Source organism: Trachypithecus francoisi, unplaced genomic scaffold (genome assembly GCF_009764315.1).
Source record: "Trachypithecus francoisi isolate TF-2019V2 unplaced genomic scaffold, Tfra_2.0 Lachesis_group1, whole genome shotgun sequence".
Taxonomy (NCBI): domain Eukaryota; kingdom Metazoa; phylum Chordata; class Mammalia; order Primates; family Cercopithecidae; genus Trachypithecus; species Trachypithecus francoisi.
Window position 1 is genome coordinate 134,818,632 of NW_022681454.1, and position 144,179 is coordinate 134,962,810.

The window sequence follows — 144,179 nt, forward strand, 5'->3', positions numbered from 1 at the left end:
CGTTAGACCCAAATAAATGAAATCAGAACTGAAAAAGGAAATGTCACAATGAATACCACAGACATAAGAAGGATCTTAGGAGACTACTATGAACAATTGTACACCAGTAGATTAAAAAACCTAGAGGAAATGGATGAATTCCTGCACAATCTATCAAGATTGAGCTAATAAAAAAATAGACGACCTTAAAAGACTAATAACAAGTAATGAGACTGAACTACTCTTTACTATTAAGACTTTTTAATTTAAGTAATGAAATATTTAAATTAAAAGTCTTCCAAAAAATAAAATTCAACACTGGATGATTTCACTACTAAATTTTTTCAAACCTTTAAAAAGAATTAATAGCAATTCTCCTCCAACTATTCCAAAAACTTGAAGCACAGGGAATTATTTCTAATTCATTCTATGAGACTAGCATTACCCCAATACCAAAACCAGACAAGAACACAATTTTTTTAAAAAAGAAAGCTAAAGGTCAATATCCTTAGTGAACCTAGATACAAAAATTCTCAAAAAAAATAAAACTAGCAAACTGAATCCAACAACACATCAAAAAGATAATATACTATGATCAAGTGGGATTTATCCAGAATTGCAAAGATGTTTAAACATACACAAACCAATAAATGTCATACATCACATCAACAGAATGAAGAACAAAAGCCATTACAATCATTTCACTAAGTGCAGAAAAAGCATTTCATAAAATTCAACATCCCTTCATGACAAAAACTCTCAATAAATTAGGTATAGGGAGAAAGTACTTCCACATAATAAAGGCCATGTATGACAAACTCACAGCTAACATTTTACTGAATGGGGGAAAAGCTGAAAGATTTTCCTCTAAGAATTAGAACAAGACAAGAATGCTTACTCTCACCGCTCTTACACAGCATAGAACTGGAAGTCCTAGGCAAAGAAATTAGACAAGAGAAAGAAATGAAGGGCATCCAAATTGGAAAGGAGAAAGTCAAATTGTCCCTGTTTGCAGACAACATGATTAATATATAGAAAAACCTAAAGATGGCCGGGCGCGGTGGCTCACGCCTGTAATCCCAGCACTTTGGGAGACCAAGGCGAGTGAATCATGAGGTCCGGAGATCGAGACCATCCTGGCTAACACAGTGAAACCCTTTCTGTACTGAAAATACAAAAAAATTAGCCAGACATGGTGGCAGGTGCCTATAGTCCCAGCTACTCCGGAGGCTGAGGCAGGAGAATGGTACGAACCTGGGAGGCGGAGTTTGCAGTAAGCCGAGATCACACCACTGCACTCCAGCCTGGGCAACAGAGTGATATTCCATCTCAAAAAGAAAGAAGAACCTATAGACTCTGCCAAAACAAATCTGAGAGCTGATAAATGAATTCAGTAAAGCTTCAGTATACAAAATTAATATACAAAAATAAGCAGCATTTCTATACATGAACAGTGACCCGGCTCCTGAAAAAGACCTGACCTAGACCTGAAAAAGAAATCAGGAAAGCAATCTCACTTACAATAGCTACCAAAAACAGAATAAATAAATAAAATACCTAGGAATAAATTTAACCAAGGAGGTGAAAGACCTCTACAAAGAAAACTACAAAATACAGATAAAAGAAATGGAAGAGTACACAAACAAATGGAAAGACATCACATCCTCATGGATCAGAAAAATTAATATCATTAAAATGACAATACTACTCAAAGCAATCAACAGATTAAACACAATCCCTATTTAAGTACCAATGTCATTCTTCACAGAAATAGAAAACAAGATTCTAAAATTTGTACTCAACTAGAAAGACTCCCAATAGCTAAAGCAATCCTGAGCCAAAAGAACAACAGTAAAGGTACTACATGACCAGACCTCAAAATATATGACAAAGCTACAGTAACCCAAACAGCATGGTCCTGGCATAAACACATACAAACACACACACACACACACACACACACAGAGAGAGAGAGAGAGGAGAGAGAGAGAGAGAGAGATCAATGGAACAGAATAGAGAACCAAGAAGTTAATGCACATATTTATGGCCAACCGATTTTTGACAAAGGTGCTGAGAACCCTCACTAGAGAAAGGATGGTCTCTTTGATAAATGGTCTTAGGAAAACTGAATATCCATATGCAGAAGAATGAAACTAGACTCCCACCTCTCACCAATATAAAAATCAACTCAAAATAGATCAAAGGCCTAAACGTAAGATGTGAAATGATAAAAGTACCAGAAGAAAACATAAGGGAAATGCTCAAGACATTGATCTGGGAAAGATTTTATGAAGAAGACCTCAAAAGCACAGGCAACAAAAGGGACTATATCAAATAAACTAATGGGACTATATCAAACTAAAAAGCTTATGCACAGCAGGAGAAACAACAAAGTAAAAAGACAACATACAGAATGAGAGAAAATATTTGCAGGGTACTAATTTGACAAGAAATTTACGTCCAGAATATACAAATAATGACAACGTCTCAAGAGCAAAAAAAACAAAAAAACAAAAAAACAAAGTGATCTGATTAACAAATAGGCAAATGATCTAAACAGACACTGAAACATATGAAAAATAAAAAGAAAGCTCAATATCACTAATCATCAGGGAAATGCAAATCAAAACCACAGTGAGGTATCATCTTACCCCAATTAGGATGACTGTAATAAAAAAAAGACAAAAAATAACAAATGCTGGTAAGGATGCAGAGACATGGGAATGCTTACACACTGTTGGTGGGGGTGTAAGTACAGCAACTATAGAGAGCAGCATGGAAGGTCCTCAAAAAATTACATATAAAACTACCATTGGACCCAGCAAATCTACTACTTGGAATTTACCCAAAGGAAAGGAAATCGTTATATCACAGAGATATATGCGCACCCTCATGTTTATTACAGCACCATTCACAATAGCCAAGATATGGAAGCAACTGAAGAGTACAACAACAGATGAATGGATTTTTAAAAGGTGATTTTTATACACAACAAAACACTCTTTAGCTATGAAAAAAGAATGAAATCGAATGAAATCTCATCATTCACAACCACATGGAGGAAACTGGTGGACATTATGTTAAGCAAAACAAGCTAGAAACAGAAAGTTAAATACTTTATGTTGTCATTCTTATGTGGTAGGCAAAAAAAAAAAGTTGATCTCATAGAAGTAAAAAGTAGAACAGAGAATACTGATGGCTAGGAAGAGTGGGGATAGTAAAGTTTTGTTAAATAATAACTAGATAGGAGAAATAACTTCTAGTGTTGTATATCACTGTAAGAAGACTATCGAAAACAGTAACAGTTTCCAATAGCTAGAAAAGGGATATTGAATGTTCTCAAAACAAAGAAAAGCTAAATGTTTGAAATGATGGATATACTAATTATGTGTATTGAAATATCACTCTACACCTCGTGAATATGTACAATTATTATTTGTCAATTCAAAAATAACATTTTTAAAACAACTTTATTTTCCATTGGGTTATTGTGAAAAGACATGTCTTATCATAAATGACATAGATGTGTGTTACTTGAACTCAAATCTCCAATATGTCTTTACTGTCTACTACAGCATGTGAAATTTATCAGAAAACTTACTTTGAAAAATCTTTTTTAGAAAGTTTTATTGATGCTATTACAAAAAACAAAGATTACTAATTAATTCCTTTTTTTTTTTTTTTTTTTGAGACGGAGTCTCGCTCTGTCACCCAGACTGGAGTGAAGTGACAAAATCTTGGCTCACTGCAAGCTCCGCCTCCCGGGTTCAAGTGATTCTCCTGTCTCAGCCTCCTGAGTAGCTGGGATTACAGGCGCACATAACCACGCCCAGCTAATTTTTGTATTTTCAGCAGAGATGAGCTTTCACCATATTGGTCAGGCTGGTCTCAAACTCCTGACTTCAGGTGATCCACCTGCCTCGGCCTTCCAAACTGCTGGGATTACAGGCCTGAGCCACCGTGCCCAGCCTATTATGTAATTCTTAAACAAAATCTTTCTTTCTATGAAAAACAACCAAAAGGATATATTGTCTCATCCTAATAATTAAGAACTTATTAAATGTCAGTCTTGCTGCTTGGTTAAATACTTAAACTAATTGCTATTACGCATTTTTGTGATTCTTTTATTACTAAAATGTAAGTATGTGTGCTAGAAACAGCAACAAGAAGAGACATTTAGTAGATATGTTCAAATATGAAAATTCAGTCTCAGAATTTTGGGACACCTTGCTATTCTTTTCTATGGATAAACAGATACTTCATTATTGATGGCATTTTCCGTTATAATATCTCATCCAGATTTCAGAATGAAAAGTGGCCACTTTTATGAAATAAGAAGAATGGACTAAAATATATTTTGGTTTTAAGCTTAAACATATTACTCCAGTAAAAATATACACAAAAATGATGTGATTATAACATGTGTGTGTTTCTTACCACTACACGAAGAGGCATAATGTGTTGAAAGCTGTGTCTGTGTTTAACATTGTATTAGTCTGAAAATGTAGTAGGCTAGTTTACAGTAAAAAATAAATCCTGCAGATAATATATTTGAAGCCAAGGAATCATTTTATGTTCTGTAAGATTTTCATATAAGAGCATTTATGTAGAATATTTTAAATACAGGACACATACATATATCCACTTTAGGTGGTGCTTACTAAATGTTTATTTAATTCATGATAATTTGACCTCACATCCATTGAACTTTTGAGCAGTACTGACTGATTTCCCAAAACATACTGTAGAGCAGGACAAATGTTCAGTATAATTCAAGATACACAATGTAACAAACCAGAAGCCACTGTTGTATCAGTTTGGTGAAATAATAAATTCATCATTATGTAATCAATAATGAACTATAGTGACTGTTTTGCTCCCAGAGGAATATCTGTCACCATATATTGATAATCTTACACAACTAAATAACTATGCTTGTAATTAAAATATTATAATTTGATAGCTTAGGCTGGGCACAATGGCTCATGCCTGTAATCCCAGCACTTTGAGAGGCCAAAGCAGACAGATTGCTTGGACCCAGGAGTTGAAGACCAGCCTGGGCAACATGGAGAAACCCTAGTCCCAGCTACTTCAGAAGCTGAGACAAGAAAACTTCTTAAACCCAGGAGGCAGAGGTTGCAGTGAGCCAAGATCACGCCATTGCGCTCCAGCCTAAGCAACTGGAGTGAAACCCTGTCTCAAAAAAAAAAAAAAAGGCCGGGCGCGGTGGCTCAAGCCTGTAATCCCAGCACTTTGGGAGGCCGAGACGGGCGGATCACGAGGTCAGGAGATCGAGACCACCCTGGCTAACACGGTGAAACCCCGTCTCTACTAAAAAATACAGAAAACTAGCCGGGCGAGGTGGCGGGCGCCTGTAGTCCCAGCTACTAGGGAGGCTGAGGCAGGAGAATGGCGTAAACCCGGGAGGCGGAGCTTGCAGTGAGCTGAGATCCGGCCACTGCACTCCAGCCTGGGCGACAGAGCGAAACTCCGTCTCAACAAAAAAAAAAAAAAAAAAAAAATGACAATTTAAATGTGTCAAAGTACAGATAGACATTATGTTGTCAATCCATAGAACAAAATGTCATCAGATCAATTTCTTTATCCCCACTCAAATAGTAAGCCTGAAATTAAGAGATCTCCAAATTGTATTATAAACAATTTTATATCATAGAAAATATAACAAAAATAGATAATTTTAATACTTCATTCCTAATCTATAGAAAGTGCCTTAGGTACTTCTAATATATCAGACAATGATGTGAAATTTAGAAATAGACACAAATGCAAAAACAATCACCTCCTCAAGGCTGACTTTGTCCAGGGTCGGGGCACACGTCTGGGCAGGCAGGACTGACGGTTAACCCACCTGTTTTGCAAATCCTTGTTTAGTTATTTCTTTCTCTGAAAAATCTATGACAATTATTGCTGGATGAAGGAACTATCTTGTTGTACATAAGACAAACATATAACCTTGTCTTTCTCCACTATGAAATTATAGGATTTCCAGTGTCAGTGATTATAAAGAGTAGAAACTGTTAAATGATAAATGTTCTGTCATTTTCTACTGGGTATCCTTTTTAAAACTTAAAAAGTAATTGCTTTTATTTGTAACACTTCACAGTTCACCTAGGATTTTATATTCATTATTATATGTAATCCTGCAATGATTCTAAGATATAAATACATTAGACGTGATTACTGTACTTTTAAAAGGTCACACAACTGGTAAGCACAAGAACCAGTGATATATGCCAAGAGTTTTGAGTGCTGGACTACTCTAGCTCCCTTTATAGCAACTTGCCATAAAAGAGCTGCTATCGTTAAAACAATGTGATATATTAAAGGATATTATTAAATAGTGGTTTTGCATAGACAATATATTAAATGTGAGTTCAGAGGCAGTTCTGCATTCAAGAGACAAAGTATTCTTTTTTTAATATTTAAATTCTCCCTTCCTAAAGAAAACAATTGTAAAAGATGTCTAATGACTCCAATAAAAAGTAATTTACCTCCTAATTTTAAATGGAGAAATACTAATCTCGAAGAGGGATTTTCTCGAGGCAGCATTTTTTTAGTTACACATGCTTGAGAATTTCCTACAATTAAATAGTGAAAAAAATATTGACCTTAAATACACAGGTGAGTTCCAATTTATATTCCTATATGAAGCTTACTCTCTCTCCTAGAATGGAATGTAAAAATGTCCTTTTCTCTCAGATGCAGGCATCTGAAATCAGGGTTCTCTTCCTATTTATCATTGATCTATCACTAAAGCAGTAACTAGAATATTTTAAAAAAATAAAAATTGTGGTTAATCTAACTGAATTTTTAAACACAACCATTTGTTTATTTTAATCCAGTTTCAACCACATTTTAACCTTTAATTCTTATTCATAGACTAAAATGACTGACATTTATTTTTATTTTTATGCTCAGTTTTTAAATAAAATTGAGACGTATTTGTAGAATAATCAACTAAATAGGAGAAAGAAAAGATAAAAACACCTTTTTATTAATACATATAAATGGGGCAATTGAAATCTTAATTTCTGTAACTTGTTCCAACCAAATATACTTAAATTTACACTTTATTTATATCTTTATTTAACCTTCATAAACACTACCTGAATTCACTAACGAAATATATTCTTGACCTAGCCATCTGTAAGGGTTTCAAGAGTGGGTTGACTCAAAATATTTCTTAAGTACCAATGTAACCTGCCTTCTCCCATGGTCACTGTGGAGGCTAAAGGACCTCTATCTTTTATGCTGATCTGCCATGTTGACTACTGATTGACCCCAGTGACAGAAATACCTCTAAGATTTCTACTTTGTCTACTAATAACAGCACCTACTTACTGGTAAATTCTACCCTTAGGTCAAAACCACCTTAATCTTACGATAAACACATACTTGCCATAAATCCTGCTCTTGAGCAAATTGTAGTCTGACACACATAGTCTATGACACATATCCCTGAAGGGGATAAAATGGCTTCAATTGTCTTACATATCTCTTCTGAAGCATGCATACCCTTTGCCTATGGTATATAATCCCTTGGTCTGGCATAATCATGTGGGAAGTACCATCTTGCGGCTGCCCCAGGCGTGGCTTCAGTCCATAAATCCCTATTAAATGTCTCTTTCTGAGAAACTGGATTTGTCAGCCTCTTTCTTCAGCCTCTTAGCCTCTGGGGTTATGTTGGCATAGAGCTGCTTGCCATGGAATAGTCATCAATCATGGCAACAACACCAGGCAGCAACTGGAGACCTATTAAAAGAATGGGCCCAAAACATAGGGTACAAAAAATTCAGTGAGAAAGTGTTAATATATGAACATGTGTGTATGTGTCATCCATGTGCATACTTATGCAGGAATCTGTTGATATTTGATTGTGTAAACATTTATAAACCACAAACATTATTTATCACCAGCCTTTGGCAATGAATACTATTTGGGGATGTTAGATAAATTAACAAGAGTAATATGTAAGGAAACTATAGTGAGATTCAAAAGAAATACTGAAAATTAATTCTCCAAAAATGGGTATTTTCCCTTTATAATGCATTCCTGATTCCATGACATTGGCAATGTTGCTTATGTGACCTGGAATTTCCACCTTTCTCACCCCTGCCTTTTTAAGTTTTACTCATCCATCAAGTTTCAACATATGTATTTCTCTTCCATGGATCTTCTAGGAAAATAAAAACCCACAGTCACCCTTTATTTTGCTTGTAGACATTGCTATATGACTATCATTTAACTTCCTAAATTTTTGCGTACATTTTGGTTTTTACCTGTGCATCAGTTATAGTTTCTGACTTTAAGTGTAATTGCCTGATTGGTTCTTCCTTCCCACTGCACAGACAAAATCAATTCACAGAGACCATGATATTGCAGTAAAGAAAGAGTTTAATTTTATGGGAGGCCAGTAACATGGGAGATGGAGTTATCACTCAAATCAATCTCCCCAAAGGCTTGGAGGTTAGGGTTTTTCAAGAACAGTTTGTTGGGCACGGGACTAGGAAACGGGTGCTGCTGATTGGTTAGGGAAGCAATCATACGAGGGTAGAAAACAGTCCTCATCCATTGAGTCCACTTCTGGTTGGAAGCCACAGTACCAGTTGAGTCATGAGTCACAAATCCAGGTGGGGTCAGTCTAAAAACTATCTTAAAAGACAAATTTTAGGTTTTACAACAGTGATGTTATCTATAACAGCAATTGGAGAAGTGACAAATCTTGTGACTTCTGGCCACATGACTCCTGAGCAGTAAGAGATTATAGAAATTACGCCTACATTTTAGAAGAATTGGAGTCTTGCTCATAATCTTTATCTCATGGCCTTTCATTAATCTTACAAAGATGGAGAGGGAATCAGTTTTAGGGAGGGGCTATTGTCATCCTTACTTCAACTTAAACTACAAATCAAATTCTACCCATTGTTAGCTTGGCAGATGCCTAGAAATGAGCAAAGACAGCCAGCCTTTGAGGTTAGATGCAAGATGGAGTCAGCCATGTTACATTTCTGTCACTCATAATCTTTGCAAAGGCAATTTCATTAGCAACTGAACCAAGACTAGATAACTTCACCTGAAAAGAATGCAGAGAATCAATGAAGTTTAAAGAAGCGTGCTTGTGGTATGAACAAAATCCAAGGGAGACTAGCAAAGTACACCAGGCTGATTCTAGAACACTCTGGCTAGGATGCTCTGTCTCCACTACCACAGTGCCTCAAGTTCTCAAAGCCATAAATAATGTATTAACCTCCCTATATATTTGCTTTAAATCCTCAAGATTCAAGTCTCAGCAAGTTGTGTCCCTTCTCCCCAGCAACTGGAAGAAGGAAAAACTAACTTTCACAGCTTCAATTTGGTGGGCAGTGAAATCTTGACTCTCAAAGCTCCTTAGTCCATGAGGGGTCCTCCTAACCAGTGCGAATGTTTAAATGTGAGAAATCTAAAATGCCTAAAAGTGTCTACTGTATTTTTCAATGTATAACATAAACTGATTTGGATCTATTTGTATATTATCTTTGCATTAAAACTGCTTAAAATAAAGTTGGCTGTATAACGTGCATTTCAATACTTGTTAAGAGGCTGGTGCTTAGCGGTAAAATAGAAAAGCTCTCTTTTTTTTTTGGAGACAGAGTCTCACTCTTTCCCCCAGGCTGGAGTGCAGTGGTGCGATCTTGGCTCACTGTCACCTCTGCCTCTCAGGTTCAAGCTATTCTCATGCTTCAGCCTCTGAAGTAGCTGAGACTACAGGCACACACCACCACACCCAGCTAATTTTTGTATTTTTCGTAGAGATCAGATTTTGCCAGGTTGGCCAGGCTGATCTCGAACTCCTGACCTGAGGTGATCCAACTGCCTCAGCCTCCCAAAGTGCTGGAATTACAGGCATGAGCTACCAGGTCCAGCCCTGGAAAGGTCTCTTTCAAGACTAAACCTCTATGTTTTTAAAGCTTGTTTCAAATAACTATTCTTTTTTTTTTTTTTTTTTTTTTTTTTTTTTTTTTTTTTTTTTTTTTTGAGACGGAGTCTCGCTCTGTCACCCAGGCTGGAGTGCAGTGGTGCGATCTTGGCTCACTGTCACCTCTGCCTCTCAGGTTCAAGCTATTCTCATGCTTCAGCCTCTGAAGTAGCTGAGACTACAGGCACACACCACCACACCCAGCTAATTTTTGTATTTTTCGTAGAGATCAGATTTTGCCAGGTTGGCCAGGCTGATCTCGAACTCCTGACCTGAGGTGATCCAACTGCCTCAGCCTCCCAAAGTGCTGGAATTACAGGCATGAGCTACCAGGTCCAGCCCTGGAAAGGTCTCTTTCAAGACTAAACCTCTATGTTTTTAAAGCTTGTTTCAAATAACTATTCTTTTTTTTTTTTTTTTTTTTTTTTTTTTTTTTTTTTTTTTTTTTTTGAGACGGAGTCTCGCTCTGTCACCCAGGCTGGAGTGCAGTGGCGGGATCTCAGCTCACTGCAAGCTCCGCCTCCCAGGTTTACGCCATTCTCCTGCCTCAGCCTCCCAAGTAGCTGGGACTACAGGCGCCCGCCACCTCACCCGGCTAGTTTTTTTTTTTTGTATTTTTTTTAGTAGAGACGGGGTTTCACCATGTTAGCCAGGATGGTCTCGATCTCCTGACCTCGTGATCCGCCCGTCTCGGCCTCCCAAAGTACTGGGATTACAGGCTTGAGCCACCGCGCCCGGCCCAAATAACTATTCTTATGTTCATAGAACTTCTATAATCAGACAATTTAGCATAAGCTACAGAATAGCTGTATTCATTGAACTCTATCCACAAACATTTATAATGGGTGCATAACTCTATAATATGAACTTTAGAAAATCCTAAAGAAGTATATGACACAGTCCATGAACCAAAAACACTCATAATCCTGATATAGAGATGACATTTTTCTTGTAGGAATCAAAAAGTTGAAGGCAGCAATAAGCAAATGCACGTGATGTATAGAGGATCTTGCATAAGTGTTAAGAAAAAACCAAGGCCGGGCACCGTGGCTCACACCTGTAATCCCAGCACTTTGGGAGGCCGAGGCAGGCTGATCACAAGGTCAGGAGATCGAGACTATCCTGGCTAACACGGTGAAAACCCGTCTCTACTAAAAATACAAAAAAAAGTAGCCAGGGGTGGTGGTGGGCACCTGTAGTCCCAGCTACTTAGGAGACTGTGGCAGGAGAATGGCATGAACCTGAGGGGTGGAACTTGCAGTGAGCCGAGATTGCACCACTGCACTCCAGCCTGGGTGACAGAGGAAGACTCCCATCTCAAAAGAAAAGAAAAAAAAAAAACAAAAACAGAAAAAACCAAGTAACTAAAAGATTAATGTGGGCTGTGTTTACTTCAAGATCACAAATATAATTGATTTATACAGCCCAAACTCAGTGACATTCTTAAAATAAAAATCTGATGGATAATAATATTGTGAAGCAATTTGGCTTACACAGAAATAAAAAGTCCCTACAACGCATTGTTAAAATGGATTTTATAATAATCATCATCAGTTTTAATATAATGTATTATTTTTAGGAAACAATTTTAGGCAGTAGAACTAATTTCATTTCCTTAATATTCAAAGTTAAGCATTTGAAATTGAGAGATTTTTTCCCATTAATTTACATGTCTATGAGAATTTCCCATTGAAAGATTTTACTTCACAATGCATGTTCATTGCGTTCTTTCTGATAAATCCACTTGTAGAAAAGAGACAGAGAGGCGAAAACAAAGCTGCAGTGAATGAGTGGTTCTTTTGTCTCTTCATCATTCCTTTGGGGAAAAATAAATGCTTTATAGACATTTAAACAAAAATTCAAAGGTGTTTTTATTATTTTCCTAGATGCTTTCTAAAAATTATCTTGTCATGTTTGAGTCTTTTTCAGAAAGATGATGCTTTAGTGCTCTAGTCAAGAGCATAAAAGTAAGAAATAGGCACTCTCTTATTTCAATTGTGATCCAAATGATGTCATTGTTACTGCCAAAGAAGGCTCAGTTTGCTTAGAATAATGGAGGAGAAATCATTTGTTCCTCTGTCTGCATGTTGAAAATGATATTTCATTGAAAGATATTATAATTAATAGTTTATAAAATATCTACCTTAAATATTAAGACCAATTAAAATTTTGTGAAATGTTGATTTTAGCAATTAAGTTCTTTATGTTTTCCTAGTTAGCAATTTTGTTATTGTCTTCATCAGTACTTAGTTTCAATTAAAGTCAGTAACTATATTTTTCTTTCTTCTATACCTTCACAACTGAAAACTAGGATAAACATAGGTATTCAGAGAAGATTAATCAATGTTCTCTAAAAATCTGAGGTGATAACAAACATTGTCTACATTGAATAAAGCAGATTATGCATTCTTATATTTCCAAGTTTTCACAAGTACCACTCAAAACCTTCTCATGGGGGCCCAATACAAAACAGATTTAATATTCAAATCAGTATTATTCTAAAAGGATTTAACAGAGTTTTCATAAACAAGTATACAGGGTGTACCGTAGAAAAACCATTAGGGATAAGGTAGAACCCCAGGGCTGTCTCCATGCCTCCACGGCTAGGCCAGAGGAGGGGAGGATGCTACAGTTTCAAAGAAGAGCTGCCTTGCGAGGAGTTGTAATCTTGTCTCAAAGGACACAGCATCCATCCCCCACTCCCCGCTTCTTACAGTATGCTGCTTGCATTCTCCATTGGCCAAAGCCTATTAGGAACCAGTAATGTTGTTCACCTCACTTAACCTTCTAGGGTCAGAGAACAGGGCAAAAAAGTGTAGAGAGCTGACATGTAAGGGCAAACAGGATTAATCTAGCATGTTGAAACTCATATTGTGTTCCGTCCTAGATTCTTAGCCTGTTACCGGGCAGCCTGTTACCTGCTTCTAGCATTTACAAAGCAAAAGACCCACCTTACAAAGATCCATAGCAACCTCTAATAGATTTTACTGAGTAGCTGGAAAGCAGTAAGATTACTAGACATTAAGAGATTAGTAATGAACCAAAGAATGATTTTTAAAGCACTAGTCAATTGCCTATTTTTAAATCAATGCATAAAAGGAAGAGTTTATTTACCTGTATACATTTTTGAAGTTTCACAAAGGCTTAAAAAATTTTCGGAAATCTCTTTCATAGAAAACCTTTTTAAAGGAAAGGAAATAATGGTTGTTACTCTAAATTAATAGCATTTTATATGCCCCCATTTAATCACTCAAACTATGTATTAAGTATCATGAGCTCTTTGGCATTTGGAAGTTTAATGTAGTCGGTAGGCTATAACTGAAAGGAAACTTCTAAAACAAATTAAAGTCATTTAAAATATTGATTTGGGCCGGGCGCGGTGGCTCAAGCCTGTAATCCCAGCACTTTGGGAGGCCGAGACGGGCGGATCACGAGGTCAGGAGATCGAGACCATCCTGGCTAACACGGTGAAACCCCCGTCTCTACTAAAAAAAATACAAAAACCTAGCCGGGCAAGGTGGCGGGCTCCTGTAGTCCCAGCTACTCGGGAGGCTGAGGCAGGAGAATGGCGTAAACCTGGGAGGCGGAGGTTGCAGTGAGCTGGGATCCAGCCACTGCACTCCATCCTGGGCGACAGAGTGAGACGCCGTCTCAAAAAAAAAAAAAAAAAAAAAAAAACATTGATTTGATGAAACTTTGTATGTATACGTTTTTTCAAGTCATTTACCACTTACAGAAAAATATACCATTTCCTTTCTCTCTCTGTTTGTTGCAGCTTTCATCTGTGCTGAATAAAAAAAAAATCCTCATTGCAAGGATCAGTTATGTTTATGACTTTCCTTTTTTAAAAAATATGTTGAGTTATTGGTCTGCATAACATCAGAAGGTTGGAATATCCATCAGATTGCAAATTTCCCAAGGTCAGAAATTATGTTCTTTATACCACTGGAAATTTTATGCATCTTTATTAAGGACTTACAAACAAAGCAGTTGCTGAACTCATGTAGTTTCAGGGTCTCAAATGCAAGTTCAGTACCCTAATTTAATCTCTGTGTTGGAGTAATCAAGTTGAGCTATAACTTATTTTTTCTACACATATTAAAATATCAAGCACACATTGCAAAATGTTTCATTATGATTATACCTACCCACTTGAGATGGTATTTAGTGTTCTAAAATACCATTGCTGTTTAATTTGTTGAGCACACATTTTTTACATATTTGGATGGCCACAAATTTTCCCAGTACAACAGCTTTGAAACAACATGGCTAAATTGTCTGCAGACTTCAGACCTTATTTGCTACTAAGTTTAGAAGAGAGATCACAATGAGCATTCTACTCTCACAACTTGGATCTAAGAGAAAAGGTTGCTGTAAAATTCTGGGAATGTATCTCAAAATAAGTGAGGCAAGTCTAGATCATAAGATTTATTTTTTAAGCTTAAATGTCATCTGCCTTATCTCTTTCAGATTCCTAAAATGTTTTAAATGACATAGAAAATGTGAAGCCTTAAAACCCTTAAAAACTCAGACAACTAATTCCAGACAAATTATTCCAGAATTTTGAGAGAATATTTACTTGTTACTAGAAAACTAGCACTGGTTATAGCAAATCCTAACTTTGCTTCAGTAATATACAGTCTAATGACACAGATTCACAAAATGGCAAGTTGCCTCCTGCTTTAGATCTGGAATGTATACCAATCAGAAAAACAAGGCAGTTGTTTTCTTAATGAATTATTTTTGAGGCAGAGCATCTTTCTCCATCCCCTTTCTGCATTAGTTCTTAAATAACTAGTCTTCAAAGCCAACAAGCCTAGAACAAACTGGGCAGGATGAGAAAATGGGTGCTGGAGAGGATGGGTGATGGAGAAGAAGTGTTGATAATATTACCCTGCTTTTTGGGATAAATAGTCCCAAAATTCAAGTGTGATAACTTTGAGAAAGGAACCCTAGTGACCCAGAGTTTGGAGAACTGAAGATTTTGACGGTTTTTTGTCATAGTGTCTTTTCAGAGTAACTAAGAGGAAGGAAAACATTTCCAAGGGGAGTATTTCCCAGAAATAATTCAGTATTATTAGACTGACAGTTGAACATGTCAACCTAAACTCTCTAGCTGTGGGTCCGAGGGAAAAATGCAGCCAATCAATCTTCTCACCAGTCTTGCCATCCAGACAACAGAGAAGCAAGGCAAGTATATTCCAACCCCTTACCTATTTACCAAAACTGAATCTTGTGGGAGCTCATCTCATGTAGTGTAATTAAAGCAAGAAAAGATTCCTCATGGTGGATGAAAAATAAGCAAAAGTGGGGAGGGGAGTCATATAATCATCTGAATATTTTTAAAAAGTAAACACCTCTAAAAATATTCTACTGTGGTAACCAGAAAAGAAGTTTCAGGAAGATATTTGCTGTTCTGAAAAGAAAACGCAAGGAAATGTGGTATGTATGAAATAAGAATGAAAATCCATGAGCTGATATTACACTGAAATGAAGATAAGTTGATATAAAATAAATCACAAATAATTTAAAAATTATAATTTTCTGGGAAGATTCTTCAAGGTAGAATTAATTGATAACAGGTATATGTTGGATAGTTACAAAGGCAGAGATGATACAAATAACCATTCAATGGAAAATTACAATTAAGGGCGATTTTAATTGCGTATCATATATTTGTATTAAATACATAAAATATTATACCCGTCACTGATTGTAATAGGAAATATGCCTTGTCCCAAATTTTCTGAGCACACAACTTTACAATGCTCCATTTTCTCCTGTTTATCTCCTAAACATGACATTAATGTTTTTATAAGTAATTAGATCAAGTTTTAGATTAGCATACCAATGCTAAATTCCTTTGTAGGTGGATTGTTCCATTCTAAATCCTAGCATCACTGTGTGGGAATGTCTTCTTCACATTAATCTGATTTTAATTTGCATTTCTTTGATGTTTAGAATTATTTTTTAAATGCATATATGTTTTTCTTCTCAGTGCATATCATACTTTTTCTCCATTTTCTTGCTGATTTGTAAGATTGTTTTAGGTACTACACTCTTATCTGCCTTGTACTTTGCACACTTTTATTTGCTTTTAATTGTATTTATGATTTAACTTCTATGAACATTAATTTTATCAAAGAATAATGAAGGCAAGTTATAAAAGCAATTGAGAAATGCCTGATGATATTACTTAGATCAAAAGAAGAGATTATAAAGTAAAATATTAAAACAAAGATCTCCCAAGGAATGGTTTTAGGAAAGTAATTATGGTACAATAACTCAATTATATAACATATATAAATAGAAATATCAAAAACTTACTTGAAAATTATTAGAAATATCAAAATTTAAAAGACAGTTAATAATAATAATTTATAGAAAAAGGAAAGACAGAACACTTAATTTTAATATTACAAATTTAATATCCCAAATTACATTACCATTGAGGAAGGTTGACAATTTTAAAAAACTGAAATCAGTTGAAGCTTTGCTAAACCATCAAATAGAATAAAGTAGTCAATTTTTTAACATCTTTGAGACTAATTGGCATAAAACCAACTGCATATATATAAAGCATACATTCTATAAGTTTTGACATATGTATACACTTACAATGTCAATCAAGGTAGTGAACATATTACTCTCAAAAGTATACTCCAACCCCTTGGTAATCTCCCCTTCCCTCCCCTCAACTTCTGTCCACAGGCTACATCTGTACTGTGGATTTATTATATCTACTATAATTTTATATAAACAGAATCACACAATATGTGCCTTTTCTTGTCTGGCTTTCTTCACTTCGTGTACTTATGTAGATATATATCCATGTTGTTGTATGTATTAATAGTTACTCTTTTTTAGGGCTTAATAGTATTTCATTGTCTGGATACACCACAATTTGTTTACTCATTCATCTATTAATGGGTGTTATTTACAGTTTTAGACTATTTCAAATAAAGCTTCTATAAACATTTGTGTCATAGCATTTATATGAACACACGTTTTTATTCCTCTGAGTTAATAACCTTGAGTAAAATGACTTATCACAGGGCAGATGAACATTTAACTCTAAGAAGTAGCCAAACTTTAAGAAAGTGGTTGCACCCTTTTACTGGGCACCAGCACTATAGGAGAGTCCAAATTCCACCGTATCTTTGCCAACACCTGATATAATCAATCTTTTTCACTTTAAACATTCTAATAAGTACAAATGATAGATCTCATTGTGGTTTGAATGTGCATTTTACTAATAACTAATATAAAGAATCTTTTTTTGTGTTCATTCACTGTTTATGTATTTTCTTCATTAAGGTGTTCATTGCTGTCTTTTGCTTATTTTTTAATTTGACTGTTTTATTATATCTGATAAGGGATATATAATTTGAAAACATTTTCTTTCAGTCTCTGTGGCTTCTTTTATTTTCATTTTCTAAATATAGTCTTTAAAATAGTAGAGTTTTTAATTTTAATGAAGACAAATTCATCAACTTTTATTTTATGAATCTTACTTTTGGTGTTATATCTAACAAATTTTTGCCAAAGTAAATGTCACAAAGATAGTCTCCCATTCTTTCTTTTAGAAGTTTTGTACTTTTAGGACAACAGTTCATTTTGAATTAATTTTTGTGTATGATGCAATACATAGACCAAAATTCACTTTTTGCATATTAATTTCCAATTATTCCACTGCCATTTGGTGAAAAGCCTATTCTTTCACCTATTAATTGCTTTTAAGCTTTTGAAAATCAGTGGTTCATGCGTATGTTAATCTCTTTCTGGACCTTCTATTCTGGTTCATTAATCTATTTCTCTCTTTCTCTCAGGATCTTTCTCTGTCAGCTAGGCTGAAGTGCAGTGGAGCAATTATAGCTCACTGCAGCCTCTAACTCCTGGGCTCAAGTGATCATCCCACCTGGGCCTCCCAAAGCCTTGGGATTACAGGTGTAAGTCATGATGCCCAGCATCTATTTGTCTGTCTTTAAGACAATGTAAAACATTCTTAGTGACTATAGCCCTTTATAAGTCTTGCAATTAGAGAGGCTTAGTCTTCCCACAGTTTTGTGTTTATTTGTTTTTCAGATACTTTGACTAGGCTAGGTTCTTTATATTTCTATATGAATATTACATTAGGCTTTCCAATTTCTACAAAATGTCTGCTTGATTATAATTTCAGCTTGTATTGAATCTATGAATCTTTTCTGTGGGGAATTAACATCTTAATCGCTTTGGGGGGATATTCACAATTTGCTTATCCGTTTAGGTATGGCCCATTCACTTATTTATTCAACATTTACTTGATGAGCACCTTTGCTTTTGTTAGGCACTGCTCAAGGTAACCAGGATGTACTAGTGAATGAAAGAGACAGAAACCCTATCTTTGTGGACTTCCATTCTAGCTGGGAAGGCAGGAGTGAAGGTAGGGATAAGAACTAATGGTAAACGTCATAAATAAGGAAGTATATAGTATATTAGAAAAATGATAAATGCTGTGGCAAAAAGTAGAACATGTAAGGGAGACAGATGATTGAGGTCACTGGTGGGTGAAGACTGTAATGCGTGGGTAGGAAGATTTCATTTTAAAAGTGTCATTTGGGTAAAAAACTTGACACAGATGACGCGGCCATGGAAGCATCTGGGAAAAGAGTTTTCCAGGTAGAAAGGAAAGCCAGCACTTAGTGGGAGTGTGCAGGTGTGTTTGAGTAAAAGCAAGACTTTTATTCAAAAAGTGGCCAATCTGGTAAGGTCACAGAGAAGAGGGCATCTCTCCAGACCATGTAAGTCATTTAAGGACTTCAGCTTTTACTAAGTGAAACTGGGAGTTATTGAAGGGATGAAATGCAATAAGCTAAAAATGAGAGTAATTTGAGAAGCAAAATAAGTAAAAACAAGACAGGGTAGGGATGTGTAGTTAAGAATTAAAAAGAGGTAAGGATAGCTCCCAAACCCACATCCACACCTGGTGATGATCAGCAATGCTTCTGACAAAACTCAGATGGAGAAAACCAAAAACACTTTAGGTGTCATGATTATATATAGATATAAATAGATGATATAGATACACATATGCATGTACATAGATACATCAATGAGGGATGTATCCCAGATGAAGCCAAGCTTTAAAAAACCAAATTCCAAAAAAGGAATCTTAATGGAATATGAATGTTAATTGAAAATGTGTCTGAAATTGTGTTCAGAATCTAGCTAATTTTACTAACACCTCATACATACTGTTACTATGAATGGAAGGATTGAAAAACAGCAAAGTGTTGCAGAGTAACAATTCATTAGCACTGATGTTCTGCTCATTTGAATTCAGATTTGCTAGGCTGGTTGTGTGAAAAGAATCAATGAGGAACAGAGATGTGCCACCCAGTGAACTGCTGGGAGGCAAGTGCCTTGAAAGATAAGTCAGTGACTTACTAGGGCATGATCTGGAGCAATGCATTGTGCTTTGGAAAATAGGAGTTGCAGTTGAGAGAATATGGAGTTGGGAGGCAATCAACCACAGAGTTAATTTATTTCAACAAAATCTTTTTGTTTTGTGAAGAGTCCAGAAAAATGGCATTATGCTCAAAAATAGGCCACATAACTGGAAACCCAAGACTGTAATCATAGAAAATAATCTCTCAGCCTAGCATTTTGGAAGTGACTCTGGGTTAATGACAGTAGCAACACTATTAGCCTATCTGCATACATAAGCAGAAATGTTTCACAGAATAAATTTAAACTACAAAAGACCTCAAATTCTGATGTTATATTCATACAGTTAGTTTTCCATACTATGAACAGATTTGCCATTCAATAAGTAAATATGTATCATTTTCAATGTGGGAAGCTTTAAGATGAATACATAATAATGGTATGGATATAGTGTTTCCTGCTGGCATAAAATGCAAAATTGAGGTGATTTTCCTTCCATGTGAAATGTAATCAGTATGATTTTAAATATTTTGGCATTTACATATATGTTGTTCAAATTTACTACTGGTGTATCCTGATTGACACTAAGCTATCAAACTTCTTCAGTTAAAGATTTTACTGCTGTGTCTGAGAAGTCTCAAAAAAGGTAATGTAGTTCTCCAAATCTAGCCAAGGAAATTATTCTTTGGATAAAATGTGTATCATAAATGCATTTTAAAATATGCTTTCTAGTTATGTAGAAAGAAGGAAATTCAGAAATTAGATATGGAGAATAGTTTATAGTTCAGTTTTCTTTTTTAGTTTGTGTACAAATGAAAATACACAGCTCAGAAAAACATGTAAACAGTAGTTCCACAAGTCATTCAGTGTGGCTCTAAAAATGCAAAGGCTACATAATTACAAAAATGCAACTATAAATTTGTATTATGATCCTAACTTTAAAAAAATTCCTGAAACTAAGAGCTTATATACCCAAGAATACTAGCAGAATTTATTGTACATACAACCCATTTGTACTTGACTAACACTGAATTGAAAAGGGGTTCACTTTCCTGGACAACTTTTAAGTTGTGTCAAGTCTGAGAAAAAGAGCAGCACATAAAAGAATCATATCTAACAGATGATGTGTGGATCCATTTTATTTTATACCAGTGGAAACTAATCAGAATACTGACACTGGTGAAATATACCAAAATAAAAAGCAGAGGAAAGCTAGATGAACATATAGATACTGAAATTTTAGGAAAATATTTCTAGTCATCTCAGACATGTTATAGACATGTTATTCTGTTTGTAAATGAAAGGAAGAGCTATTTGATAGGTGGGTGATATTTAAACTTTTCTAATCATTTTTTATTATATTGAAAAGTGCAAAAGTTATTTTCTCTCAAATTAATAATCTTAGAAAGTTTAAAAATATATACCTATGTATTTTAAAAATCTAATATTTATGGCCTTCAGAAATGCTGATTCTTCAAGAATATAAGTGGGAAAGTTTAGTCTTGACTCTTCCGGGGCAAGTAAACCATAATTATTAAGCTGAAAAAGGATCTAACACAGTGTTATTCCAAGTGTGTTTCACAGACCAATGGTGGTATGCACAAACACACAATTGAAACCCATCTGCAAGCTGAATTCAGAAATCGAGAGTACATACTTTACATACTTTAACAATTTGACATTGTTGTGGCATCAAGGTATGTTTTAAATTTCAGTCAACATGGTTTGAAGTTTAAGTTTTGAACAGAAGTAACTTCCAATGGCAGAAAAACATTTCAGAGTAGAAACTCAGATTAAAAAGACTCTAGCAGATGTAAATTAACTCATTACTTCTTTCATCAAGAAAGTCTGATGAATGTCAGCTCTACTAAACAGTATGTTTCATAGCACAGTAAAACTTGTGATTTACATAAGGCCTAATACATTAAACTAAAAATTATGCTTATTATGTAATAACATATAAGCTGCTTATAAATAGCTGTCATGGCATGCTCAAGAAAAAAGTTTGGTGGAGGATGTTTGAATCGTGAAACAAATTTAGCATATCTAAATATGAGTTTCAATTTTGTTCAAATTGTTAAATATGTGAATTGTTCTGGAACACTTGTTTACTTGTCTGATGTCTTAGGAATTTTAAAAAAGTTTTAATACACCCACATAAACAATGAATGCATCAAAATTATTATTAATGTTAGAAAGGACTGAAGAACTAAAACAAAAGTTAGATCTTTGGATGAACAGAGATTCTGTATAATTATCAGTGAAGTAGGTGATGGACATGGAGTAGATGATATTTTAGCTTATAAAAGATATCACAGATAACTTGCAAATTTAAAAATATATTATTTTATCAAAAGAAGATCCAAACATATGAAATTATAGATCCAAATTCATTTCATTCAACTAAAGGTAATTTAAATTTAAGTAAGGTTTTAAAGGATAAATTGTTGAAAAAAGCTAGTGATAAAGGATTTAAGATGCATTTGGAAAATACAGCATCACTTGCCTTATTGAATAAAAAACAATAAATATCCTGAGATTGCTGAGATTGCCTTAAAAATCTCTTTTTTCATTCCCATTGATACACCATTGCAAGATGATTGCTCTACTATGAATGCTATTAAAACAACACATAAAAAAGGATTAGATTATATAAGTTAACAAGTAAGAAGAGACTATTTGGTCACATTTAAAACTTTACACTTTAATATATACGATGCTCATTCCAATTATTCATATAGGAATTTCATGGGGGAATTGCTATTTCCTTTCTAAATTTTTCTTTAGTTACAATTGTGGAACAACAAACAGTTACAAGTGTGTAAACGTGATTTTGTGTGCTAATCATTTCTAAGAACAGTTTCAATTAAAAATCTGTAGTTTCTATAGTCCTCTTTTTCCTATATTTTAACTGTATAATTATGTTTACTAAATTGTTATTGAGTTTTTTTGTTTTTTTGTTTTTTTTTTTTTTAAAGATAGAGTTTTGCTCTGATGTCCAGGATGGAATGAAGTGGTGTGATCTCAGTGCACTGCAATCTCACCTCCCAGGTTCAAGCAATTCTCCTGCCTCAGTTTCTTGAGTAGCTGAGATCACAGGCATGTACCACCATGTCTGGCTAATTTTTCTGTATTTTTAGTAGAGACGGGATTTTGCCACGTTGGTCAGGCTGGTCCCAAACTCCTGGCCTTAAGTGATCCGCCTACCTTGGCCTCCCAAAGTGCTGGGATTACAGGTGTGAGTCACCACACTCAGCCTATATGTGCGTTGAATCTAATAGTAAATACGTGTGGAAAGTGTAGGAGGGTGTGCTAACAAAAGAACAATAATGGTGATGTTTGTGGTAAAAGAACTTTCCTGTATCTTAACTGTGGTGAAAAAAATGAACCTACACATGTGATAAATTTACACTGAACTGAATACAGCACACACACACAAACACAAGTGCATGTAAGTTTGATGTAATCTGAAAAAGTTTGGCAGACAGTACCAATGTAAATGTCCTGGTTTTGATTTCACACTCTACTGTACTATAACCAGATGTTACCACTGGGGAAAACTGAGTGAAGGATAATCTTTAAATTGTTTCTCTAGTTGTACGTAAATCTACTATTAAATAACTTTATTTGAAACTCATTTAAATCTCAAAATAAAAAGTCATTTTAAACAATGGTTTAAGGATGACAGCAATTCAGGAAACTGCCACAAGGGGAGAGGTTTGGGAGGTGGTAGAAACAGTGGTGATGAACAGGAATGTAATCATAGCCACAGATTCCCATTGTGCCACCTACTTCTAGCAAAGGTTTCTTGTAATTCAGCAAGAGCATGAGAATCTGTCTAGAGCTATTAGAAATTGTGGAAAAACATTCTCTTTCTGGACAAACTCTTCTGGTTAAAAGTAATTTACATGTTAAAAATAGCACAACCATTACAAATCAGAGCATTAGTATTAAAAATGATCTATTTTATTTTTATAAGCCTCTGTCTTGGTTTATAAGTTGTAGAATACTTGATTTGTATTGTTACTTGCCTGATTTGATGTATCTTATGTTCAAGCAATCTCCTACTTTCTTGATGAGAGAAGTGCCTTTGATAAATTCTATTTGTGACATCTGTAACAAGACCCTTAAAGTTTTATTGACCAATTAAAGAATGTCTTATTTCTAGTGGTAAGAAAACATTTTATTAAAATAATGCCATAAAATAAAAATGCTCTTAAATGTAAAAGCATTATAAGAGTGAATCAAAATGAATTTCCTCTCTTTCATTGCAAATAACAATTTACCACTTCAATTAGAACTACCAATTTAACTTATGGTGCACAAAATTATGTAATAAATTTAATGAATGAAACAGTTCACACACACACACAAAAGAAAAAGTTGTCTTGAACTTTGGCTTCAATGAAAAAGGCCATATAACAAGATAATAATTTTAGGATTGGATAAGTCATAATATGGGGGGGCAATTCAAGTTACTTCAATTTGTCAGTAAATATGTGTGAAATTTTGTTTTAAATAACAACAATGGCTTTGACACTTTTCTTATCTAGAATGGGAGACAATGCTTTCCTCTTGAATCTGTATGAACTGTGGCTATTTCAACCAAGAGCTCACAGAGGAAAACAAAATTATACAACTTCCTAGGCTAGGTTATAAAAGAAATGCAGCTTCCACCTTACCTGCTGGACCACTCATGCTGGAGCCAACATACAAAAAATTCAACTAATCTAAGGCTACCTTCCTGTGAGCCACCATATGGAAGGCCATATGTATGTAGGCTCTCTAGTGGACCACCCCTGCTGAAGGCCCAGCCAACAACCAGCATCACCTGCCAGTAATGTGAGTGAGCTGCGTTGGACCCCCAACCTTGTCAGACCTGATAATAACTGCAGGCACAGCCAACAGCTGGACCCTTTTCAAATCCCTGGCTCACAAAACTTTAGGGAAATAATGGTTATAATAAGCAACTGGTTATGTTACTAATTTCAAGAGTAATTTGTTCCACAGGATTAGCAATTTAGTCCAGTAAGTATAAAATGATAATCAGCTGAACAGAGAACAAAGTAAAATACAAAAAGCAAACGAAACTCCATTACCTTTTCCTTGAGCAGAAAAATAAGTTTTATTACTAGGATATGGAGTATAAATTTTATGAATTGCAATCTGACAGCAAGGAAATGTATGGTGCAAGTAGTTGTAGGGTGCAGAATTCCATCTTCCAAATAAGGTTAAAAGATCAAAAAAGGTTAAAATGAAAATACAAGGAGGGTGAGTTTTTAAAGTTATTCAGGGAACACTTCATTCACTGTATCAAAAATTTAAATACGGGCCAGGCGCAATGGCTCATGCCTGTAGTCCCGGAGGCCGAGGCAGGTGGATCACAAGGTCAGGAAATCGAGACCATCCTGGCTAACAAGATGAAACTCTGTCTCTACTAAAAATACAAAAAAAAAAAAATAGCCGGGCATGGTGGCGGACGCCTGTAGTCCCAGCTACTTGGGAGGCTGAGGCAGGAGAATGACATGAACCCGGGAGGCAGAGCTCGAAGTGAGTCAAGATAGCGCCACTGCCCTCTAACCTAGGCAACAGAGTGAGACTCCATCTCAAACAAACAAACAAACAAAAAATTTACAAAATCCAAGCTAAAGAGCATGACTTTTAAATTTTCACTTTCCCTGGTTTCCTTCAATACAGATATAATTATTTCCCAAAATACCCATTATTTTTATTTATTTACATTATAGTTTAACATATTTACAGGGTACACGTAAAATTATGTTATATGCATAGAATGTATAATGATCAAGTCAGGGTATTTAAGGTATCCATCACCTGAATATTTATCATTTCTATGTGTTGGGTACATTTCAGGTCCTCTCCTTCAGCTAGTTTGAAAACTACATTGTGGTTAACAGTAGTCAACCCACGCTGCTAACAAACATTTGAACGAATTCCTTTTATGTAAATGAGCGTTTGTGCTCATTAACCATTTTAACCTCTAGCTCCAGTGGAATCATCCAGTAATCAAACCCAGATCCCATATGCTTGTCCAGAATCTTGGGCCATTACCCAAATTGGAATTGTCTTGGAACTAAGTTTGAGACCAAAAAACTTTAGCCAGTTTTAGATCTTAATTTCAATGCTTTTGTTTGTATGAGGGGACTTCAGAAAGTTCATGGAAATTTTGAATTTAAAGATAAAAACAAAAAATATAAATTTTATCTCTCAATATAAGCTCCATCAAGTTTAACACACTTTTACAAGCAGTTGATACCAGTTCATCCTTGGAACTGAGAGTCCGGCAATTTAACCATGTCAGTGCAGTCTTTTTTACATTATTAACTGAAGAAAAATGGGTGCCCTTCAAATATTTTTTTCAGATTAGGAAACAAAAAGAAGGCAGAAGGAAATAAGTCAGAAGGAAACAAGGTGAATGCCTACGATTTCCCATCAAAACTCTCACAAAAATGCCCTTGTTTAATGAGAGGAATGAGCAGGAGCATTGTCATGGTGGAGAAAGACTCTCTGGTGAAGCTTTCCCAGGAAATTTCTGCTAAAGCTTTGGCTAACTTTCTCAAAACATTCTCATAATAAGCAGATGCTATTGTTTTTTGGCCCTGCAGATATTCAACAAGCAAAACGCCTTGAGTACCTCAAAAAACTGTTGTCATGATCTTTGTTCCTGGCTGGGCTGCTTTTACTTTGACTGGACCACTTCCACCTCTTAGTAGCTATTGCTTTGATTGTCTTTTGTCTTTAGGATCATACCAGCAAAGCCATGTTTTATGCCCTGTAACAATTCCCTAAAGAAATGTTTTAAGTTCTTGATCCCATTTGTTTAAAATTTCCCTTGAAAGCTCACTTCTTGTCTTCAACTGATCTGAGTGCAATGGTTTTGGCGCCCATCAAGTGGAAAGTTAGTGCAATTTTTTTTTTTTTTGAGATGGAATCTTGCTCTGTCACCCAGGCTGGAGTGCAGTGGCAGCGCGATCTGGGCTCACTGCAAGCTCCGGCTCCCAGGTTCATGCCATCCTCCTGCCTCGGCCTCCCGAGGAGTTGGGACTACATGCACCCACCACCATGCCTGGCTAATTTTTTTGTATTTTTAGTAGAGACAGGATTTCACCATGTTAGCTAGGATGGACTCCGTCTCCTGACCTTGTGATCCGCCCACCTCGGTCTCCTAAAATGCTGGGATTACAGGTGTGAGCCACCACACCCCACCAAGTTGGTTCAATTTTTCAGTCAGAATTGTGTAAACGGAACCAATTGAGATGTTTATGGTGTTAACTCTTGTTTCTGCTAATCGTCAGCCCTCTTCAATTAGGATGCAAACAGGATGAAATTTTTCATCGTAAATTGATGTGGATGGTCTGCCATTGCAGCCTTCATCTTCATCATTATCTCATCCCTCTGAAAATGTGCTATCTATCATTTGTAAACTACTGATTTCCTTGAGGAACTTGTCCCCACAAACTTTTTATCAATAATGTCACCATCCTTTGACTCAAGCTTCATTATAAATTTGATGTTTGTTCTTGCTTCAATTTTAACAGAATTCATCTTGCTTTGATATGGTCTCTTTTCAAACTGATGACATACCCTTCTTAGTACTTCAAACTCAATCCTGTTCAGACATGTTATCACAGTATCAGCTTATTTTGGTGCAAAATCATTTATAAGTTCATGCCTAGTTTTTTCATCATATGCATTTTCCATGAACTTTTTGAAGACCCCTTGTACGATTGATTGATTTGTAATAATTGGAAGACATAAAAATAAATACAAAAATATAAAGCAAATCAGAAAATTAGTATTGTGTTTATATAAGCTTAATGGTCAGTTTTCTAAGCATGGTGATAATTTTTGTGTTTGGCATTTAAGTATTTGAAATACTTAAAATGTCTGATGTATTTAAGGGCCAATCATATCAGGCCTCTGACAATTTTAAATGTATAAGACAATTATCTTGAATTTTCAAACTGTGCTTGGATTTACCCATAATATGAATTATTATATCTAAAAATATTTATATTAATTTGTAAGTAGAGTTTAAGTGCATAGGTAGATTTTATTTGTGAATCTGTCTTCTTGATATTTAAAATCCTAAGAGATTTAGCTATATAAACTTTGTGACTATAGTTTAAAATGTAAATTTAATCAATCATGTAAGTGGTGTTGTACATTTAAGATTTAATCTTTCAATATAATTGACTTAATTTAACAATGATCAAAAAATAAATGAAAAAAATTTTAATATTTTTGCAAAAGTTAGCAGATTTATAAATTAAAAACAAATCTTATATGTTATAGTTGAACTTAATAAAAGTAGTTATTAAAATCTATAGCTTTACTAAACTATTAATTTAAACACATATGATGCAAATAATCATTTAACACACAAACTTTCTACTCAGACATTAGAAACATAATTGAAAGTATTTCTTTGACTGTAGTACATACCCTGTAAAAGCACAAACATGGATATTATTTTTATAAATAATTTGAAATCAAATTATTAACTATGTTTTAAGACCAATTTTATGAGGCTTAGAAGGTGGCTTATTGACTGAAGATGTCAATAAAAGCATCCTGATACGAAGAAATCAAACTCAGATATAGTAAATACTTTATATATCAGAGATCACCCATAAATAAGCAGCAGGCTAAATGTGTTTTGGACCACAAAGGCCATGTAAACTTGGGCTACAAATTCATATGCGGACTGCCTTCTAAATTTTTCATGCAATTACTTAATGGGAAATAATTTTCCTCCACTTGAAAAAGAGAGAACTGGTTCTCTCCTGCCTCTCTTTGAGGAGTGGGCCCCCTTCTAATTTGCTCTTTCAATGAGGATGTAGCACTTTGGGCCTTATTGCATGTCTGCTGGCTGACTCCCTTGTTGTATGGGGCTAGGTTTTGCCTCATGTAACTCACACCCAAAATAGCTATCAAAACAGAAGTAAAAGGTGACCGGGGAGTGTAGATTCTCTCATTTTTAACTGCTTATCTTCCTAGATTCCCATGTTCAATTTTATATTTTAGGATTAAAGGAGTTTTCTTGCTTTTATAAAAGGTCGGAAATGCAATTTCCCATATGGTTTAAAAGTACTGGTCCACTATACTTTCACATTATTTTTAGATAAGCAATTTAGTTATCACCACATTCCAACTATAAAATTATAATCATACTAAACTAAAAATTGGAAGTAGATAACATCAGTTACCCAACCAACAAATATGAATGAATTTCCATAAATTTTTCAAAAATATTTTTTCACAATCAGAAATTTAAAATTGATGAATTTTTGTTACTTGCTATTATTTTTTCATTACAGCAAATTTGACTCAACATTATTACAATGACAGTTTTCATAGGTCAAATAAGAAAGGGAGAAAAAGAGAATTACTAATTTCAAAATGTACTTTGGACATTTTTACAAATTTTAAGAAAAAAGACAAAAGTCGCTTTATTACGGTATTTTTTTTCTAGTAAGTAGTTACTGAGAAAGTAAGGATAGTTGATTTTTACTGATGATGCTTTTATGTATAGGAAAACACAACTCAATATCTATATAGATATTGCTATTAGAGGTCAGTTTATCTAAATTATTCAGCCCCAATCTATATTTGTAAAGCAATTATGAATATATCTAACTCAGCAAAAAAAAAACATTTTACTCTTTTCTGAAATTACAAGGGCAATGTTAAAATGGGAAACTTCAGCAGGAGGAAATGGTTGATATTTGTCATTACTTCTCCAGTGTCTTAGCTATGAGACCTTAGCAAGTCATTCAAACTTGTCAGGACTCAGTCATCCTATTTAACATATAAGATTAATTTTTTGGCACTTTGATGTCAGGAAGTAAGAGAGAGGATTAATGGAAATTTCTTGAAAATTTTAGGCTAATAATGTGGCATAGTCATTTTTTCTTTTCTTTTCTTTTCTTTTCTTTCTCTCCCTCTGTCTTTTTTACCTCACTCCCCAACCTGCCACATATTTCAGATTATCTCAGCTGCATAGTAGTGTCTTAATCTGACTGCACTGTCTTCAGGACACGTTTTAGTCTACAAAGAAATAATAATACACTTACAAACACTGACTTTGCAAAATAACAACTAAGCTAAAGGTAAATGTGGAGATGAGCTTAAAATGGATTTCGGTTACTTAAGTTGATGTCAATCATCCTCTGATGCAGAAAGAAAACAAATTAACCAACAGTTACTACAGACTTCAAATGCCAAGAAAAATTATGGCCAATGGTCTAAGGGCCTTCTTGGACTCCAGAGAGAAACAAAAAAATGCAGTTAGGAGACTGAATGAAGACATTTGGGGAAGAGATAATACAGCCATATTGTTCTGTGTTCTAAGAATATATTTTATATTCAATACTTCTGCATTATGGAGTCTTATTCTTGGACTTCTTAGAGCTAACATTCCAAATAGAAAACCCTGGATATCATTAGCTTTCTTGAGTAGTTGAGTTTACATTTCATTGCCTTCTCAATCCATTACACAGAGTAATTTTACTTAGCCAAAAATGATTTTTACAGTGTTTTTGTAAAACGTGTAACTACTAGGGAATATGCAATGACTGCTTATAGCTACAGTCCTGGCTCATGATTTATTTTACAAGTCTTTCCTCACAGTTCTTTGCTAAATGGACATTCTTTGTGTTTTATTACAAGTTTCTTCCATTGCATCATGCTCTCCGTGGGATGGTGTGCCTATATTTTATTTTACTTCTGCCATTAATTACCTGTGGGCCTATATCATGTCTCCCTCAGACCCATTTATTATAATGGTGCCTGCTGGTGTCCCTGCAGCTAGCAGTCTGTCAGCATTTCCATTAGAAACCCCATTTCACAGGGGCTTAAAATTCAGCTGTAAAATTGTGCTTTAGGCTGTACATGTTTAAAGTACATGGTATGAGCTATGAAACTCCTTATTTTTAGCTCCAACAAGACAAATTTGGATAAAAAGCTGTTTCAAAATTGATGTGCATGTAGGCTCTAATTTTTGTGAAAAAAAAAGTAAAGTGGGGTTTTTTCTATAAACAGTCTTATGAAATATGTATGGGTTTTTATTTTACTCTTCTCAAAATGGACACATATTTCTGCATGGTTTATAGGAAAATTAGTACAATCTAGGTGATAAGTATGCTTTCATGTTTCTTTGTTTCTTTAATTTTATTAAAAATACATATAACTGCTAACTTTTTAAATAATTTTGAAATATGTATTTATTCATGGAGAAAACACAGAAAATATTGTATTGACAAAATAAAGCTGAATTTTAAAACTTGTTTGAGAGTTATCTATGGAGTTGTTCATTGCCCAGTATTCAAAGATGAACGTTATTTACCATAGGAAATACTTTGGAATTAAGAAATCAAAAGTGTCTAAAGAGTTATCATCCCAAGAAATCCTAAAATTACCCCTCTCTTGGGTATGACATGGGTATGGGTTGCAGATAAAATGCAGGAAGCCCAGTTAAATATTAATTTCAAATAAAAAATATTTTAGTCAGTATAAGTATATCCCAAATATTGCAGGAGAAATCCTGATACTAAAACTGTTTATATTTTGTGTTTATCTGAGATTCTTATTTAACAGAGTATCCTGCATTTTTATTAGTTAAATCTGGCAACCAAGGATATCAGCAACTATTAACATATTCTTCACGCTAAAATTAGAATTCAGTGTTATAGAACATCTGAGTAATAAACGAATGGGAAATAATGTTTGCTCTCTTAAAATATTGCATAGGCTATAAAAACAGTTTCTCAAGAGTAAGTTTTTCATGAAAAAATATTCTTACATATAGAAGTCAAAGGGAAATAATATGACCAAGGGAAAAACAGAGAGGCATCTTTAATGGAAAGAGGTTCCCTAAGCATGAAAATTGAGACATTTGGATTCAAAGACACTAAGGGAATGAAAGATACTGATAAAAAAATAAAATGTCATATCTAAATCAGCAGTGCCCCTTATGAACTCTATCCTAAATCTTTGCCTTAATTCTGAAGTACAGAATTACTAAATACATTTAAGTTCTTTGATTAATAAAATTAACTCAGGAAAAAAAGACCACATTTAAAAATAAATTTCACAATATTTGGGTCATTCATGCAACCAATAAAAGTTTTTAAGCAACTTCAAGCGGCTAGATGAAAATGAATGGAACTAGTAGCTGGGTGAATTGCTAAGAAATTAATAGGGAATAGCGGATTGAAAGAGTCGTGATGTCACAGCAGTTACTAGGAATGAAGGTAGTCAGTCATAAAACAATGTCTTTACTAAGAATTAATTATGCAGCTAAAACAAGAATATTCACATAGGACTGCATAATACAAGAGGAGGATGAATGAATGATGAGAAGGAACTTGTTTTTTAGCTAGTTAGATGGGGTATAATTGAAGAAAACATAAACGTTTCAAAACATGGGTGAATTCATAAGAAGGAGGTTTTCTGAATGTGTATGTGTAGGGAAAAAGAAAATAAAATCATATATATAAAAGAAACTACAATAATAAGTGAATATGAATATATGAGTCAAATGTATAGAATAAGAAATAGCTCAGGCTTTTCAGAACTTAAAACATAGCTGAAGCTACAAGACATGAAATAATTCAAAAGTATATCTCACCATATAGTTTATGTCACAAGGTGAAGTTGTTTTTCAGATTGCTTTTTAATTTATCTTTGCTTGTAAATACTATTGAACTTCTTCAGCTATTACTGAATATCTTCACTTATAACAAATTCTCACATTTTAAGAGTAGATTTGATTTTTTTGATTGTGGTAAAATATACGTAATATAAAATTTATCATTTTATATGTTACAACTCAAAGACATTAAATATATTTACAGTGTTGTATAATCATTGCCATTATCTATTTCCAGAACTTCATCATCCCAAACAGAAACTCTTTACCTATTAAACATTAATTCCCTATTCTCCTCTCCTTCTAGCCCCTGGTAGCCTCTATCTACTTTCTGTCTCTGAATTTACTTATTGTAGCTACCTCACTTATGTGGAATCATACTTGTTTTTTAAAGTCAAGTTTATGTAACTTAGCATAATGTTTTAACGTTTCATCATGTTGTAGCATGTATCAGAACTGCACTGCTTTTTATGAGTGAATGATATTCCAAATTGTTCATATTCTACATTTTGCTTATTCATTCATCTGCTGATGGACATTTGTGTTGTTTCCACCTATTGGCTATTGTGAAAATGCTAGTGTAAACATTCGTGTGCAAGTATCTGTGTCCCTGCTTTTGATTCATTTGGGTGTGTACTTAGGATGAAATTACTGGATTATATGGTAAAGCTATGTTTAATTCTTAAAGAACTATCCATTTTTTTCCGTACTAGCTGCATCATTGTACATCCCGACCAACACTAAATAAGAGTTTTAATTTCCCCATACACTAACCAAAATTTATTCTCTGATTCTTTATCATACTCATCCTAGCAAGTCTGAAATGATATCTCATCGTAATAAAAGTGTGCCCATGATACACAGAGCAAAGGATGGAAGACTTATTTCTTCAAGGCATTTAAGAAAATATCTGCCCAATCATTAGATGAAAACTAAACTAACGGAGCAGAGAATTCAGTGATGGCATACAACCAAAAATTCAATCTTTACAATATTCCTGTAAAGTCAGAAAAAAAAAAAAAAAAAACAGCAAAATAACAGGAACAAAATAGCAACAAACACAAACCTGAGGGAAGGGCGTGTGAGCTCCAGAGCTGTCACTATTATCTTATTTGTCTAGTTTGTGCCAAACAAATATAAGCCATGAGAGAAAAACACATACAAAAAACCCAGGAAAGCACATAGAATATTGTCCTTTTGTAAATATAACAGCAGAACTTTATCTAAATTGACTGAGAAAAATCAAATCAGTAAAATCAGTAATGAAAGACATTTCTAATGACCTTATTATATGTATACATATATCAAAACATCACATTGTGCCCCATAAATATGTAAAATTATTATTTGTCACTTGGACCTGGTGGAGTAATTGTGAATTCTACTAAAGCTTTAAAGAAGAATTAATATCAATACTATATTTACTTTGGCTATCAATATACAGAAAGAGGGGAATCATAAGAAAAAAAAACTAAACTACAGAAAAATATCCCTTATGAAGACAAATATAAACATCCTCACAAAATTTTAACAGAATCCAACACAGTCAAAAAAGATTGAACACCATCTGTTTTTTACGCCAGGCATACAAGGTTGCTTTATTAATGTACTGCACCATATTGACAGAATAGGGGACACACGATCATCTCAGTGAATGTGGAAGAATTTGAAAAATCCAATATCTCTTCTTGAAAAAATTACTCAACCAATTAAAAATGGAAGAGAATTTGTTCAACTTGATAAAAGGACATCTATGAAATTCCACAGATAATCATCATATCTAATGGTGAAAAAAATGAGTGCTTCTCTGCGAAGATCAGAAATAACTCAGGATGTATAGTCTCATCACTTACATTAAATTTTATACTGGAGGTTCTGGTGATAGAGTCAGGAGGCAGAGAACTCTCCTAGGCAGACATGGCAGGGTCCCTGCAGAGCCTTCGACCCACCCAGCTCATTGTGCAATGGGGACTTGCCTAACACACACATGGAGAAAAATTCCATTCCTTAACACATGCACAGTAAAGGAAATAAATCAATGTGGAGTGGCACAAACAACGGGCCCACCCGTGCACTGGAAGGACAGGGTGGTGCCACCAGGAATTCGCACCTTATGCAAGGGAGGAGCCTGACCTTTTCAGCTCGTGTGTGGAAATCCTGTATTCCATTGTGAAGGGGAAACCTGCTTGGAGAACCGCTCTCTTTGCTGAGAGTTTTCCTTTTGCTTAATAAATCTGTCCTTCTCACTCTTCAATGTGTTTGTGCGCCTAATTTTTCCTGGTTATGCAACAAAAACCCGGATTTAGCTGAACTAACAAGCAAAAATGTTGCATCACTAGGGAGCACAATTAAGCAAGAAAATAAAATAAAAGGCATCCATATTGAAAAGAAATAAATAAAATTAAGTCTATCAGTACAGAATGTTATCTTGTATATAGGAAATCCAAAGGCATGAATAAAATAACTATCAAAACACATTAACAAATTCATCCATAGTGTGGGATAAAATAATAACATACCAACAAAATCTGTTATATTTGAATACAGAGCCATGGATAATCCAAAATAAAATTTAAAACATGTTTATTTACAATAGTATCAAAAAGAAACAAATGTTAGAAATAAGTTTAACAAAACATGAGCAAGATTTGTACATTGAAAATGACAAAACATTGTTGAAAGAAATTAAAGACATCAATAGAAACACTTCTTATGTTTACAGATACAAAGCATTCATATTATTAAGATGGCTGTTCTCCTCAAATGGAATTTCTGGTGCAATGCAATTCCTATCATAATCCTAACTGCCTTTTTCTTTAAGAAATTGACAAGCTGTGCCTAAAATTCATTTGGAAATAAAAGGAACTAGAATAACCAAAACAATCATACAAAAGAAAGACAAAGTTTGAGAACTTATATTTTTTTTCTCTTCAAATGCACTACAAAGCTACACTAATCAAAGCAGTGTTATACGGGCATAAGGATAGACACATAGATCAATGAAAAAGAATTGAAAGTCCAGAAATACACCCTTACATTTAGTATCAATTGATTTTCAACAAGGGTGCCAAGACAATTCAATGGGAAAAAGAATAGTCTTTTCAACAAATCATTTTAAGAAAACTAGATATCCACATAAAATAGAATAAAGTTGTGCCCTTCTTTTACACCATATACAAAAATTAGTTCAAAATGGAGTGTAAACTAATGGTATGAGATAAAACAATATAACTCAGAACAAAACATAGGAGTGAAACTTCTTATGCTTGAGCTGTCCAAAGTCTTACAAATGACAGCAAAAGCATGTGACAAAATTTAAAAAGATAAATTGAACTTTATCAAAATTATTAAATTTTATGTCTTGAAAAACATTATTGAGATACTAAAAGATAGTTGTTTGTCCACATCTTATAAACAAAATGGACTCACGCCCAAAATTTGGTTACTGATGTCAAGACTCATGACAACACACATGCGCCAATAGGTTATGAAATATATTCACTCATAGGATGACGCTTTCTAGGTGAGCAAGCTGGCTCCCAAAAGGTGTAAAAATGTCTGAGAGCCAGCAAAGGACAATGGTTTGGGGATTTTATGGGGTTTATGAGATGAGGCTGGGCTGAGGGTCCCCACGTGTGTTTTGAACTTCCCTTCAGTGCCAAAGGTGGGAAAACCCAGACTTTCTTATCATCATGGTCCACTGCGAGACAGAAGGGGAAGACATTAGGATGGGGTTTTAAAAGCTGCCAGAAATCACACATCAATAATGGAGTCAGACTCTTTGTTATAACAATCCCGTAAAAGGGAAAAAAATTGCAAAACGGATAACTGATACGGGCCTTGTATTTAGCATAAAGAAAGTACTCTTACAATTCAGTAGCGAAAAAACAAATAACCCATTCAAAATAAGGAAAAATATCTTAATAGACTGTTTTCAAGAAAAAAATATACAAATGGCTAAGAAACACATGGAAAGATACTCAGCATCATTAGCCAGAAGGGAAATGCAAATCAAAACTATAATGAGATATCACTTTGTACTCACTAGGATGGCTAAGTAAAAAAGACAGATGATAACAAATGTTGGTGAGGATATGGAGAAATTGTAATTATCATATATTGCTGTGGGATTGTAAAGTGGTGAAGTCACATTGGAAAGCAGTTTGGCACTTTCTCAAAATGTATTATAAAACAGAGACAATATGACCAGCAATTTACACTCCTGGGTATATATCCAAGAGAAATGAAAACATATGTCCACAAAAAATTCCACATGAATGTTCATAGCAGTGTTATACATAATACCTCAGAAATGGGAATAATACAGATGTCCATCAACTGATGAGTGGATAATAAAATGTAATATGTCCATACAATTCAATATCATTTGGAAATAAAAAGGAATGATGTACTGATACATGTTACAACATGAATGAACCTTAAAATTATTATGCTGTAAAAAGAATTCAGCCAGAAAAGACATTGTATGATTTCATTTATATGAAATGTCCAGAACAGGCAAAACCACAGAGACAGAAAGTAGATTTGTGTTTGCCTGGGAGTGGGAAGAAGGAAGAATTAAGAGTGATTATTAAATGGTATGGAGTTTGTGTTTGAGGTGTTGAAATTCTTCTATAATTAGATAGTGGTGATGATTGCAGAACTCTGCTAATATATTAAACTGTTCAGATGTATGGTTTTTGAATTATATCACAATAAAACACACTGCCCTACACACACACCAACAGACCCCAAATCTCTTAAAAGTAATGATTACGATCCTCTTTGCATATATGTGCAAATCTTGGAAGACATTTATTTTCATCAGTATGTGGTGCTAATATATTTAACATGGTTATATAGAGTGGTAGTGAAAATTATTTGAAGAATATAACTTTTTACAGCTTAAGTTGGATGAGTGCTATATTCTGCAATTTTTCATCTCTGATATGTTGAGTTGGGCCTACATTATTTTGCCCTTGGGGTTGCCCTGTTTTTTAATTTTTCTGCTGTCATTTCATATGCAATTGTCTACTGGAAAAAGAGGTGTAGGACTGTGAGTATAATGTTCACTCATAGCCAATGTCTCTTTGAAGGAGGGTGAGTGATCTTGCAGGATTATCTGGTTCAATCCTGTCTACTGCCTGTGGCTCCAGTCTGGATAATAAACTATATGGTCCATGATCAGGATTCTGTTTAATTAAGTTAAATTATTTAATAAAGCAGTTTGGAGTTGGGAACATTTTTTATTTGCTTGAGAAATTAATTACTAAACCTGTAGTTTTAAAAAATTACCAAGTAGGCTGGACAAGGTGACTCATGCCTGTAATCTCAGCATTTTGGAAGGCTGAGGTGGTGGATTACGAGGTCAGGAGTTCTAGACCAGCCTGGCCAACATGGTGGAACCCTATCTCTACTAAAAATACAAAAACTAGCCGGACGTGGTGGCACACGTCTGTAATCCCAGCTACTCAGGAGGCTGAAGCAGGAGAACTGCTTGACCCAGGAGGTGGAGGTTACAGTGAGCCAAGATTGGCCATTGCACTCCAGCTCTGGGCAACAGAGCAAGACTCAAAAAAAAAAAAAAAAAAAAAATTGTGACAAATTACCAAGTGATATGTAAAATCTACATTCTTAGTCCACCCCAAAATTTTACCCCTTCTCTGCCTAAGTGAAATGGGAGAATTCCCTGATCCCCCTCTCAGGACTTGCAACAGGGGAATGGCTCGGCTATTCGATCACCACTGCTGCTGAAACCCCTTGAGGGAGAGGGATCACGCAGACAGGCAGGTGCAGAGACTGAGGCAAACACTTTGGGCTCTGGTCCCATGGCAGTGTCTAGGGATGGTGCTTACAGCCCCAGTGTTAACCAATGCTCTCTTAGCCTTGCTATCTGCAGATGGTTTTAAGTGTTAACCAGCTCAATGTACCCTCTGCCTTTTCGCAAGCGCAGAGGGCCAGTGTGACAGTTTTCTGTATCCTGAGCTCTTGCCCACCGTCCTGGAAGAATCAGGACACACATGGGCTTGAAGGAAGAATGCAAGGTTTTATTGAGTGGTGGAGGTGGCTCTCAGTGGGCTGGATGAGGAGCCGGGAGGAGGGGATGGAATGGGAAGATGATCTTCCCCTGGAAACTGGCCATTCAGCCTCCAAACCTCTCTCCAACTGTCCCCAGCTGAACTCTTCTTGGTGTTCAGACATTCCTCTTCTTCTTTCTCTGCTGTGTCATTCTACTATCCATCTGTTTGACTCCTCATTTCCTCATCTGCTCATCTGCTTCTGGAGCCTGGGGTTTGGGATTTATATGGGTATAGGATAGGGGGCATGGCAGGCCAAAAGGCAACTTTTTGGGTGTGACAACAGGAATGCCTGTCCTCATTTAGGATCATGGTTTTTCAGGCTTGAGGGTGGGGCCTTTGCTGGGGAACTGCCCTTTTCTACCCAATATTTCCTGTCTCCTGTCCATATTATTTGCGTGTTAGGCATACAATTAAGAAAAATTTGGTAAGGGTAACAATGAATATGAGGACTAAGTTAAAGTTAGGTCTTGAATATAGGTTATGTTTTCTGTAATAAAATTACATTTGAGGACTTAAGTCATGAAGCTAATGAAGACTTCTTCCTGATGCACATGGAAACTGCCATCAACTGGCATCTCACCCAGGGCAAATATAAGATCCAATGTAAATGGTTCCTGGTTTAGAACTTTCATTGTTAAAATTGATTGGATCAATAGCTGGCACATGATGTGGGATAAGTGAAAGAGAAAGTGAACATTCTATAAGACATGGAGCCACTATGTCTCTAACAATATGAAGAGTAGCAAGAAAGTGATAGCTGCTGACTACTGATCCCTCTCAAAAATGCCTAATGGGTAAAATCATTCGTGAGCAAATTCACCTCTCCGTGTTTCCTATAGAAAGGGGAGCATATCCTAAGATACAAATTATCATACACCAGATATAAAATTCAATGCCTCCCCAAAAGTAAAAACTCAGAAAGTTTGCTTTTGGTATTCCCTTAGGTTTATTATTAATTACAAAAACATCATTAAAACATTTTTCTTTTGATTTTCTGTTATACAAACAATAGTTTAAAAGACCCCCCTCACCTCAGAGGATTAAGAGTGGTGAAAGCAGATTTTTAAAGCTGCTTATCTATTGGAAAAAGGATTCAGTAATTTATAATGTTTGTATTAATTAACAATGAAGATTACAATATTTATTTAAATGTGTATTTACTTATTTACCTGTTAGTGGTGAAACAAAATTGTACTATCTGTTGTAGAAAATTATATTCACTATAAGGAACTTTTAATATTAAGTGCTAAGTACAGAATTGGAATCACAATTCTTTTCTAAAGTATTATCTATGCATATCCTTGCCTTCAAAATATCTTATTTATAGTACAGGAAGTCGTTTAAGTTTTACGCAAGACTTTTCAAGAAAACATAAAGATAAAAGAAACCTCTAAGAATGGCAGAGCAAGCCAAAATTCTTACTTTTTTACATAGTTGTCCTCCTTTCTGAATTATGCTCCAGATAACCAATAAGACATTGGGTTAAAAAAAAAAAAAAAAAAAGTGTGTAAGACTTCAACTTCATTGTCACAGAAGTTATTACAAGAAATAAAATCATGTGGGTTTTATTGTTTTCAAGTTTTGAAACTTCTATTCAGCGGGAATTGTCCTACTTTTAAATTAGTTCAAAATAGAATCATCAAGGTATCTAGATATCCATGGCAAAGAAACAGCTCTTTTCTAATCAATGTAAGTCAATCATTGAGTAATTGATTGGAATAGTTCACAGTTAATTTTATTCACTCACTATTAGGACAGCTGGAGAAAACAAATCAATCCCTTTATTTAAGTCTCTATCCTATCAGGACCATCTTCCACAAAGAAAGGGAAAAGGATGGCCAAATTCTTGGTTGGGCCACATAATGGCCTTTTTCTTTCTCTCTCTGGAAAGTGTTGTGAGTTGATACAAATAAGCTACTCTTTTCATAGTCCGTAATTTCTCCTGTTAAATGGTATTAGTCATATTTATCCCCTTTTGTTTAATAGACAAATAGAAATTCAGAGATATGTTTGTATTTTTCCTGCACATAATTTCAAATAAAATCAGTAATCTTCAAGAAATATTTTTATTAGAAATTTTGTTAGTATAAACTACTGTGAAAAATAAGTCCAATATACCTGGCAGATAAAATACTACTTGGTATATTGTAATTAAGTGGTAATTGTTGTTAGGAAGGAATCTTGTCCATCTTCTGACTCTTGTATCCCCAAATGCTGAGAGCATATTATTGTTCTGTAATGATATTCAGAATTAAATAATCAATATCTCTGGATAGAAGACCCTTGAGGAACCCTCGGGTGTTCATAATTTAAAAACAATTAGTATGAATCAAGTCTGTCGAAATGTACTTGATACGTGTGACTGATCTGATAGAGCTTGATCTTATCATGACAGAATATTAAATTTTCGTGGCCAGTTTTTCCAGGGAGAAGTAAAGAGTATGCAGACTCAGTGAGGATTTTAATTTACTGAATTTCAGACATTTCTTCCTGGAAAGAAACCTGACCCTTCTGGAATGAGCACTGGTTCTCAGGAACTCACACAGGTATTTTCTGTTTGGTATAAATGCTCAGATGGGAATATCCAAGGTTTAACCTACAAATCTTAGGACAATGACATAGGAACTATTAATTCATATGCTTGGACACATGAGAAGTCTGAAACCATGCCATTAACTTTAGACAAATGATACTTTTTAACTTTTGTGCTTTAGTCTCCTCTCATCTTAACGTGAAGAGAGTAATGGTGGTCACTGTGGTGGATGGTAATGGTGGAAAAAATGAGAAAATTCTCTTTCCTAGAATAGAAAAATTTATGGCTCAATGTAACATTTATATGGAACATAAGAATAGTATACTAGTTACATTATAGCACAGAATAAATTCATGTGAAAGCAAAGAGAGTAGAATATACAAGGCACTTTGGAATAGGGAATGAAAGTTTACTTTAAGAACGTAAATTCCCTAACGTTATGTTGATAAACAACAGACTTTTTTTTCTTTTTTTATTGGCTTGTTTTGCTTTTAGTCAATTCTATTTTCTTATTTATTTCCACCACAAAAGTAAATATTTCATCATAGCAGTAATACTTCTTCATACTGAAAAATTAAATAGATTGTCAAAAATTTTAACACAGTATCAATACCCACAATATTAACCAAACATTTTGCTATACTAAAATCACAAAATAGAAATATTAAGTTAAAATGTAACATTGCAATAGAATCTACTAGAATAAACATCTGCTTCATTCTACTTTAACTATGTTTTATTGAAGGTTAACTAAAGTTACAGTTTTAATCCTTCCCCATTTTGCCAGCCTCTATATATTTATCATACCTTTTTTTTTTACAACCATGACAACTCTGTTATTTGAGAATTTTATCTTTTAAGGTAATTTTGTGGTCTGTTTCCAAACAGTTATCCAGCAGCACCTGTACATCAACTAATATGTGCTTAGAACGGAGAATGGAAATATCAAATAATCATTTGATAATGAAAATCAATCTTCCTTTTCTGAAGTACAAATCTAGCTAATATCCATTACAGCAGACTACATTTATATTTCTTGGAGACCCTCCATCCCTACTTGAGTCAAGCAAGGATGAAATGTCCTTCATTATTTGTTAAACCTATTATATCATACATAGTATCTTAAAGGGTAGTCTAAAGGGAGGTTCATCATGTCCTGTAATGAGAAGTTGGTTGAATTCTGTAGACAAATCATTATTAAATTACACAACATATATATTACCTCATCTGTGGTACAAACCTAGCAATTAATTATAATCCATAAATTCAGCTACATTAATCATTTACTGTAAACTTACAGGGGTAAATTACATATGACAACAACAAAAATCCTGGAAATTAATAAATTACCACTTTGCCTAGTGCTCACTCTTTTGCATGTGGTGATTTTTTTAATTGTGCTAAATATGAGTTTTGCTGGTGGTTAAGTATATATTTCAATGGTACGTATAAAGGAAACAACAGTTGATAAAGGAAATTGTATTTCTCGGCTGACTGTATTGTCTTTCCTGAGGACCCTCATCATAATGACTTTTTCTCTGGTGGTAAGAATTAAAAATCAGTGAATGTCTGATCAGTGAATGGAAGCCAGTCTCTGTTTTAAAATCTTCTAAGTCTAGCCAACACCATTTTCTTCTTCCTCTTAACGTTTTACTAAAATTGCAGATATTACTCCAAAGCTATCCAATGAAACATGGTCTTGTAGGTTTCTCTTCCTCCCACTCTGCTTTGGATTGTAAATCTATTGAGGACCAAAACAGTTTTTTATTTTTATCATATCCCCAATACCACTATACATGGCATAATGATCAATAAGTTTGTAAAACCCCTTCATATCAAGGCAAACTTGATAAAAAGTATACAAACATGATCGCTGTTATAATGTCAGACACTGAAGAGATAATGATTCACCAAAAATGTGAAAAAGTTATTCATATACAGAATTATTTGCCTGCAACAAGCTTGTAATTATACACAAAGGAGCAGTAGCGTGTTTCCCTTCTAATTACTAAATCAAAGATGTATGATTTTGCTAGAAGGCAAAATGGCAAGTTTAAGGCCTCCATTTATTCTCAATTTGGGCCTTTCAATTCTTTGGCAAACATTAATCATCTTTTCCCTAATATTTCAAGGAAGCAAGCTATTCGTTTTAGTCTCTATAGTTGTAGGCACACTGGATTGAATATTTTAATCTGACAACAATCACCTAATTATTTCCATTTCCCACTATAATGTCAGCTCCAAGAAGCAGAGATTTTTTTTTTATTTCGTTACTTGCTGGTTCTGTGGGATCTGTAACAGAGTAAGAGCTCGATGAACACTTCTTAGAATCATGAATGAAAATAAAGATGCAAATTATCATATGGCTAAGATTGCAAGTTTTGAAGTCAGATGTCCTGGATTGACCTGTCCACAGCTAACGTGGTCATGTTACTAGTCACCAACCCAGCTTCGCCTCAGGATCTTCCTCGGTAAACTTTGGATGATAATAGTATGATCTTCATGGGGTTGTTATGAGGATTAAATAATTAATTCCAAATAAAGTGCTCAGGAAAGTTATCTGCACATAATATACATCCAATAAGTGTAAGAGCTTATTACATTAAATATAAACAATTTAATATTCAATGACTTTTTATAGCCAAAATTTCAATTCTTTCTGATTTGAGAACCTGTGCTCATTCTACTAACCTTTCTGACCACCCAGAACATTATACTTTATTCAGAACACCCTTTTCTCAAAGACAAGTAATACGTTAGCACAAAGAGGAAAACAATTGCTTTCTTTAATCAGAACATACGTTCATACTATTAATTTAGTACAATTCAGGCTTAAACCTCAATTTTGAGAAAATCAGAGTATAAGAATTGCATTTAAGTTATGAATTGGTAAGTTGTAATTTTTAGAATATTAACAATTCTATTATTGTTAGAACAATAAAAATGTAACATGACCCTGGAGGTGAGTGGCTCTGTCTGCAGAGCACAGCCACCACTGGATTTCTCAGCAATGCTGCTGGCCTTCTGTCCAGTGCTTTCCTGGTGTCCTTGGTGATTAGATTGTCCTCTGGGCCCTCCCTGAAACATAATTCTCTCATAAGTTTTACGGCCTCACCTAATACATACATTTCAGGATGTCCACATCTAATTTTTTTTTTTTTTTTTTTTTTTTTACTTTCTTTACCATCTGCCAGGTCAATACAGGTATTTTCACTGCCCTCATTTTGGGTTATCAATTTATTTTGGCTTCTAAGAAGCTACCTTAACAGCAAGGTTGCCTCATCCCAGGCCCTTGCCAGAGTGTTAAATCCATGTTTTGAAAGTGCCTCAAGCCAATGAATTTTTCTTTAGCTTAAAAATTTTATAAAAAGCTCTGGTTAATGTTTTAATTCTCAAGACAGATTTCCAATGAATCATCTTGAAGTGATATCTGCAATTGCCGAGACCAGTTCAGTTGGGGAGACCCTAACCCAGTGGTGCTAGAGGAATTAAAGACACACACACAGAAATATACAGGTGTGAAGTGGGAAATCAGGGATCTCACAGCCTTTTGAGCTGAGAGCCCTGAACAGAGATTTATCCACGTATTTATTAACAGCAAGCCAGTCATTAGCATTGTTTATATATATAGTAACTAAAAGTATCCCTTATGGGAAATGAAGGGATGGGCCAAAATAAAGGATAGGTTGGGCTAGATAACTGCAGCAGGAGCATGTCCTTAAGGCACAGATCGCTTATACTATTGTTTGTGGCTTAAGAACGCCTTTGAGCAGTTTTCCGTCCTGGACTGGCCAGGTGTTCCTTGCCCTCATTCCAGTAACCCACAATCTTCCAGCGTGGGCATTATGGCCATCATGAACATGTCACAGTGCTGCAGAGATTTTGTTTATGGTCAGTTTTGGGGCCAGTTTATGGCCAGATTTTGGGGGACTTGTTCTCAACATGCAATGACATTGCACACACTATTCCCTGCAATCAGCTATGAGAAGCCAGCTCACTACCACTCCTCATCATCGCTAAAGGATGTTTGACACTAATATATTTTAAGAACTGTTGTATAAAGTTGTTAAAATTTGACTGTATTTTCCAAATCCCAACCAAAGTATTAATGTCTCTGCATTCTTATTCGCTCTGGGAATAATGAAAATAGTTTTTCTCTGCACCAAAAATATATTTGATGAAAACAGTTGTGACCAATTATCCTTCAGTTGCTATTCCCATTGCTCCTCTTGTTATCCCAGTTGATTGTGTTTAAAGTTGAGCTTTTTGTTGTTTCATTGATTTTGCTTCCTTTTTAAATAATTTATTGTGGGTAAGATATAACCATAAATATGTTATGATATATCTGATTTCATATATTATATCCCATTAGACAGAAATGTATCAGTCTTGCACATGAAATGGAAAAATCTAATACCAAACTTGAGGCAATGTCTTTTTCCTTACTCTGAATTATATGACTCATCACCATCAGATTAATCTTTCTAAACTGTTATGCAAGCATGCTTTCTATTTTTATATGTTTTGGGGTATATAGTATAAATATGCTCACATATATATTCACATATGTAAGTATATGAAGCCTCTGTACATACTTGTATGTAAGTGCAAAGGGTAACTTTGTGACAAAATTTATTAAAATTATGTTTCTTGCAAAGTGTAAAATTTTGGTGTTTTTTTTTCTGTTTAGTATCACTTTTTAAAATTGCCTATGCATTATTTCAGCCAGTCCTCAGGTAACCACATAATTCATCATCCAAAGCAATACTTCATTCAGAGTAAAAGAGGGCACTTTTAATATATTTGCTGGGAAAATGGCATGAAGATAGACCACACTGGATAAAAAAGGATGTACCTTTGGACCATTAAATCCTCACACGGTATTCTCATTCAGAGAAACAAGTAAAGGCAGTCAACACCAGCTGTGGGTCACACAACTTCTAATTGTTAGGCTTCAAATTCAATTCCTGTGTTTTCAATTACTTCTTCTTGCATAACATCTCATTTGCCTGGTTCTAGTCAATACGGCCAGGAATGCTCTTTGCTCATTCTTTCATTGAGTTGACATAGACTTTCTGTGAATTTCTCTTGTGACATTTGTCTTACCTTACTTGTGATATCGGTATCTGCATACTTTTCTTATCTACATTTCTAAATTGTGTGTAAAACACCTATTTCAAATATAACATTTAACTTTTCATTGTGCCTTAATTATCTACTGTTTAAATTACCCCCCAAACTTCATGACACTAAGCAACAAATATTTATCCCTGTTTTTTCAAGAAAACTAGTACATGTTTGCAGTTGAATCATTTTCTAAGCCTGTTTTTGGGAGTTCAATGACCCCTTTTCTCACTTACAGTGCAAGCTGGTGGCTGACAGTGTTTCTGCTGATATAATTATCCCAAAAAAAGTCTCTGGCCTTTTGTGAATCTGAGTTTTATTCTGTCAGTCAAAAGCTACACCCACCAATCCTTGAAGGGTACTAGTCAGTTTTTATTTAATTTAACAATCCTATATCAACATTATGTCTCTCAGTGACCATAAATACTTCTGTCTTATCTATAAATTTATGAATCAGTTTTACAATCCTATTGTTTTTCTCATTAACTAGTTAAATAAATCGTTGACTCATCCTCTCTCAACTTGTAAGGGAATCAAGTTTTTAAGTGTCTGAAAAGCATATTTTGAGGACAGATTAAGTCTGAGAAAACAATAAGATTTATATCATCAGCATAATTTTGTTGGTGATGATGGTGTATCTTTTTATTTTGAAATTATGTTTCAATAAAGTTTATAAATGATGAATAGAAATGAATGTCAGTAGAAGACAATAGGATAAATAATCTGCCTTAGACAATGCAACCTCTAGGATAAATAATTACTTAGGATAAATCTTAAGTAAGCAGATAATTGGCTGGCTAAGCAAGTTTTCTTTTTCTCTTCACAAAATATCATAAAATTCCTCAGTTAAAAAAAACGGATAGACCTTGTTATTAGAACAGTATAGTACAGCTGGCTGGAACTTTCTGCTGGAACCTTTTGATATTTAAATATTCGATATTTAAATATTCCATTTATTGGAGTGTATAGTGAAGAATTCAAGTCTCCCTGGGAGGTATTAAAGATTAATACAATTTTTTTTTTGCTCTGTGTAATTTAAAGTTCACATTAAGGAGAAACCTTATCATCTTGTTATTTAATCAAGACGGCCATTAATTGAGGAACAAGTAGATGAAATAGCTAACTTACTTATCTGGAGAGAGACCACAGTAAGAAATGAGAAATCAAATATCATCACTTCCAGACTGACTGAAGTCCCTTTTGTATTTCAGATATGCAGAGCATACAACAACTAGATTAAACTTTGATTTTCTACAAGTGTAGGCAACATCCCAAAAAAACCCCACTTAATTTTATGGCATTTTCTGTGCATTGGAACAATTGCAGCAAAAACTCAGGCTCTCAAGCTCAATGACAATTAACGATATTGAAAAAAGTCACATATTATGAAATTCACTTTCACAAATGGTAATCTGATAAGACAGAAATCTCTGAAAGAGAAAGCTTTCTGCAGAACTAATTCTTACCTTAATTCTATAATATAGGGATAAAGGTGCCATCATCTACAGTTTAAGTAACTTATGTAACCATTTTATCTTCTGACCACATTCTAAAAAGTTTACTTGAGAAATTCAGAAAAATTTAAGTATACCAACTGTTTCTGATATCCTTTATGCTTGCTTGCCCTTCAGTCATGTTCCAACTCCAGAGTGTGCATAGCCTTTAATCCAGTGTAATAAATCATGAAATGATTTTTTCTCAGCAAGACAAAAGGGACATTACTTGAAATGTTAGCATGGCATTGGAATAGTGGGGAAGGCTGATGCAATTATCTAGAAGGTCTGTTTATTCCTTCTTCATTCCTCTGTACCTGAGGAAAAAAATTATTATTCATCACAGTTAGCTCTAGCATTGCATCGAGAGTGAGATTAGAAAATACTGATTTATAAGGAGTATTGTAGCTGGAATAAGAAATTCAGATAAGCAAAATGACTTAAAGCAAAATGACTTAAACATTTTTTTGTTTTGCTACTCTAGTCTGTTTCTTGCTATCTATGTTTAAGTTATATAATAATTAATATTAAGAGTTTTGCTGTTTATATCTATATCAACTCCCACCCCAAATATATAACTTTATATTCAGGTGCTGTTTCATCTTTGAAGCAAGAGAATTCTAATATGTAGACATATAAATCATGCTGTCGTATGATAAATGTGCCATAGAACATTAGGTCCCATGTCCTGGGAGGGAAATAAATAGCCTTTGAAGGGTACAGTGTTCTTATAGTCTAAAACAAATACTGAGGTGTGGAGGTCCTTATCTAGATTTTTACCTTTTTTTTTTTTTTTGAGAAAGAGTCTCGCTCTGTTGCCCAGGCAGGAGTGCAGTGGCACAATCTCGGCTCGCTGTTGCAACCTCCACCTCCCAAGTTCGAGCGATTCTCCTGCCTCAGCCTCCTGAGTAGCTGGGATTACAGGCACCTGCCAACATGCCCAGCTAATTTTTGTATTTTTAGTAGAGACAGGGTTTCACCATGTTGATCAGGCTGGTCTCAAACTCCTGATTGCATGATTCACTCACCTCAGCCTCCCAAAGTGCTGGGATTACAGATGTAAGCCACCGTGCCCGGCTACCTTTTCAATATAAGTAAAGTTTACTGGGCTTCCTTGAAATAGATAAATTTAAATTTCTTAATTTCATTTATTTTGTAAAAGTATACCAGTCAAATAAAATACTACAGATTGGAATCCATGTGAGCAGAATGCAATACAAATCTTGCTGCTACAAGGGTGCACTCCTTTTCACGCATGCTCTTGGACCTTTCCTGTCTTTCAGGCTACATGTTTTGAGATGAAGAATAATTTATTAGTTAGCAGAGCAATGCCATATTACCAATATGACTGATTTGAATTGAAAAAATCAAAGTATTTTGTATTGCCCTTAAAGTAATCTGTTGAAAGAGACAGACGGTAAAACAGGTGTAGGGGCTCATACAATAGATATATGCAGACTTTCTCCGCACATTAATTACAACATAAAATGCCAACGAGAAAAAAAAGAAAAAAAACACGAACAGGATTTAAAATACCTGTGGAGCATTTTGTAAATTATAGTATTTAATCCTGGTAAGCAGGAAGCTGTAATCAGTCTATTTTACAAGGTAATAACCATTGTGAGCCATTTGAATCTCCAGACAAATCATAATTCCTCTAGTACATCTTCTAATTCCTTTTAATAAGATTATCCCCAAGTTCTTTAAAGTATATTTTCTTTTTATAAAGGAGACCTGGATTAGAGTCACAGATTCCTAACTTCAACTAAGGCAACTTTCCTCCCACAGAGGGAGGGACAAGTTTAAAACATTCTTGTTAAGGTGTATTATAACTAGTCGACTTAATGTTATTCAGAAATGTTCAGAATTATGTAGAGAATGGTGATATTTTTAATTAAAAAAGCATATGTTACAATTTAAAGTTCATCTGTGAAATCGATAGTTATGAAATGTTTTTCATCACATTTCAAATTTTGACCATTAAACCTTCCTATCAAGAGCTATGTATAAAAGCTCTCTTACATCTGAGCTGTTTTTAAAAGTAAACATTGGGCCAGTCGTGGTGGCTCATGCTGGTGATCCCAGCACTTTAGGAGGCTGAGGTGGGTGGATCACGAGGTCAGGAGATAAAGACCATCCTGGCTAACACGATGAAACCCCATCTCTACTAAAAATACAAAAAATTAGTTGGGCGTGGTGGTGGGCGCCTGTAGTCCCAGCTACTCAGGAGGCTAAGGCAGGAGAATCGCTTGAACCCAGGAGGCGGAGGTTGTGGTGACCCGAGATAGCGCCACTGTACTCCAGCCTGGGTGACAGAGCAAGACTCTGTCTCAAAAAAAAAAAAAGGAAATATTGATAAGCCAAGAGTTAGAAAAACACATTTCCTTGCAATAAAAGTATGGTAAAATGTCACTAAAATACCATAAACTCAATTTGTATATTATTAATTATAGTTTTCAAGCTAGAATTAGTAAGAACCCTGGTACCTATTTTTGAATCTTAATGAGATACCCAGCAAGGTGCCAAGGTTATTCTTTGGTAAATATGGACAAGCTATGAAATATGAAAGCACCTGAATTTAAGATAAATAAATCTTAGAGGTCATTGGGTCCAACCTCTTTAATTTGCACAGGAAGTTTAAACTGGGAAAGACATCGAATATTTAAATATCCAGGCATTTTCCCAGCACTGGAAATAAAGGCCAAACCCTTCAATAATGAATATATGCTGCAAGTCATTTTGATCTGATAGCAAATATGCTGATTCATATTTTCTATTGACTAATCCACATAACATTGCATTACATACTAATCTAAAGGAAAGGCATTCTGAATCACTTCCTTTGTACGGGAGCAAATCTGGACTTGCAAAGAGATGTGCAAATATGAGCTAGTGCTAACACTGCTAAATCTAGTACCTAGGAAGTTAGAAATGAAGAGCAGACAGATCTTGTCCCTGCCTTGTTAACAATGAAATATCAAAGCAAGTCCTCAAGGATTTTACTTGCATTAAGGGCCTTTTGGTCTTGTGATGGGGAGAAACTGAGGCAGACGCTTCTGAACTGGAAATGGGAACTCAAAGTATGATGATAGGGTCGCATGATAAAAGAGGGTTAAAACATTTTTAGTTCTTCAGAAATACGCTCTAGGGCTATAGGAAATGTTCCCACAATTAGACAGAAGTGAGAGGCCACTACAAGGATCTAGAGGAAGGTAAAGTAAATAGCATTTATTTAGAACTTACTACATTTCAGACACTAAGCTAGATTGCTTACATTAAAATATTTTCTCGACTCCTCAAAATTCTATGAAGTAGATTATTTTTCTCTGAATGTGTGAGTTTAAGTTCCTTTGAGAAGGCCACACATAGAATACATATGTTTACTGCTGGGTAGGAAAGATTTCTACTCCAATCCTAATAGAGCCCAAATCAGCTATGCTTATACAACAGTGATAAAATGCACACTTTCTAGAGCCAGACTAGCTGGGTCCAATGCTGGCAGGCCAGTTGAATGATAGAGAAGTCACTTCCTGTAAGCATTATTTTTCTCTGCTGTAAGACAGAACTGAGAGAGTGTTTGTGGAAGGGAAACCAAGTAATGGGGGTGCAGATCTTAGACCAGTGCCAGGCACCCAGTGAGATCTCAGCCCACGGCTCTTGCTTGTATTATACATCTTTCCAGCAGAGGGAGCAATAACCCTATAAAAGCAGGGTTCTTGAGGGACACAAAGGCCCAATCTCCTCAGAGGGACAAGGGGAAATGTTACAACTGAGGGAAACCCTGTTTCCTCTTGGAGAAAGCATTATGATGGCTCATAGCAAACAGTTTGGTTTGGAACCAACTTCAGAAGACCCAGAAAACCAGTACAAGATCTGGAGACTACAGAAATCTGTAAGAGGAACACTGATACATGGAAGGCCAGCAACCCTCACAGTGGGGACCAGAACAGCCAGTGTGAGCAGGGCTGCCTGCAACATTTCCTCAGCTCATCACAAACTTCCCAATATGGAGAGAACTGAACTCCTGAGGCAAGGTGGGGGAATAATAATGATAATAGCTAGCACAAACGTTATCATCTCAGAATAGTGTCCTAAGTTAGAAGGAAACTGACTGGTTAAGTAGCCTTCCCAAGGTCTCAAAGTTGAAAGTGATGAAGCTGAGAGTCTTACTCGTTACGGGTTTCTATGGAGGTCCAGAGACACCATCTTAGCTCCCTGATGCTCTCCTGTGTCCCAGTGAAAGAGTGTCTTAGTCTCCCCAGGGATCATGGCTTTGAAAAGGAGAGTGTGACACAGAAGAGAAATCTTGTTTTTCTAATTTGCTGACTCAAGTTTCTTCAGGGTCCCTCTATAATAAAGATACAGAAGATTATTCTCTATATACCCTAACCTCTTTGTCCTTCTCCAGCCTCACCCCAAAAGTGTTTTTGTTTGTTATTTTTGTATAATTATGCTTCGGAGTTATGTTTAGAAAGTTCTTCAATGGAAACAAACAAACAAAAAAGATTTGTTGATGTTTGTATCATTGAGGTTCAGTAATAGAAGCGGAAGCACTAAGAGATATATACATATATAGTAATTTTTAACAGATAGTTGACTTCTCAGAATTACGGAAGTGGGCTTAGTTGTGTCTGTAAATGGTCACCTTTATGTCTTGTCAGAGATGTTGGAACCAGAGAGACTCCATCTTGAATAGGAGCTAGGTAAAATAAGGCTGAGACCTACTGCGCGGCATTCCCAGGAGGTTAGGTATTCTCAGTTACAGGATGAAATAGGAGGTTGGCACAAGATACAGGTCATAAAGACCTTGCTGATAAAACAGTTTGTAGTAAAGAAGCTGGCCGAAACCCACCAAAACCAAAATGGTGATGAAAGTGACCTCTGGTCATCCTCACTGCTCATTATACTCTAATTATAATGCATTTGCATGCCAAAAGGCACTCCCACCAGTGCCATGACAGTTTACAAATGCCATGGCAATGTCAAGAAGTTATCCTATATAGTCTAAAACATGGAGAGACCCTCAGTTCCAGGGTATAAGGGTAAAGATTTTACCCTTTTCCCGGGAAAACTCATCAATAATTCATCCCTCGCATATAATCAAGAAATAACTATAATTATACCAATCCAGCAGCCCATACCACTAATCTGCCTATGGAGTAACCATTCTTTTATTCCTTTACTTTCTCAATAAACTTGCTTTCACTTTGCACTATGAAATCGCCCTGAATTTTTTCTTGCATGAGATCCGAGAACCTTCTTTGGGGGTCTGGATCAGGACCCCTTTGCTGTAACAGTCTGATGAGGGGCTCAAATTCCATAGATCAGACAATCAGGATGGGAAAATGGATGTGAAGTAAGACACAGAAAGAAAACACTGGCACCCAGAAATACAAGCCTCTGAACTTGGTAGAATGGGTGTCTAAAAAAAGCTGGGACATTTATGCAACACACACACCTACCCAGAAGTCAAAAAACCTGAATGCTTCCAAAGAAATGTGGAACAGTTGCAGGCCTGACTGCTGCCTCACAACAATAAAGTGAACCAGCAAATAAGCAATAGTGTGTGAGAATAAAAACGGCTGTTGCTGTACTTCTGCCCTTCAAATAATCCCAGAAGAATCTCTCATGTGACCATCCTAACCAGAAACATACCAGAAGAGAATCCTGGGAAATGTAGTTCAGTCAAGTCAGTGACTCAAGGCAAAGTGACCACAATCAGCCTCTTTTCGATTTGGCATATATCCACATTTCATTAAACCATACTTAACCTCCAAATGAAGGTAATAACAAAGTCAGGCCTCTGCCTACCAAATATACAATATCTTGAGGATCAAAAGGTAAGCTCACCTGGGAATGCATGTCCAGAAAGGCAGTGTGAGGTTTGTGGATCAACTCCCTGTTTGGACAAACGGAGGCAAGATGGTGCACTTCCGGGTTCTTCTTCACCAACTTTTCCCGTGCGCGAAAATGCAGCCGGCGACCCAGGACGGTGCAGACCAACTGGGCATGCGCTAGGTGACGTCAATCCGAAGAGACCAAGATTTACCTGGTCGCACCTGTGGAACGCCCCCTGACACGCCCGTGCCCCGCCTATTGCCCTCCCACTCCTAGAAAAGCCGCTCCAGAGGGACGCTACGCGCGGCCTTCCTCGGTCCTTCATGCTTGTCGGGATGTCAGGACTGCAGGAACTCCCTCGGAGAGCCCCGCCGCGGACTCTGTCGGCCTTTGCCAGAGGCCGACAGACCTCTTCCCCACACCTTAGGTGACCAAAATAAACTTGCAGTTTTGCTCCTACACTTGCCTACTCGCTGGTTCTTTTGTGCCCGCTCTGGTGGTCTTAGAAAAACAAATCACTCCCCAGTCAAACAGCCATATTTGGTAAAAATTACTTTTAAAAAAATTAAGTCTTGAGACATTGTCCAAAGTACATACATTAAAAATGAAGAAATATTTATTCAAGAAAATCTGTTAAACTGTGGCAAGAACAGCAAGAGTGTCTGGCATTTGAGCCACGACCTGCCCATTGCTGTCCCCTCCATACCTGAGGTGATAAGAGAGCCACTTTAGGTGAATGTGGCCAAAAACACAGAGATCCCCTACCCCTCAGCTCGAGGGTTGTGCTATCTCTCCCCAGGACGGACAAGCCAGCAGCATTTATCATCTTCCATAGCTCTACATTGGCCAAGGTAAATTCCAGATGAGTGCAAACAAAGGGTCAAGGATCTCTAAGCAGCTCCCACTCTCAGGACATAGGCTCTAGCCCAGGAACAGCAAGCTGAGAATACTGAGGTTCCAATCACCTTCACCCCAACTCACTTATTGGATAGAGGCTGCAGATCAGGAGAGGCAAGCCAAAAAGACAAGGAATGACCAACCCTAAGTGGCACACTGCTCAAAATGTAAGGCAGGGGTTCCCAGGGACCAGCACCAGTCTATGGCCTGTTAGGAACCAGGCTGTACAGCAGGAGGTGAGTAGTGGATGAGGGAGCATTACTTTCTGAGTCCCGTCTCCTGTCAGATCCGCAGTAGCATTACATTCTCATAGGAGTTCAAATCCTATTGACAACTGCACATGAGAGGGATCTAGGTTGCATGCTCCTTATAAGAATCTAACTAATGCATTATTCTGTGAGGTGGAACAGTTTCATCTGAAAACTTCCCCATGCCATTGGTGGAAAAATTGTTTTCCACAAAACCCATCCCTGGTGCCAAAAAGGTTGGGGACTGCTGATGTAAGGGATTCCTCCAGGAAAAATGACCCACTGTCCCAACTCCCCACTCTGGAGTAGTGACTCAGAGCTTTGTACAGAGAAGAGGTGAGGCATAAGAACAGAATGCTGTGAAGGTCACTCCAAAGGAACTGACTTTATATATGACAGAATATGGAAAGATTCGTCACTAAAGAAGCTTTCAAAAACGAAGATGATCTTGGTAGTAAGCTATTATTGGGAGGCTGATTGCTCCATCAGAGGCAGAAGCTATTTGAAAGCTACTGTACAAAAAAAAAAAAACAGAAAATAAAAAGGAAAATAGTGGCAAGGTACTCTGTAAATTCATACATGGTAGTTTTGACAGAAACACTAAGGAAATCTAAAGCAAATTCATATCCAGTGTATCTATTCCAGTAAAAATGAATGCCTTCCATAATCAAAGCAACCCATTGCCATCAACCTTCCCCCATGTAGCTTGCTGATACCCTTGGGGAATGGTGACATATCAGTGTGATTTCACTAGATGACTGATTGGGAACTCATTAGTGGCTATGGTCATATTGACCTCAGTAAGTGGAAATACATGTATATAACCTCCATCTTACCACCATGACCACTTTATTCATCAACTGATTACATGAAGCCTGAGGCAGACTGATTCACCAAAGGAATCATTATCTTTCATATTATAATCCTTCTATAGTGAAGTCACTCTTTGGTGACCATCCACACACAAATATCTCCAAAGCTTATGCCCATTTGACCATCCAGCAAATGCATCCATCAGACTGCATTAGCTGCAGTCTGAGTTGCTATACACCCATCCTTTTGGTCATCTCTCCTTTCAAACTAAATGGACAGCCAGGTATGAACACTGAATTTGTGCCCACTGGAAGAATTTTCTTTCCTCACTCTCCTTCAGGGCCTTCTCAGAGGAGGGCTGTAGTGCAGCAGTCATCCCTCTTGGACTAGTTCCTGAATTTTCCTTCCTCAGGAAACTGAGCATAGGGATCTCCCCATCAATCCTCAAAGACAGGTTGAGAAAGAAAAGACACTGCTTCTGAAGTAGGAGCCGTGGGTGGCTATCAGGGGAAGCCACCCCCAATATTTCAACATAGGCTCTTTCTATTTTCCATAAGTGTTGGCCAGCTGAGAAATAAAGAGAAAAAGTACAAGGAGAGGAATTTTACAGCTTGGCCTCCGGGGATGATGTCACATATCGGTAGGACCATGTTGTATTAAGGATTTCAAAAGGGGAGGGGGTGTACAAACAGAGAGTAGGTCACAAAGATCACATGCTTTGAAGGGCAAAAGGCAGAACAAAGATCACATGCTTTTGAGGAAACAGGACAAGGGCAAAATCAGAACTACTGATAAGGGTCTGTGTTCAGCTGTGCACATATTGTCTTGATGAACATCTTAAACAAAAGGAAACAGGGTTCAAGAGCAGAGAACCAGTCTGATCACAAATTTACCAGGGTGGAGTTTCCCAATCCTAATAAGCCTGAGGGTACTGCAGGAGACCAGGGTGTATTTCAGTCCTTAACCTCATAAGACAGACACTCCCAGAGTGGCTATTTATAGACCTCCCCCCAGGGAATGCATTCCTTCCCCAGGGTATTAATTATTAATATTCCTTGCTAGGAAAAGAATTTAGCAATATCTTCCCTACTTGCACGTCTGTTTATAGGCTCTCTGCAAGAAGAAAAATATGGCTCTATTTTGCCCAATCCCACAGGCAGTCAGACCTTATGGTTGTCATCCCTTGTTCCCTGAAAATCACTGTTATTCTATTCTTTTTCAAGGTGCACTGATTTCATATTGTTCAAACACACATTTTACAATCAATTTGTACAGTTAACACAATTATCACAGTGATCCTGAGGTGACATACACTCTCAGCTTACAAAGATAACAGGATAAAGAGAGAAAAGACAGGCATAAGAAATTATAAAAGTATTAATTTTGGGAACTGATAAATGTCCGTATTAAAGTGAAATCTTCACAATTTATGTTCAGAGATTGAAGTAAAGACAGGTGTAAGCAATTATAAAAGTATTATTTGAGAACTGATACATGTCCATATTAAAATGAAATCTTCACAATTTATGTTCCTCTGCCACAGCTCCAGCCAGTACCTCCATTCGGGGTCTCTGACTTCCCGCAACAGGTGTCCAGGCAACTTTTTCACACAACTTACTTGTGCCCCCAGGGCCCAGTTCCATCTGACGATGGAGTGCTGGTGTGCATGCCTGACTTTATGGTATGATGTGTAGGATTCCACCCAGATCATGAAGGGCAGCCCAGGTCACATGGTAACTAGGCAAGCCATGGGCAGATGTTCAGTTTCTACTGAGATTCAGTAGCAAACAAAAGTTGTTCTCAGAAGGAGACCATAGTCTTTCTGCAGAGAATAGCCTGGCTTTGCTCCAAGATCCTAAGTGTTATGTTGTGTGTCACATTTAGGGGCGTGATGTAAGCTCCAATAACTTCTCTATCTGTCATTGACACTTTGAGCATCAATGGATTTGCTATGTCATGTGGTCCAAGTGGCAGAGCAGCTTGCTCAGCAGCTGGACCTGTTGCAAAGCATTCCTTTGTTCTGAGCTTCACTCAAAGTTACTGACCATCAATAAGTGTGTCAGTGTACTACACACAAATTCCAAAGATACCCATCAGGGTTTTGTTCATTTGTCTTAGTGATTGAATGAGCCATATACAGTAGCTGGTTCTTCACATTGAAAGGGATACCTCAGTATGGCCCATACCACTGAATAACTGGAAATTTTGCCAAGCTAGCATACTAATTTTTTGTGAGATTTATTTCTCATCATCTGGAATGTAAATGTCCTACTGATGTGCTCCTTCCTTTATATCTGACCCAATCAGAATTATATAATCAATATAGTGGATGAGTATGTTATCTTGTGGAACAGAACTGTGATCAGGATTCCTGGACCAGAGATCATAACTTTTTCCTGGGGAGCTGCTATATCCCTGAAGTAGGACAAAGTATACTATTGGCCTTGCCAGATGAAAATACACTGTTTTTTTATAGTCTTTATGCAGGTCAGTAACTATATACCAGATAGCAGGGGATATGTTGCCTTGCTCCAGAAATGAAACAGCAACTGCAATTGGAGTTTCCATTCAATTAAGTTTACTTAATTCACTGTCATTCTCTGAGATCCATCTGTCTTCTGCATAGGCCAGATAAGCCAGTCAACTGGTGATGTGGTGGGAATCATAACCGCTACATCTTTCAAGTCCTTGTTCATGCCACTAATGTCTGTAGTGCTTCCAGGAATTAAGTATTTCACTTAGTTTACACCCAATTCATGAAGAGGCAGTTCTAGTGACTTATCTCACTTCACAGGTCAGGAAGCAAGTCCTTGAGTATGCCTTTTCCAATTATGCATTTCAGAAGTGGGTAAATGATGACAGAGGATGTTTGGGGACCAACTGGATCCACTGTATGAGAACCTAAGCCAAAATCCAGTGATCACCTGACCTCCAAAAGTCCCTTATTTGACTGGTGGACCACAGTGACATCTTTAATTTCCAGGACTGAATGTGATTTCAGAGCCAGTGTCCAGTAATTCCCTTAAAATATGCAAAAACCCTGGTCAATGGATGCAGGTCCCATGGAGCAATGCTGGGCAGTGATTAGCATAATATATTTCTGGCAATGTGGTAAGATCTTTCCTCAGGAGGACCCAGCTTTCCTTTCATTCAAGGGGATCTGAGTACGTAAAGTGGCTCAAGTTCGGGAAATGATTAAGAAGCTGTGGCTCTGTTTTCATAAATCAAGTTCACTGGACTTAAAGCTTTTCTGCATATAAAATCAAGACTTCACTACCACCTACAGTTGATTCTTGTTATTCACAGTAGTTATGTTCTATAAAGTCATCATGAATACTGAATTAGCAAATACTGGACCATTCCTCTTAGGAGAAATATAGCATTAGGTTCCTGCAAACCTCTGGTCATAATTTTTTGTCAATTGATCAATGTATAACCTTATTTTATATGTGTTTCTCTTTAAAGATACTTTACCTAATGGCCAAAAGCATTACAACTCATTCCTGAGCAAAGCTTATCTAACATATGTATTTTTTTTATAAGGCACAGCATAGCCTTCCTGCAATAAGGAACACTACACAGCATTTTAGTACTATGATGGGGGCCATTTTAAACAGCAAAATCAATCATTAACAAAAAGCCCAAAATACACAAATTGTGCCACTACACAGAACATGAAAAGAACACTTGTTTACAGCATGAGAGCTGAGATAGGAAGACATAGCTAGGCCTTCTTTGACCTCAACTGGGAATACATGTGTCTGTGAATCAATTTTTTTGCCATTCTGCACACATGTATGTCCACAAATGACCTCAAAAGCAGTGCTAGTGTTAATTTTGATGTTAAATAAACTTTAGCAAGTAGGTGAATTTGCAAATACATAATTAATGAATAATGAGAATTAACTCTATTTTAGTTCATGGAACACCAAAGTTAATTATTCAATGCCAAAGAGTTTTGAGCTATACTCTTCTGATTATGACTTTGGTTCTGCTATTATGATAAGCATGCCTACTTTGTCTTTGTCAGTTAAGTGCTTCCATTTGTCCGCTGCCACCGTGAAACCTCATCATCCTCATTACTTCTAGGAATCCCAGTTTGATGGCAGCAGTCCCATGGTAAGATCTGGCCTACAGAGAAGAACCATCACAGAACTCTCCAATAATATATTTATCAAAGCCATGTGGAAGAGAGTATCCTCTGGACCATTCCAGGATGGTAAGCATATCCTACATGATAAATCCATTCTAGCATTTCAATTTTCATAAGGCTTTGAATTCTTTGTTCTTCTATGTATGAAGAAGATTTTGATATTTTAATGTTACTTAGTATAGGCTACATTTAGATCTATGTATCAGTTAAGCCACCAACAAAGTGTTTAGAACAGTTTCTAATTGCTCTCAAGCTAAGACATTAAATTTGGAATTTTTGCTAAGTAGGCTCATATCATTAAATTCATCCTGATGCAATTTATTATTTCGTCCCTAAAGTTCCTTTTCCACAGATATTCTCCAGAGTTTTGTGACTATAAATTGGAAAAATCATGCAGTTCTTTCTGTCTGTATTATACCTCTTCATAGGTTATGCTTTTACCATACCCATTGGTGTCTACTGGAACTTGAGTTTGATTCTAGGTCTAGAAGCAAGGAAAGGATGTGGAGGTACATCCTCAGAAGGATCAGCAGTACCTTGGCAAGTCAACCCACTCAGGGGAAGCCTTTACAGGTTCTTCAGACAAGGAGAGGCTGACCACCTCAAGCAAGAATAGAAGGGCTGCTTCAACTGACAAACAAGGTTTGGGGAAGTGTAGGGGATCAAGCACTCCAGCATCCTCAAATCAGTTCATATATCCCTACCCCTGTTTTCACAAACCCACTCCTTCCCTAATCAATGCCTTAACTTTAACAAAAGACCTTATGAGGTTGGGGAATCATTTGCATTGCAATTCAGTCATGATCAAGATTAAAATTTGATTTTGATTTTCACAAATCTCAGCTCTATAACTACAAAACATAGAGGAATCATAGAAGCTTTCCAGTCCCTTGTGCAGACTTTGAGCTGGAAATGTAAATTTCTGCACCTTTCATGTATTTTCCCCCCAAGGTCTCCAGCATAGTTATAAGCAACCAACCAATGCCATTATACTCATTTTTTTAGTAAAAGCTTTTATGACAGCAAATACATGATCACCAGAGCCTGGCTGTCTGTAAGTACTTGATTACAAGTATATAAAAGTGATAATTTATGTAACTGCTTTTCCATTGCATGACATAGTCTAGCCCTCTCTACCACTGGAAACATATAATGACCTTCATATGTAGTCAGATCAAAGAACTAATTTCGGAAAACCCAGAACAAAGTCAGATTAATCACTCTTAAGATTCTGTTCTTCTAGAACTGTTTCTGCTACCAAACCAGTATCAGACTTTCATTAGAGAAGCAGTATAGATATGCATATAGATACAGATAGATACTAAGCAACTTAATATGGAGATTTGACCTTATGAAATCTGGGGAGCTGATTAAGCAATTGTCTTTGCATTTAATTCTAAACCTTGAAGACCACTATGCAAGCATTTGGGAAGGAAAGATGGACCTAATGTGGTAGAAAGAAAGAACCACCTGGAAATCACAAGCATGAGCTGGAGCCCACAAGGACAAACTGAGACCTGTTAGTTCTGTTTGCGTGTTTGACCTTGGTGAAAAAAGTGTCCTGCAGAGGCAAGAGCCCACTTTCGTGGAGCTAAGCACATACACCCAGGAGTCAGAGAAACTAAAGAAGAATTTGGCAGAAGACAGAGCAATTGCCAGCCTCACTAATGCCTCACACCAATATATGAGGCATGTCAGTAACCTGTCAGTAACATATGTGACCTACGGAGTGGTTAATGCTTCATCTCCAGTCTCCAAATCTCTCACAAGAATATATCTTGATCTTATCATAACCAGAAACATGCAGGAAAGGACATTTAAGAAAATTTAGTTCATCCTTGCAAAGTCGACACATTACAAAGCCACCACAGTGTCATTGAAACTCCACTCTGAGGAATGTAACATTCAGAGCCAAATGAGATTGCTGGTGCCCATTCCTGGGAAGACAACAACAACAAAAAATGAGACAAGCTGGTTTAATTACAAAGGGAATGGGCAGGATGAAACAGGCCCCTCTGGAAGGGAGACATAAAAAAGGAACAAAGAAGGAGTCAAAAAAACAGATACTTCTAGCACTACTTCAAAGTAGTCTCTATAGTGACTAAATGTGATCTGAAAGGAAAAGTAAAGAAATGTTTACACTCTGGACTCCAGTTACATTTCTAGGCAGCTTGAGTAAGCCTGGATTCTTTCAAGTGAAGAGCTGAATCTATACGCCTTTCCAGCTTGATAAATTCTAATAGCAAATTTATAATTTATGATGCAGGATTTTTCTCTCTTTAGTTCAGCTAAAATCCAGATTCTTGTCTCACAACCAGAAAGAATTAGGCCCACGGACACATTGAAAGGTGAGGGGGATGGAATTTATTAAGTGAAAAGGAAAACTCTCAACAAAAAGAGGAGTGCTGCGTGCAGGTTTTCCACCTCACAAAACCTGAATACCAGACCACCACACAGGAGCTGAAGAGGCCAAACAAGCTCCTGCCCTGCATAAGGTTTGAATTCCTGGTGGCTCCACCCCATTCTCCCAGTGCACATGTGGGCCCTTAGTCTAAGCCACTCTACATTGATTTATTTCCCTTACTGAGCATGTGTTAAGGGACAGAATTTTTCACCATGGGCATGTTTAGGCAAGCTGCCTCTGCACAATGACTTGGGCAGCATTTGGCCGTCTCCTGCCTCTATCATTAGGACACAAAATATGCTCTTCTCTCATATAAAATGCTTCCTCTTGCATGCCTTCAGAAGCTTTTTTTAGCCAGAGCACTAGCTTCATGCAAAACCATCAACACTATCCAGGCAATCTTAGACCCATAGTAATTTTACTAGGACAAAGATCCCTGCTATAGTGAGGAAACCAAGTTAAAGCAATTGATCCATAGAGTCATTAGCACTCAGCTAAAATTGCCAAGATCATTATAGGACTGAGACTACAAAGGGAGTGGCCAGTGGGTGAAGAGGTGTGGAGTTCCCAAAATGGCAATTATCAGCATAGTGCTCTGATTCATTTTCAATATCTCATTACCAACTTGATAGCAAGAGAGCCTGTGTGATCAGCATGGAATGTGAAGACATTAAGAAGTGAATGTTATTATCTACAAAGTTATAGAAGCAGAAGTAATTTAGGCACACTACTTAGAAAATGTAAAGTCTATAGGTCCAAAAATTTTAAAACATAAGTCTGGTTCAAAGACTGACAATATTGACATTCTGAAAAATAAATAAAACAAATTTGACATTCAAAATAAAACAAGAAAATATATAGTTTTGGTTGTCGGATCATTTCAATTAACTAACACTTGCTAATGGAAATAACATTTTTAGTTACATATTGTTATGTAACCTCATATGTAGATGTAGAAAAAACAACAATTTGGTGGGATACTTTTAAGACCAATTAAGGAATGAGCTATGAGTCTCATTACAGTCTTTCATTCTGAATTTAACATGCAAATAAAAAAGTAGGCACTACCAAACTTATAGCCAACCCTTTCAACTATTTAGCCACATCACCTTGATCAATACCTATAGAATAGACTTTATACTCCTCAAAGTGATTTGCAAAGCAAAGACACTTTTTCGGAGAGGAGGGGTCAATATCCTTCTTGAAACTCATAAAAGTGATTTAAAGGAGTGTTTCAAGTCCAGGTTGTCTTTCCCTTTCATCACACTGGAGCACCTTGTTAAACAGCAAGTAATGGTAAAAGAGCATTTAACAATCTGCTCCACGCACACCTCTTTTCCAGCCAAATTGCACCTATAAAGCTAAAACAGAACCTCTCTAGATTCTCAACAAACACGAACTGAATATTTTATGCTTTGTGCAGTAGTTACATTGTGTTGCCATTTCTTAATTAGCACATATATGGATGCCTTTCTTTCATCTCACGTTATTATTGTTGCAGTAATTCAATAAAAGTATCCTAAGCATTTACATTGTGGAGTATTTTTATGATTTATACCAACAGAATGGCATACACAGTGTTGTACATCTGCTTTAAAAGTCATCACTTTATTTCATATTCTCATATCCCTTTTAAGAACAAGAAATATTGTAGTTTTCAGGACATGCTTTTACTTTTTATCATTTCTGTCTATCTGTGAATTTCATTCTTTCACATATTCCGTAACAATACTCAAATCAATTCTGCTGAATGGTGGCAATGTTCTTCTGAAATCTCTCATGAAAGAGTAATGAATTGCCTGCTTAATTCACTCCATTAGATTTTTATTTTAAAAAGTAAGCAACATTTTCCCCTGTCTGGTCACTAACTAGATTTACACTCAGCCTCTTCAAAATGACTCATGAATAGTCAAAAATACAAGTCTTCTGTAGAGAAAGAAAATATATGTGTAAAGGAAAATTATTATAACATCTTTTTAGCATTGATACAGGAGGGGAGCAGGGAAGTGCTGAGAAGGAAGAATGTGGTCTCTGGCTAGGCTCCACCCCAGGCCTGTGCCCACGGACCTAGGTGAGGACAAGCACTCCTGCTTTGGCATGGAAATGTGTTTCCCAAGACCACTCTGGCCTGCCATGCCCCCATCCTGTGCCTATGAAAACCCCGAGACCCTGGCAGGTAGAGACACAAGCGGCTGAACATCGAGAGGAGTGGGTCGGCAGAAGAAGACACAAGCAACTGGGCATCGTCCTGCTTCAGTATGACATTCTTCTAAACCATTTCTAACTTCAAGGGTCAAGGAAACAGGGTTCAGTTGAACGAAATCATCATGTAAAACGTGTCCTTAGAACTTCAAGTTGTTTCCCTTTACACTGTTCCACCTATTTGTAACAAAATAGAGTCCTAGGGATTTGCTTTGGCTCTGAGTCTTCTTCATTTGCATAGCCCTGCTATACCTGCTTGTCTGTCTTTGCATTTATCCTGCAACCTCTCTACTTGGCCTCCCGGAAATATGTAATAGAAGCAGCAAATAGCAATTTCAGAGAAATGATACATAGATTTTTTTGAGTACTATTTGGTGTTTATAGCGTCAAAATTAGAAATATCAAATAAGATTTGGGGATGATATTCGGTTAACTTGAAGGTGTTGTTTGAGTGATCAGCAGAGACACCAGAAGTAGGAGACAGAGGCTGAGCTCTGGTCTGGGCCACTGGATGACTACCAGCGGAGTGAGAGGTATTTTAGAGTACAACATTCTAAGCACCCACATTTATTGTTTCCCAACCAGTTCCTAGAAAAATCTCTGTGAATACAAGAGAAATGGAAGGACTATAAGCCTTGTTTTAATATCGAGAAACAGAAAGTCAGACTTACCTTAATAACAGATAGGAACACATCCTTTCTTTCCCTCTACTATAAATTTCAGAGAGGAAGAATGACAAGGACCACACAGTGAAAGGGAGAACAACCTCAGAGTTGGAATACAAGAGAACAGCAGTGTGGTTCAGGTCAGCATGACTGTCAGAGTAACACGAACAGCAGATAACCCCAGTGATCAGTGATATAAATACAGAACATCAGTTATAGAAAGGCAAATTTTAAAGACTAAAAAGAAAATGCACAAAACATTCAAGATTCCATAGAAGGAATAATTATTATAATAATGATAGCTGATACTTCAAATTTGCCAAAAACTGTCTTAAATATTTTGCATATATTATTTCATTTAATATCCAAGCCTTTCCTATGGGATAGGGACAGTTATTATGCACTCTATATGGATGAGGAAATTGAAGGATAATGAGCTTAAGTTTCTTACCTATAGGTGCTTATCGAAAAAAAAGTAATATGCTGAACTTTGAAAGGTGAACTTTTAGATGCAGTCTGTGCAGATTGCTGGCCATAGCAAAGGGGAGGCTTGGGTTTGCATGTCCAGGACCTCCACCTTAAGTATTCAGGCACTCTTTTTGACATCATTCTATTGTTACTTAGATGTGTCTGCTTGGTTGTGTTTTCCCATTCTGCTGTTTAAAAACTGAGTAAACACAGGTGGGTAACAGAAAATACAACTTAATCATGGTGGTCAATAATAGTACTGGCTATTTTTTATTTTGTTATTCATTCACTTATCTATCTATTCATATATTGAACAAGATACCCCACCGTTTACTTCATTTACCCAGCATGTGTCCTAAGTGGTGAGTAAATAATCCATTAGCACTTTCAGGCCTATGTGCCCACCTCCTTTCTCAGAGGAAGCCATGTACAGCCCATAATAGTACATGTCTTGATTATTTGCTTCCCATTCACTAATTCAGTAATACAGAAAAGTCACAGTCCAGAATTCCTTTGCTACTACAATATAACTATTAACATATTTTTAGTAGTTCTTTATGTTCACAGTGAAAATATTTCAATATCAAAATAAAAGGCACAGTTCTGTTGGAACTAATATGCTGATAATTAATATTTGATAAAATGGTTTTTCCAAAACATTACTGAAATACCAGTTTGAGTCACACAAGCACACATACTCAAAAAAAATTTGAATTATCAAATATTTGCAATAAAGTGCAAATGAATAAACATCAGCATGCAAAGAGGGAAAAGCATAATTCTGTAAGACAACTGAAAATTCTGCAAATGTTAAATGCCATTCAGACTTCGTTACATATGAGACACATTCACCAAGAGATAAATCAGTTTATACATATCCCCACACAGGTACACCACCTAAAATGTACTGATCTGTGACCAAAATCAATATAGTTATATAAGTTCTATATATATGCATGCAAAATTGTTAAGCTGTTTTACCAGCAAGTGACTTAGTTGACCTGAGATGGAAATAAATCTACAATGTACTGCCTCATTTTTCTTCACACTGCCTGATTTTGAAGATGCAGAGTAAATTGAAGGTCACTCAGTGACTCATCTAAACACCGCATGGTTAATCCTGAACATCTACTTCCTGAGAGATTGAACCAATTATGCTCTGAGCTCCACGATCGATAAAAAGTACTGGAGTCTTGAATCCACTGAAGTGTTTTAAAATTTAGCCAGTATAACCCTTCCTGCAAGTATTCTACTGCCATTTCCCCAGTGTGTGAGCTCTCCCAGGAGCTGACACAAAGTAGCTGCTCCACACTTTAAAAAGGGAGCACCAGTTGCCAGACTTGAAATTGTGGTGGGGATTACAGTAAATTCCCAAACCACCCCACAGCAGAAACAAGCAGCTGGTCTCCTATGTTAGAATAGCAAAATAAGATTGAGGAGACCGAAATTTTTATACCATAGAATCTTTTGTAGCAACTATGAGGTAACATTGATAAGACTTGAAATTAAGGATATTTGGCCATAATAGCAGCTGGGAAGAAAAGTAAACACTTGTAAGTAGAACAATGAATAGTGTGCGTGTGCGCACAAACACACACACACATATATTCAGCCTTAAAGACTGACACACTGGTCATCTACCACATGAATAGATCTAGAAGACATTAGGCTAAGTAAAATAAGCCAGATACAGACAGAAAAATATTACTTGATCTCACATGTGGAATCTAAAAAAAAAAAAAAATCAAACATATTGAGCTAGATAATAAAACAGTGTTACCAGGGCAGAGGAAAGAGAAAATGAGGAGATGCAGTCAAAGGATGCAAAGTAGCAAATATGTAGCAGGAAAAAATCAAAAGGTCCAATGAGGACTATGGTTAATAATGGTGAATTCCATTCAGGAATTTTGCTCAATGACTGTTCCTACCACAGTGAGAGGAAAGTGAGATGACAGATGTGTAAATTTGTTCCATTATAGTGACCATTTTAAATATACATGTAAATTTACATATATATATTTACGTATATAATGGTCACTACATATGTAAAGTTATGTGTGTATACACACACACACACACACATATATATATCTTATAAAATCATGTCGTATACCAGCAGTTATCAATCTCTTTGGCACCAGGGACCAGTTTCCTGGAAGACAGTTTTTCTGCGGACTTGGGGTGGGAGCAGGAGTATAGTTTTGGGATGAAACTGTTCCACCTCAGAGCACTAGGCATTAGTTAGCTTCTCATAAGGAGCGCACAATCTAGATCTCTCACATGGGCAGTTCACAATAGGGTTCGTCTCCTGTGAGAATCTAATGCTGCTGCTGATCTGACAGGAGGCGGAGCTCAGGCAGTAGTGCTCACTTGTGGATCACCTCCTGCTGTGCGGCCCTGTTACTAACAGGCCACGGATAGTGGAGACCCCTGTTGTATATCTTAAATATACAGAAAAAAATTTACATTAAAAAAGAAAAAGATGATTGACAATTTTAGAAAGTTTTGTAAAAAGATTTAATTAGTACATTATATACAGCATGTATTGCCTTGTGGTTCAGTTATTTCTGCAGTACTGTGTTCAAAGTAGGCTGTAATCCACATGTTTTGTTACATGTAACATGCATGTTTTGTTCATTTTTGTATCCTTACAGATCTTAATGATGCTGTGAATCATTAATTGAATCCTCCAAACATAAAATTTTAAGTGGTCATCTTAAACATAGCAAGGCTTGAATTTAAAGTAATATACCAAATTAAACAGTGGCCAGATGGCCATTTAAAAAATTACAAACTCATATAATGCTTCCATTTTACAGAGACTCATCAGTCATTGAATGTTATTATGGATGAGTCTTTGAATGGAATTTTGCCCGCATCTTCTACCCCTCAAGTAAGTGTTTAGCTGTACCATTCCAAATAAATGAGAATCTATTTGGCTACAGAACTGCAGGGAAATAAGGCACAGTCCTCGTCAGTAAACCCTGACACTGATAATATTACCATGTATGAAACTGCTATGAATGAATGCACTGACTAGTTGACAATATGTCAATGGGAAAATTTAATCTTAAGTGTACCATTTTCACAATGCAACAAACTTTGAAGTTACTACCAAAAGTCAGAAGTCTTTAGGATATGTTAAAAATTCAGTCAAAGCTTTAAAATTTTAATATGAATAGCACAAGCCTTGCTCTATAGATTGTTTGAAGGTTGCTATTACAATGCTTGAAAATCAAATATAGTGTAGAAAAATTAAAGTCTGGTTAAGGTCCATTAATTATAATGCAATGCTTCAGCCAAACAACAGCTTGGCTTTAAATCAATACCCAATTAAATACTTCCTGCACTTCTAGTCATTAATTGCTCTCTGCAGCTTAAAAAATAACATTCTAACTACTTATAGAAAGGTAATCAAAATTGGCATGTGAAACTTAAATTTGGTTCTTTCCTCAAGAAGGAAAATGAACTTTTTCAGTGACCTATGGTCGATACATTTCAAATCCACTCAAATCTGTTGAAAATGGAATACAATAACAAGTAATAGGTGTTTGGTTATAGGATAATAGTACACAAGATAAGGCATTTCAATCTTCATGAAAGTATCATCATTGAAAAAAATACTTATTTCTTTAACATGTCCTTAGTTGGGGACATACAGAATTCTTGCTGCCTATACAATATTATTATAGACGGGAAATGCTTAAAATGTAACATCTTCTAGCTGTTGCTGGCAAGGGAACATTTACAGTTATAAAGGAAATGCTGCCTTGCTCTGGAATGAGGAATCGCTCTTCAGCTCAACTCTAAGCACAAAGTGACTCATCCTGCCAAAGGTGATTTACAATGACCCTCCTACTGATGCATCATCCAGAATGCTGGTTGTGCAGCAGGACAAATACAGAAACAGAGGAGGAAAATGTTAAATTAAGGATGTCTACATGATAAGGAGAGTTGCAGAACCTACGAGAATCACAGAAATCATCAGGATATCTAAAAAGCAAGGATAAGAGAACATAATTGAGATCAACAGCACAAACAGAAACATCATGCAGGCAGGAAGGTAGCATTGAGTTGCAAATGAGATAACTAGGAATTTAGCATGTTTTTGCAGTGAAGTTATGTCTCATCCTTACACAGCTTGTGGAAAAAAACTGTGGAAACAAGAAGAGAAACTGCAGAGCGGAGACAATGCATGTGAAAGAGGAGAAGCACCCCAGAAGAGGACCCCTTTCCTTTTCTGTCCTTCACATATACAAGTCTTAGTGTAGAGGGCTTAGAAGTATGTGTTGTGCAATGTTTGTAAAACTTTTATTTATAGAAGGTTTGAAATTATCTGTTATGATTCAGATGTGCAGATATGCAATTTTCTGTATTTCTCCCTACTGTATTCAACTTATTCTCTAAGCCTTCTTTTGAAAATGTAATGCAGGCTTCTCTAGGTAACTCAGTCACAACTGATTGGAAAAGATCTCAAGGTAATTATTTTGTTAATAGAGATACAAAACTCAGACAAGTCCTTTTCCAAACTCTGTAGCAACAATACATACACATGTTTCTCATATGTTTGGCTCTTGCCTTACTCCTCCATGAGAAAGCTTTTGAGAGTGAAAAATTGCTAGCGGAGTATCACAACAGAGGCCACACAGGAATGTATTTTACAAGGGCTCTTCTCAGGTTTGAATGGACTGTATTACTGTTCCCACGAGTCTTTTGTGGCCACCTTGGTTCTTTATGTATCCACATCTAATGTAAAGTGGTCCCATCTTGCCTTTGCACACCTACAAGTGTCCTTGCTGGTACCCAAAGCCCCTAGCATAGCCTTGATATCTACACATTGCATTTGCTCATCTCAACCCTAGGTCTCCTATGATTTACCAGCCTTCTTTGCAAATCCACATGCTCCATTAAGGCATGAAGCAATTTCTTGATTTTCTTTATACCAGGTCTTTCAGAACTCTGAGATATAGTGGAAGACACTATCTCAAGCCCTCTTTCTGCCTGAAAAATCCAAAACCTTTGGATAAAACCCTTTGGACATGCCATTTGGAGAGCATTAGGAAGCTTTGCCTCCCGCAAGAGAACAGAGAACATGCCCCTTCTCCCTGAAATTACCAAAGATACGGAAGTGAGCTTCTCACTGAAGCCTGAATGTGTTTCTTTCTTTCTTGTTCCAATGCTTTCCTCTAGCTGAGGAAAGCTTTTATCTAATCCCTGTTTGGCAGGAAATTGTCCCGAAGCTATCCTTCCTATTTTATAGCTTATAGTAAAAATGTCATGTTCAATTCTCTATACTTTTGTTCTTGATGTTGAAAGGGAAAAATCTGGAATTTAGAAAACTGTTTTCAAGTGTTTGTCCTTTGCTACTGAAAGCCCATATTTTAATAATATAATCTCAGAAATGGACTTCAAGAGCCTATTTTAAAGGGTGAGGGGTTGACTTTGACTCTTTTGTTCTCTTTGCATTTCAGCTATAATAATCCTAATGTGGTAATGTGCTGCTTGGAAATAGTCTGCAACTACTTAGACATCTTGCTAAGTAGTTGCCTGTATTATTCATTTTATACTCACAACATTGAACAAATGAGGATACCGAGGTACAGGGAGATTAAGTAACTCATGCAGGACCACACAGTTAGTGATGAAACCAGACAATGAAGCTGGGCGACTTGCATCCAGAGCCTACACTCTGCTATGCTACACCACTTAAGGCAATCTGTGCTGATCCAGAAGGGGAGGATTCATGTATGAGGAAGCGAAACACAGAAATTCCATTTCAAAATGTCTAATTATGTTTGTGTGTGTGTGTGTGTGTGTATATATTTATTAGTGCCTAATTTAATGTGTAGTAAAATATACAGTTCCAATTCTGATTAGGGTCTCAGCCATTCACAACAGATCTTTTAGTCATACTTGGAAAATCCTGGATTAAAGACCTTTCTGATACCATCATCTATTATTTCTGGGTGTGGAGAACTTAGCCACAAGAGTGCACGGAAATGCACAAAACTAGGGAGGCACATCCTGTTCCATAACGGTGTGTCCACCCAGTATATTTCTCTCTTGGTGCATTCCATCTTTCACTGGGGCTAATATTCTTATAAGTTAAGCTTTTCTCCTATGCCTGAAATTGTGTTTTTACTTTCACGTGGATGGTTTCTCTTTGTAATTATGTGAGCAACTTATAAGCATGCTTAATGAATCACACCTTGATTCCTTGCAACTCATTGGAGAAATATGTTATCATAGTTCAAACATAATCAGGAAATGTCATACCTATTAATGCATTCATTGTGACAAGTCATGAAAATATTACAATGTTTAACTTGGAATCCAGTAAACAATATTAGAAGAAGAAGAGATTTTCTAAAGTATAATTACAATTTTTTTCTCTGTATGTGCCAATAAAAGAATTGTCAGGAGAAAGAAAATGTACTGGCTTATCATGTGATTCTTATCTTTATTTAAGTCATGTTATTACTTATACACCATCCATTAATTCCCAAGAAGACTTAGTGCACTTTAATATATCAAGTTATGAAATACAAATTTATATTTCTTTCTTGATTTATATTCTTATTTTGATTTAAGATATCTTTTATCATGCAACTTTTTCACATTTTATATCATGTATGAAATCAATGAGAGAATGTATTCCACATATATGATATCAAAAATAAATAATACTAAATTATATTAAATATGAGTGAATGTGGAAACAAAGATAAAAGGAAAACCAGTTTGGTTTCTGAAGTACTGCCCTTCCGTCTCATATCAGTGTTTAGTTAAGGTAATAGAAACTTCAGTTAGTATTTCAACTGGAGGAAATTTAATACAGGGTATAGTTACAAAAGTGTCAGAAGGCCTGGAGTAGCCAGAAGAGAAAAGTAAACTTCCTTGATTGGTATCTGCAGGAAGCCACCACCATCCTAGGCTAGAGGAGCAGAAGGGATATAGTGTCACCTACAGCCACGGTCCCTGCCCACCTGGAGCTGCTGGAGCCCCACTGCTGTTACTACTATGTGGAACCACTGCTGAAGCTGCCTTGCAGAAATCTCTGGCCCATTTTCCTGACAGTGTGGGAACCTTGGAGCCCAAAGCTACCTGCAGATGTCACAGAAGATGGAGAGATCAGACAGCTGGGACAGATAGAGACAGGACATTGCGCTGCCAGGACTGCTGCTACTGCTGCTTTGCTAAAACCCACAAAACCTGCGCTGCTGCTGGAAACTTGCTGCAGGAACCCACGGCTCTACATCACTTTTTGTGACTGCTGCTAAAGGAGTCACAGTATTAGCACCCCCAACCCCGACCACCGAAAACTTTAAAAGGGTGTGAGTGATACGGTTTGGCTGTGTCCCCACTCAAATCTCATATTAAATTGTAGCTCCAATAATTTCCACGTGTTGTGGGAGGGACCCTGTGGGAGATAATTGAATCGTGGGGGCAGTTTCCCCGATACTGTTCTTCTGATAATGAATACCTCTCACGAGATCTGATGGTTTTATAAGGGGTTGCCCCTTTCACTCGGCTCTCATTCTTTCTTGCCTGTTACCATGTAAAATGTCCCTTGCTCTTCTGCCATGATCGTGAGGTCTTTCCAGCCATAGGGAACTGTGAGTCCATTAAATCTCTTTTTCTTTATAAATTACCCAGTCTCAGGTATGTCTTTATCAGGAGCATAAAAACAGACTAATGCAGCGGGATTTTAGCTTTTTCCTTCCTTCCACCTTCCAATCGCTTGCCAATGCCTGTCATTGTGAGAGTCTAATAGAAGCTAGCTGGCAAAGACATTTCTAGGCAAAATAATTTTCAGGTGTCCAGCCCTCTCCTTTTCCTGTCATTAGTCTTTGGTAATCTCCAGATTTTGTTGTTGTTGTTGTTGTTGACACGGAATCTCGCTCTGTCGCCAAGCTGGAGCGCAGTGGTGTGATCTTGGCTCACTGCAACTTCCACCTCGAGGGTTCAAGCGAGTCTCCTGCCTCAGCCTCCTGAGCAGCTGGGACTACAGGCATGTGCTACCACATGCTAATTTTTGTACTTTTAGTAGAGATGGAGTTTCACCATGTTGGCCAGGATGGTCTCGGTCTATTGACCTCCTGATCCACCTGCCTCGGCCTCCCAAAGCGCCAGGATTACAGCCACAGATTTTTTTTTAATGTTGTTTTCTGTTGTTTCTCTTCTGCTCATTTTGAAACTAGAAAATATATTTCTGTTCTTTTAGTAATTAACTGTAAAATTTGAACAGACATCCTCATATGAATATTTTCTGGCAATGCCAAAATTTGTTTAATATCTCTATCCTCCCTGAATAAGAAGCAAAACATTCTCTTCAGTGTACTCTGTCCTCCTCCTTCGTCATTACTGCTGTCTTGAACTTTAGTTCCACATTTTTAAACTATCTTTTTACTATGGTAAATATACATGAAATAAAGTTTGCCATTTTAGCAATTTTTAGATACACAATTCAATGACGTTATTGTATTCACAATGCTGTGCAATCATTACTTCTATCTACTTTCAAAACTTATTTATCACTCCAAGCAGAAACTCTACCCATTGAGAAATAACTCCCCATTATATCTATCCCCAGCCCCTGGTCACTTCTTATCTACTTTCTCTCTGTATGAATTTGACCGTTTTAGATATTTCATACATGGAATCATAGAATATTTGTCCTTTTGTGTCTGGCTTATTTCACTTAGAAAAATGTTATCAAAGTTTATCTATGTTGTAGTCTGTAGAACTTCATTGCTCTTTATGGTTAATTACATTTCATTCCACATATACGCCACATTTGATTTATCCACTCATCTGTCGATGGCCATTTGGGTTGCTTGTGCCTTTGGGTTGTTGTGAAGTGCTGCAATGAATACTGGCATTCATGGAGGTGTAAAATGGTTCACATTTCAGTTTTGATTTGCATTTTTCTGATAACTAATGATGTTGAGCATCTTTCATGGGCTTATTGGACATTTGTGTATCTTCTTTGGAGAAATGTCTATTCAACCCTGCCTGTTTTTAATTGGATTGTTTGCCTTTTTGTTGTAGGGTTGTAGTATTCTGGAATTCAAACACATATCAGACATATGATGTCTGTATTCTGGAATTTAGACACATCAGATATATGATTTGCAAACACTTTCTTCTATTTTGTAGGTTGTCTTTTTCCTTTTTCTAACTTTTATTTTAGGTTTAGGGATACATGTACAGGTTTGTTGTATGAGTAAACAGGATGCCACAGGAATTTGGTGTACAGATTATTTCACCACCCAGCTAATAAGCATTATACTGAATAAGTAGTTTTTGATCTTCACCCTTTTCCCACCCTAAACCCTCAAGTAGGCCCCAGTGTCTGTTGTTCCTTTCTTTGTGTCCATATGTACTCAATGTTGAGCACCCGGTTATAAATGAGAACAGTGGTATTTGGTTTTGTGCTCCTGTGTTAGTTTGCTTTGAATAACGACCTACAGCTCCATCCATGTTGCTGCAAAAGAAATGATCTCCTTCTTTTTACATAGTATCCCATGGGGTGTATGTACCACATTTTCTTGTCCAGTCCACTATTGATGGGAATTTAGGGTGAGTCCATGTCCATGTCTTTGTTATTGTGGATAGTGTTGTGATGAGCATGTACATGAATGTGAATTTTTTTGTTGTTGTTTTGAGACAAAGTCTCGCTCTGTCACCCAGGCTGGAATGCAATGGCCTGATCACCACAACCTCCACCTCCCAGGTTCAAGCAATTATCCTGCCTCAGCCTCCGGAGAGTAACTGGGACTACAGGCTGCCAAGCCCAGCTAATTTTTTTTTTTTTTTTTTTTTTTTTTTTTGTATTTTAGTAGAGACAGGGTTTTACCGTATTGCCCAGGCTAGTCTTGAACTCCTAAGCTCAGGCAATCTGCCCGCCTCAGTCCCCAAAGTGCTGAGATTACAAACATGAGCCACTGCCCCCAGCCCATGCATGTGAATTTATGGTAGAAGAATTTATATTCCTTTGGGTATATACCCAGTAATAGAATTTCTGGGTTAAGTGGTAACTCTGTTTTAAGTTCTTTGAGAAATCACCAAACTGCTTTCCACAATGGCTGAACTAATTTGAATCACCACAGTGTATATGCCTTCCCTTTTCTCCACAAACTCGGCAGCATCTCTTATTTTTACCTTTTTTTTTTTTGATTTTTAATAATAGCCATTTTGACTGGTGTGAGATAGTATATCATTGTGGTTTTGAATTGCATTTCTCTAATGGTTAGTGATGTTGAGCATTTTTTCACATACTTATTAGCCGCATGTATGTCTTCTTTTGAAAAATATCTGTTCATGTTTTTGAACACTTTTTAATGTGGTTGTTTGTTTTTTGCTTGTAAATCTGTTTGAGTTCCTTTTAGATTTTGGATAGTTACACCTTAGTCAGATGCATAGTTTGCAAAATTTTTTCTCATTCTGTGGACTGTACTTTTACTCTGTTGATAGTTTCTTTTGCTATGCAGAAGTTCTTTAGTTTAATCAGGTCCCATTTTTTAATTTTTATTTTTGTTGCAAGTACTTTTGGCATCTTTATCATGAAATCCTTGCTATGTCCTCTGTCCAGAATGATATTTCTTAGGTGACCTTCAAGGGTTTTTATGCCTTTAAGTTTTACATTTAAGTATTTAATCCATCTTGAGTTGATTTTTGTATATGATGTAAGGAAGGGGTCCAGTTTCAATCTTCCACATATGCCTAGCCAGTTATGCCAGCACCATTTATTGAATAGGAAGGACTTTCCCCATTGCTTGTTTTTGTCAGCTTTGTGAAAGATCAGATGGTTGCAGGTGTGCAGCATTATTTCTAGGCTCTCTATTCTGTTCCATTGGTGTATGTGTCTGTTTTTGTACCAGTACTGCACTGTTTTGGTTGCTGTTTTTTCTTTCTTAATAGTGTTCTTTAACATAAAAAAGTCTTAAATAATGATGAAGTCCAATTCATCTGTTTTTGTTGCTGTTGTTTTTGTTGTTGCTTGTGCTTTGGGTATCATATCTAAGAATCCATTGGCAAATTCATTGTCATTAAAATTTACCGGTATGCTTTTGTCTATGAGTTCTATGGTTTTAGTTGTCATTTTTAGGTCACAATCCATTTTGAGTTCATTTTCTTCTATGCTGTGCAGTAGGGGTCCAACTTCATTCTTTTGCCTATGGAGATGCAAAATTTGTTTCATGACAATTTGTTGAAGAGACTCTTATTTTGTAGATATTTGACAAGTTTCTGTATACAAGATAACATCATCTATGGATAGATGTATGTAGAATCACAACTGATATATATGTGTCAATATTGTAACCTGCAACTTGGCTAAATTTGTTTATTAGCTTTTCTACTTTTTATATTAAAATCTTTATGTTTTTTATAGTTACCATATTTTACAAATTACTTTGCTTATCATATTTTTCTTGTGTCACAATTTTCTTCTCTGGGTTTACTTTTTCTCTTGAGATAATTTTTTGGTTTATTTTTCTTTTGACACAAAGTCTCTCTCTGTCGCCCACACTGGAGTGTGGTGGCACAATCTCTGCAACCTCTGCCACCCGAATTCAAGCGATCCTCTTGTGTCAGCCTCCCGAGTAATTGGGATTACAGGTTGCTTGTTTCTTTTCCTCTTTTCAATAGTTTTCATCAGCTTTTCATGTTTCACTGGGGAGTTTCACCATCTTGGCCAGGCTGGTCTTGAACTGCTGACCTCGTGATCCACCTGATTCGGCCTCCCAAAGTGCTGGGATTACAGGCATGAGCCACCGCACCCAGCCAAGAGAATTCTTTTTTTTTTTTTTTTTTTTTTTTTTTTTTTTTTTTTGAGACGGAGTCTAGCTCTGTCGCCCAGGCTGGAGTGCAGTGGCCGGATCTCAGCTCACTGCAAGCTCCGCCTCCCGGGTTTACGCCATTCTCCTGCCTCAGCCTCCCGAGTAGCTGGGACTACAGGCGCCCGCCACCTCGCCGGCTAGTTTTTTGTATTTTTTTAGTAGAGACGGGGTTTCACCGTGTTCACCAGGATGGTCTCGATGTCCTGACCTTGTGATCCACCCGTCTCGGCCTCCCAAAGTGCTGGGATTAGAGGCTTGAGCCACCGCGCCCGGCCTAATTTTTTTTTTAAACAATAGCTTGGAATGAATTTCTACTTAACCAGTTAATTTCTCTCAATACATTGAAAAATATATCTCAATTATTGTCTAACATTTACTGTTAATAATAGAAAGAATTATATTAGTTTAATTAGAATACCTTTTCAATTAACCTACATTTCTCTCTGGTGACTTTGTAAGATCCTCTATGTTCTGTAATTTTAGTATAAAGTACATAGATTTGTATTTACTTATTCTATTTGATCCTTAGCTCTTTTGTTTTTCAAAAGTGAAAGAACTTTTAAATATCTTTTCCAGTAATGCTTTTCATCATTTTCTCCATTTTATCTTCTGGAAACATTACCTAGACCAGCGGTCAACAAATTTTTCCTGCAAAGGGCCAAATAGTAGATATTTTAGGTGTTGCAGACCATATAATTTCTGTTACAACTACTCAAGTCTGCCACTGTAGCAAATAGCACACATGGATGATGTGTAAATGAATGGACATGACTTTGTTCCAATAAAATTTTATTTACAAAAAATAGGCTGTGGGCTGGATTTAGCCTGTAAGCTATAATCTGCTGACCCTTAACTTAGACAAATACTTGTATCTTTTCATTTAACCTCCATGCTTACTTTTTACATATTTACGTTTTTCTTCTCTTTATCTTGCTGTGACATATTCTGAATTATTCAAAACAAGTATCCAACATCACTAATTCTCTCTGACTGTCCAGTCTAGAAATCTCATCCAGTAGACTTTTTAATTTCAATGACTACTTCTTCATTTCCAGTATTTCTCTTTTTAGCTCATACCTGTCTTTTAATACATTCATTGGTGGTTCCTTGTTAAATGTAACTTTTTGGCGAGGCACAGTGGCTCACACCTGTAATCCCAGCAGTTTGGGAGGCCGAGGTGGGCAGATCACTTGAGGTCAGGAGTTCGAGACCAGCTTGGCCAACATGGTGAAACTCCATCTCTACTAAAAATACAAAAAATCAGCCGGATAGCAAACCACCATGGCACATGTAGACCTATGGTAGCCCCTGAACTCCCAGCCATACTCACCAGGAGTTTAACTTCATCTTGTAGTTGGAAGAAATGAGAAGTGCTGAAAGCTTTCTCTCATGGTGTAATAAGGTGAGCTTTTATTGAGAGCTGAGGAAGAAGAAGCTTTATGTATTGTATGCATCCTAAATGAAAATTCTGTCAAACTGAACTGCAGTGGGCAAGAGAGAGGAAATAGATTGTGATTCAAATGCCACACATTCGCATCTTATTCTGTTTAGTATGTTTTATTGAATAAATGTTTCTTCCTTTGCTATATACTTATAGAACTATTCCGAGACTTTAGGTGGTTGCTTGTTTCTTTTCCTCTTTTCAATAGTTTTCATCAGCTTTTCATGTTTCACTGGGGAGTGCATCCTCAGAGGTCATCACACTATCATCTTGGAATTGGATCTCTTGAATTTCAGTTTTAGAGGTAAGATAATTTAATGATGGAAGGAAGGGCTTCAAGATGGCCGACTAGAGGTATCTGATACTTGCCTCCTGTATGAAGAGGAAGCAAAAGAGTGAGTAGATAGTCACACTTCAAATAGATTCCCTAAGAGAAAACACTGGAATTCAACACAGAAGTGACAGGAAACATGTAACACAAGGAAGGAGAGAGAAGTGAGTCAGCCTGCTCGGCTGCAACTGGCTAGAAACTCAGAGAGGCTGCCTAATATGAGGAAAGGGTAAGTGAGTGACTCCCAGTGGTCCACATATACCAAATCACGCCTACAACATAAAGTAGAACATTTTCAGATAAACAATCTATGAATGCACCTCAGAGAACTATAAAAGCAGGGTAAACCCAAACCAAAACTAGTAGAAGAATTAATAAAAATTAGAGCAGAACTAAAGGATGTAGACATTTAAAAATTTTTAAATATCAATGAAACAAAAATTTGGTTTTTGGAAAAGATAAGCAAAATCAATGAACCACTAGATAGTCTAAAAAAGAAGAAGAAGAAGGAGAAGAAGAAGAAGAAGAAGAAGAAGAAGAAGAAGAAGAAGAAGAAGAAGATTCAGTTAAATAATATCAGTAGTGAAAAAAGTCATAACAACTAATAGCACAGAAATGCAAAAGATTATCCGAGATTATTGCTGACAATTGTACACTAACAAACTGGAAATGGATAAATATCTGGACATATACAATCAACCAAGAGATTGAATTAAAAAGAAATAGAAAACATGAACAGACAATAACAAGTAATAAGATTGAATCAGTAATAAAAAGCCTCTCAACAAAGAAAAGTCCAAGACTAGATGGCTTTACTGCCAATCTTAACGAACTTTCAAAGAAGAACTTTCACCAATTCTCCTAAACTATTCCATAAAATTGAAGAGGAAGGATTTCTCTCTAACTCATATTATGAGGTCAGCATTAGTCTGATACCAACAGACAAGCATGTAACAAAAAAGAAAACTAAAGGCCAGTATCCCTGATGAACAAAGATACAAATATCCTCAACCAAATAAAACAGCAATCCAAAGATAATGTACCACGACCAAGTGGGCTTTATGTCAGCAATGCAAAGATGGTTCAACATATGCAAACAAATAAGTACTGTACATCACATCAACAGAATGAAGGACAAAAACCACATGCTTATCAATAGATGCAGAAAAAGTATTTTATGAAATTCAGCATCTTTTAATGGAAAAAAATTCTCAAAAAAGTAGGCATAGAACAAATATACTCAACTTAATAAAGGCGTATACAACTATCCCATAGCTAAAATTATACTGAATTTGGAAAAGCTGAAAGCCTTTCCTCTAAGAATTGGAGCAAGACAGGGAGGCCCACTTTCATCACTCATATTCAACATAGTATTGGAAATTCTAGCCAGAGAAATCAGGCAAGAGAAAGAAATAAAAGACATCCAAATTAGAAAAGAGGAAGTCAAATTGTCCCTCTTTGCAGACAATATGATCTTATTTATAGAAAAACCTGAAGACTCCACCAAAAGAACTATTAGAACTGATAAACAAATTCAATGAAGTTGCAGGAGACAAAATCAACATGCAAAAATCAGTAGTGTTTCTATAACCAATAATGAACTAGCAGAGAAAGAAATTAAGAAGACAATCCCATTTACAATAGCTATTTAAAAAACTAAAAAGAAATTAAGAAGACAATCCTATTTACAATAGCTGTTAAAAAATCTAGAAATAAAGATTGAACTAAAGCAGTAAAAAACCTATACAAGGAAAACTACAAAACATGGATGAAAGAAATTGAGGAGGACACAAACAAATGGAAAGGCATTCCATGTCCATGGATCAGAAGAATTAATATAATTAAAATTACCCTACTACCCAGACAACTATATGAATTCAATGCAATATTTATTAAGATATTAATATTATTTTACACAGAAGTAGAAGAAATAACCCTAGAATTTGTATGGAAGAAAACAGAGCACAAATAGCCAAATCAATACTGAGCAAAAAGAGCAAAGCTGAGGGAATCACACTACCTGATTTCAAAATATAGTATAGTAACAAAAACGCATGATATTGGTATAAAAACAAACACATAAACCACTGGAACAGAATAGAGAATCCAGAAATTCACCCACATATTTAGACAACTGATTTTTGACAAAGGAAACAAGAACATACATTGGGGAAAGGACATCCTTTTTAACAAAGGGTGCTGAGAAAATTAAAACGCCACAGCAGGGCACAGTGGTTTACACCTGTAATCCCAGCACTTTGGGAGGCCAAGGTGGGTGGATCACAAGATAAAGAGATCAAGACCATCCTGACCAACATGGTGAAACCCCATCTCTACTAAAATACAAAAATTAGCTGAGTGTGGTGGTGCACACCTGTAGTCCCAGCTACTGTGGAGGCTGAGGCAGGAGAATCACTGGAACCTGGGAGGTGGAGGTTGCAGTAAGCCAAGATCATGCCACTGCACTCCAGTCTGGAGACAGAGCCAGACTCTGTCTCAAAAAAAAATTAAAAACAAAAAATAAATTCCACATGCAGAAGAATAAAACTGGACTCCTATCTCTCACCATATAAAGAAATCAAAACAAGATGGATTTAAAATTTAAATGTAAGATCTGAAACTGTAAAACTACTAGAAGAAAACATAGAGGCCAGGTGCAGTGGCTCATGCTTGTAATCCCAGCACTTTGGGAGGCTGAGGCCGGTGGATAACTTGGGGTTGGGGGTTTGAGACTAGCCTAACCAACATAGAGAAACCCCATCTCTACTAAAAATACAAAATTAGCTGGACATGGTGGCATATGCCTGTAATCCCACCTACTTGGGAGGCTGAGGCAGGAGAATCGCTTGAACCCAGGAGGTGGAGGTTGCAGTGAGCCAAGATTGTGCCATTGCACTCCAGGCTGGGCAACAAGAGCAAAACTCCGTCTCAAAAAACAACAAAAAAAGAAAACATAGAAGAAATATCTCAGGACATTAGCCGAAGCGAAGATTTTATGGTTAAGACCTCAAAAAACACAGTCAACAAAACCAAAAATAAATAAGACCATATTAATCTACAAAGCTTCTCCACAGCAAAGGAAGCAATCAACAGAATGTAGAGACAACATGTTGAATGGGAGAAAATATGTGCAAACTCTTTATCAGACAAGGTACTAACATCCACAATATACAAGGAACTCAAACAACTCAACAGTAAAGGAACAAATAATCTTATTAAAAAGTAGGCAAAGGACATGAATAGCTATTTCTCAAGAGAAGGCCCACAGAATGCTGACAGGTGTATAAAAAAATCCTCAACATTAATAATCATCAGGAAAATGCAAATCAGAACCACAAAGGCAAAAAAATAACAAATGTTGGCAAGGATGCAGAGCAAAGGAAATGCTTATACAGTGTTGGAGGGACTGTAAATTAGTACAGCCACTCTTAAAAACAGCATAGAGATTTCTCAAAAAACTAAAAACAGAATTACCGTATGATTCAACAATACCACTATTGGGTACTTTTCCAATGTAAATAAATCATTACATAAAAGCAATACCTGTACTCCCATGTTTATTACAGCATTATTCACAATAGCAAAGATATGGAAACAGATGGAAACAACCTAAGTGTCTATCAATAGACAAATGGATAAAGAAAACGTGGTATATGCACATATTAGAATGCTACTTGGCCATATAAACAAGAATAAAATCATGCAATTTGCAGCAACATGGATGGAACTGGCGGTCATTAGGTTAAGTGAAATAGACCAGGCACAGCAAGACCAATATTGCATGCTCTTACTCATATGTGGAAGTTAAAGTATTTGATCTCATGGAGTTAGGGAGTAGAATGATAGTTACTAGAGGCTGGGAAGGGTGTATGGGTTGGAGAAAGGAGGATGTAGAGAAGTTGGTTAATGGGTACAAACACACAGATAGAAGAAGTAAGTTCTGGTGTTTGATAGCAGAGTAGGGTGACTATAGTTAATAATGTATTCTTTCTTTCTTTCTCTTACTTTCTCTTTCTCTCTCTCTCTCTCTCCTCTCTCTTTCTCTCTCTCTCTCTCTCTCTTTCTTTTTTTTTTTGACGGAGTCCAGCTCTGTCACCCAGGCTGGAGTGCAGTGCCGCGATCTCGGCTCACTGCAAGCTCCGCCTCCCGGTTCACGCCATTCTCCTGCCTCAGCCTCTCCCGACACCTCGCCCGGCTAATTTTTTTTTTTTTTTTTTTTTTTGTATTTTAGTAGAGACGGGGTTTCACCGTGTTAGCCACGATGGTCTCCATCTCCTGACCTCGTGATCCGCCCGTCTCGGCCTCCCAAAGTGCTGGGATTACAGGCATGAGCCACAGCGCCCGGCCGTATTATATATTTCAAAATAGCTAAAAGAGTGAACTTGAAATGTTCCCAACACATAGAAAATGATAAATGATACTATCCTAAATACTCTGACTTGATTATTATACATTCTATGCTTGCAACTAAATATCACATGAACCCCATAAATATGTCCAAATATTACATAATAATTTTTAAAAAGATAATGTAATGATCCAAAACTAATATCAGTGACTTTAGTTTTTGTATCCCATTGATTTATTGTCATATTCCTATTATTTAAGGCATATGACTAAGGGTATGTATTTCTCTGCTACCCATTCCATTTAAAGAAAAGAAAAATTACACTAATACCTTTTGGCATCAGATCTCACCAAATATCTTTATTCCCATTTAGTCCTCTACCATTAAATTTCCAAAAGAGGGCAGAACAGATTGGTATTAGAAAAGAAAGAAAAAACTTATATTTCCATAAACGACCCATTAAAAGATACATTTGTGCTAATAAACAGCTGTGTAATCTCAGGTTTATGATAGGGATTACAAGAGTCTAAAAAATAAGTTTAGATCTCCAAGACCCACTAGTCATTTCCATTAATTAAGATAATCCAGCAGAATCTTTAGACAAGCCAGGATCATATAATTCTACAGTTAGAAGTGATCTTACTGGACATTTGGTTCAGCCATTTAACTTGCAGCAGCAAATACACAATATGAATTGTGTCATATATAAGACCAAATTCACATCTTCTTGATCAAAGATTACTGTAACTTACTCTACTATTCTGCTTGTTCCAGCTATCTGTTGTACTCAATTTATGGCTATGCTAATACAATGTGGTGGAAAAGTTCATTTTTATCTGGTTGAGTGAATGAGGATACATCTGGGAAGTTCCTGGCTCCTATAACTTATTTTTAATGTATAATCTAAAAAGTCCAATTTTGCATTTGTGACGTCTAGCTTGATATCTCTTCTATTTCTTCATTGCTATTTTCTAAGTCTCTATAATTTGGACGTCATATATTATGACTCTTTTTCATATTGACTTTTGTAGTTTTACCATCTTTAATTCATTGCTATTATTGGTTCATCTTGAACAGTATTTGCAATGAAAATTAACTCCTCCAAATTTGTTGGCATGATTTTTCTATCCTTTTCCAACTAACTATTATTGAATAAGACATATAATAACCTTTTCCCTGATTATATTTTTCTCAGTTGGTTATATAGCATGCTATCATTACCTTTCCATTTATAGCAATTCATTCACTTCCAAACTAAAGGACTGCCAAGTAAAATTTTACGAATAAAATTTCACATAAAAATAAACTTAGTTGCATTTTATACATGTAAATAATATGTGTATGTTGCTAATGTATCTTTCTATTTTCAAAGTAATTCCAGCTTGTATGAGATCAGTGCATGGTGGCATCAATTAAAATGTTTTAATTCATTGCCTACTTAATCACTTTACAGTATATGCATATATCAAAACATCACATTGTTTTGATATATGCATTTTTTTTTTGTCAAGTGTACTTCAATAAAGCTGGAGTAGCGGATTTCAACCCATCCCTCCAAAACCCTTTTTCCTGCTATATATTTGTTAATGAATATATCACCTTCTAATATAGCATATTTGTTCTTATTTTTTTGTGACTGGCTTACTGGTTTTCTTTCTTTTAATTTTTTGGCTTAAATGTAATTTCCATGGGGGCAGGGCTCTTTATCTAAATTGTTGACTAATGTATTTTCTGTGGCTAGGATAGGGATTGGCTTTGTTGAATGATTTCATTATGTTTATTGACCACTATGTTTAAGGGACTGGGCTTAGCTGATAAATGAAAAAGAAGGTGGAAGCCTGAATATATATAGTTTTAAAATGCATTTGATAAGCTTAGCCTCTATAGTAGAACTTCAGGAAAATATCAGCAACAGAATCAGCTGTGGATCCCTTTGTTTTCAAATATATTGAAGAGGATTTGTAATACAATCTGCATCAAGTAAAGAGTCAACATTTCTTGATAATGGGAATAAAAATAACAGAGAAATAGGATTATCTTACAGAGAAAACAAACCCACAGTGTAGAATATTAGATTTTTGTAATGCCCCTGTGGGGAAGAAGTGGTCTTCTCCAGTTGGAGCACCTGGATGTCCCTTCCCTCTCCCTAGATATGATCACTCCTCTCCCCAGATAGATGCCAAAATCTGGCAGAACTGGAAGCATGTTTAATCCATGGCTTATTCTGGAGCGTGAATTCATTAATTCATCTATTTATTTAACCAATTTTTATTAATTCTTATATGTGTGTTGGGAAATATTCTAGGCTTTGGAGACACAGTAGTGAAGAAAGCATACTAAAATTACTACTCTATAATATACGAGACACAAGAGCAAATGTGTGACTTAATAATTTGCAAAATTGGGAAAATTATTTTGGAAAGAGGGAGGTGGGACTAGAGAAGACTGAAAAGTCCTAAAAAAAAAAAAAAAAAAAGAACATTTACGTAAAGAGAGAAGAGATAAAGTTGGGAAAGAGAAATTATTCCGTGGTAAATCTCTGGAAGCTTAGGTGTCATTCATATGGGACTCTCTTTAAAGGTTTAGTCAGGAATATTAATATATGAGTTATCAAGTCAGTAACTCATCTCCGTTCTGCATAGTTCAAATTTATGCCTGGAAATCAAAACAGCTTTCAGGGACTGCAAAAGCCAATCCGTTAAGTAGAAAATGAGGTTGAGCGCGGTGGCTCACGCCTGTAATCCCAGCACTTTGGGAGGCCGAGGCGGGCGGATCACAACGTCAGGAGATCAAGACCATCCTGGCTAACACGGTGAAACCCTGTCTCTACTAAAAAATACAAAAAAATTAGCTGGGCGTGGTGGCAGGCGCCTGTGGTCCCAGCTACTCAGGAGGCTGAAGCAGGAGAATGGTGTGAACCCGGGAGTCGGAGCTTGTAGTGAGCCGAGACTGCACCACTGCACTCCAGCCTGGGTGACAGGTCGAGACTCTGTCTCAAAAAAAAAAAAAAAAGAAAGAAAGAAAAAAGAAAATGAAACACAAACACAACATAGTCTGGAAAGTTTGTGGTAAACCCTTTTGTTCACCGTGATTATACTTTTAAAAGCATTAAAATTCAAGAAAGTCTAGGAACGGTATTAGCCACATTTAGAGCATGCTATATTAATGCAAATGTGCATGATGCAACCTCTGGTTTAGTATTCTCAGATGTGAGCAAGCTTATGTTTGTGTATAATTAGCTGCCTACTTAATACTTGAAATAGCAAAGTATAATAGAGCCTCCCTCATCCAATACCAATAGGCAATGTCAGACACACTTTCATCTGAGATAGAAAAACACAGCACAGGGAACCACTTTGCTATAAAAACAAAGCTAAACAAATAGTATTGTTATCATATACTCATCCCATAACTACCACTACCTTATCACTTTATTTCATAAGATACCCAGAAATACCATCCTGCAGAACAGAAGAAAAGACTCTATCAAATTAGTTTAACTTAAATCTATCAATTTAGAACATCTTAACAGGAAAGTTGGTCAAGCTCCTAACCAAAGCGGGAAACTGTCTGTCATTATCCTTTCCAGGTCGTTATGTGACTATTCACAACTTTGGGCCTCACAGGTCAGACAAATCTAGCTTGAAAATTTTATATTGCTAACATCTTCTCATGTTGAGCTCCAATTTCTCAACCTGAAGCTTCCACACTTTGCTCCAAAATTCTCTCAGTTCCTTTGAAACTACATCAAATAAATCTAACCTATCTCCTATAAGAAAGAGCTTCAAATAGGTCACATGTTTTACTCTTTCTCCTAATCCTTTCCACATCTACAAGAATCATCTTCCCTAACTCAAATATTCTTCATTCTGTGGATGCTTACTCATCTGATTTTAACCTGTAAGTGTCCAGTGTTCAACAAATAGATTTGGATTTCTTAGTTTCAGCTTCTGATCCAATATCATAGATTTGAGTTTCATATTTTAGATCTAAGTGCAGATTTATTTATTCCTATTGATTTTATCACATTTAGAATGAGAAGTCGTCCCACCTTTTTTAGGATTTCATTTTAGATACAGATTTTATCATTAAGTAATTTAGCTACAGCAGCAGTTTTTGTGGCACCCATAGATTTTATTCATCTGTCTTTTTTGTATTTTTAAGCTGTTGATAACATGCTGAATAAGATAAGCCAATAACGGAGGAACTAGACAAATCATACCACAAGAAATCTTTCTTTCTGATTAGCAAAGACACATAACTCTTTCCAAGTAAGCTATTAAAACTTGGAAAGACAAAGTCTTGTATTTATGTATTAGCCGATTCAATAAATATTTACTAAATGCTTTCTATATTCTAGGTACTCTTCTAAGAATATGGATGCTAAGATGAATAAGATACAAATAATAAGACAAGTTTTGTTTGTTTGTTTTTTGTTGTTGTTGTTGTTTGTTTTGAGATGGAGTCTTGCTCTGTCTCCCAGGCTAGAGTGCAGTGGTGCAATCTCGGCTCACTGCAACCTCCGCCCCACAGGTGCAAGTAATTCTTCTGTCTTAGCCTCCCGAGTAGCTGGGACTACAGGCACCTGCCACCATGCCTGGATAGTTTTTGTATTTTTAGCAGAGACAAGATTTCACCATATTGGTCAGGCTAGTCTTGAACTCCTCACCTCGGCCTCCCAAAGTGCTGGGATTACAGGCGTGAGCCACCACACCCGGCCAAGCTTTGCAATATAAAGGAGATCATTCATGCTGCCATAAGTCAAGCAGAAAATTAAACAAATAACTGCCTCTGCCACAGTCAGTGCTATCATCTAGAAATATATAAGACTGCATTTCATTTAGAATCTTATTAGGCCTCACATAATGAAAACTCCTCTGTAATGGTTAATGTTAGTTTTCGTTTTGTTTTGTTTTGTTTTGTTTTACATATAGTAAGTATAGTGGAAGTCAGTTGCTAGATTTGTTCATCATATTAATGATAACAGAGACCAGATATTTATGATTAACTTGTAATTTCCATTATGGTCACAAGGCTACTAGAGCATATCTAGCCATTATGTCTGTGTTCAATGGTGGGAGAATGGATGAGAAAATGGAAGATTTCTGTTTCAAGACGACCAACGTTTTCCCTACATCAAAATTTGGTTTATGTCTCATTGGTGAGAACCCTGTCTTGTGGTCATGACTGCAGAGAGGTATGAAAAAGAAAGGGGTTGAAGGAGGGGATGTCTGAGTTTGATAGCAGTGTCTGCCAAATTATAGGAATATGAGGTGTGGGACCCAACACACTTGAACGACAGGTAGGGGTTAGAGAATACCTCATAGAGTTGCTGAACTGAAACTTAAAAAAATAAATGGAAGTTTTTCTGGTGCATTTTAGACAAGGATGAGATCAGTACCACTATTATAGCAGAAAAAGTAACACTATTTACCGATGCAGAAATATCTGAGAGGCAATGCTGTGTTCATATAAGCAAATATGACAGACTGCAAGATGGAAGCCTATGTTTTCCTCCTTTCTCATTTTGCATATGGCGTGTTTTTTTCAGATTTAATGTCAGTCATGGAGACTGAATTGCCCTTGGTCCCAACCCTAGCACATCCTTGTGTGTGGCTAAATTCTCTGTCGGATCTTTTTCAACTTCTGTCCAATGTTCATAACTTCCCATTCCTGGCATGCTCTCTTTTAATTACTGCATTAAAGCAGAATCTTTCTCAACCCCAACTGTATTATTGCCTAGAGCCGAAAATGATCCATTGAAATGGTCAGTTCTATGAGTAAGTAAAATAACTTGTTCATTTAAGATGGTTTGAATTGGTCTCTTGTCACTTGCATTCTGTTGCTTGAAAAAGATTCTTGGCTGGGCGTGGTGACTCATGCTTATAATCCCAGCACTTTGGGAGGCCAATCCGGGTGGAACACCTGAGGTCAGAAGTTCGAGACCAGCCTGTCCAACATGGTGAAACTCTCTCTCTACTAAAAATACAAAAAAAAATTAGCCTGTCATGGTGGTGGATGCCTGTAATCCCTGAGGGCGAGGCAGGAGAATTACTTGAACCCAGGAGGCAGAGATTGCAGTGAGCCAAGATCACACCATTGCACTCCAGCCTGGGCAACAAGAGCAAAAGTCTGTCTCAAAAAAGGAAAAAAAAATAGATTCTTGATAAAGACAGATTTACTAACAAACCTATGAAAGTAATCTTCAATGAGACACACTTTGCCAAATATTGACTATGGTAATCAGAATTCTAAGATGATCTCCACGATCTCCATCATTTAGTGCTACATTCTGCATAATCTCCTCCCCTTGAGCATGGGAAGAACCTGTGACTTGCTTCTAGCTACTTGAATATAGCAAAGATAATAGAATAATATGTATCCCTTAGTTAGGTTTTATTATATAGTTAGCAAGATATCACTTTCGTGATCATACATTATGTCATATAAAATTATGTTTTAGCAGATTGGTATGAAAGACTGACCTGCTGCCCTTGAAGTAGCAAACAGCAATATTGGAGTTACCAAGGGAGAGGACCATGTAGCAGAGAATTACAGACAGCCTCCAGGAGTTGAGAGCAGCCTCCAACTGACAGTTGACAAAAAGCCAGGACACTTAATCATACAGCCACGTTAAAATAAATTCTACCAATAACCTAAATGAGCACAGTAACGGATTTTTCCCCCAGACAAGCCTCCAGATAAAAACATGGCCCAGTGATCCCTTGAGTGCAGTCTTGTGAACACAGATTATGAAGCCAAAGAATTATTCACATATATAAAAGTTAAACCATACATTTGGATTGTAGCTTCCTGGAAGATAATGTAAAAAAAAATGTTTATTTACCTCATTTTTATTGTATAAACACACTATTTCTTATTCACATAAATAACAACAGCAAAATGTGATATGAAGTACCTCAGTATTCAAGGCTGTGCAAGTTCCTGACCCTTACGTTCAGAACTCTTGTAAAGTCTGAGCTAAAGTACACAGTCTAAATGCTCCAAAAAGAGACACCTAATTCCATGAATCTAAAGTCTTGAGAACAGCACATTCATGCATGCCTGAGAAAGAATGAGGAGAAGAGGGGCAAAGAAAGAGAAGCAGAGCAGAAGAAAGTGCCATGTCCCAAGAAGACCCTTCACTCACTTGACCCATCCAGCTGCATGGATCCAAGAAGTGAAAGAGAAATAAGAAGCCAGCATAGATGTGCACAGTTTTATTAAACAGTAACTCCACCCACGAGTCAGTGTGGCCTTGTTAGCTGCTCTGCACACTGACTAATCAAAACTAGTCAAAACTAGCCCTTCCTTGGAAGGGCTAAGAATGGTATAGACAGAAGGAAGCATGGCTTAAAGGCAGCCTAACATTTTCTTCTCTCCCTTGTACCAGCTCATTTCTTATTCTATTTTAATCTATATCCAATGATAGGTAATTTAAGGTTCAGCCAGGGAACTGCTGTCTCTCTTAGAAGAAAATCTCTTTTTGTAGTCTCCTAAGCCCAGTGAAGTAGAAAATTAAGTTTTTGCCCACTAAGTCTCTGAAATAGGTCAGAACAGACATCAACCATTAAAATACATTTAATACTAGATTACGTTCTCTCCCTATTCTACTTGGACTCTCCATTTATGCCCAGCTACATGATCCAACATGATTCACAAGAGAGGGGTATAGAGTGAGCACCACATGTTAGTCAGACTCTTTCTGTTATAAGTAACAGAACACCATCCCAAACTAGTTTTATGCAAAGAAAGGAATTTATTGTTTCACATAATTAAAAAATCCAGATGTGGCAGCAGCTTCAGATACGTGCTTCAAAGTATGATATCAGGAGTTGGTTGTGTTCCATCTCTTCGATCTGCTACCCTTTGTGTTAGCTTAATTCTCAGGCAGGCTTTTCCATGCCATTAAAAAGAGAATCAACATTGTTGTGATTTGTACTTCCTTCTACCAAACTAATCCCATCAGAGGGAAGACCTGGAGGCTTATATCACATGCCTGTCCCAGAAACAATAATCCCTGTGACTCTATAGGCTAGGTATCCTCTCAGTCCTGGATTTAGGAGGTAGAGTCAACTCCTCCCTGTCACATGAGAATTGGAGAAGGATTGCTTGATAAAGCAAAACAGGAGTACTTTTATTAGTGAATGGATATCCAGCAGGCCAAAAATCACAGATGCCTCAGGCACACAAGAGGCCATAATATTCCAAATACTAGGATGGAACATTTTCTCAAATTTGGACATAATTAACATTCTTCCATTATCATTTTACTACACAGAAATTAAAATACCAAATAAAAATACTGTCTCCTTATAAAGTAGTAAAAATATTAAAGTCCAATATTCTCTCTCTGTCTTTCTCTCTCTCTCTCTCTCTTTCTATATATACACACACACACACATAAATTTTAAGTTTAGTTCAGTTTCACAGATTTCCTTCAGAACTCAGGGCAAATCAGTGCCTTTTATCTGGCATTATGAGTCCTATAAATATACACAATCCATTGAAATAAATGTTAACTCTTCAAACACTTCCAAAGTTGAATGAATCCAGTGCAAGTCTCTTGTATGTCAAGAGACATATTAGTATACAACAGTCACCGATCCTTAATAATGTTTTGAAAACACAAATAATTCCTACCTAGCTAGGCAAATTGCTTGATTAAATAAAACATAAACTCTATTACTAAAGAGAAAAGAAGATTGCATGTTGTTAGGCAGTCACAATCTCTGCCACAGACTATCATATTTATTTTCTTACATGGTCAGTAGAAAAAAAGGAAAACAGACCGAAGGTCTGAATATTTTTCTGACTAGCAAGAAAATGTATACTTCTTATATTGGTGGGGTGAAGAAAGACAAAACCATGAGGTCATAGCCCATTAGTGAATTATCACAAGGTTACTGAGAAAATTCAATTACCAGTGACAAATATACTCTATAAATTTGTGACCAAATACAATTTTCTAACACATCTGTTTTATAAGTCTTGTAATCATTCCTTCTAGTTAAAAGGTTGTATTTTAGGAGGGAAAACTAGAATCATTGTGGCTTACAGCTGAACATGGGAGGAGAGTGTCTGCTCTTCTTGGTAAAAGAGATAAGAACACAAATCTATAAGGATACATTTCAGAATCCATAGGAATTAAATCTGAAAGAAGTCCTTTGCTTTTTCTGGGAAATTCTCTAACAGATTTGCGGTCATTGACTGGAGAATATTTACAAACCCACTTTTATTCCTCTTACAATTTTTATCATCAACCATTATAGCATATGTCTTGGTTTTAACCAGACAGGAATTAAAGTTTCCTTAAATGTATGATTTTTATTTGCACTAGAGGTTAGCTGTGCTGCCGTTTGTTCTTTCATAAACCTTGAGAAAGCCTTTATCTCTGTGCTGTTTCCCTTGCATGTCCCAAACTGGGCTGATAGGGGTCCAGTGAAAGGCAATTACCCCGGCCAGATGCTTCACCCTGATCTTGCTTTTCCTCGGCATTAAATTCGCCATAGATTGGATAGCTTTCACTACCCTGGTGTCAACATAGACATTTTCCTTCCCACCTTTTATGTTGTTGCTCCAGCAGGACCTGACTCTACTAGTCCCCAAGCCGAGGCTAAGAAACAGGATAAAATGTAAAAGGTTAATGAAATAAAGATGTGTAGAATCTTTAGCAGTTAATCTGGTGCTGCCTATCAAGTTTGAATACTGATAATCAGCCAAAAGTTCAAATTTTTCCACAATATAGATCTGTCGATATTTAGCCTGACCTTTGTGGTCTGCAGTGATGGTTGAAAATAAAACTTCCTTTGTAATGAAATTGCTCTGATCTAGCTAAAGCTTGTCCTTGTCCATATGGAACTCTAGCTCTAGGAACTGGCCTTGTAGTCAGTCTATAAGGGTGCTGGCTCTGACCCTCAACGAGGGACTGTCCATCTTGGACCTCATTATTCACTTTGAAGTTATTGCCTGTCCTGTCCAACACAAGCTTTAGACTATTCTCTTGAGTAACACCACAATTCAGGAATGGAAAAAAAAAAAAAAACTAGCTGCATAACTACGTCTGTTAAATCCACGAGGGCAGCAACCATCTCCCTTCTCAGAACGTTGTCGCAAATGATTGTCTTTCTTCTTAGGCCCCCACAACACCTTCACATGGAGTGCTCATGTCTTAGGGATGATTTGCACGTCTCTGTATTGCTTCCTTAAACTGAACAGTGAGATGCTGTCATTACCTGGTAACACTGAAACCCAATGTGATAGTATTAAGATGTTGGGCCTTAAGGAGGTGATTAGGTCACAAGGGCAGATCTCCCACGAATGAGATTAGTGTTTTTACAAAAGAGACCCCAGAGAGCTTGTTTTCCTCTTCTACATATGAGGCAGAAGAGTGCCCTTACCAGAACCCAACCACACTGGACCTTTGATCTTAGACTTTCCAGCCTCCAGAACTATGAGGAATAAGTATCTGTGGCTTATAAATCCCTCAATTTATATGTTTGTCATAATGCTGTAGGAAAATCCAGGTTCCTGTCTCCCGACCAGGAAAGATTAAGCTTACAGACACTTTGAAGGATGAGGAGGGGGATTTACTGGGCAAAAAGTAAAAAGGAAAAACAACATAGCAAGGTGAGACAGGGGTTTCTGTTACAGGCCTTCATCTCACAGATTGAATCCCCAGTAACCACCCATGAACAGGAGAGGCCAGGCTCCTTCCCCGCTGCAAATGGCATGAACTTCCCGAGGCCCCACCCTCCTCCCCGTGCTCAGGTCAGTTGGAGATTCTCTGAGGAACTCTTTTTACTTGGCTGTCTTAATAAGAGCCCAAACGGACTAAGATGAGCACTTAACATAATTATACATTTACATTTTTTTATTATGTGACTATATGCCTGTCTCCCCCACTAGACTCTATGTTTTTTGAAATCAAGTAAAATGCCTGGTTTGCTCACATCTAAGGAACCAGGGCCTAGTTTTCCTGAAGGAAATGTAGTATTTGGGCTTGATATTAATATTTTTATAGCATCTCTAAATACATGGGAACAATTTATAATTTTCTCAATTAAATGATTCTGTCAGAAGCCAAGGCACTATGATTTACATAATCAGATATTTGATAATCTGATTCAGTCCAAGCCAAAAACAAATCAGCAAATCAAGTCTGAAACAAAACCTGGACTATCTAGAAGACATGTAAAAGATATAATAATGTCTTCCATGTAAACTTTTGACAGAAGTAGGATTCCAAGTTTATATTCTCTAGCAAGGTACTGGATTATCCATGGGATAAGAAATGGCAGATTAAATTACTAAATGATAATGTGGCCATCCTTTTGTAAAAACCCACAAGTCTAACCAAAATTTCCATCCTGAACAGAGAAATATCTCACTTCAACAAAGCAGGACTAAAAGATCTCCTTCAGTGAGAAACAAATCTTTCTTAAATAAATTTTAACTTTGCTATAAGAACAATCTATTAATCAATTCTCTGAAATTCTACCAGAGACAATAACCTCCATCAAAGTCACTCAAAATGTGGCCCATGGACTGGTGGTGGTCTGCAAACCGCTACCAATCCACAGCGAGATAGGTACAGAAATTGAGAATAAGCACCAAGAAATTTATATGACAATTTGATATTATCATGCCTTCCAAGCACATGATAAATGCATTTTACGAAAGTGTTGGTCTGTGACTATGTGAAACTTAAGCAAATAATAACAAGAAGAAGACACAGTCCTTCATCACAGAGAGTTTGAGAAGCTTTGGTCTAGTTTGCTTAGCTTGAAAATTTTCAAGAAAGGTTTACTATTGCTTAAAATAACCATGGAAAATTCTCATTAATGAAATTATATAAAACAAGAGGCTTACTGGAGTATCTTCCAGGATTAATTATCTACATAATGTGTCCTGAAGTAACCAAATGTATTGACCTATTTTAGAGAACATTATCAAATACAATAATGTTAATTCTTGATTGACTCACCTTAAGGCTTTACTGCTGACAGTAGCTGAAGAGCGTTAGGAATTGTCCATCCAAGTCAAGTGAAACTACAAATTAGCATAATATGATACATAAAATTTATTTGCAGTTGGAAAAGTAATTATTTTTTCTTCTCACACAAAAGCTGCCTTCTCAAAAGGATGAGGGATATTTTGAGAAATAGAGGAAATAATCTGGAGAAAACGGCCTAAGTACAATTTTATGAATAAAATTTGGGAACTTAATAAAGCCTCCGTTGCAGTTAAATCTCTGCCTCTCACTAACAACTTACAGAGTGAAAAGAAAAGGCTGGTAGTAGTTGGGAGTGTAAAGTTAAACTGAATCTTGCCTCGAGGTTGAGCAATGCCAAAAAATACTCAGTAACAGAAAAAAGAAACTGGGGAAATGTAGCCAGTTACATCAAATTTTATACAAGGGGATGTTTGTCAGTCTCCTCTCAAAAATGTGAGCAAGACCAAAAGTGGTGGCTCACACCTGTAATCCCAGCACTTTGGGAGGCCAAGGCTGAGGTCAAGAGATCGAGACCATCCTGGCCAATATGGTGAAACCTCGTCTCTACTAAAAATACAAAAATTAGCTGAGCATAGTGGCGCAAGCCTGTAGCCTCAGCTACTCAGAAGGCTGAGGCAGAAGAATCGCTTGAACCCAGGAGGCGAAGGTTGCAGTGACCCGAGATCACGCTGCTGCACTCCAGCCTGGTGACAGAGCGAGACTCCATCTCAAAAAAGACAAAAAACAAAAACAAAAAACAAAAAAATAAAAAAAAGGTCAGAAGATGGATGCCTTAAATATAATTTAAAACAAAGTGAAGTCAAAAATCTCAAAAATGTTATTCAATTAGTCCTGAGCGAATTTCCAGTGACCTAACTTTTTTAGTGGTTCTTGTTCATGTGTAACCAGGAGGTCATATTGCATTCTTGGGAAATAACCAACAAAACATTCAGACCCACAAAGAGTCCACTCTAAGTCAAAGAGGGTCATAAAGTGTTCTTGTCATAAGTTGATAAATAGAGTAACGTGAGTCGATATTGGAGCAGGTCTGGTAGCCTAAAACTAACACAATTAACATGCAGCATAACTGGAGATACCCATACTTGTAATTTGTCAAAGAGAAAACTCACAACATTTAGATGAAATGCTTGAAAATTTGAGTTCAGATTCAGAGATATTTGTATGAACCTGGGATAAAATACACTCTTACTGAGGAGAGAAAAGAGGCTGATGAGGGGTTTACATGTCTTTATAAATCTTCAGTAAACAGATAACTAAAGGTCCAAGTGCTTCGGTTATTTAATTAATTACAAATTTGTAAATCAACTGCTCTACACAAAGCAGTTGAAATGTTCCAACCAATGATAGGCTTAATATCTACAAAATTTTCCTAATTTTTCTGTCATGTCATTATTGAGATGAAAAATTAACTGTCAGGTTAAAAATAGCCTCATTGTGGTTTGAAAGTTCAAACCCAATACGTATTGCCTAAACTTATCCTAGTTTAAGTATGTAGAAGCAATAAGCAATGTACAAAAGGTTAAACAGGGTGATATCCTGAGTAGCCCCTTTCATGATTCTATCTCTCTAGCTTCACTGATTTTGTCCATTTTATTTTCTCCTTTCCACACAGCTCTTGTCAACCCAAGAACTTTAAGTACAAGACCCATATCATTCTGTAATGCCCAGACCCGTGATGACCCCAAAAGCAACCACCAGAGTCCAGAGACAACGCCAAGCGGCAGGGATCGCTTTATTTCGAGTTCGCACTCGGTTCCCTCCAGCTAGGTATCAGATCCTAGGGAGAGACCCCAAGCTCGGCATTCAGCCGTCTTTTATAGTCAGACACAAACGAGTTACAGCAAGTTACAGAGTCACTGGGGATTTTTACAGTTGTAGGTTTACAATTGGCTGACATTTAAAGTTAAACATTAGTCAGTTGTTCATTGGTTCCCGCCCTTTGACCAAACCACAAACGGCCGCTTGCCCTGCTAGGGACTTTCCAGATAACCTTGTTGTTTTAGCATTAAGGGGAGTTTCCTGACTTTTCTGACCTCTGATATTCAGTATTTTTCCACTCCTCAATTCCAAACATGAAATAGATCACATTGTACCAATTACCTGTTGTTAAGAGAAAAATCCTCATTTCCACCTTCAATACAGCCAAAGCAGTTTTGAAACATTCTTTAAAAAAAAGACAGAAACCAAAAACAACTTGAACATAATAGAATAAAAATATTCCTTACACTTTCTTACCCTTTTCAAAATTGTCATCTCATTAGTCTACGTAAAGATATAAGTAAGCCCAAGAACACCTTCATCCGTGTCAGAGAAATCAAGATATTTAGTGTAAATCTGAAATGGTAAATAATGATCTAACTATAATATCATAAGTAACACTGTCTCAGTGGTTAAAATATAAGTGAATCTTTTCCTAAGGAAAAGTGATTTATTTCCCCAAGTTTTCCCCATTGGCTGCCATTACAAAATTTTACTTATAAATACATTAGGAAATAAGTTTTCCATTAAGTCAAGACACATCTTTATCAAGACATGTACCGTGTTAAAACAGTTTTTCCCAAGAAAACTTTTTTCTTCTACAGGTTTCCACAAAAGTCTCTACAATTATCTCCACCATGTATTTAATAAATCAAGTTTAAAAGTTATTGCAATTTAAATGACGGGACAGACATCATATGTCTTTGTGGAAGAAATAGATGCATAAAATAAATCAGAAAAATCATAAAAATAATTATAGAAGTAAATCATAAAATACATATAGAGAACCAAATTAGAAAGAAAAAGCAACTTTTGAGAAAAGGTCAGGCAGATTAATAGCTTTATCTTTGCTATTTTTCCCCATTTATAGTTGAAGAGACTATGGACATAAAACTTGGAACTTGGAGAAAGCTGTTTTTTAAAAAAATTTCTACATTGCCTCTATAGTATTGAAATTGAAGTGAAAAATACCCTATGTGTGAAGATTGTACATTAGTTTTCTTGCCAAGGCACAATTTCAGAGATAAATCTTTGAATTTGGAAGGTAATCTCCATAGAATCTGCCAGATATGAAAAAGCACAATCATTTTCTTTATGAAGTTTCAATCTGTTGGTGCCAGTTGGATGATGTGATTCGCTCAAAACAAGGACTAAGGAATCTAGTAGGAATTCTGAGGAAAGAGAGTTTCCTGTCTTTCTAGAGAAAGGGCCATGTACACAGGTCCTGAGCTAGCTGGAAAGGAAGCCAAACAAGAATATCTCCAGCTATTACTGGGAATAGTAGAACAGAATGTTGACTGGGAACAGCCAGAGGGTTCAATTACCTATCATTCACTCTCATACTAATTAATTGGTGTTGATCAGTTTAGTTTCAAGGAAAAAAGTTGTAAACTCCTAGAAGAGTTTTAATTTATGCTCATTTTATTTTTTTTTAATTGAATACTCTGCTTAGCGTGGTACTGTTTATAGAATTCTCCCTGTTGAACTGTAGTTAAACTGAATTGTACACGTGCTAATCCCGGAGAGAAATATGAGGTATTTTTAATTAAAAACATCAATCATGTTAAAGACTATTAAATCTAGTAGATCACTTTATCTAACAGGAGTTTTAAATCAAATTTCTATTTTTGGAACTTTAAAAAATATTTTTCTACAGTCCCACTTCTACAAAGACATTCTTCAGTTTACACTGGAGACCAGTTTATGTAGTTTGTGTTGGAGCCTAGTCAAATTCTTCCACACTCTTTCTGCGTTTCTTTGTATAATGACCCCCCCTTTCCCCAAACTCTATTTCTGTTGTTAATTTACTGAGAATTGTATAGAACGCTGCTTAAATGAGAAACATCAGTACTGAGGATGTAGGCAACGCCTTAATTGATCAGATAAACATGGTCCATTTAGTTTTGCTTTAACTCAAACTTCAAAGTACCAAGCTATAGGTTTGCTTCATTTTGGCAGAAGCAAAAAGCCTGAAACTCTTCGAAACTCTTCAGGAGGTAAGGAAGCTATGGAAATTAGGCATCTGCCCAAAATCTAGGATAAAGAATAAACACTTAAAACTCATTTTAACATCTACTTTGAACTGAAAAGGAAAGGGCTCATGAGAACATTTGAATATAGGAAAAGGACAATTTTCAAGACTGTGAACTTGAAGCCATTTGACAAGAGAGACTGTGATCTCAGGGCCAGGCAGTACTGGTCTCTCTTCATTAAAGTCCCATCAGCCCTATCAAGATGAAAAAAACTTTCTAAGTTTTCCTTTACTCTTCCAACTGCCATATGTGAGCTCTAGGTATGGACTTGCCTGTGGGGGATTTATATAGGCCTTTTGAACTTTTAACAGAGTCTCTCTTTTGAGTAACCATTTAAAAGAAAATTAAATTTAATTAGACTGTATTTTTTACTGTGACATGTGCCTTCAAAATCCATTTTATTACATTCTTTTATCCTAGCGGCACACTAATGCTGTCGGGTGTAGGGCACCTTCAGATGCAGGAAGAAAGGAGGGAGATATTTATATACTCACTTAATCCCCTGGGAGTATTTTAGGAATGGCTGACATCTGACATCCATGCCTGCCCAACAACACTGCCTGAGCAAATGTTGCTCAGGAATCAATTCAGACACGTGACAATTTGGATGAGTAATCTGAGCCCTCCATATACTTGTCCTAGTTAGGGGTTCAAGGTGCCCTTGGGTTGCATCATCTATTTATACCCTAATTATTTCTCTTTTGATGTTTTTCTTATTCTCTGAATTTATTGATAATAACTACACTTCGATAGGAGTTGGTACCAACCTACTTATGAAGAAGTATTTGTTTTAACCTGAACCAAGGGTATGATTTACTTAAAGATTATTTCAGAGTCTAACCTGCTCTTAAAACCATGTTTATACATTGACTAGAAATACAAATCAGTGTCAATGCCATTATAGGACTCCATGGAAAGCAAGTACCTCAATCCCTGTTCAACAATTAGGTCATGCAGAAAATCACTAGATGTAGGATTCAGTAATTTTTACTTTTATTGGTAGAATTTGGAGAGAAGGAGAAATATGACAAAGAGAAGCAGACATTTAAAGAAAAGGTAAAAGTCAACATTTGCAACCGGGTACTAAAGACTCATTCCTGTTAAAAGAGAGCAGATGTAACTGCTTAACTGCCTCACAATGCCTTTGGTGATAGCTCTTGCTGGAACGTGTGGATGGATGCGGTTTTCTCTCTTCATAATTGCGTTGTTGCTTTAGCCAGAACGCTGTGGCATTTTATGAGCCTTTCTCTTCTTGATCACATTTTTTACAAATACAAAGAAGAAAAAAAATGAACACATTGTAAGTAAGTTCTTCTTCATTTTGGTGCGCTATTAAACAACACCGGTGTGCCCCTGTGGCCCTGGCTGCCGGCTTGCTGCTAACTTCCCCGGGCCTCTAAGGCTTGGGCAGAGGGAGGCAGAAGATTGTTTGCGGTTTTTCGCTTCTTGCTTTTTCACTGGTGTGACAGTGCCCAGCAGTCTAGTCTATTCTTTCCTTTTTCATTTTTTCACTGGTGTGAAGGAGCACAGTCACTTAGCAAAAGGACGACCTGCGGGTAAAGGGAGCAAAGAAGAAAGAAAGGAGCGGGCCAGCCTGGCCTTTCTCTGTGGCCTGAAACTGTCTAAAGTTAATTGCTCACATAAGAAGAATAACTAGTGGTGCTGTAATTGAATTTTTATGGAAATAAACAGGTGGCAGATTTACTATAGCTGTGGGGATAGTAGGGGGCGAAATGCTGTAGCCACATTAACCTGTTTAATTTAATAGCTTCGATACTCATAGGGAAAAAAAAAAAAAAAAGCAATGTTGCTCTTTGAGTCAGTTGGATGCCAAATGTAAATAACTACAATTGCCCTAACATGCCCAAGTGGTTGAACAAAAAAGGGCATTGTGCCAGCTTTGCCTTGGTTTTCATGTTTATTAATTAAGCTCCTGGAAGTTTCAAAAACAGAAGTTTTAACTCACAAAGAACTCTGGGAAAAAAAAGGAAGAAGAAAGAATTTGGCGAAGGGAAGACAGACAGACAGACAGACAAACGCTCTGTTTCCATTAATGGCACAGCACGAATCTATGACAGATATTAGGAGCACTCTATACTGGACACAGGAAGGAAGAGCTAAAGGCTAGCTTTGCACGATGCTTCCTCCCAGTGGTAAGATTTTGGAAATGCATTTTTATATTTAGAAAAATCAGTGACTGGTGAGATATGCAAAAAACACCATTAGCTTCTTGACGTACCTGACGTTTACTTTTAAGCCAAATACCAGAAATAAAAGTTTGTGTTGAAATTTTTGTCTATTTGACTGCAGGGAAAAACAACATGCACTATTCATCTATCTGTCTATCTATCTATTTCATCATTATTTTTTACCTCATGGATTGAAGCAAATTTTAAAGGAAAAAAGAATGTTAATAAGAAAGAGCAGCACTTACTATCAGGGAGGCACCTCACGAGCATTGTGAACACTCAGGTGAGTGTTCACGTGCATCCTCTGCCAGCTTTCCCAGGCTTGAGTGGTGGGCAGATTCCTAATAAAGAATTTAAGATAAAATGGAGTTTGCTAAGTATTAAAAAGCACACAAAGAAAAATTAGTGTGAGCGTGAAGTAGAGAGTATCCAAAATTCATTTTATCAATAAGAAACACTTTACACACTATTTGAATTACCTCATCAAATACCTAATACCCAAGATTATCAGAATCAGAGAAATTCAGCCAAACATTGCAATGGAGCTAAATGGTTTAAACAAACCCAAGACTAAGCTGGCAAGAAGTCAGAGAGCCTGATGGGTGCTCTTTCCTCTTATCAGTTTTGTTTTTAGTCCCATAAACCTTTAGTAAGTCCTTGCTGAGTGTATCACATTTTACTGACTGCACTTTAGGGTGTCAACTGAAGATCGATTAACTTCATAAATTTGAAAGGAGAGCTTAAAGCATTATTCTCAGAAGGGTTGGAGCTTGCCAGTGACCATTCTGACAGACTGAGAAGTGCAGCCTCTGGCCAGAAGCTGGAAACAAGCATGTAGAGGAAAGGATAGGAACAATAAGATGGATTTATGGCTAAAGGGTGACTAAGTATACATATTCAGCAGGTCATGGAAGGAGATATAAATATTCACAAAGGGGAGGCACAGCATGTATAACATGCATCCCATGTTCACTCTAGGGTGAAGACTTAACCTTTAAATATATTACAATTAGACCTTATACATCAAAAGGTGAACCAAAGGACACAAAGAACCTCTATGCGGCAGCCTCCAAAGACGGGCCAGGAGCACTTCATGGTCAATGGTCTGTTATCAGGAAGGAATGCTGGTCAGTTGCTGTGTCAAAACTGTGAAAGGGGCTGGGTACAGTGGCTTACGCCTGTAATCCCAGTACTTTGGGAGGCGGAGGCAGGTGGATCACCTGAGGTCAGGAGTTCGAGACCAGCCTGACCAACATGGCAAAACCCCATCTCTACTAAAAATTAAAAAATTAGCCAGGTGTAGTAGCAGGCACCTGTAATGCCAGCTACTCGGGAAGCTGAGGCAGGAGAATCACTTGAACCTGGGAGGTGGAGGTTGCAGAGAGCCGAGATCGTGCCATTGTTCTCCAGCCTGGTCAACAAGAGTGAAACTCCGTCTCAAAAAATAAAAATAAAAAATAAATTTAAAAATAGAAACTGAAAGGGAGGGGCAGCATCAGGCAGTTGGTTCCCATCGGTGGCAGAAGGAATATTTCAAAAGGGCTGGTTTCTGTTTAACATCTAGAGAAGAGAGCCTAGTGGCATTTAGCAAGGGAGCGGGTATACGAGGCACATCTGACCTCCCGTCCCGTCATAGCTATGAACTCCGTTTTTAAGGTTTCTCTGAGGTCCCCTTGGCCAAGAAGGGGTCTATCCAATTGGTTTAGGGGCTTAGGATTTTATTTTTGTTTCTCAAATGTCACTTTTACCCCACATGCTGATGTCTGTCCGTGCACAGCCTCAGGCTCTTCTCTCCTCCCTCTGCATTTTCTCCACATAACAGACCTCATTTCCCATCTGTGGACCAACGACTTCCATATTTATTTCATCGCCAAATCAGTTCATATGCTTTATCCTCATGTCTAATTTCTCACTCAACATCTTCATATGAATGTGTGTCAGGCCCCTCAAATATTATATGTCTAAGATCATTGGCCCCAATCTTATTCTCATTCAGTATATACATGATGAATATATATACATATTTATGTATATCCTGCTATGCAAACCAGAAATATAAGAACACTGTTTTACATTTTCTACTGTCTCACACCCCGTATTCAATCCATCACCAACAGTCAATCATGAGTCCTATTAATATTACTTCTTAAATGTCTCATAACTCTACCTATTTCTACAATCATACTACAAACTCTCACTGCAACAGTTCAATAACATACCTTGCCACTCTCTGTTCATACCCATACTGCACCCAGAGAATTCTTTTACGTGTCTAATCATGATATTATATCGTCCCTGCTTAAAGCCACACACTTGATTTCTCATTGATATTCAGATCAGAGAAAATCCTGCAAGTTCAGGTCCCTGTCTACTTTTCAGGCTCCTCTTGGCCACTCTGAAACTCACATTCCTCACTCCAGGTGTACTGTCTTCCATTCGCTTCTCAAGCACCCTCTTGAGAATCACTGCACAGACTCCTTTGTCTGTGCTGTTTAACACCTACCTCTGCCTTAGAGCTCATCTGAAATATCACCTGCTGAAGTAAGACTTTTCCTACCTTTCCCATTTTCTCCTCCAAAACTCCCTACACACATAGACATACAGATAAACACACACCCCTGGACAACAGAAGGTTCCCCTGTAACACAAGCTTATAGAATTATCTTAAGCAGTGACTGCCTAGCTTGTACCACTAAATCATTAGTGCTATAAAAGCAAAGATCATGTCAAGATTTGCTCATCATTGTACCCCTGACACTTAGCACAAAGCATGAATCTTGGTTGCTACTGAATAAATACTGGTTAAATGACCATCCAGGAGTACAATTTATAATTGCTCAGTATCTCTACATCTTATAAGCACAGGACAAAATAGAGACACGAAAAGAATCATCATTCAGACTTTTAATGATATTTTTAATTTCCATAATTCATCTATGAATGCAATGCTGCTTTGGATTTTAGTGCTTTAGTAGTTAAGGGTAATTCCGGAAGCTTGGCATTTTCTATCATAATAGCCCAACTCCATGGTGCAGACACCCAGTTGGGGATTCTGTCAATTGCTTAAGAGATGTATTCCAGTCATATGCTCAGAAAAATAACCACAAGACTGTACTACCTAGAGGCCAACTGAGATCAAAACTCAATTTATAACCTGAAGTACAATTTGTCATTCTGATCAGCAGAGACAGAGTTATTCTCAGTCTCTGGGAATTAGGATAGCTCCGAGTTGGTGTTTAACAATATCCCAAAGCTCTGGTTATTTCCGTTTTCCAGGGCATGTTTACTGTATGTATTTTTACTATACGGAATTTTATAGCTCCTTTGCATTCTGTTCACATTCCATTGCGTTCTATTCACATATAAATAATACCTGGCATGAAATGTCTGTGTAGCCAGATTCTAGGAAGTATTTTATCAGCATGACCTAAAATGCAAGCAGTCTATTTTTGTCACAAAGTTAAAACCGTAACATCTGGTACCTGAAAATGTTTATGTGAATGTTGACCCCTAAAAGCACATTACCCTTAGAATGTAATATCACTATTCATGCTGTTTGCTTGACCATTGATGTAAAAGAGCAGTAGCTCTTTGGAATTTTCTTCTCCAAAAGGACAGCATTTTCCAACCATTCTGAATAAACCCTCAAACAAAGAATAGGCAAACCAGATTAAAAGCTATTTATCTGCAATATCTGCAATAGCCAAAGATCCTTTGCTGAAGTCTGGGAAGATTTATTACACAAACAAGTGATATTATTGCTGAGTCCATCTTCAAAGAATTCTTGATTATGGAGTTAACTCAGGTCTGAGAATTGGGAGAGAATGAGCAACTCCCCATAATGATGACCCAGGTCAGACCAATACTTCCCAGGTGTGGGGTGTTTTCCATAACACAAATCAAGAAGGACTAATGTACTATCAGCTATTTCAGTCAAGGGACCCAGTGACTGGTGAACCACTACCAAAGATTTCTGTAATACACAACACTCTTCTGATGAGCTTGCCCTGCTGCCTTTTATGATAACCACAATGATTTTGTGTCCTTCCTTTGAAGGCTGCTACTTGGTCTCTGCTGCCCTAGAATAGTTTCCTTCTCATTTCAATCAGGGAAACCATGTCAACTGAAGCATCTGCCATCAACATCCTCAGCTTAGGAAGAACAGTAGAAAAAACTCTCCTCAAAACTCACTTCACCAACACATTCCTCAAGATATTGCTAAAGAAATTATCATCTAGACATCTTGGGTAATAAATTAGGATGAAGGTGATTTATGTATAATTCCACCCCAGACTACTTGCTACCCTTCCCTGCGTTATTTAAGAGATTTCTAGGATCTCAACTTCACTATCCCAAGCCTCCATGAAACCGAGATTATAACCAAGCAAATGAGCCAAGAATCAGACCCACTGTAGCCACTCTGGGTAACTCTTTCAATATAGAAGCTCAGAGTGATATATTTATTCTTTTGAAAAATTACACGTTACCTGTGCAAGGTCAATCACTAGTACACATAGTCCCAAGTTTTGCTGTCCTAAGATAAAAGAAAGAAATCTTCTCACCCAGATTTTACAATGCATTTGACTCCTCTGGGACATTTGACTCCTCTGGGATTTAACCACTAGTTCAAGTCTGGAGATAAATGGGGATCGGGGTGGTGGTCACGGTTCTAAGTGGTAAACAGATTCTCTCTTGCAAAGTCAGCCTCCGAAAAAGAAAGGGAATACAGTCTCCAAGCAAGAAAAGCCACCTCCATCGAAGAAGGGAGGATGCACTTCTGTGGTGCCCTTATGAGTGCTGCACTGGCAAATGTTTAACATCCATTCTCCGGCAACGGGGTTAAGGACAGCCCTTATTTGTGGCATTTCAAATACTTGTAACTGACTTCAAACTGTGAACATACCATGGCCACAGAGTAGAGATGAGATAAATGCAGTTGATCTCAGGAGCCGGCAAGAACTGCTTCCAGCACACAATACAGAGCGGGGAAAGGCTATGAGTTCAAGGCTTTGGAATCACCCCACATTTTCTAATTCTGATACTTAGGATCCTCCAGTCCTATAGTTTTCTGAGCATCGTTCTCTCTCACTTTCTCATGCAAGGACTGGCAAGACTCTAAAATCAACTGATAGTACAATTTAGTGATCATAATATCAAACTTGGAGTTTGATTTTCACCTACACGAAAGTTGAAAGAATTGGAGAGAATTGAGACTGTGTTAGGATTGTGAGAGTTCCAGGAACTCAGTCTTTGCCATAACCAATAATTTAAGAAGATTAACTTATCATTTATCTTTTCTTTTTTTTTTTTTTTTTTTTTTTTTAGCTATTCGGTACCCTCCAAACATCCCCTACATCTCTACAGTCTTTTATCTTTCCAATGACAGTGGCAACTTGGTTTCCTCAAAACCTTGCCTTGAATAGGCATTTCATTCCAAGAGAGCCTTTCATTACAGGGACCAGAGGCACTTCATTTAGCTCTTTCACTGTGGCATAGGATGGGCTACTAGGGTCATGTCTGTAAGGACAAATAGAATTTCACTCTTTTTGGCCCCAGTCTGAAAATCAATTCCATTTACTGACTTTTCACTCCACTTTCCCTAAAACTCTATTACATTAAACTGAATCCAAAGTATGATTTTCTGTACTACTGAGGTCTTTAGCTCAAAGGAAGATAAACCAAATATGTTTCAATTAAGGGAAGCAAGTAATTTATGGTAAAGATATTAGTTAGCTCACAGAATTATATGAAACTTAGCCAAGAAGACTCAGAAAGTCAGTGGGAACCGAGGGAGTTTTGTCAACAAGAAAGACTGCATAGGAAAAGGCTAGACTGGGACACCACAGAGTCTCTAGCAAGCACTATCACCTCTGTTCCAGTCTCTGCTGCTGCTGCTACTGTGGCCCTGTGGATCGTTTTTCCTCTATCCCCCAGATGGGACCATCTGACTGTCAAACCAAGGCTATACGCCTGTGTCCTCTCTGCCTGGGTATAGAAAGACAAAGCATATGACCTCTTCATCCTTGGACATGAAGCCCTGCCTTCTGCCAAGACTTGAAAACTCAATGTGGAAAGAGTGCTCGTATGCCCAATAGTCTGAAATGATCACAATTGTGTTTGATAGATTAGGAATTAGATGCTTTCATAGAACAGTTTCAAGGGACTGGGGAGCAGAAAGTGAAACTACAATAAAGAGAGGAGTAAATTAGATAAAGAAGAACAATTACAGGAACTAATGATGACAGACTAATCTTTTAAGAAGTTTCATAGAAATAGAGGAGATAGTATCTTGAAGGGCAATGCAGATTTGGAAGTAATGCTTTGTTTCTTTTCTTTATAAGAGGTAAATTCAAGTCAATCAGAGAATGCACTTAAGAGAAAAAGACTGAATTCAATAATTATGGGGATAATTGAGGAATGAATGGAAATGGGTAAAATTAAGAGCACGTGTGTGGATTAACTTTATAAAAGAAGAGGGTAATACTTTCCCTAAAATAGGAGAGAGGAAAAGAACTAATGATGACAATGATATCATAAATCAAAGAGGGGCAGGTTACAGTTGTTTGTTAAAGGAGATCAGGCAGCCTTGATCTTTTCAATTCAATAGGACATAAGGGCAGTGTCCAAAGCTGAAGGAATGAGGCAGAGTTAGAAACTCAGGATAAGTGAAAAACATTTAGAAAAGCTACCGTGAACAGTGATAATGAACGGGGCATGAATCTACTAGTGGAATTGGGGATCACTTCCTATCTGACTGACTAAAAAGCTGTTTAGTAATAGCCACTGAAGTGGGGCTGATAGATTTTTCCATTAGGAATAACATATACTAAATCCAGCTTCCACAGCCCTAGTAACAGCCTTCAGTGTGGTTATACCAACAACAGAGGCAGAAGATTTTAGCCTCATACCCCCCAACACACATCAAATGCGCAACTACTAACCTTCTTGTAGATGTAGTAAGTAGAATAAAATATTGCAAGAGGATGAAGTGGTTGTGACAAATGATGAATGAGTACCAAATATAGCTGTCTATGACAGCTTTATCTGTGGTTTTGTGGTGTCTTTGATGCTTATTAAAGGACCTAGAATTTAACTCCCCATTAAGAGTCCAGATCAGGCCTTGGATTCACCTTGGTCTTCTGAGGTTTGTCTCTTTTCCACAGAATCTTCCAGGTGCATTTTTATAATGACACTCTATCAAGCCACTGAGATCAACTGCCAGAGCTCAATCTGCTACAGGAATCTTGCTAGAAGAAAAGAATGTTTCATCAGAGACAGTCATTCATCCCGGCCCACACCTCTCCTGCTCTGATCTTCCACTGTTAAAAGCATAACACACTGGAGGAAGATTGTGCTATATTTCATGCGTGCTCTGCGCCACCACCAAGGGACAGTCCCATCTGTTATTTGCTCTCAGCTTTGCTTACTGATAAAACAGGAAGGACAGCTTGCTGATGGGCTCTTTGAAGCAAATGGATCCTCTCTTTCCTGCAATTAATGTTTATAAATTATTTCTACAGTAGACACATGTATGGTACCATGATTTCAAAATTAGTTTCAATAAATTAAGGGCCTGCATTCATTACAAGAGGAGCTTGATTACAATGCAACTCATGGAGTTTACTGTTGTGCTCTACCTTTTGTGAAAATTGCTGCATGAAATTAAACACTCTCATTAATTCTGTTGATTATCATCCCCTCGTAACATCTTACGATCATATGTTCAGTTATTGAAATTTCACTTTATGTATATGATCGAGTTTTAGTTGTTCACAGAAAACAGGATTCAGGACACTTCAAAATTTCAGAGACTAGGTTAATAGTCCTCTGGCTTCAGCAAATGGAAATGGCTTATGAGAACAAAGCACAAATATAGCTGAAGTGATATGGCTCCCCCCACCTCCAGAATATTCTGTTGTTCAATCATATACCATTTTCAGAGTAGAGAAATAATTATATACTTTATGGCTTCTGCACTATTTTCAAAAGGATTTTAGAAGATAAATCTCTTTTTCTAAATTGGAAAACATCCTTTTAACTCAGCTTTTCACGTTTCCTTTTTATTTCCTTGCCTCAAAATCTGTGACCAAATTTGTCTCTGTTTTCTTTGTAAACTAATTCTTTTTCCACATTAGGTAATGGTATGTTTCCTTAAAAAAAAAAAAAAAAAAGTGACCTTGAAATTTGTATTAAGCTAGCCACTTTTAAAGCTTTAGACTGGGAATTTTAATTTCCAAGCAACACATATCAGTTCCAAGTACAGTTGTCCCTCAATACCCATGGGCTTTGGGGCATTGATTCCAGGACCTCCTGCAGATCCCCAAATCCACAGATGCTCAAGTCTCTGATATAAAATGGTGTGGTATTTGCCTATAACCTACTCACATACTACCATACACTTTAAATTATATCTAGATTACGTATAATACCTAACACAATATAAATGCTATGTAAATGGTTGTTATACTGTTTTGCTTAAGGAATGAGAAGAAAAAGCCAGAACATGTTTGGTACAGATGAAAGTTTTTTCCCAAATATTTTCAATCTGATTTGTTGACTCTACAGATGTGGAACCCCAAAAGACAAAGGGCTGATTGTACAAACAAGAAAAAAATTGAGTCACAGTTTTGAAAGACTCTAGATAGGAGAGAAAAGCCTCTAAGCAATTTAAGAGTCATTCAAAGACTCTTAAAAGCTCAAGGAGGACACCACCTCTTTATCCTTGTATGAGGTGGTTGAGAAACAGCGGACGTACAAGGAGAGAGGATCAAGGGGAGAACAGGAGATACCAAGAGTTCTAGCCAAAAAAAAAAAAAAAAAAAAAAACCACTCTATTTTATTTGAAAGAGCTACTCCTTAGTACACATTGATAATAGTAAAATGAAAGAAAAAAATACTGAAGCACAGAGAAAGCAAAATAGGTATGAAGCATCCTCATGATATTAACAGGATGTATTTAGGAGAAGCAGTTTTATAAAAATGCAGTCCAGCACTGTGGCTTATGCCTGTAATCCCAACACTTTGAGTGGCCAAAGTGGACAGATCACCTGAGGTCAGGAGTTCGAGACCAGCCTGGCCAATATGGCAAAACCCTGTGTCTACTAAAAATACAAAATTAGCCCAGTGTGTGGTGGGCACCGGTAATCCCAGCCACTTGGGAGGCTGAAGCAGGGAGAATCACTTGAACCCAGGAGGCAGAGGTTGCAGCAAGCTGAGATCGCACCATTGCACTCCTGCCTGGGTGACAAGAGCAAGACTCCGTCTCAAAAAAAAAAAAAAAAAAAAAAATGCATCCCAGTGGTATTGCATACTCTCTGGCCATTTCATTGATTTTATAATAACCCATAGAAGGCATGATCTATATTGCTTGTGCTCATTACACTATGAGAGTAAACTAGAAAGCATGGCAGAGATTTAGACTACAGCTAATTGTGCAATATACTATATATATATATATATATATATTTTTTTTTTTTTTTTTTTTTTTTTGAGACGGAATCTCACTCTGTCGCCCAGGCTGGAGTCCAGTGGCGCGATCTCGGCTCACTGCAAGTTCCGCCTCCTGGGTTCACGCCATTCTCCTGCCTCAGCCTCCCAAATAGGTGGGACTACAGGGGCACGCTGCCACGCCCAGCTAACTTTTTGTATTTTTTTAGTAGAGATGGGGTTTCACCATGTTAGCCAGAATGGTCTCCATCTCCTGACCTTGTGATTCACCAGCCTCGGCCTCCCAAAGTGCTGGGATTACAGGCGTGAGCCACCGTGCCCGGCCACATTAATTGTTTTTTTTTTTTTTTTTTTTTTTTTTTTTTTGAGACGGAGTCTTGCTCTGTCGCCGGGGCCTGGAGTGCAGTGGCCGGATCTCAGCTCACTGCAAGCTCCGCCTCCCGGGTTCACGCCATTCTCCTGCCTCAGCCTCCCGAGTAGCTGGGACTACAGACGCCCGCCACCTCGCCCGGCTAGTTTTTTTGTATTTTTTAGTAGAGACGGGGTTTCACAGTGTTCGCCAGGATGGTCTCGATCTCCTGACCTCGTGATCCGCCCGTCTCGGCCTCCCAAAGTGCTGGGATTACAGGCTTGAGCCACCGCGCCCGGCCTCACATTAATTGTTTTAAGATTAACTTTAGCAGAATTTGAATTACAACTTTATCAACTCCATCTTTCTATGAGAGATAAAACAAGGCCCCTTTGAGATCATACCCACTAATAAAGAGTAGAAATAATAAAATATTCAGTGAGGTTTTAGTTATGAGTAAATTTGTTTTATTTATTTATTTTTTAACCTTTCAAGTACCCAGGCATTCTTAGTAGAATAAGAATAGAAGAGGTATTCAAAACAGCCCTGATTAAATGGAGAAGTGTTCAGAAACTAATAGAACACAGTTATGAAGAGATAAGTAGAGTATAATTCATTTTTTAAAATTTCTTCAGTGGAATTAACAGAAGTGATTACCAACAAAGTAATGCTATTATTAAAAACAGAAAGGATATTACTGTCTTATGTGTGATGAATAAGACCAGTGAAATAATTTTCCTACTAAACTTAGTCATTTCTCTTTGGGGAAATTTGGATTAAGTTAGGTGCCATTAGAATGATTAGACATTCAGCAAAACACTAAGTCCAGTTTATATTCCTTAAGTCATTAAGATCATTGAAATATTCACAGAGGTCAGAGGAGAAAATGGATTAAGACATAAGATATTTTAAAAAGAAAATAAAAATATCTTATGCATGAGCTCAGAGAATGTCTACCATGTAACTGAGTTCAGCCGGAAATGTTGACTGTCTAGTTTCAGAATTCCTAAGAACACACCATTTTTGAAAAATCAAAAATGTAATATGAGAGGTTGAAGTTAAGCCCAGGGAAACATACACAGGACCTGAAAGACACTAGCCTTTCTTCTAGTCTTTCTAAACATTCAAATATTTTCATGCCATCCTTCTTACAGGCCTACTTATGATGATCAGTCCCATTATCACCCCTTGATACAGTTTAGAAAACAAATTCGTGCACCAAGTAAATGGAGCAAATGGTAAGTCACTGCCTTTTGCTCCAGAGTTGGCTGCTTTGATTACTTCTACACTTAACTAGTCAACTTTAAAGAAAAAAAAATTTTTTCTGTGAAGGAAATTAAGTGCCTGTTTTCAGAGAGCTAAAAGCAATCAAGGCATCTACTGTGTTATTTTCCTATCCAAGTTGACTCATGTTTAAGACTGACTAGGAAGACATAATCACTATCTGCTAATAACAAATAGTTTTCTTTTGATAAAAAATTTGAAAGAGTTTCTAATGTTTTATTTTGTAATTTTCGGTTATCTATTGGAGTGACATAGTGAAAGCGAGTAGCATAGGGCTAGTATTCAAGAAAGCACCAAGTTCTTACATAAAACAGCATGATGTGTGACTATAAAGGAATAAAATTGTTTAGGTATTAAAGCTACCTGCCATTGTAATGGATATTTTTGTTCAAAAGAGTCTCCCCAAGAAGCTATTATTCCATTGATAGCGTTGTTCTAAGTATTTTGAAAACACCACTTTCGGAATTGACTTTGTTTGCATTTCCTGCCATACAATAAATCAGGCAGTTTAGCTTTGCTGTACCCTGTATAATAGCTCAAATTCTGCTACCTCCCCTAATATATCAAAATTAATCTTTTTTTTTTTTTTTTTTTTTTTTAGGCAGAATCTTACTCTGTTGCCCAGGCTGGATTTCAGGGCGTGATTTCAGCTCACTACAACCTCTGCCGCCCTGGTGCTAGTGATACTCATGTCTCAACCTCCTGAATAGCTGGAATTACAGGCACACACGACCATACCTGGCTAATTTTTATATTTTTAGTAGAGACAGGGTTTCTCCATGTTGGTCAGGCTGGTCTCGAATTCCTGACATCAGGTGATCCACCCACCTTGGCCTCCCAAAGAGCTGGGATTACAGGCGTGAGCTATGGTGCCCAGCCCTAAAATTAAAATTTTTAACTCAATATTTACTGCCTCCCCATTTCACTGACAGAACCAAATAATTAAACTAAAGAATTTAAAAAGGAAAGAAATTATGGTTAGAGCTATAAATGTATTGTTGTTGTTGTTGTTGTTGTTGTTTTGAGACAGGGTCTCACTCTGTCATCCAGCCTCGAGTACAATGGCACAGTCCTAGGATCCTAATTCACTGCAGCCTTAAACTCCTGGGCTCAGGTGATCCTTTTGCCTCTACCTCCCAAAGTGTTGGGATTACAGGTGTGAGCCGCCCTGCCTGACCTTGAACTATCAATTTAAATACAGAAAATTTTAAATACTTAAAATTTTGCATCTTGGCCGAGTGCAGTGGCATATACCTGTAATCCCAGCACTTTGGGAGGCTGAAGAGGGAGGATCACTTGAACCCAGGAGTTCAAGACCAGCCTGAGTAACATAGTGACATCCCCTCTCTACAGAAAATTTAAAAATCAGTCAGACATGGTGGCACATGCCTGCTACTCAGTTCCAGCTTCTCTGGAGGCTGAGTTGGGAGGATCACTTGAGCCCAGGAAGTTAAGGCTGCAGTGAGCCATGATCATGCTACTGCACTCCAGTCTGGGTGACAGAACAAGAACTGGTCTAAAACACAAACAAACATACAACAACAACAACAAATATGTGTGTGTGTGTGTTTGTGTGTGTGTGTGTGTATATATATATATCACCAGATAAATGTGTATGTGTGTGTGTATATATATATCCCACTAGATGAATGTTTAGAAAGGAAAGTTACCCATGTAGTCCAGCTGAAATGCCACAAAACTAGTTAACACATTTTGGTCCTCAAATGTCACATTAAGCCATCTCAATACTACTGCAAATTCCACAGCCAGCTTGGGACTGTTCCTCATTCCTGGCATAATTGTTTACAATTCAAAGAATGATAATGTTCCTTCATTTAGGAAGACAAAAATTTGAAGATCAAAACTTGTTAAATTATAATCTCCAAGATAAAAATGCCTTTCATTTATTAATATTACACATAAAAGTTCTGTTATTTAAAAATTGTTAAAATATTGGTTGAGAGTGTGACATGGCAGTTTTTCAAAGTAAAACATAGCAAGTACCTACAATATGCAGTGAAGTATAAAGACACAATTCCTTTCTTTTAAACATTTATAAAGTTAAATGGCAATATTTAGTAAAATAATATCCCTCCAGAGGTATCATTGCATTACTGTAATTATTGTTTTTAGTAAGATCTATTTCCTTAGAAGGACTAGTGGCAAATATGAATAAAACAAATGTATAGGCTTATTGCATATATTACATATCTACTGTGTTCTCTGTTTATTACATAAAAATTGTCACCATTTATAAAGAATTTACTAAGATCCAGACACTATACTTAGAGGTTATATAATCTTTATTTAGGGCCTATAAAGGGGGCACTGTTGACCTTGTTTTAAAGATACATAGAGCAAAGTTTAGAAAGGTTAATAATTTACTCTTGGTTTCTTATCTAAGAAGTGGTAGAATCAAAATTTAAAGCCAAGTCTAACTTCAAAGTTTGCATTCTTGTTGACTATTTCTGAAAGCTTAGATTTCACTTATCCTAGCTGTTGAATTTTTAGTAGGAAAATTCTCAGTCTCTAGAAGTTGAAATGCATAAACTGTTGTATATGACAGTATCTATCAGCAAAAGAAACACAAGTTAAACAATGTTTAAGCTGAAATTAAACTCCATGTCCTATTTCTCATTTCAAAAATGATTAAACACATTTCTTTCCCTGCTGGATTATTACCAGAATGGCATATGATATGTCTGGAATCTACCATCCAGTCCCAAATGACCAGGCGACAAAAACTGCTTTCATGTCATTTCTAAGCAAAAGCCGAAGGGCCAAAAATCACTGGGGAAATTTGCTGGGGTGAGATTTTCAGTTCAATTTTATTCTCCCTTGAGGTTCAAACAAACTTCAGATAATCATCTTGAACTTGGTGATGAACCAAACACAGACTACGGTTTCTCGGAGGGTCAGCCCTTCCATTTAGAAAAAGGCACAGCTTAAAGTGACAAGCCAAATGGGGTCAGATGTTCAATACTTGGCAAAAACCTCAGCTGTCGGATTGAAACAATGTTGACAACATGGCAGGCTTTAAAATAAATCCCCTTGGAGGCTATTGATATCATTCTCGCTTTCCCTTCTGTCTCCTATCCAGGCTCGCTGCTTTCTGAAGGACATGCCAATCATGCACAGCACTTACTAGAAACTGCAAGACTGCACAACATGATGGTATTTATTCCAGGAATAGGAGCCAGTCCTGGGCACACACATAAGGGGACTTCCTTCACTCCCTAGAAAAAGAGAAAGCATGCTGACACACATCTGCCCAAGCAATCAGAAAGCAGCTAAAGCCACCACAGTCCTCACTCACCAACAGTTATACCTTTTCAATTGATTTTCTTGAAGACAGTGAGTGCTGAGCACCATGAGTTCTCACAAACAATCAATTTTGGCAAATGCTTTAAGAATGTTGGTTAATTGCAGTTAGGCAGCATCAATGTATTTTATTTTTTTTTGGAAAGAAAGAAGCTGGTTTACCAACATTAAGTTAAACATCTTGTAAGGTTTAGAAATATGAATCAACAAACTATTAGGGTGGTACCATCTCTCTATAATAAACCAGTGCAAATTGATTAAGTATAGCCTGAAAGTTTAGCACAAATCATAACTACATTCAAGCTTTGAATTTCACGACTAGGGATTAATTTTGCATGTCAACTTTACTGAGCTTATGGGATGCCCAGATATCTGATTAAACATTATTTCTGGATGTGTTTGTGAGGGTGTTTCTGTAAGAGATTAGCATCTGAAGACCGGGTGTGGTGGCTCATGCCTGTAATCCTAGCACTTTGGGAGGCCGAGGTGGGCAGATTGCCTGAGCTCAGGAGTCTGAGACCAGCCTGGGCAACATGGTGAAACACCATCTCTACTAAAAAATGCAAAACTTAACCGGATGTGGTGGCACACTCCTGTAGTCCCAGCTACTAGGGAGGCTGAGACACGAGAATTGTGTGAGCCTGGGAGGTGGAGGTTGCAGGGAGCCAAGAACATACTCCAGCCTGGACAACAAAGTGAGACCCTGTATCAGAAAGAAGGAGAGAGAGAGAGAGAGAGAGGGAGGGAGGGAGGGAGGGAGAGTCAGAGAGAGAGAGAGAGAGAGAGAGGGAGGTTAGCATTTGAATTGGTGGACTGAGTAAAGCAGATGACCCTCGTCAATGTGGGTGGGAGGAGAGAGAGAGAGAGAGAAGAGAGAGAGAGAGAGAGAGAGGGAGGGAGGGAGGGAAGGAGAGAGAGAGAGAAAGAGAAGGAGGGAAGGAGGAGAGAGAGAGAGAGAGATTAGCATTTGAATAGGTGGACTGAGTAAAGCAGATGACCCTCATCAATGTGGGTGGGAGGGGAGAGAGAGAGAGAGAGAGAGGAGAGAGAGAGATTAGCATTTGAATAGGTGGACTGAGTAAAGCAGATGACCCTCATCAATGTGGGTGGGAGGAGAGAGAGAGAGAGAAAGAGAGGGAGGGAGGGAGTACGGAGAGAGAGAGGATGAGAGGAGAGAGAGGAGGAGAGTAGAGAGAGAGAGAGAGAGAATTAGCATTTGAAAGTTGGACTGAGTAAAGCAGATGACCCTCGGCAATGTGGGTGGGAGGTGGGAGAGAGAGAGAGGATTAGCATTTGAATAGGTGGACTGAGTAAAGCAGATGACCCTCGTCAATGTGAGTGGGAGGAGAGAGAGAGAGAGAGAGGGAGGGAGGGAGGGAGAGTCAGAGAGAGAGAGAGAGAGAGGGAGGGAGGGGGAGAGAGAGAGAGAGAGAGAGAGAGGTTAGCATTTGAATAGGTGGACTGAGTAAAGCAGATGACCCTCGTCAATGTGGGTGGGAGGAGAGAGAGAGAGAGAGAGATTAGCATTTGAATAGGTGGACTGAGTAAAGCAGATGTCCCTCATCAATGTGGGTGGGAATTGTCCGATCCATTGAGGGCTTAAATGAAACAAGGCTGAGGAAGGTTGACTTCAGTCTCTGCCTGACTGCTGGGACTGAGACATCAATCTTCTGCTCTCGGTGCTCTTCCAGACTCAGACTGGAATGTACACTATCACCTCTCCAGTTCTAAGGCCTTTGAGTTACAACCTGAGTCTCCAGCTTGCAGATGGCAGATTGTGGGACTTCATGGGACTTCTCAGACTCCATAATCAAGTAAGCCAATTTAATATAATAAATCTCATATGTATATAATTATATATATATAAATCTCATATATGTGTGTGTGTGTATAAGGTTGGTGCAAATGTAATTGAGGTTTTTCCATTGAAAGTAATGTCCAAAACCCTTACTGCCATTGAAAATAATGTCCAAAACAATTACTTTTGCACCAACGTAATTATTTATATATATACACTTATATATATAAAATAGGAAATAATATATATATCTCCTATTGACTTTTTCCCTGGAGAACCCTAACACACCAACACAATAACCTTTCACTGTGCATGTGACATAGTGAAATACAGAGAACTGTCTATGCTGTGAGGAAAATTAGCTTTTTGATACGTTGCTCCTCTGTTATAAAATAATTTATTTTCCTGTGCATATATTATACGGGAATAATATAATGCCAATAAGCACAGTTTGATATTAACTTGAGACTTTTAAACAGCTTGCATTGTCTTTGCCTTTGAGGTTTATATAATATATAACTGCCAACTCATGTATCTTTCAGTTATAAGATTCTGAGACTGGTATATAGGTATCTCAGTAAGGTTACTGGGGTTCCTAGACCACCGTGATGCCCAAGGAAATAGCTTTTTCATAATCCAAAGATGAAATACTACTGAAATTATCAAAGAAAACATTAAGAAATGTTTTTTAGAAACATTTGACTAATCACCTTTGACTAATCCTTTGACTAATCACCTTTCAGTGCTCTCAGAATACTAAAGCCATGGACAATTTTAAAAACTACGAGCCCGGCACGGTGGCTCATGCCTGTAATCCCAGCACTTTGGGAGGTCAGGGTGGGCAGATCACAAGGTCAGGAGTTCGAGACCAGCCTGGCCAACATGGTGAAACCTCGTGTCTACGAAAAATACAAAAAAAAAAAAAACTATCCGGGTATGGTGGCGGGCACCTGTAGTCCCAGCTACTCAGGAGATTGAGGCAGGAGAATCACTTGAACCTGGGAGGCGGAGGTTGCAGTGAGCCAAGATTGCGCCACTGCACTCCAGCTTGGCGACAGAGCGAGACTGTCTCAAAAAAACAAAAACAAAAACAAAAAATCATAGAACTTGAATGGGCCATAAGATGGTCCAATTCCCTCGTTTACTGGATTATGGTGCTTCATTCAGAGGCCGTCTCAAAAGGCAGTGAGGAAAGAGGGCAGCTGGTTACCCATACCTGCTCCAGCCGGAGCGGCTCCTACCACTATTCTATCTACTGGTCTTTCAAGCACAGTTTACCTAAGAAAAATAAAATTGCACTTCTAAAAGAAAAATTTGAAACCACTGATCTTGTCATTTTATAGATAATCAAACTGAAATTGAGAAAGGCGAAATGATCAGGACACTATCACACCCCTAGGTCAGAACTGCAGACTCTTTCCTTGCCCAAGGGCTAGAACAAGCCACTCCCTTTCAGGAGACTAGAGTTCTGCTCACACTATTCCTTCTGTTAACATCATCCAGTCTCCTCTTATTTCCTGAATGTCTTGCTCATTTTCTCAACATACATTCATGAACCTTTTTTTTTTGGAATTCTGGCCAATTTTATCCATTTAACCACACAGTTACGGAACGTTCTGAAGAAAAAGCAAGGGAAGGAACAGGCTTAAGCACAAAGGAAAACAGAACTAGGGTGAAATGTTCCCTTCATTACAAGATTATCATGTTTACATTGTCATTATTGTCTTCATCAGCATTCCTTCTATTCATACCGTACTCCGTGATGGTTTATTATTACATGTGTTACCTCATTTGATTACCACTCAATAAGCCCTGTAATGTATCTTAACAAACTAAGTGCTATGCATAAATTTATTTGTACTATGTTGCATTTTTAGGTATACTGTATTCTAATTTTCCACAAACTCTTTAGCTGATGCAATTTTTCTCACAAAATAGATTTTAAAAATTTTAAAGTCATCTGTTACATCTGTTACCTTTTTATTATCCAAGTGTCTAACAAAGAAACACATAGATAGCAAAGAATCTGCAAATCACTGGTTAGCAAAACTAGAAATAAAACCAACACCTTTAACCACAGTGTCAAATGGCAAAAAGTCAAGAGCAGAAAAGTGGAGACCAACTGCAGATAAGCTGCAGATAAACGGCAGGAGTGCTGCAGCCTTAGGTGACCTCCTGGCAGCTTTTGATGCTAATGATCACGCCATCCTTCCTGAAGCTTTCCACTTCCTTTGTTTTATATATCACTGCTCCCTTTCTCACTCTTTAAAGCTTCCTTCCAAGTGTCATTTTATGGTTTTGCTGACCCTTCACATATTTTCATATTTCTGAGTATTTGCTCATACCATTCATGTCTCTTTCCTCTTTGCTTGAACTGCTCATCTTCCAAAATTCAGCTCAACTACCACTTCCTTTCTAAAAGCTTTCCTGACCTCCAAGATTGGAAGTATTTATTCCCTCCTCTTTTTCTTTTTTTTAAAAAAAAGTTCATTTTTTCAAATAACGAAGCCACCTTTGAAAAATTGTGACAGTGAGAGAAATCTGACATAGTTGACTCCATCTTGCTTCTAATCTCCAAGCTGTACTTGGTCATTCCTGGGTATAGGCCAAGTTAATTTTAGGAATAATTTATTTTATAGTTTAACCTTAAAGCAAGGATGATAATGGTCCTTCTCCAAAACTAAACAGCCTTTGTAAAACTAATGAAAGACGTTAAGGCTAGGATTATGAAGGGAGCCTAATTCTGCTAAAATATAACCAGCCGTTGTTCAGGAGGTCACAAAATTTGTAATTTCACCAATTACTCCTGTAGATAACACCACTGTTGTAGAACCTAAGATTGGTCTTTTGAGATGTTTTCTCAGATTTTTGCATTTCTGATGACTGGCTGATTTTACCCAGATCTGTGATTCTTGACTCAACCAGTGGTGTGGCTCCCACCCAGAAGCTGACTCAGCACAAGAAAACCATTTTCCACACCCCTATGATTTCATCCCCAATCAATCAGTAGCACCCATTCCCTAGCCCCATGCCCACCAAACTATACTTGAAACACCCTAACCTCCAAGCCTTTGGGGAGATTGGTTTGAGTAATAACTCCATCTTCAGCATAGCTGCCCTTGCATCAATGAAACTCTTTGGTGCAATGCTGTGGTCTCAGTGAATCGATTTTGTGTGTGCAGTTGGCAGAAAAAAAATCCTATCAGGCAATTGCAAAAGCTATTGCATTCACATAGTCCAAAATCCAAACATATATAGAGGCAGGTAGTGAAAAGTCTCCTTTGCACTATTATGCTGTTCCCTTTCACTTCTCATTGACTGACTTTTGTGTTTTCCAAAAATATTTATGCATAAATTAGCAAAGACAAGTTTGTTATGGTTTTACACAAATGGCAGGGTGCTATGCAGTGCATTCTGCACATTGCTTTTTTCCACTAAATGATTGTGTTTTAGAGAGAGGTGTTGTCATATTAGTACAGAGAGTATTGCATCTTTCCCATATAGCTGCATAGTATTTTATGTCAGGGTTATAGCATAGTATATTTAATCACTCTCCTATTTATGAAACTCTAAATGATTTTTAACTTTTGTTATTATGAGCAACGATGGAATTAATAGTCTTGTACATATGTCAGAGGCGTTTGAACCACAGCGACTCCATTTTGAGTGAGGGCTAGGAAAATGAGTCTGGTACTTGCTGGGCTGCATTTCCAGAAAATGAGGCATACTTAGCCTCTAGAGGTTTATGGTTAAGGGAACAAATTAATAATGTTTATGAAACAGACCCAGACTTGGGAGTGTCCAGATATCCCGCTATTTGGAGAACAAAGACACTCCTAATTTTGCTTTAAAGATAATATCAGTTATTACAAAATATAGTAATTAACAAATTTAATCCTTTATCACAAGCTCTTGTAGCAGAGCACATCTTCCCAAGATCTATTTTTATCATATATATATATATATATATATGTATGTATAAGCATTGTACCTAAGGTGGACACGTTCCTCCTCTTACTTTCAGGAACATCCTATGCTGTCTATGGAGTAGCTGTCCTTTCACCATTTTACTTTCATTTATTTAACTTAATTTTTTTTTTTTTTTTGAGACAGAGTCTGGCTCTATTGCCCAGACTGGAGTGCAGTGGCACGATCTCAGCTCACTGTAACCTTCACCTACTTGTTCAAGCAATTCTCCTGCCTCAGCTTCCCGAGTAGCTGAGATTACAGGTGCACACCACCTTGCCCAGCTAATTTTTGTATTTTTAGTAGAGATGGATTTTCCATACTGGCCAGGCTAGTTTCGAACTTCTGACTTCAAGTGATCTGTTGCCTTGGCCTCCCAAAGTGTTGGGATTACAGCTCTGAGCCACCGTGCCCGGTCCACTTTACTTCCTTAATAAACTTGCTTTTGCTTTGCACTGTGGACTCACCCTGAATTCTTTCTTGTGTGAGATCCAAGAACCTGCTCTTGGGGTCTGGACTGGGACTCCTTTCCTGTAACACATATGTCATTTTGCAAAAACATGCTAGTATACTCACAGAATAAATTGGAATTTTTCCATCAGAGTATAAAATTATGATAAATATATTCAGTTATCTTCCATATGTGTTGTACCAATTTATACTTTCCCAAGCAATATGTGAAGTGCATATTTCTCCCACATTGTTGATAAGACAATGTATCAAACTTACATATCTTTATCAATTTTATAGGTAAGAGATCCTCCAACTCTCTTTTTTCTTTTTTTCAGCAGAGGATGATATTTAAACCTGAACTAAGCCCACATCTTTGAGATTGACTAATTTCTCTGAATATCTAGAATGAATGTATGTCTAAGGAATAGATGTTAATAAACTTCTATTTGTTTTTCTCCTCTTAATCTATCTTTTGTTACTGGAGTGACTACTTAAGAACTCAGAAAAAGTAGAAAAAAAATTATTTTCTACCTTTACAACAAGTAGAAATTATTCAGTAGATTGGTGTTAATGCACATCTGGGTGAAGACACCACCAGACAGGCTTTGTGTGAGCAATAAAGCTTTTTAAGCACCTGGGTGCAGGCGGACTGAATCTGAAAAAGGAGTCAGCAAGAGGAGATAGGGGTGGGGCAGTTTCATAGGATTTGGGTAGGTAGTAGAAAATTACAGTTAAAGAAGTTTGTTCACTTGTGGGCGGAGGGGGGGCGGTCACAAGGTGCTTGGTGGGGAGCTTCTGAGACTGGCCAGGAGAAGGAATGTCACAAGGTCAATTGATCAGTTAGAGTGGAGCAGGAACAAATCACAATGGTGGAATGTCGTCAGTTAGGGCAGGAACTGACTATTTTCACTTCTTTTGTGATTCTTCAGTTGCTTCAGGCCATCTGGATGTATATGTGCAGGCTTGGGTTCAGAGACCTGACAATTGGTTTTTATTTGGAGTATAATTTAAAAGTATCAGCAGGAAAAGATTGTGTGTGTGTGTGTGCGCGTGCGCCTATGTGTGTGTGTTCATATGTATGGGGTGGAGGTGGAAGAGGCAAGCTCACATAACCAACCATTTAAGGCTCTAAGTTTCTTCTTAAAGATAAATAAGTACCAGAATAAAGCATCCTAGAACATATTGAAGATTTCATGCCAAGATCCCTAGTCCCAGAAAGCTATTTAGAAATGATACTTTGAGGTAAATCAATGGAAAATTCAAGGAAATGAAAGACCACTTCTTCAAAAAATCCAACATCAATCAGTACTACTGCTAGGTATTCTCTATTTTCCTCCTTACATATTGTACATACAAGTTTTAGGATATCTTTTTACAGGAAAAGGGTAAAAATTATTTTATTTTCTATAACTTCAGCCACTTATTCTCATGCTATTGCTTTTCAAATGTTGATGTATTTGAATGAAAACACAGTAACTCCTCCACCTGTCTTTAAAACAAAGGCTGTTATATACCTGGTCCGCAGGGGCAGAGGGAAGGTGTAGAACTTAATATTAAATGTTCATCTATAATTTTCTCTTTGCTTCAGAGCTTGATGAGGAGTCAACATGGCCTCTTGCTTTGTTTGGTTTTGAGGTCTTCATGCTAGCATGCAATTGTGTAAGAGCAATTTACTGTGACTCACCTTTTTTTTTTTTTTTTTGCACAAAAAATTAACAGTTTTTCTATGGTGCTCAATAGCACTCAAATGTGCCAGGGCAAAGACCTCTTTTTTAAAAAAATGAAATAAAACATATGGAAGGAAACTAAGAACTCTTGTCAAAATTATTCCACTGTGAAATTAGTTACATTCCACAAGAAAATATAACCATGCCAAGGGTTTTTTTCTTCAGTGACTCTCACATAAACTACAGCAGGAAAAAAAAAATCTGGTGTTCAGCTTCATAAGCTGTCAGAGCCATTGGCTACCTAAACCCATTCATATTTGATTATTTTCAGTCCACTGCCATTTCTATACAGCCCTGGTGGATATTTCCTTGGTTCATTAAATAAAACATTCCCATCAGCCTATTATTGTGTTGCTGCTGTCCTTGCTATAATTAACACTGCAACAGATTTAAAAAATACTACTTAAAATAACTGGTGTAGAATTCACTTCTAAACAGAATACACATAAAAAAGATTATGCAATAGGGAGCTGCCAAATGTACTGTAAACTGGAAGAGTTTCAGCATCCTTTAAACACTCGGCAAGAAGCTAACTGAACCACATCTCTGCTGTCAGCAGAGCATGAAACTCTGAGATTTGTTTCAGTTTCCATCTAGTCTCTGCCAGTTAAAACTAAAGACTTCCACAGGGTAAATACATATTCCATTTTCACTGGGATTGCCTTCTCTTTGATAATCTTTATGTTTCCCTCTCAAGAATGCTTGAGCCTTTATGAATGTGACATTTTGCAAAGCACTGTGGTCTAATAAGCTTTCCCAAATTTCCTCATCATCCTTATCTCCACAAAGCCTTTCTTATATGCACACAGTTGTGAGTGGCACTATACAAAGAAAATCTAACAGACCCTATTCTTTGTCCTATAAGAATATATCATGGAGAACACACACTCATACACACACCCAGTACCTAGAGAGAGAGAGCTAAATGCAAACAGTAGGCTCTGCTCAAAATCCTCCATTGGATTCTCGTTTCTTATCAAATCAAATACAATTTTCTCAGCTTGTCACTCAACAACTTCTACAATATGAGCCTAGATTATCTTTCCAGCTTACAATTTACCAATCTCCTGAGTGTATCTCCTGTTCCTAGTAAACTAGATTACTCACAGTTCCTGTGTTATATGGTGATTTCCTATTATCTTATCCTGACCCCAGACAGGCAGAAAATCAGGGCCCTGGAGTCAACTAGTCTGGAGTGTGGGATGTTATATGCCTGGTTCAGGGAGAAAGGAGGGAGAGGAACAGAGAAGAGGTATCTCTTGTAATCTTATCAACAGGCATCTGCTGGGGCACTAGGAAGTGATTTGAGTCAGAGCAACTCTCAAAGTTGCTAATGAGAAAAGTCATGCAGGCCATCCAAGTAAGTTGTCGATTTAATGAGTGCTACAAAAATGAGGATTCGTTAATGAAGCCAGGCACACCAAGAGAGGACAGGACACATGCTTCAAACTGGAGAGCGTGAGATGCAGGCTAAAGCTCTGTAAATAAGGGTAGAAATGAAATGACTTTTCCTATTTTGACTGCTTCTTTGGGGTCTGGGGACAGAGAGTTAAGGATGTGAACAGAACTGAATGCCACCTGGGTTCTTAGAATAATGGCATTCTTTCTGCATGGAACACCTTTATCCTCTGGTTCAAATCATATCAATTCTTCCAGACCCATTTCAAATATCACCTCTTCCATGAAACCTTTTTTTCTGTCCCTCAAAAGAAGCCATCCTTCCCTCACCTGCACTCTATCAGTCATTGTTGATACTTCTTGACAGTTTTCCTTACTAGATCATATATTACATTCTTAAGTTTATTTGTCTTATACCTTTACTATATTATATGCACCTTAAGTTATGGATTTACTCTTTCTTAATATCAACTGTAGCAATTACATACTGTGACACTTAACTGTTACTCGATAAATATTGTTAACATTGTTTTAACTAACATCTGAGAACAGAGAGAATATTTGCATGACTTATGGAAAAAGAAAGGGGCATCAGTATCCAAATATACCTTTGGATGTTCTTCCAATTGGCCAGTATCATTGGCATTCCAATATGTTTTATAGAGATAACTAGATATATTCAGCTTATATTGAATATTTACTTATAATTCCTCATGAACCTAGTCAATCAGTCTGAAAAATTTATCGTAATAGTATTTACTATAATCTCAAGGCATATGAAGGATGCTGAATAAATATTACCCACAAAATATACAAATGTTCAGTTTAATATTCTCTTTATTTGTTCTTCATACAACCAGGAGACATATCATACCACCTAAAAGTTGGACACCAAAAATAATTTAGGTTATGCTTTGATGAAAATTTAGTTTGCTTTCATACTTAATTTCACAATCTTTTCTCACTATTTTGTTCTTTTGTTAAATATACCATGTTGGAAATATATATTTCTTACAAACTTATAGTAAGATGCATAGGAAAAATCTTACAGTATAAGGAATAAAATCCTTCTTAAATGTTCTCTGTATTAACAGGAGAATTGAGGTCAAATTTTCAGCCAAGTATATTGGATATTATGTAATGCATTTTATGTTTAAATATTACCACTGGATTTATCTCAGTTTTCCTACTTATTTTCCTTTAATTTCTTGCTTAAAAAAATTGGTACCTTAATCTTATAAGTTAGCCCCTTTATATATTTTTAATAATGCAGAGTATAAATAGTAACACATAAAATTAAAGTTATCTAATCTTATCCAGTATCCTAAAGTCAAAATGTTACATAGAAGTATAGTATAATATTATTAAATGAAAAGGAAATGACTATTATAGGTGCATTTTTTTGAAAATACTGTGATTTCAAAACTAGCTGGAGGTTTTAGGAAAAATCTGTCTAATTTACTCCTAACACTAAGACAAATCTCCTAATTTGTTCCGAACACTAAGACAAGGCATTTATTCATTTTTCTCATTATGTAGAATTATAAATTTACAATTTATAATTGTAGAAAATTATAGAGTATAATATGATGTTATGAGTCATGAATACAATGTGGAATAATTAAACCAAACAAGTTAACTCACCATTTCCTCAAATACTTAACATTTTTTGGTAGTGACAACATTTGACATTTACTCTCAGCAATTTTGAAATGTAGAATGCTCCATTATCAACTATTAATATATCCATCACACTGTGCAGTAGATATAAAAACAAATCCATATTGCTCATCATTTCCCCATTCTCCCATCCTTTAACCTCCATAATCACTTTCTACTCTCTACTTCTACGTGTTCAATTCTTTTAAGATACCATATACAGTTGAGAACACGCAGTATTTGTCTTTCTGGGCCTGTCATATTTCAACTAGCATAATGTTCTCCAGTTGCATACATGCAAATAACAAAACTTCCTTGTTTCATAAGGCTGAAGAGTATTCCATTGTGTATATAAACCACATTTCCTTATCCATTTATCTGTTGATGGACAGTTAGATTGATTCTATGACTTGGCTGCTGCAGTGAACATGGGAGTGCACACACCTCCTCAACAAATTTATTTCAAATCTTTGGGCAAATACCTAGAAATACGATTTTTGCCTCATATAATTCTATTTTTAGTTTTTTAAGGAATTTCTATATAGTTTTTTATACCAGTTTACATTCCCAACAACAGTGTACCAGGGTTTCCTTTTCTCCACATTCTTACTAACCCTTGTTATTGTTCATCTTTTTGATAATAGCCATTCTGACAGATGTGAGATGATATTTCATTCTGATTTTAATTTGCACTTTCTTGATTATTAGTGATATTGAGTATTTTTTCCATATATCTGTTGGCCATTTGTATGTCTTCCTTTAAGAAGTGCTTATTTAGGTCCCCTGCCCATTTTTAAATTGGGCTTTTTGTCTTCTTGCTGTTGAGTTGTTTGATCTCTTTATGTATTTTGAATGTTGACCTTTCATCAGATGTATGGTTTGCAAATATTTTCTTCCAATCCATATGTTGTTTCTCTGCATTGTTAATTGTTTCCTTTGCTATGCAGAAGCTTCTTAGTTTAATATAACTCCATTTGTCTATTTTGCTTTTGCATGTTCTTTTGGTGTCAAATCCAAAAAATCATTGCTAATACAAATGTATAGTTTTCCCCCTGTATTTTGTCTAGTAGTTTTACAGTTTCTGGTCTTCAGTTTAAGTTTTTAATCCATTTTTAGTTCATTTATGGTGTGAGATGAGGGCCTAGTATTGTTCTTCATGTGGATATTTAGTTTTTTCACCACCATATATTGAAGAGACTATCCTTTTTCCACTGTGTATTGTTGGCAGCTTTGTTGAAAATCAATCACTATGCATGCATGCATTTGTTTATTTCTGGGCTCTTTTCAACCAGTCTGCTGGTTGATATGTCTGTTTTGCTTTAGTTTGTTTTGTTTTTGTCTAGATATTTATTGCTATAAACTTTCCTCTTATACCTTCTTTTCTTGTATCCCATAAACTTGGTTTGTTTTGTTTCCATTTTTGTTTATCTCAAGATATTTAAAATTTTTCTTTTAATTTCTTTGTTGACCCATTGATTGTTTTGGAGTATTTTGTTTAACTTCCATGTATTTGTAGTTTTTCCAAAATTCCTCTTACTGATTTTTAGTTTTAGACTATTGTGGGAAAAAATGATACTTGATATAATTTCAGTCTTCTTGAATTTGTTGAGGCTGTTTTTGTGCCCTCACATGTGTTCTATTCTGGAAAATGTTTTATTTGTTCTTGAGAATAATATCTATTCTGTTTTTACTGCATGGACTGTTTCATATAGGTCTATTACATCCATTTAATTTAAAGAGCTGCTCAAGTCTAATATTTAGTTATCATTTTTCTGTTCAGATGGTCTTTTCATTGTTGAAAGTGAGGTATTGAAGTCTCCTTCTGTTACTGTATTGCAATCTGTCTCTTTCTTCAGATATTTTACTATTTGTTTTATATATTTATGTGTGCTAATGTTGAGTGAATGTATTTTACAATTGTTATATTCTCTTAAGGATTTGTCTTATTTATCATTATGTAATGCCCTTCTCTTGATGGTTGTTGACATAAAGTCTGTTTTATTTGGTTGCTACCCTTGCTGTCTTGTGGTTTCTATTTACATGGGATATCTCTTTCCATCCCTTCACTTTTACTCTATGTGTGTCCTTAAAATTTAGGTGAGTCTCTTGTAGTCAGCACATAAGTGGGTGCTGTTTCTTATTCATTCTGTCCCTCTTTCTTTTTATTGGACAATTTAACTTATTTACATTTAAGATAATTATTGATAGGTAAGAACTTATTACTGCCATTTTCTTGTTTTCTGGTTGTTTCATTAAGAATTTGTTTCTGGCCGGGCGCGGTGGCTCAAGCCTGTAATCCCAGCACTTTGGGAGGCCGAGACGGGCGGATCACGAGGTCAGGAGATCGAGACCATCCTGGCTAACACAGTGAAACCCCGTCTCTACTAAAAATACAAAAAACTAGCCGGGCGAGGTGGCGGGCGCCTGTAGTCCCAGCTACTCGGGAGGCTGAGGCAGGAGAATGGCGTGAACCCGGGAGGCGGAGCTTGCAGTGAGCTGAGATCCGGCCACTGCACTCCAGCCGGGCGACAGAGCGAGACTCTGCCTCAAAAAAAAAAAAAAAAAAAAAAGAATTTGTTTCTTTCTTCCTCTCTTTCTTTCTTTGTGATTTGATGATTTTCAATAGTAGTATGCTTCGAATATTTTCTAGTTTTGTTTTGTGCTTCTATTGAAGATTTTTGCTTTGTAGTTACCATGAGGCTTACATGTAACATCTCATATTTATGACACTCTATTTCAAGCTGATAACAACTTAACTTTGATGGTTTAACTAACTTTGATACAGTACATTTTACTCCTTGTTTTCATTTAAACTCTTTGAATTTCTTTAATAACTCATTGGTAACTACTGCTTTCAGCAGCCACCAGGGGCCCATACAGAAGAGCACCAGCAGGGGATCCACCCGCACGAGTCTCCTCTAGGTGGTCTCACTGTTAGGGATTGGATTGCAGGTGCAGTTTAATGACACAATCAGAACACAATAGCTTAAAGGTTTTTCATACTCACATTTCCTGGGGGGTACCTAGCATGCCCTCTCTATGCAAACATACACAGGTCAGGGACTACAAGAAGAGAGAGAGAGAAAGGACCTTTGGGTCAATCCTTTATTGGACCCACAGAATTATCCAAATTTCCTGTGGAGAGCTTTAATCAGTAGGTTTAAAACAAATAGGCACTAATTTCAGGAGGTCACATTGTGAATGAGAGGTGATCACTTTAAGTTCCTTAGCAAATGTCTAAATGGTCCATTTAAAGGAAGTGGGAGAAAAGCAGGGAGCCTGGCCTACTAGATGGGAGAGATGCCTCTATGTTTTTATATCTTGTCATTGGCTAGAGCCATTCAAGTGGGATGCAGTATTGAAAACTGGGTCAAGGTGGCCTGAACCCTGCTTCTAGTATTAATACATTTATATTTTAAAAGGAATACTGAAGCAATGTAAAATTATTAACATTCAGTGCAATTTATCTCACGATGTCTTAGAATCAAACTCAAAAGTAAGGTAATTGGAGTTGAGTGGTGGATATCTATTGACTGTGAGGGAAAAGAGTAGTTGTAGTGGTTTTGTGTGGAGACACAGAGCAAGAGATTGGGGTGGAAAGCTGGAGGTAGGTGGTAGAAAAAGACATCAGAGAGTGGGTAAATCCTCTCCCCAGGGAGTTAAAGGATTTAATGACATAGAATTGGTGCCTCTTGGGGAAAGCAATAATCTCCATTAATTTTAGTAACCTGTACCAGAATTCCCTTTAGGTATAGAAGTGTGAGGGTATATATCTGACCAGAGAAGAAGTATACCAGGATCAGGGGATAAGCAGACAGTGAATTTAGAAGGATATGTAAAAATATGCTGGGTCCATTTTCTGCCTTAGGAAAGGCAGTCTGTGAGCATCCCTTACTGGAGGTTAGTGTAAAGGGTGAAGTCATCTACAACATCAAGGTCTTGGGTTAAGATGATGTCATCTGAGGTAATGTCATCTCAGTGGAGAGATTTTGGGCCAGGTCAATGTCATCTGGAATGTTGAACTGGGTATTCTTTTCAAGTGGGTACCCATTTGTGTTAATGTAGGACACAGTATTTAGCATAATTGGTTGAAACAATCATTTCCTGAAGGATTTGGATGTCTGGTTGTAAACCAATAAAAGTACCCAAACCAGTAGTAGTAATAAGACCAATAATCAATAGAATAATGTGCAGCTATCCCTGACAAGGTTTTGTTCAGGGTGAAAGTTTAAGTTTAAATGGGTCCCTGGATATATGACTAGATATCTGGTCTGTGGGACAATCTATTGTAATGAATCCTAGGAGAATATGAGTCCTCCATCTGGCTTCCAGTGTTAGTGGGATGGGGGCAAGATCAAAAATGTATATAAAGGTAGTTAAGGCCTGGGATAGACTGGAGAACCTTAGTTTATTTGTTGTCTTGGAATTTGAAAAGAAAAGAAGTTTTTTGAGGGCATGATTGTTTGTCTCAATTAAAGCAGTTATTTGGGAGCTATCAAGGATGTGAAAGTTCTATTGAATGTCTTTTTCAAGAACCTAGCAAGATATATTTTAATAAGTGAAATTTATGCCTTTTCTTAGTAGTAGTAATGTTTGCAACTTTGAAGGGAGTAAACATTACTGGTTTCCAATGTTGGAGGTGTGATCTGGTGGAAGGTGGCTGGATCATGGGGGTGGATCCCTCATGAGTAGCTTAGCATCATCCCCTTGGTGATAACTGAGTTCTCCCTCAGTGAGTTCATGCAAGATCTGGTTCTTTAAAAGAGTCTGGGACCTCCCCCTTCTCTCTCTTCCCATGTGACATGCTTGTTCCCCATTGCTTTCTCCCATGAGTGTAAGCTTCCTGAGCTTCAGGAGAAGCAGGTGCTAACACCATGCTTCATGTACAGCCTGCAGAACTATAGGCCAAAATAAAATCTTTCTTTATAAATTACCCAGTCTTTATAGCGATGCAAAAAATAGCCTAACACAGGGACATTGTGGCTAAGGGATGGAAAGAAGCAACATTCCACTAAATACCATGATGTATGATGGTTAGCAGTGCTGTCCACATAGTTTGCCAACTCTCATTATCATTTACTCAGTTATTCCCAATGGGCTTCCCAGGTAGAGAAGGGGTATAGGGTAAGGATGACCTCCTCCAGCACCCTGGCATCTTTGAAGGGACTGAGGACCAGGGAAGCCACCCTTCCTTCTGGTAGCATACACCAGAAGGCCCAGGTTTGGCTCCTCTTACAGGGACCTTGGTAGCTATGCCAAGTTTGTAGGGTCTCACTCCTGTTACTTAAAGCATAATGAGCAGTTGGGTATGGAGATTCACAGATTTAGGGTTTCTGAAAGTCTCTATTTTCAAGAGATCCGTGTTGGTAGCCAGGCATTTGTTGTTTTAATAGTGTATAGCATAAAGCTAAGAGGGGCGATATCTTGTATAAGAATCCCTGGGGCAACCAATGGCAGTTATCAGTTGTCCAGAGACTCCTGGAAGCATTACAACAGGTTTTCATTTTTTTTCTTTTTCTTTTTTGAGACGGATTTTCACTCTGTCTCCCAGGCTAGGATGCAGTAGCGTGATCTTGGCTCACTGCAGCCTCTGTCTCCCAGGTTCAAGCGATTCTCCTGCCTCAGCCTCCCAAGTAGCTGGGACTATAGGTATGTGCCACCACACCTGGCTAATTTTTGTATTTTTAGTAGAGATGGGGTTTCACCATGTTGGCCAGGTTGGCCTCAAACTCCTGACCTCAAATGATCCACCCACCTTGGCCTCCCAAAGTGCTGGGGTTACAAGCATGAGCCACTTCACGAGGTCAAAAGGTTTTCAAAGACTCTACAGTGAAGGAGTTTTTTGAGGGCACTCACAGGAGTGCCTATTGATTTTAATCTAGAAGTAAAATTTGTAAATGAGGAATATGTTGCCACCAGAACTCAGAAGTACTAAGAAATATTGGACTTAACTAACCTTAATGGTTGTACACAATGAATCTCCTTGAAGGAGGATATTAATGTAATGGCATACCTGTGTTCCTGGAGAAAGTGGATGCCATTAAGATCTTGTCTGCAAATATTGTATGTGATGACAAAGCTGTTGGGAGGTATCCCATGGGTAACCCGGAAAGGCGCATTGTGTTTCTTCAGAGGCAGAGGCAAACTGCAGCTGTGAAAGGATGTAGAAATAGAAACTGAATGGAACAGGTTAGCCAAATCTATAAGAACAAACTATGAACCAGAGGTTGATTGTGTTGAATCAAAAATGTTAATAATATTAGTTACTGAGTATAGAGGTCCTAATAAATAGGATCACAGTATTAAGGTTGTAGTAGTCTATAGTATGGCACCTTTTGTATGTGTACATATACATATAATTTTTTCAGATTTGGGAACAGGGAAAGATTGGCTGCTAAATGGAAAAGCAGTAGGGAGAATTATCCCTTTAATAATTAGGTTTTATATAATTAGTTTTAATCCTTAAGGAACTCATTTCAACTTACATAGGGCCATATTAACTATTAACTGGGGGGTTTAAGGGGTCACATTTTTTCAATCCAATTTGTAAGTGCCAAAAACTTACTTTAATTTAAATTTATTACTTACTGTGTCAGAGAATCTAAGTCCAACATAGACTATGTTATAGCAGTGGGGTATATGATTATGGGAAATGTAGGCATGGCCATAGTTAAATTGAGGAATACTCATTTTTGTATCTTATACAAAATATAGAAGTAGAATATTTAAATTTAGTGAGACCCCCAAATGTAACTATAATTTGAGTCCTGGTATTAATTAAACCCATTCATTTTGGTCAATTAGTGCATTTTAGCAAATGTTAAAAGTTAAGTTAAAATCTCTTTTGTAGTGGCACAAAAGCCAATCAGTGCCCTTTATCATTTTTGTTACTAACAAAAATTCTTTAGTATATGAAGTTTGACTTTCCAATGAAATCAAATTATGAAAAATATATATACAATTTATTATTATATATTTATATTGAAATTTTGTGTGTTTGCATATATATGTATTCAAATTCTACACATAAAGGTAATTAATTTAATTACCTTTTATTTTCCTCTTTTAACTAAAGGTTTGCCCATAAATTGATAAGCAATCTAGTGTTAGCATTTTGTTTGCTAGACCTGGGGTTTGCTCAGCACTTAAAGTGTAAAGTTCTTTTATTGTTGCTGTTGGTGGTGGTGGTGGTGGTGGTGATAGATTTGTGGTCCACCCAAAGCAATAGTGTCTTTTTTGCTGTTTTTTGTTCTTGTTTTTTTTTTTTTTTAAGGTTTTTCACTACTTGGAACTGAGGGTTTGAGTATCTCTGGTTGATAAGAGAAAAAGAGAGAGTAGGAAAGGGGCCATGGTCACTAGGCAGTAACCTGTCTCTTGGGAAAACCCTGTACCCTGAGATGATCTTTAGAACAGCTTGTATTTCTAGGAGGCTTACTTTTTTTTTTCTTTCTTTCTCGTCCTGCTTTGAATATTTACCTGACAAGCTCCTGGTGGTATCAAATAGCCTTCTGTGTTTTGACCTTACAGGTTTTTACTAGAAAAAATTGGGGTTAACCTCCATGTGTACCCGTCACACAGGCAGCCACTTCCATTTCCAGGGTGTCCAAATCAAGCTCTGAGGGCCTTAGGGAACAAGGACTGACAGCAGCAAGCAATGCATAACAAAGGAGGCACCTGCCTTCACAGCACTCAGTCTTGCTAGGCACCCTGAGGATTCAGGTGAAGTTACCTCTGACCCACGTTACGGTTAGGCGATTTTATCCTTTTACCCCAGCTCTTCTTCACCAACACAGTGAAGCCCAGTGTCATATCACACTTTCCAACTATTCTCGAGGGGTCATTGATGTTTCCCTGGAACCTCGTGGCCCCTGTCTATAACCTGGGAAATGGTTGTAGAGTTCCACCACCCTGGCCAGCTCACTCTAGCAAGATACTAGGACTTCACCATTTATAGTCAATACATTACTGACCACTACAGAGATCCCAGGGCACTGGAACAGTGTACCTGCCACAGGGAGCAGCACACATTCAGATAGGGACCTGCTGCATAGGGTCCTTTCAGATCCCAAGAAAAGCTGATGATGTCACAAAGGGAAACACACCTGCTTATACTGGGACTTGCTCTCTGACAGCTTCAGAAGAACTTAATGGATCATAGAGCTGTCTACAGCCACCACAGTTTCAACCAAATCCCCAAGGCAACACCTGAGAGCAGAAGTAGGCAGCAGTGTGAAATAGCCTGACTGAATACTGGCAAGTAGTAGTGCCATCAGATACCAGCTGGACCATCTGATACGGAAAATAAGTCACCCATTCCCAGTGAGCAGACAATGAAATTGTATCCTAGCTTTGACTATAATCATGCCTTCTACATCAACTGTTTTGGATAAAAGTCTTTGAGTTTCTCTATCAGCTTAGCTGATAGCTATTGTTTTCAGCAGCTACCAGATATCCAGACAGAAGAACATCACCCAGGGATTCACCTGCATGAGTCTCCTTTGGGTGGCTTCACAGTCAGGGGTCAGATTGCAGATGAGACTTCATTGACACAACCACCATATAATAGTTTAAGAGATTTTAGTACTCACAGGCCCTGGAGGGTATATGGCATGTCAGGAAGCCTTACCCACATAGAGGTCAGGGGACTCGGCCAGAGAGAAAGAAAAGGGACCCATGTGTCAATGCCTGTATTGGGTCCAGGCCATTATCCAAACAGTTTTCCTGTGGGGAGCAGTAACTGGTGGTTTTAAAGCAAGCAGTCATTATTTCCAGGAGGTCATATAGTGACTGGAAGGTAGACACTTAGAATTCACAGGCAAGTGTCTGAGGGGTCTATAAGTGACAGAAAAGCTGGGAGCCCAGCCTACTACATGGGAGAGATGCCTGTAAGTTTTTGTCTCTGGTCACTGGCTGAAACCATTTAGGTGAGTATAATATAGGAAACTGTGCCAAGGGTGACTGGGCCCTATTTCTGGTAATAAAAAGTTAAACTTACATTCAAAAATGGATGTTAAGGCAACAGAAAGTTATAAGCACTCTATACTCTCCACCCTCCACATACATATTTTATGTTTTTGATGTCAAAATTTACATCATTTTATAATGTATATATCTTGGCAATCTATCTTAGCTACAATTTTTATTAATAGTTTTACATACCATCATTACAGAACTATAGCATTTTGAATATGGCTCTGCTCTACATATACCATTGAGTTTTGTGATTTATTATGCTTCATGTCATTAATTAGCAGCCTTTTGCTTCGGTTTAAAGAACTCCCTTTAGCAATTACTATAAGGCAAGTATAGTGATGATGAACTCTCTAAGCTTGGGTGTTTGTGTAAGAAAACTTTTATTATTGTCTCAATATGGAAAAATAGTTTTACTGGATAAAGTATTTTTGGTTAGCAGTTTCCCCCACCCCTTCAACACTTTGACTATATCATTCCATTCTCTCCTGACCATCAGGATTTCTGCAGAGAAATCCACTGATCCACTGATAGTCATATTGGCACTTTTATATTTGATGTCTCTCTTACATCTTGCTGCTCCCACAATTTTTATATGTGTTTATTTTTGATAGTTTCATTATTATGTGTTTTAATGTACTCAATTTGAGATGAATTTAATTGGAGCTCTCTGCTTCCTGTACCTAGGTGTTGGCATCTATCCCCATATTAGGAAAGTCATTATTTATTTAAATATGGTTTCTGGCCTTTGTTTTCTTTCTTCTCCTTATGCAAAGGTTTGGTCTCTTGATTGTCCCATAATTCCTGTAGACTTTCTCCATTATTTTTCATTCTTTTGTCTGTTTGCTCTTCTAAATGAATAATTTCAGATGTTCTGTCTTTCAGCTCACTGAATTTTTTTTCTTCTGCTTGTTTGAATCTGCTATCGAAGTTTTCTGTTAATTTCTTTTGTTCAGTCATTGAATTCTTCATCTCTAGAATTTCTATCTGGTTCTTTTTTATTGTCTCTATTTCTTTGTCAATCTTGTTGCTGTTTTCATTAATTGTTTTCTAAATTTTGTTAAATTTTCTCTTCATATATTCTTATAGTTCACTGAACTTCTTTATAAGTATTTTTCTGAATTCTTTGCCAATCATTTCATAGATCTCCATTTTGTTGCAGTCCATTATTTATTTATTTATTAAGAGGTAGAGTCTTGCTCTGTCACCCAGGCTAGAGTACAGTGGTGCGATCTCGACTCACTGCAACCTCCGCCTCTCAGATTCAAGCAATTCTCCTGCCTCAATCTCCCAAGTAGCTAGGACTACAGGCTCCCACCACCACACCTGGCTAATTTTTGTATTTTTAGTAGAGACAGGGTTTCACCATGCTGGCCACGCTGGTCTCAATCTCCCAACTTCAAGTGATCCGCCTGCCTCAGCCTCCCAAGTGCTGGGATTACAGGCGTGAGCCACCATACCCAGCTATTATTGAAACTTTATTAGTTTCTTTTGAAAGTGTCATGATTACATGATTCTGGGTAACTCTTGCATTCTTGTGCTGTTGTCTGTGCATTTGAAGAGACAGCTTCCCCTTCTGGCCCTTTCAGATGTTCTTTGGCAGGCATAGACTTTCATGATTTAGTCTAGTCTCTGATTCTGCAAGGGCCAGCTGTAACAATCCCAGGCAGGTAGAGCTTGTTTTGAGTTCTTTAGCTGACTGGGATGCTGCCTTCACTCTGATGTTGGATGGGACTGCTGCTATCTGGTGAGACCACTCCCAGGGCTCTGCTGTGAAGCAAAGCTACTGGCTGGGTACTACAGTGGCTTTTGGTCAGGCAAGTTACAAGATATATTCCCTGGAGAGGCAACTCAGTTATTCGGGATCTATATTTGAGTAGATCTGTAGGATGGGCTTCAGGGTTAGGTATCAGTGCTACTCAGGACAGGTTGGACCAGAGGCTATGCCCCTTACAAATGTGTGACTAAGGATTGCCTCCCTGTCTGGGTGGAGCCATGGGGTGGGCTTTTCTATGAGCTGAGTAGCTGACCACTCCCAGGTCAAGCCCATTTAGCTCCCTTGCTTTTCTTAAATCCATGGAGGTAAGAATCTCCCTGCTTGGGAAAGGTCATTGTGTAGATTTTTTTTTTTTTTTTTTTTTTTTTGGTTAAATGGAACTCTGCTTAACTTCCTAGGTCAAGTAGAACTAGTCTCTCTGTTTCTTTAAAATACATGAAAATGGGAGTCTCCCTGCCTGGGTAAGGTCATTGACTGAAATTGCGGCAGAGTGGAGATGATGCTTCACTTCCAAGGTGAAGCCAGTCTAGCTCCTTCACTTCTCTGAAATCCACTGAGGCTGAAGTCTTTTTGTCTATGCAGGCAGGGTCTCTGGGTGGTTTTTATGGCTAGATGGAGCTGCTGCTTGACATTCTGGATCAAGACAGTCTAGTCCTTTTGCTTCTCTAAAATGGGAGGAGGCAAGCATCTCCCTGATTGGGTGGGACCATTGGAGTAGGCTCTGAGGCAGGCAAGGAGAATAATAGTCTAGAAGCTCAAACTAGCTTGAACTTCCCACCATGCATCTTAAGACAACCAACTCAGCTTTGTGGATGGACTATAAGGTTGACTGATGTCTCTGATCAGGCTCCATAGCTGACAACAGCACAGAGACATTACTAATATCCAGGTGCTGATTACTATGACTTCTGCCTCCTTTCTTTATTTCTACCTGACCCCGGGCATTCTGTCCATTCCATTTTCCCTAGTGTTCCCTGTGAGACTAGAGTGGACTTGTAGGAAACAACTCAGAATGCTGGGAAAGCTGGATGACTACCTCTAGTTCTCTTTTACCCCTGCAAAAACTGTGAGCCCAGGGAAATCCTCTCCCTCTGGCATCGTGCTAACTTGGGGAGGAAAAAGGGCGGCACAGTCAGAGTGAGACCATTCTTCTTATCCTTCTAATTCAGATTTCATTCAGTTCTATGGACCATATAGGTGTCAAAGGCTTGTTTCTAAATGTTGGGGTTTTCAAAAGGATGTTCTAATCTGTGAATAGTTGTTTGCTGAACTTTCTGTGATGGGGGATTGAAGCCCAAGACTCTCCATCTTGCTGACGTCTCCTGTCTTTTGTTCATTTTTATCTCTTACTTTCTACTCTAAATGGTAAAGTAAATAAAACTCTTACCTGTCCACCTGCCTCACTTTTATAATTCTATCATAAAGTATAAAGGTGAGAAATCTTGGCTTTCAAAATACCTTCTAATATTTACAGAGCCAGAAGATTATAAAAAATTCAGAGTGGCCATATTCATTAAGAACTTTGCTCTCCAAGGCTACAGGAATGCATCAAGAAAATAAGCCATAAATATGACACATTGTTGATCATTCAACACTCAAAAGACTCTCTTCAAGGACTATACTTTAAAAATACATAGTTATTCTACTAAAATAAAATGAACTTAGAATTTGAAGCTGATGAACAGCAAAATCAATGTCAATGTAATGAAATTTTATCATATTTCTTTTCTGGTTCCACAGCTTTAATACTCTTAGCAGTTATTTATGTATATTATATATATATATATTTGCTTTTATTTGTATATTTTATTTATATATTGTCATTTCCAATGAGAATGTTCCAAAAATTAATATTTTAACTAAAAACAAGTGTTGAAAGGCTTGTACTAAATGTGAAGTTTTACAAACACAAACTCCATTTTCTTTTGTATAATATATGTAAACAAACTCTTTATGATGTTTTTTATGAACTGGTTATTTAAATATGTGGAAGTGAGCAAATGTTATTGCTGATTCAAAAGATGGCAAAGGCACTTGCTGTGTGGGCAGAAAACGTTGAAGCTATTTGTGAAGGAAAGAGTATGTCACCTAAATTAATGTGGTAGACTCGCCTCATAAGTCATCTCCACCACTCTGCTCTACCACACTGCTGGAAAGAGTAGAGGTCAATATTCTACTCATTTAGAACATACAAGGCCTATTTATCCACTGTAAGACTCATATTTCTTCATGTAGTCAGGACACAATAAGACTCAGGTTAAAAACTTATTTAAGAAATCAATTATTCAAGATACTATATCAGCCATTCAACTTAAGCAAATATTTCAAAATCTTGCTTGCTGTCGTTAGTGAATGCCATGACTAGACTACATATACATCTGCAGACTCCAGTTTCAGCACTGTTACATAGGCTCCTCACTCCCACTCAATACATTTTCCTTCCTCATGTGTTTATTGAATCCTGCTTTCTTTTCTTTTATTTTTTTTCCAAAATCCTTTTTAAAGGTACGTGACATTTCTCTGCTCAATTAGACTTAATAAGTAAATGTTTTTATGCAGAAGGGGTGCCATATTAAGCATGGTGGCCATGCTGACACACACACACACAAAAGTGAGGGTCGCAAGTGAAGAATATCAGACATAAAGAGGCACTGACAGTGTCTAAAGCAAATTTCAAGTGGTCAGCATTTTGTTTCTGATTCTCTTTTTGTGGAAGGTAATAAAATACTACATGTACTTATGGTAATATTTAAAGAGCAATTTCTGAAGATTTAGATGAATGATGGCTACTTATAGAAATTAGGATTGGTCATAACAATTAAATGAATATTGAACAAATGGACTCTTCCTATCCTTGTGGGCCAATTTCCAACAGTATACATATTCTTGGTACTGTTTTGTTCCCATAGTTGCACAGAGTTATACTTTGGTTTTGTTATTCAGGAAATAAGCTAATTCAGTGTACCCATATGGTGCCCCAGATTCTATTGAAAAGTCAATGAATGATGTTGGTGAATGACAGTGGACCACTTGATGCCCTCATTTTCTTTTCTATTACTTGGTTTGAGTGCTTTTTGATTGCTGAATATTAAGTATCTGTATCTGCTTAGAATGGATGAGAATTATAGGAGCTGAGAATATGGTGGAAAAAGGCAAGAAGCTGACTCAAATCTCACAGCTGATGTGACGAGATTTGACCACCTGGGTTGCCCATTTTCTAATGTTCCACAGAGATCTGTGTACATTCGACCTTTTCTGCCAGTCTTTGTTTCAAAATCAAACTACTTCTCTAATAACTTTCTTTCAGATTAATTTTTTAAAATACTCATTGAGTACCAATTATCTATGAAGCATTGTGATAGGTTTTTAAAATAAATAAATATTAAGAGACTGTAATTCATGTTTTCAAGGAGTTTAGGATCCTTGGGAAAATCACCATTAAATCAATACACTTACATAAAAACTACTGTAACTGGTGGCATGTTATATGTGCAATAGAAAAGATAAACGTGTCTAAGGAGGCTTGGGACAGAAGGGTTAAATAGCAAGAAAAACAAGTAGTACTTTCTAAAAGAAGTGACATTGAAGGGAGCCTTAAAAATTGTGATCGTACCCCCTTCTTAGTATATGTAAAGGAATAGATATTGCTATGCCAAAGAGATACCTGCACTCGCATGTTCATTATTCATAATAGCCAAGGTATAGAAGCAACCCAGGAGTCCATCAACAGATTAATGGATAAAGAAAATATGATATATATACATATACAAAATAAAAGGAAATTCTGTCATTTACAACAACACAGATGAAATTGGAGAGCATTCTGTGAAGTAAAATAAACCAGGTACATAATGACAGATATTATACCATCTCACTTACACTGGAGTGTAAGAAAGTCAATCTTTGAGAAATAAGGTAAAAAGGTGGTTACCATAGGTTGGGAAGGGATGGGTATAGGGAAGATGTTGATCAACAAGTACAAAGTTTCAGTTAGACTGGAGGAATAAGTTTTAGTGATCTATTGTACTCTATGGTGACCACAGTTAATAAAAATATGTTGTATATTTCAAAATTGCTAGAAGAGTAGATTTTCCATCTTTTTACCACAAACAAAAAAATAGTTGGTGAAGTGATGGATATGTTAATTAACTTGACTTAATTTTCCTGAAATGTTTATATACATCAAAATATCACATTGTAGTTTTCAAATATACACAATTGCCATTTGTCAATTAAAATATAATTTTAAAAAATTGTGATTGCAAAATGTAATGTGAATTTGACAGGTGAGATCTAGCGATTACTGCCTTTGCCTCACCAACTAAAGGTATAGTAATAAGGTCAGAGTTTGTCCTTCCATCCCTTGCACTTTCAGTTGATATATGTTTCCATTCCATGCATTGCTAGCTGGTTGGTTAGAATTTTTGTTGCCATGAATCCATCATCTCTACTCTTCTTTCATTTCTTTGTGACAAAAGACTCAATTTCTATAAACATATTTTCACATGTCTCTTTTTCTATCATTTTGTCATATTTCAGTCCCTTCCTTGACAATTTGTAAGTTCTCTAAATTCAGTGAAATGGTGCTCTCCAAAGCAAAACAACAAAGGTATCAGACCTGGAGCAAATCAAAGTTGGTTTCTCTTTTCCTCTATGATATAACATTAAAAAAAAAAAAAAATCTGGCGGGGCATGGTGGCTCATGCCTGTAATCCCAGCACTTTGGGAGGCCTAGGCAGGCAGATCAGAAGGTCAGGAGTTCGAGAGCAGCCTGGCCAATATGGTGAAACCACATGTCTACTAAAAATACAAAAATTAGCCAGGCATGGTGGTGTGTGCTTGTAGTCCCAGCTACTTGGGAGGTTGAGGTGGAAGAATCGCTAGAACCTGGGAGGCGGAGGTTGCAGTCAGCTGAGATCTTGCCACTGCACTCCATCCTGGGTGACAGAGCAAGATTCTGTCTCAAAAAAAAAAAAAAAAAAAAAGAAATGAGACAAGTCAACAAAAGCAGACCTCACAAAACCACCTAAAATGATTTGAAGAGTAGGCCCTGTTTCTTCAGATTGCTGAGGGAGCACCATCATGGAGGAAAAAGCAGGAACTCTGAATACTGGGTATCTCTCCCACTATTTGTCCCTTGTGTTTTCATGTTCTATAATGCGGCCAAACCTTTGGCATCGCCTGTATTCAAGTTACATTCATGCACTTGTCAATGTCATCCCTTCAGGTAGAAGAGAGGAGGCTAATTTTGTTGTCATGTGAAAACAAGCATATGTAGAAGTGAAGGTGCAGAACAGGCAAGGAAGCATGGCTGTTTATGGAGAGCTTTCAGCAACAGGAAGCAGAAAGAATCAAGCAGAGCACAAATGTGTCAATCTGGAAGAGAACTGCCTCTGTATGTTCAGCAAGCATTCATCAACCTCTCCCTCTCAGCTCACTCATTCTTCAATAACCACACCCTAGAAATTGACACTATCACTTTCATTAGTTATATTTTTGTTTGTCTAATTGTTCTCAACCCTCTCTTGGCATAAGAAACATGATTGTAGACAACTATTGTTGACTACTATCCCTAGGAAAAGTAGATTCCATCTTCAGTAGCTTATTGAAAGGCTGAAAATAATTTACTCTTATTGCTCTCTTCCAGAAAGTCATAGAAGGAACAGCCCACCACCCAGAAGAATAAAGAGAGGCAATTTTTCTGTGATTTTAAATGTATAAAAAGAAAAAATATCCATTGCAGCGTTGACTATAAGCTGCACAGACAATAAACTGTTTTGAAGATTGATTAAGCTCCCAAGTGTTGCTGTGATTATTAACCAATAGCATCAGTAACTTACTACTCTACTTTACGTGTCATAAACAGAGTAATAGTGAAGGATCAACAGGCACAACTACATATGGTTATAATTTGTTCAGGTAATCTTAGAAATCTCATGAAAATGGAAAACAAAGTGGGTATTAGACAGTACAGAAATCTAGGTATTCCCATTTTAATTGTTCCTGTACCAGTAGAGTTTAATTTCAGATTGTAACATTTTAGGATAGAGTTTGGTTCATTGTGTGTTCCAGTTTTAAAAGACAGACTTTTCTTATGTGGAAACCTGCCTGCAATTGCTGTAATTTTTTTCTATCTTTTATTGTAACTTTGAAAAAAAAAAAACACAATTTCACCACTTTTCACACCCTTTATTTTTGTCTACTAGAATAAATTTGAGCTGAATATTCAATCTACCCACTTTACCAAGCATTTTCAATCATCAAAAAGCTGATGTGAAGGTAGCTGAATGTGATATGGAAAAACAGTATGAATCAGTAGAATTACCTAAAATGTATGTCATTCTAAAGCCGAGAGGTCAGTTCTGATCTTTTTTACACTTCTTCATATTACCTAATTCAGTAGATGGAATATAACAGGTTCTCAGAATTTCATGGTAAAATTGGATAAAGATGAATATTCTTGTGTTATACAGAAAGAGTAAATTATATTTGTCACCCACTTCTTACAACAGAGTCTCTAGGGAAGCAAGAGGTCATCTAGCCTTTCAGAATTAAGGCTCGAAAAGTAGATTTGCTAAGGTAAACGTCAGTAAGGCCAGTTACAGGATCAGTTTTCAGAGTATGAGACCTGGCCAGCAGTTTAAGTGAAATTGTCTCTTCAAAGGGGAACAAAGAATAGCAGAAAAAACACTAGAGTGGGAATTGACTAACAGAATTCTGTCTTATGTCAAACAATGTCACATAATTGTTTGTACACTGGATAAATCTTTTAAACTTGCTAGATCTCAATTTACTCATCTGTAAAGTAAAGCAAATTGAACCTAGAAATCTTCTATGTATGTCAAGGTGAATGTCCTTTTTACTAGTCTATTGCCTTTTA